The following is a 144,179-nucleotide window of genomic DNA, read 5'->3' as shown; positions in this document are numbered from 1 at the left end:
TGTTGATTGCTGGTTACAGAGTTATGGGTTCATTGCAGATCTCCTATGTGTTTCTATGGGTATGAGCAAATACCATTTTGTGGCAAGGACTATTGTGTCACGGGTGTGTACAGATGCTTAAGTTTGCAAACTACTCATTTCTAGTCTAAAGGAATGATGTTCAGCACCTTTCGCACCCAAGAGTGAATCAGGTAGCTTTGAGTGTTGCCTCCACCTGTGCCTCTTGCATGCTTACATGCCTCACCTTTGGACTATTTATGCAACAGGTCTAACCCTGGCAATGATGCGGTACCACATATCACGTGGAAAGCACAAAGACATAGGAGGGTATGCCTGTGAAAGACTTGGCTACTGGCAATTGCTCAGGCCCACATTTCAGTGCATAGTTTTTGCCTATATCTTTTTTTGCCTACTATGACACTCTAGACAAAGACCAGACATATGCAAATCAGGCCTGGCCCTGCTCCAATAGCAATAATACACCCTGAACTGCCATTCCCAGTGCCTTCTCACCAGGAACACAATCAGCATCAGAGTGGTTTTGGCCATGTCAGTCCTCATCTGTAAGGTAAAACTTGAGTCTTTTTGCAAGCATTCCACCATCACCTTTGTGTTTTTCTTCAGATGCCCTAAGTGCGATGGGTATGCTCAGAAGCGGGTCCTAAACTCACTATGGTACAAAACTCAAACTATTCCTCACTGATGAGGCCTGAGTAGCCTTAACACAGATTGGGTTTGCTTGTCATATTACATGTTACATATATGGACCGAATATAGCGTCACCTGACTCTAAAGCAGGCGTTAAAGCACTACATTTACATTTAAACATCTTTACATCCCTACGCCACTGGAGTCAAGCTATCCTGGCTGAAGAGGGGTGAAACCCCGAGACCGGTCCTAGGATGCTTGATTCCGGTCCCGGGAAGACATGGCTTGGCAGTTCGGGCTGGACTGTTCCCATGAGGCACAGGGTCAAGACTGATTTGCATATGGCCATGTCTGAACTGGGGTGGCATGGTGAGCAAAATAACGATGGATTAAACCCAGATCTGTGACTGGGGGTGAATGTTTTGCCAATGTGCAACATTCCGTCCATCATCTTGTGTGTTTTGCTGTTCGCCCTCTGTGGGAAGGGTATGCCCAGATGTGGGTCCCGTGCTCACTACGCCACTGGAGTCAAGCTATCCTGGCTGAAGAGGGGTGAAATCCCGAAACCGGTCCTAGGATGCTCGATTCCGGTCCCGGGAAGACATGGCTTGGCAGTTCGGGCTGGACTATTCCCATGAGGCACAGGGTCAAGACTGATTTGCATATGGCCATGTCTGAACTGGGGTGGCGTGGTGAGCAAAATAACGATGGATTAAACCCAGATCTGTGACTGGGGGTGAATGTTTTGCCAATGTGCAACATTCCTTCCATCATCTTGTGTGTTTTGCTGTTCGCCCTATGTGGGAAGGGTATGCCCAGACGTGGGTCCCGTGCTCACTACGCCACTGGAGTCAAGCTATCCTGGCTGAAGAGGGGTGAAACCCCGAAACCGGTCCTAGGATGCTTGATTCCGGTCTGGGGATGACATGGTTTGGCAGTTCGGGCTGGACTGTTCCCATGAGGCACAGGGTCAAGACTGATTTGCATATGGCCATGTTTGAACTGGGGTGGCGTGGTGAGCAAAATAACGATGGATTAAACCCAGATCTGCTCCTGGGGGTGAATGTTTTGCCAATGTGCAACATTCCGTCCATCATCTGGTGTGTTTTGCTGTTCGCCCTATGTGGGAAGGGTATGCCCAGACGTGGGTCCCGTGCTCACTACGCCACTGGAGTCAAGCTATCCTGGCTGAAGAGGTGTGACACCCCGAAACCGGTCCTAGGATGCTTGATTCCGGTCCCGGGGAGACATGGCTTGGCAGTTTGGGCTGGACTGTTCCCATGAGGCACAGGGTCAAGACTGATTTGCATATGGCCATGTCTGAACTGGGGTGGCGTGGTGAGCAAAATAACGGTGGATTAAACCCAGATCTGTGACTGGGGGTGAATGTTTTGCCAATGTGCAACATTCCATCCATCATCTTGTGTGTTTTGCAACATCTTTACAATGCCATCAGTCTTTCCAATAAATTGAGGGGCAAGAATTTTCCGCAGGAAAAAGCTATGGTGCTAGGTAGTGTGTTGCATTTCCTACAGACCCTTTAGTGACCACCTAGGGGAATGAAATGATGTGCGTTGCTTATTCCACAAAATACAAATGTGACTCAAATACTCCAAATACTTCTTGGTCTAACTAGAAAAGCCAACCAAGTAGTAACTCAACCAGGCTCCCTCAAGTGCTGCCACGTGTGTTCTCTTTTTTCTGCTTTTCGCATTCAACTAACAAATTAGGGACCAATTCACAAAGGTAAATTTAGAAGTTTGGTCTAAACTTAGACGAAACTTCTACGTTTCTGACTTTGGAAATTTACAAAGGGCATTTACGAGAACTATCATTATGTCTGTACTAAGAGAAGAGATCCAGCCTGAGTGCAGACATAATTATAGTACTCGTAAAGCCCTTTGTGAATTCACAAAGCGTGCAGACATAAAGATAGTACTCGTAAAGGCCTTTGTGAATTCACAAAGTTTGCAGACATAAAGATAGTACTCGTAAAGCCCTTTGTGAATTCACAAAGCGTGCGGACATCAAGATAGTACTTGTAAATGTCCTTCGTGAATTCCCAATGTTGTAAACTTAGATGTTTGATCTAAGTTTAGACCAAACTTCTAAGATGACCTTTGTGAATCAGGCCCTATTTTTATGGCACAAGCTACAAATCCAAACGCCTCTGGGCACTCCCAGGTTTTGGAGTATACCCATGGGGGTTAGGGAATAAGGCAGTGCCCCCGGAATCACACAAATTGATCAGATGGTGAAGCCAAAGTTACGAAGTCTGTAAATGGAATAACAAACAAACCTGTGTAGTTTGCTGTATTTTAAAAAAACTTGTTTGAATTGGCGCATTGGCATATGGGAAGACCAGCCATTGTGCTGCTGCTGCTTAAGTTAGAAACTTCCCACCGAAAGGTTTCCTGAAGAAATAGTTAACTTCTAATTTGTTTTACCCTATGTCTACAGACAACTTCACAGCTTTGGGGTTGGCATTTTTTGTTGTCTCCAAAGTGGCTCTATAGAAATATTCTTGGGATCACAAGCTTAGTGGAGATAATAGAGGAATAAAACCCCATAAAATCTATGGTTAAAATGCTACTTAATAAGATTCTCTAACAATCAAGCGAACAAGGACAACTGTCAAGACTGCATATGAGATCAAAAAAAGCCAATGAACATTAGATCATTTGTTCTGTAGTCTTAAGGACACTGAACCTTCAACACAAACCTTGTAATTTTTACGAGGCAGATACTTTTTCTTTTACCCCTATTAGTCTTAGAAAGAACGGTGGTAATGGTTATGCTTATGCTAGATATAGTCATTATTTTAAATGTTTAGGAGCTCCCTTTGTGATATGTCTAGTATTTTGAAAGAGCTCCGATATGAAGATTTTCAGAAGCTGTTTAAAAAAACTGTTCTGGTTGACTCTTGATTATCTGTATGCTTTAGAATAGGGAACACTTTAGTATGTATCTAATATTTTGAGCATTTCCATTTGTTGGCCTACTTTTAACCTTCCGCCAAACATTTATTTCACGTTTATAAGACTAAGCAAATCCCTATGACTCTGTTGGACCACACCCCATTAAAATATGTCTCACTTTAGGAGCTTCATGAAGGGTCTGAGAGTATCCCCCGGTACACATCATCGAGGGAGCACAATAATCTGAGGGTCACATTCTGGACACACCCTTCAGAAGACCTTGCCGAAGGCACTTTTAGAATAGCTGATGCATCCTTCAAGTACTAGATGAGATTTGAAAAGACTGCTTGGGGTAGTCTCATCTTTTATTAAAGCCATTACTTGGAATAGAGGAGTGTGATATTTTTAAGGGAACAATTGGCAACTGCATTTTTATATTTTGATGGTCACTGCTGTGAAATAATATCTGCCTAGTGTTAAAAGACTACGGGCCGTATTACGAGTACGGCGGTCCACAGGACCGCAGTACTATTGGTGGCGGTCCTACCACTGCCACACTGCTGACCGGCCCACAGTATTCTGAGTGTGGATGTCGAACCACCACAGGACCACTGCGTCAGCCGAGATTCAGGATCCTGTCATGGTGGCGCAATGGTCAGGAGCAGAAATATGCTGGCAATGCTGCTGCGGCACCGCCAAGCTTATTCTGAGTTGCCTTTCCACCGCCCATTTCATGAAGGTGAGCTCACCATGAACAAGGTGGTGGAAGGGCAACTAAGGGGCCCATAACAGGACACCCTGCCGCTCCTGGTCCTGGGGGTGCATGCAGGGGGCTAGATGGTGTGCCACCTGGAATTGCACACCCCGTTCTTGCATGGTGTGGCATGCACAACATGGTGCATGCCACATCGTACAGGAACATGCTGCAGACGCTGTCACTGCAGCAGTCTGCTGTTAAGGCTCTCCTATGAACCATAAGCAGCTGCCGCCGTGGGACTGCTGCAGCACTGCCCGCCCAACCTGGATTCAACTCTGAATCCGGCGGGCGGGCACACCACAGCCTTGCGGTCCTCATGCGGATGGAGCAGTGGCGGTGTCACATGAGGACCGCCAAAGTCGTATTGAGGCCCTACATTTTGTAAGGAATGTCTGCAAAAAGGTAGTTAATGCTGCAAGCTGGACCCGAAGCGGCCCTCGATGACAGTGAGTTGTTGAAGTGCGGGATGTTATTGTTCTGACTTTTGATGTGTAGAAAACATCTGAATCAGCATCCTACACACATCTGTTGCTCAACTTTAGGTTTTCATGTATTTTATAAAATGCAGTGGTATTGTTACATTACTCAGTGATAGATGGAATAAAAAATCTCAGGTTAAAAAAACAGACAAAGAAAGGGCAAGAGGTTGTGAATGATACTAATAAATAGGAAGGTATAATGTTAAGGATAACGGGTAAGACCCGGTATGGAGGAGGTATCCAGCCAAAATATCGAATAACCAATATTATGATATCAGAATATCATGTCAAAAATATAATCAACATAAACATATCGTGGGACAGAATATAGAAGAAGGTAAGAACATATTTTTTTTAAGCACCGTTGTATATAATCTTGTTTACTTTATTAAAATTGTATTATATATCGTTTTTATGACTTAACATATGTTAGTGATTATATTATGTTAAATTAATTGATTGATCAATTGTTATTTTAGTTATTTTAGTTTTTTTAATGAATGTTAAATAATTGATCAGTGTATTCCAAAGAGTTTTATATGTATTTTTTTTCTATTTTAATTATTGTATGTAATAATCTGAGATTAATAATGTTTTTATAACGTTTTTATTTATTTTCTGTTTGTGGGCTTTTTGGGTTGTATGGAGGCCGCCATTAAGTAGGGGAGGGGGGATGGACGAGCAGCTGAGAGGCAGGAAATGGGCATCGACGGGGGAGGGGCCACAGGTGCAGGAGAGAGCAGGGTCCGCACAGAAAACTAGGCACTAGGCACAGGCACCTAAAACAGAATTGCACAAAGCACAAGAACCAAAAACAAAAAACGAGCAGTACACTTACTGTGCTGCCAGAGGCAGACACCCAGCGCAGGACACAGAGAGGGGCACTAAAGAGGCTGGAGCGAGCTGGCCGGCAGGAGCGGGCACAGCGAAGAGCAGACCTGCAGTTGCCTCGAACACCAGGCAGGTGGAGGTCAGCAGGTCAACGGCGAGACAAGGCACAGTGGAGCTGCTGGGGAGAAGAGCAGACCTCAGACCGGAGGTCAGAAGTCTTGCTCGCGCTCCCCTGCAGCGGCTGCCATTAAGTAGGGGAGGGGGGAGGGATGAGCAGCTGGGAGGTGGGAAACGGGCATCAGCGGAGGGAGGGGCCGCAGGGGCAGAAGTGGCGGGGAGAGAGCAGGGTCAGCACAGAAAACTAGGCACTAGACACAGGCACCTAAAACAGAATTGCACAATAAACCAAAAAATAAATTAGCGGTACACTTACAGTGCTGCCAGAAGCAAACACACGGCGCAGGACACAGAGAGGGACACTAAAGAGGCTGGAGCGAGCTGGCCAGCAGGAGCGGGCACAGCAAAGAGTGGACCTGCAGTGGCCTCGAACACCAGGCAGGTGGAGGTCAGCGGCGAGGCAAGGCACAGTGGAGCTGCTGGGGAGAAGAGCAGACCTCAGACCAGAGGTCAGAAGTCTTGCCTATGTTGGAGTACGAATAGTAAATCTGACTCCTTTAAAGTCCAACACTTCTTCTAGTGTTGTTTAAATGTATTTTTTATTTAAATGTTATTTTTGTTGGTTTTGTATTAATTGTATTTTTACAATTTAAATAGCTCCACTGTGCCTTGCCTCGCCGCTGACCTCCACCTGCCTGGTGTTCGAGGCCACTGCAGGTCCGCTCTTAAATATTTAAATATTAAACTATTCATATTCAATGTATTTTTAAAAATTATTTAAATATTGTTTTTATATATCTTTCAGAAAATATATATATTCATACATCTATATATTAATTTACATCAATTATAGCTAAATATCTTTAAAATGTATTACTAGTTTGTAGTTAAATATTTTGAAAACATTATATATATATATATATATATATATATATATATATATATATATATATATATATATATATATATATATATATATATATATATATATATATATTTATATTACCTACTGGCGGTCGCCAGTAGGTAGTTATAGTTAGAACCTATTTTCCATAGGAAATCCGCAACATTCTATTCCCAAAAAGTCTGGCACCGGTTGACGAATCTTCGTGAAATTTTCCAAACCTTTTGCCAACTCCGGTCCGCTCCTATCCTGAAAGTTTTGTGGTGATTTGTCAAGCGGGGCCTGTGAAAAAAGGGGGGTCCCAAAACGCGTTTTCCCCATGCAATTTCCCATAGGACCTGTTGACAGAGCTACAGCCCGAACTGCTGAACGGAATTACACCAAATTTGGCAAAGAGGTAGTCCTCAGTTCAGACTCGTGCCTTTTGCATAAATGGTGTAAATCCGTTTAGTAGTTCCTGAGAAAATTAGAGTAAAAAAGATAGATACATCTATGGCCTCGGAGGATCCGCGCACCCTAAGCGCACCCTAAGCGCACCCTCCCCGAACCGAGCGCGCACCTTCCCGATCACGCACTGAATGCTAATTGGATGTCATTTTGTGCCTCGGTAGAAGCGAGGCTGATTAAGTAAGGCAAATAAGTGTGTGAAAGATGTAAAGGGGGCAGGGTAGAAATACTCTGACCCTCTAGTGTTGCTTAGGGGGTCCCCCTTTTTTTTTTTTTTAAACGGCGAAATGCGCGCAGGGTGCGCGGTTCCTAACGCGTTGGGTGCGCGGATCCCAAAAAAAGGGAAAAAAACGTAAAAAATAAAGTTTTGAAAATATAGTTTAAAAAATATTTAAAAAAATATAAAACTATATTTTAAAACATTAACAATTTTTTTAATAAAAACAAATATTTTTCAATTTTTAAAAGAATTAATTGAAAAAATAAGTTAAAAAAGGTGATAAAAAAGTATTTAAAAAAAACATAATTAAAGGAATTGACACACTGAAATTGAAAAATTTCGAAATTCAATGAAAATCATTAAACATCATAGCTTTAGAGATAAATTATAGATAGGAATTAGCATTTAAAAAAACTTTGAAATTCACTGAAAAAACCATAGGTTTCATGCACCTTATAGTTAGGAATTGGCATTTAAAAAACCTTAGAAATTCACTGAAAAACCATAGGTTTCAGGGGTGTTATAGTTAGCTGGACATTTCCCTCGTACAAAACCCTAGAAATTCCCCCGTTATAGTTAGTTCAGCTAACTATAACTCGCGCGCCCCCGCAATGCACTGCTGATAACGTCACATATTACATCACTCATGACATGGTCAGTGACATCACTCATGACATCACTGATGACATCTCAAATGACATTATGATGACATCACTGATGACATCATCCATGTAATAAATTAGTGCATCTTCTCACACCCTAATATAACCTTTGATACACCGACTCAAAATTTCAGACGGCCATTCTCAAAACCATAGATACTCCAATATCAATAACTACATACACACTCATTGACTCATAGGTCTACACACACCTCCACTCACTCACCTGCAGAGTCACTCATACTTACAGTCACTCAGTACACGACTATCATATGCATTTATACACCTATATAGACACTCAGACACCGCCAATCATCCGTAGACATACTCACACACCTAGTCAACCATGCAAACAATTAATCACACTCCAATTTACTCACCTATACAGTTATACACACACAAGTTCACGTACTCATAAAAATACTACCACATTCTTAAGCTCTTATACAATTACTGATACAAGCACACACTCATCCATACAGCCACTCTCACAATCACACACTCTCACATATACCCAGTTATATACTCTTACACACATATACCCTGCCTTTCACATATGTAGTTACTCACGCATGTTCCACTGAGATATACATTCAATCACTAACACACCCATACATACACTTACCCAACCATACAGTCCATCAGAGATGCACTCTTGAAACCATGCACCCATAGAATTACCCACTCACACATCTATGCACAGAGTCACTGAAAAAACAGTGAATATATATATATATATATATATATATATATATATATATATATATATATATATATATATATATATATATATATATATATATATATATATATATATATATATATATATATATATATATATATATATATATATATATATATATATATATATTATCTACTGGCGTTCGCCAGTAGATAGTTATAGTTAGGATTGTGTGTCCATAGGAAATCTCAAAATTCTATTTTGAATAACTTTGGCGCCGGTTGACGAATCCTCGCGAAATTTTCAAAACTAATGGGGCGCTCCGTTCAGCTCCTACCCTGAAAGTCTCGGGGTGATTCGTCAAGCGGGGGCCGATAAAAAGGGGGGGTCCCAAAACGCGTTTTCCCCATGTATTTTTCCATAGGACCTTTAGACACAGCTACAGCCCGAACGGCTGAACAGAATTACTTGAAATTTGGCAGAGAGGTAGCCATAAGGTCAAGGAAGTGCCTTTCGCAGGTCTGGTGTAAATCTGTTCAGTATTTCCTGAGACAATAGCATTTAAAAGCATATAAATATCTATACGCGCGCAGGGTGCGCGCACAGTGCAAGCCCTGTGCGCGCACCCTGCCGTGCGCGAGCGTAATTCTGATTGGTTGTTAGATGTCAGTAAACATTCGAATCGGTCGAAATCAGGAAGTGTCGGCCGCCATTTTGTCTGTCGCACTGAAAAGGAAAGGTGGAGCCCATGAATAGGGGGCAGGGTAGGGAGTTCTTGACCCCCTAGCCATTGTCAGGGGGTCACAGTAGGAGCACGAAGGGGAAAAAAAAAGATTTTCCTTTTTTTTAAAAACATCGCGAGGTGCGCGCACTCTGCCCGCACCCGAAAAAAAACATTAAAAAAATAGAAATAAAAATCACGTTTAAGTGTTTAGATATTAGGTGGCTCTAAAAAGAGCCCTTGTGTTTATTGAGTGTTTTTCGGTACCTACAAGTAAGTACCAATGCAGAGTCTAAAGTTCAAGAGGAAGACTCTGTTCCCTTCATCATTGAAATGTACACCGTCTCCTCTATAAATGTCTTGCATGTTGTAACGCAAGTTGTTGTGGTATATAGAACCCATACCATAGTCTCTGAGGAAAGCAGAAACAGACTTATTGACGTGCTTTCTTGCTTTGTCAATTTGCGGACAAAATTGGTTGGACCAGTTCCACTTTTGCCTTTGGCATAGATTAGAATATACAAAGGCAGTTTGTGGAAAAAGTGACATCAATTGCAGAAAGGTGTCCTTAATAAGCATTTCCAGACCTACCCCAGTTAAAGTGCCTAGGTCATTACCACCACAGTGCACAATAATAAGGTTAGGCTGTGGGAGATGTAGAAAGGTTTTCACCAAAGGCATTAATTGGTGCCACTTTAACCCTCTCTGACCAATCCATTTAATGTCTACATTTGGCAAAGCAAGGTCTTTGAAAATACCTCTTTTTTCTGCATACTTTTCACTCCAGAAGACATAGCTATGACCTACAATCCACACTGTGAACATCTTCCAAGGAGAACAGGATGCACTCAGGAGGTGTCTTTCAGTAGAATGGCAATATGAAAAGAAAGACAGTTGAAAAATGGAGGCATACATATTTTTTTTTAATAAAAAGAACTCATTGGCTGATTCAAACCATTTTACAGTTAAAACTAGGCTGTATGTTTACATTTTTAAAAGCATGTTTTGGATTGCTACAGAAAAATGTGTTCCCACTGAAAATTACTTTGGATTTGCTGTTAGGTTTGAAAAGTCAAGCACTCTTGCTCTTTGGATTTTAAACATTGTGTGCTGAACTTCTGACCTCTCTGCTCACACCTGTGTTCCATGAGCTGTTGCTATGGTAGCAGGCAGAAGTCATGTTGGGGTAAGGGATGATTTGGAAAGGGGTTGAAAGTTGCAACCAATAGAACTGTGTGATTCCATTTGAAAAAATGTGGGAAGGACTGTGATTTTACATTAACATGTATATGTGGGAAAAAAGAGAGGGAAAAATTGCCATTTACTGGTTGTGGAGAGAGGAGAGAGGAGAGAGGTGTACAGCTCTGAGATTCTGGCTCTGATAATCTGCTGTTTCAGTGCCACATTTCTTTCTCAACTACTTAATTTTAAAGGTGAGTTATGAGTTTGAGAGGGGAAGTATGTGGTGTATTTTGATATAAATAATAGAAGTGTCATTCTTGTTTTAAAGTTGTGTTTTACATTTTGTGATTTAGGAGAAATTTAACTGTCTTGAACTAGTAAGATATTATGGAGTATGTCTTCACTGTAAGTTAAGGTGTACTGGTATCACTGAGGAATACTGTTTTGTGCCTAGAATCACATCATGAGTCTGTGTGCACACAGGATTTGTTGTCAGAGATTTAATTTGTGTTGCTCTTGTTCTGTTAGCCTTGCACTCGCAGAAAAGCGGCAGTTTGTTTGCTTAAAGTGTGATGGTTAGCATTCAGCAGAAATTAGTTACTCACAACAAATAGGCAAATGCAAACACATTTGAAAATAGCATGGTACATTTTCCTACCACTTTAAAAGTGGTGTTTTACATTTTATGTTAAGGAAGATATTTAAGTGCCTTGAACATGTTAGATATTATGGAGTATGTCTTCACTATAAGTTAAGGTGTACTGGTATCACCCAGGAATACTGTTTTCTGCCTAGAATCACACCATGACACAGTGTGCACACAGGAATTGTTATCAGAGATTTAATTCGTGTTGGTCTTGCTCTATTACCCTTGCACTTGCAGGAAAGGGGCAGCTTGTTTTTTGTAATACATGGTCATGGTGTCAAGGAGGTGTTAGGACATGTGCTCTTTTCTGCTTGTCTAAAATATAAGAAAAAAGTGTCAGGCTGTCACAGTAATTTTCACTTACTCCACCACAGTACTAAATGTGCTTTCAAATTGCCAAAGAAAATATTGCTTTGTGCCTAGAATCACACCATGAGTCTGTGTGCACACAGGAATTGTTGTCAGAGATTTAATTTGTGTTGCTGTTGTTTTGTAAAGCTTGCACTTTTAAGAAAGGGCAGTTTCTTTTTTTCAAGTGTGTTGCTTAGCACTCAGCAGAAATCACTATCTGAAAAGTGTGTGGCAAATGAAAATACATTTGAAAATAGCATGGTACTTTTTCCTACCTATTTAAAAGTTGTGTTTTACATTTCATGTTAAGGAAGATATTTAAGTGCCTTGAACTTGAAAGATATTATGGAGTATGTCTTCACCATAAGTTAAGGTGTACTGGTATGATCCAGGAATACTGTTTTCTGTCTAGAATCACACCATAAGACAACATGAACACAGGAATTGTAGTCAGAGATTTAATTTGTGTTTCTGTTGTTCTGTAAAACTTGCACTTTCAGGAAAGGGCCTGGTATCACCCAGGAATACTATTTTGTGCCTAGAATCACACCATGAGACAGTGTGCACACAGGAATTGTTGTCAGAGATTTAATTAGAGTTTCTGTTGTTCTGTAAAACTTGCACTCGCAGGAAAAGGGCCTGGTAGCACCCAGGAATACTGTTTTGTGCCTAGAATCACACCATGAGACAGTGTGCACACAGGAATTGTTGTCAGAGATTTTATTTGTGTTGCTGTTGTTCTGTAAAACTTGCACTCGCAGGAAAAGGGCAGCTTGTTTTGTTCAAATGTGTTGGTTAGTATTCAGCAGAAATCACTATCAGAAAAATGAGAGGTAAATGGTAACACATTTCAAATCAACAGGGTAGATTGTCCTTCCACTCCTGCAATGGGTGAGGTAGTTCCTACATGTACAAAACTCCAATTAACCTTTACCAAACATGTACTCTTACACACATATCTGCAGTCTTCATGCACTTGTAAAAGTCTCCATGCAGATCTCTCTTGCAACTGACAATACACAGTCTCCAGAAACATACTGTTTGCACACATGCAGCAGCTTCTCCTACACTCCCATGCATAATACTCAGCTCTGTGTTGTGTTTCAGATAGCAGTGTGTAACGCAAACACATTCAACGTCACCAAGGCTCATTTCCTTTGCTCTACTCTAATCACTCACCCTGTAACACATGCTGATGGTCTCAAGTAGCTATTAGGACATGTGCTCTTTTTTGCCTCACTAAAATATAAGGGAAATGTGTCAGGCTGTCCAGTAATTATCACTTGCTCCATCCACAGTACTCAATGTGCTTTCAAATTGCCAAAGGAAATATCGTTTTCTGCCTAGAATCACAGCATGAGTCTGTGTGGACAGAGGAATTGTTGTCAGAGATTTTATTTGTGTTGCTGTTGTTCTGTAAAACTTGCACTTTCAGGAAAGGGCTAGCTTGTTTTGTTCAAATGTGTTGGTTAGTACTCAGCAGAAATCACTATCAGAAAAATGAGAGGCAAATGGTAACACATTTCAGATCAACAGGGTAGATTGTCCTTCCACTCCTGCAATGGGTGAGGTAGTTCCTACATGTTCAAAACTCCAATTAACCTTTACCAAACATGTACTCTTACACACATATCTGCAGTCTTCATGCACTTGTAAAAGTCTCCAAGCAGATCTCTCTTGCAACTGACAATACACAGTCTCCAGAAACACACTGTTTGCACACATGCAGCAGCTTCTCCTACACTCCCATGCATAATACTCAGCTCTGTGTTGTGTTTCAGATAGCAGTGTGTAACGCAAACACATTCAACATCACCAAGGCTCATTTCCTTTGCTCTACTCTAATCACTCACCCTGTAACACATGCTGATGGTCTCAAGTAGCTATTAGGACATGTGCTCTTTTTTGCCTCTCTAAAATATAAGGGAAATGTGTCAGGCTGTCACAGTAATTATCATTTGCTCCTCAACAGAAGTAAATGTGCTTTCAAATTGCCAATCAAATATCGTTTTCTGCCTAGAATCACACCATGAGTCTGTGTGCACACAGGAATTGTTGTCAGAGATTTAATTCATGTTTCTCTTGTTTTGTAAGACTTGGACTCGTAGGAAAGGATCAGCTCATGTGATAGGATTTGAAAAGTTGAAAAAAAAAATTGTAATGAATTAAAATTACATAAAGGTATTTTTTTTAGTTTTTTGCAGGTATTGCTGAGCAACAGTGAAAAAATATAAAGATGCCTATAAAGTCAAGAAAGAGAAAAGAAAAGAAACAACAACTATATTTGAAGACGACTGGTAAAAAAAAAATAGGAGGCGAAGCGTGTGTTGGAAAACAGAAAAAGTCTTCTGGTAAGCAAACTAAAGAATTTTTAAAAAATATCTTCCAAAAAAAAAAAATTATCGAAAGATAAATTCAAACAGTGTTTCAAGTACAAAATAACAACAGAGTCGACAGCAAAAACAAAATGCTAATGTAGACTCAGAAGTAAGAAAGAGTGACTTAACACGGAAAATAGATTTTAAAAACATTCGTCGAAAAATGTTTCAGAGAAGAGTGATGTTAAATTTGCTAAAGGGTGTGAAAAAATATAAGAAAAAAACCAAATTTTATAAGAAAAAGAAATTAATTGAAAGTATTGTTACCAAGGCATTAGAAATAAAAAAAAAACTATTCATTTTAATTTTGAACAGGATGCGTAGATTAGATGAATTAGTCAATGCAATGAAGTAAAAAAAAATAACTTTTGTAAAGTGTTCTTAGGAGAATGGAAGCATAGTTCAAGTACTGAACCATTTTTTAAAGAAGAGAGTTATCTTCAAAGTAATAGTTTGTTGCATGCAGTTGACACCAACGGAAGAGCATATGAAGTTAAGGATGGTTGTGTAATGGAAAAGGAGAAAATGGTTCCAAGAAATGAGGAAGAAGTGATGGCTGATGAGGTTATGGGGAGACGTCCTAAAGCCCCAGTGTACACTTGGAATTGTAGTAGTATTTGTACTGTGCGTCAGGAATCTATTGATAAATTACGTGACTTTCTAAGAGAATATAGTAAAAAGAGTGTTAAACAGAAAATTAAGGTGCTTCAAAGACTAGATCCATGCAGAGTGAGAGAGAATACTGGTTTGCAAGGACATTCTCTGGCTTGTCTATCTAGGAAAGTGTGTCAAAGTGTTTTTCACCATTTTAGGATGCTCGCTGTTCATCATACTGAAATGAGAAAGTTTGTGAGAACATTGGGCCCGATTCACAGAACAAACTTAAGCCAAAATCCTAAACTTAGTACCATTTAGGTATTCACAGAATGCACTTACTACTTCTGGTATTCACAGAATGAACTTACTACTTTTACGATTCACAGAATAAACTTACTACTTTTGCTATTCACAGAATGGATTTAAGACTACTAACTTTACGTCCGCACTCGGGCCGGAACTTCCGGGCCGGAGGCGGAGCTTCCGGGCCGGAGGCGGGGCTTCCGGGCCGGAGGCGGAGCTTCCGGCCCAGAGGTGGAGATTTTAAATCTCCGCCACTGGCCAGAATCCCCACCTCCGGCCGGGAAGCTCCGCCTCCTGCCTGGAAGCCCCACCTCCGGCCTGGAAGCTCCGCCTCCGGGCCGGAAGCTCCGCCTCCGGGCCGGAATTTCCGGCCCGAGTGCGGACGTAAAGTTAGTAGTCTTAAATCCATTCTGTGAATAGCAAAAGTAGTAAGTTTATTCTGTGAATCGCAAAAGTAGTAAATTCATTCTGTGAATACCAGAAGTAGTAAGTGCATTCTGTGAATACCAAAACGGTACTAAGTTTAGGATTTTGTCTTAAGTTTGTTCTGTGAATCGGGCCCATTGTATTTTGCTAAAAGTCCAGCACTAAAGTTGAATTAGTTGAATAATGCTCTGTTCCGTGGATCTGTATCAGATGTAGTGAAGGTTACTGATGAGATTCAGTTTTGTTACTCTGGTCCAGAACAAGAAAGTGCAGAAAATTACACAGTTATTGATGAAAATGGGGAAGATAATGTAGAACTTACTGTTAGTAAAAATTTTGAAGATGAAATGACACAATTTGCTATCATCTCTAATGAAAGACCAAATATTACTTGTATTTGTTGCCGGAGAAGCCATTACAAAATTCAAACAAGGAATGTTGATCTGTATAAAAAAAGTGAAAATGAAGATAATTATAAGTGGAAAGATTTTGCAACATATATATTTCTGGAAAATTGTTTTGATTTGGGTGAAGATCAGCGTATTTGTAAATACTGTTATAACAAGTTAGAAGAAAATAAAATGCCAGCAAGAGCTGTACATAATAAATTAGAATTGGTTGAAATTCCTCCAGAACTTTCGGATTTAAATACGTATGAGTCTATACTTATTCAATGTGTCCATCCGTTTCAGACCATAGTGCGTATGGAGCCAAAAACAGGTAAATTACCTCCTTCGGATTTACAAAGAGGTTTAAAAGGAAGAGTTGTCTATTTGCCATTGGATTTGAAAAACAATATGGAAAAAATTGATGCAGATACTTTGGAAACTGAACCATTAGTTATTCTGGTTAATGGTGTACCTACAAAGAATAAGAAAATTTGGCAGGAGCTGGTGGATGTACGAAAAGTACAAAGAGCAAATTTGTATTTGAAAAAAAAAAAAATGGTATGAAGCCATTTATATGGATGAAGATGAAGAAGAAATAGTAGAAGACACAGGAATACCAACTGGGCAAATTGAAAAAGTGGATAAGTCAAAAGAAGAAGAAATTTATGAACATTTCAGCATACATCCTCTTCATTCTAAAGAAGTTATGGGAAACGCTATTGATCTGTTTCAGATGAAGAAAGCAAAAGGAACTCCTGTGAGTGTATGGGAGGAGAGCTTGGAAGCTCGTTGTTTTCCCCAACTGTTTCCTACAGGAGAAGGTGGATGATATGATGAACGTCCGTTACAAATTCCTGCCTCGGAGTATCGGACTACAAGATTATATGCAGAAGATCCCAGATTTCGTCAAAGTATTCCTGTTTTGTTCCATCTTTTATTTGAAAGTGACTTGTCTGCACTATCTTATGCAGTAAATCACATTTTAAAAACTGGAGTACATCTACATAATGTGTCAGCAAAGGACTTTCTCAACAAAGTGCAACAGCGAGATGATCATTTGGAATCTCAATTGATCAATTTGATGGTTTGTCAGCGTGGAACTAATGAATATTGGTACCGACGCCATGCAGAATTGAAGTGTATGTTACGGAATTTAGGAACTCCTACATGGTTCCTTACCCTGAGCTGTGCTGAGTACGCTTGGGATGATTTACTGGATTTTCTGCGAGAGGCAAATTCAAACATTGAAAACATCCAATACAAGACAGCAGGAGAATTGTGCTCATTAGATCCGGTTAATGTTTGCAGATATTTCAATCATAGATTTGAGGCTATGATGTCCTTCATCTGCAATAAAAAAAATCCACCTCTTGGAGAAGTTGTGGATTTCTTTTGGAGAAAAGAGTACCAAGCAAGAGGTGCTCCACATATTCATATGCTGTTGTGGATCAAGGATGCCCCAAAATTTGGAACAGATGCTGATGAAGCAGTTTTATCTTTCATTGAAGGATATGCAACATGTGCTATACCTAAAAGCACAGAAGAGAAAAACTTAAAAGAGAAAGTTTTACGTTTCCAAAGTCATCGGTGTGGAAAATACTGTCGACGAAAGTACAAGAGTAAAGATAAATTCTACACAAAATGTCGATTTGGATTTCCACGACCTGTTCTTTCAAAAGGAAGAGTAAACAGTTTTATGTCAGCTGTGCGACATACTATTACAAGAAAATCGCCTCAGAATACCTACAACCTAAGAAGAAAAGAAGAATCAAAATATATAAATGACTACAACCCAGTCATTTTATCCATGTGGAATGCTAACATGGATATACAGTATGTGGCTGACAATTCTATTGCTGTTGCTCGGTATGTCACATCTTACATCACTAAACCTGAGAAAACGGAATTGAAGGAAATGTGGGAAGAGATTTCTCACGAGAAGACTGTCAGTAAGAAGCTATACAGTTTCAGTTTAAAGATGTTATCGCATCGAGAAATTGGATCCTACGAATGCTCAGATAGGTTATCATCTGCAAGTCTGTACTCGAAATCCAGAAGAATAATTTGGGTAAGTTTAGGCCTTGCAGGAATGCAAAATCGGGTACTGAAATCTATTCGAGAAATTGCATATTTAGCAGAGTTCGAACCAGAAAGTACAGACATTTTAAGAACAAACATGTTGGACACATATTACCCACAAAGAAGTCATCACCTTGAGAACATGTGTCTCTATGAAGTGCTGCAGAACTTCATTTTTAAACGGAATGCCACAGAAGATATCAACAATGGAAAATATAAAGTCAGTGGTGAGGAAGGATGTTTGGTGAAGCAAACAAAAGGAAGTTTGATAAATCACCGGAAGCTGAGTTGCGACACTCCTGACAAAAAGGAATTTTACTACTTGCCACTTTTGCAGCTGTTTAAACCATGCCGTTCAGAGGACGAACTACTTGGAGAATTCCAGAGTTATGAAGATTCCTTCAATGCTAGCAAAGACAGCATAGAATGCAGTACTTTCACAACTTATGTTCAAATGTTAAATGAAGAAATTGAACAAGAAGCAACAATTGCAACTGAAGTAGCTAGAGACAGTTCTCAAGACAGTCAAAGTTCTGGGACATTCAGTCAAGATCCTCTAGGACAACCAATAGTAGAAAACGAAGCAGCAATAGCCATGAATGAAGTGGAAACAGCTATGAATCAAGCTCAGGAAGATTTAGTAGACTTAACATATTTGGAGCAGCAACTGAATGAAGAACAAAAACAAATTTATGAAGAAGTCAGGAAAGAAATTAATCACGGATTACTACATGAAAATAAAGAGTGCTCATGCACATCTTTCGAACCAATGAGAATGTATGTAAGTGGACAAGCTGGAACTGGAAAAAGTTTCTTAATTAATGTAATTAGAAGCTACCTACAGAAGAAAATGGATTCCATTTTGTCTTGTGTTGTTACTGCTCCAACTGGGTTAGCAGCGTATAACATAAAAGGAGTTACCTTACATCGTTTGCTAATGTTACCAGTAGAGCATGAGAACAAAATACAGTACCACAAACTAGCAGGAGAAGCATGCTTGGAAGTTTCAAGAGTATTGAAGAAATTGAAAGTACTCATTATTGATGAGGTAAGCATGGTATCAAACTTAATGCTTGCCTTTGTGCATTTAAGAATGCAGCAAATTCGGAAGACAGAGTATGACGTGTTATTTGGAGGAAAACACGTCATAGTTTTTGGGGATCTTTTGCAACTTACTCCAGTTAAAGGACAACCGGTATTCCATACTCTTACACATGAAGACACGAAAAAGTCGTTAGGAAGTATAGGTAATGTAAATATTTGGACATATTTTGAGTATGAGGAACTCATTACCAATATGAGGCAAGCCAATGATGAGGACTATGCAAGTATTCTGAAAGATATAAGAATTGGACTACTCACAGAACATGGCAGAAAAGCATTACAGAGTCGATTGCTGAGTAATTTGTTTACAACAGAAGAAATAGTTCCAGAGAAAATATACAAGAAAATTGCTGAAAAAAATACTGTAATCTGCTTAATGCCAACACTACATGAATGCTCTGTATTCAATCAAGAACTTTTGAAATTGGAAAATGAAGAGATCATAAAACTGGAAGCTGTGGATAAAATTCAACATGAACGAATAACTATTATACTGACAGGCAAATTGGCTACTAAATTGGATTCTCTGGAGAAAAACATTTCAAAAACAGCTGGTTTGGAAAATAATCTTTATGTGTGTATGAACTGTAGAGTAATTTTAAGACGCAATTTGGATGTAGAAAAAGGTTTAGTGAATGGAGCTATGGGTAAAGTTGTGGGTTTTGTAAAGTACCAGAAAAAAGATGGAATTGAATTCTTAAAAATAAAATTTGATCAGATTGAAGAGGTTAAAGTCATTAGTCGTTGTTCAGTTCGTTTTTTGCTAGTGAAAGACTTATATGTACGTAGGAAGCAGTTTCCGATTTCTCTAGCATATGCTGTAACTATTCACAAGTCTCAAGGATTAACTGTTGATAGTGCTTTTGTAAACATTGGGTCTACTGTGTTCAAAGAAGGTATGGCATATGTTGCTTTGTCACGCGTGAAAAAGTTATCTGGTTTATTCATGATAGACTTTGATGACTCAAAAGTAAGTGCTGATGCAAACTGTGTAAAGGAGTATAATAGATTAAGAAAAAGCTATGCTCCTCATTTAGGTCAGTATCCTGTGTTTGAAAAACGTGTTGTTTGTCGGAAAAGGAGATTTGAGAATATCTGTAATGAGGATGTACAGAAGAGAAAACAAAAAGATAGTGATGTGACTGCAAGCAAAAAGAAATGGACAGTGTGGAAGAGGTTGTTGGTTGTCATTTTGAAAATAGCTCTGGTGTCAACTGCTACGCAAATGTAGTGCTGAATGTTGTATTTTATCTTGAAACTTTGCAAGAGCAGATAATACTAAATCATGAAAAAAGATTCTATTCTTTGCTGAGTCTCCTTTATGAGAAGCTGAGTAATGATAAAACTAAAATAGAAAGTGCTTCAGATGTTAGAAATCTTTTAGATGTATGTTCTGGATGTACACAGTTTACACAAAATGTACAGCAAGATGCACAGGAATTCTTGATGTATATCCTGATGGTACTGGAAGATGAAGGAGTAGAAGTAGAAAATGTATTTGGTGTCTCTTATACATGGGAACATCGTTGTGATAACTGTATGAACACAAGCAGTAGTAATGTAGATTCTGAAAGGTTCATATATTTACCATTACCAGAAAGTAAAACAGTGACTTTTAGTAAATTAGTTAAAGATGCTAATCACAACATGGAATGTTCTAAATGTAAATCTGAAATGTTGCCAACGTTATTTTTAAAGAAATATGGACAGTATGTAATTTTAATGGTACAACGTTGTAGAGCTGATGGAACAAAATTGGAAACTTTACTAAAGAAGTTTGTTGGCAACCAATTATCTATCTCTGGAAAAACTTTTGTAGCAGTTGCAATAATTTTTCATGATGGTCCTTCTATAACTTCTGGTCATTACACAGTTTATCTTAAATGTGAAAAAGGATGGACACTGTGTAATGATTCTCAATTGATTTTCAAGCAACGTTTGCCTTATGATTTACCCAATTGTTACTTAATTTTTCTGAAACCCAAATTTTAAATACTAACATCATCATTGGAAGAAAGCATTATTAAAATTTAAAAGGATTAAAATTGGATATTTCACTCCAAAGGGATTTTAAACTTACCATTTGGCCTCAAGGAAAGGTAAAACAAACAATTGTGGACTTCTTTGACAGATATTATTTTGGAAAATGTTCTTTTGCAACAAGGTTTACAGACGTTATTTCTTGAAAATTGTTATTGTTCTTAAAAGGTATTTTTGACATTTCTATTAAGGTATGTTTTAGTGAGGATACATTTGGGGCTTTTTGAAACAATCTTTCAGATTGGTTTTTTTTTTGCCCGCTGTTAAATGATGAATACAATTGATTTCACTATTTTCAGTGAAAATCAAAACATTCTGAAAACAGCAAAAAAAGGGCAAAAAATTGCTTTGCTAAATATGAAAAAACATGCACTGTTTAATAAAGTGTATTGTTGAATATTAATACTTTTTTTCTTTTTTTCAGAACTAGAAAGAAAATTTAGAAGATGTAATTCAGTTTTCTTTGCAATTAAATACAAATATTTAATTCTAAATAATTTACTTTGATGGTCAGGTAAGTTTAACATATCTGTATGTGTCACTGCTTTCGTTTCATGCTTCCTTTTCTTCACCTCTCCTTACTCTGCTTTTCTCATTTCTCTTCTCACTCTCTCTTCCTGCTTTACTACTCTTTTGTAACTCCCTCACTCCTTCTCTACTACTCCCCTACCTTTACTATCCTCATCACAAATTTTTCATCCATGTTTCTTTCTCTGTATCCATATGTCTTAGTCTTTTTAACTGCCTTACTCCTTCTCATTTGTTTGCTCTCTGTCTCTGTATCTGTCACTCTCAGTTTGTCTGTTTTACCCTTAATTTCCTTAACATCTCTGGGGCACATTTACAAGCCACCTGCACCACCACTACGTCACTTTTCTTGACGTACTAGTGGCGCAGGGTGCTTTTCCATATTTACAAGGAGAGGATAAGCCACTCTGTGTGTCTTTTCCTCTCCTTGTAAATACAGCCAATTCAAATGCAGCACTAAAATGAGCTATTATCTTTATTGATAGGTTTAGGGTACCTATAGGTAAGTACTGATGCAGAGTTTAAAGTCTAATAGGAAGACTCTCTTCCCTTCATGTGTGAAATGTACACCATGTCTTTTTTAATTACTTTGCCACTCCACTCTCTTTGTCAGGGAGTCCCTGAAGGTTTACTAAAGGTAAGAAAAATGATTTTTTTTTTTTAAATGTCATTGGGTGCGCGCACCGGAAAAAAAAAAAAGGCAAATAGATTCAAAAAACAAGTTTTTGTGTTTTGATTTTAGGTGGCTCTAAAAAGAGCCCTTGAGTTAATGTAGGGACAGAGGAAGAGAAAAACGGAAAAAAAAAAAATATGGCCTAGTGCAAGGGTGCTCCGCAAATTTCCTCTGAATGAGATCAATACTGCTCTCACCCATAGTAATAAGAGTACCACAATCCATGCACCGTGTACTCATCCTCCCAAAACAAGGATGAATATCCAGAGGTGTGTTAGAAGGTGAAGGCACCATTGCAGAAGAAGTGCTCGCCTGAGCTGCCGAAGATGTGCTCGGCTGAGCTGCTGCAGATGTCGTCGGCTGAGCAGGTGGAGGGTTTGCTCCAGAAGCTTGACGAAAAGTCACAGGATGCATTGCCTCAACGTGCCTCATCATAGTGTGCAGGTGACCTTTGGTGCATTCACCTTCTTTTGTCCCTCAGGAAAAGTGAAAAACTGCCATATAAAGGAGTCTTTCTGCTTCCTCTGCCTCTGTCTCTCAAGAGTGTCCTGCTCATTCTCAGAAGGTGGCTGGTGCTCTGCCATTGTCTCACAAAAACAGAGTAGCTCCTTCTCCAAGGGAATCACAACTAATAATGAGGGTAGTGGGTGTGGTTTTGGAAGAATCTGGAACTGAAAGTACTTTGAACCAATGAAAAGTGATGTTTCTTGATCACATGACTTGCCATGAGGGGATTGGGTGTGGTGTTGAAACAATATGAAACTGAAAGTAATGAAAACCAATTAAAAGTGTTGTTTTATTAATCACATAACCCGAGGTGCGCGCACGGAGCAAGCTCCGAGCGCGCACGGTGCAATTACGCATGCGCGAATGCGTACGTGCGCATAATTATTAAGCGCGTACGTAACGCGCATACGCAGCACGCGTGCATACGCGAACGTCAGCGCACGTACTCTACGTGTATACGCGAGTGTAGCGCGTGGAGCACGTATGACGCACGCATGCGTACGTACGCATGCGTACTGGGTGCGCGCTGCGAGCGCGTACTAAAACGTACGTATTCGTACGAATATAACGTACGCATACGTACGCAAAAAACGTACGCATGCGTACTAGGTGCGCGCTGCGAGCGCGCAGTAAAATGTATGTATGCGTGCGTAGATAACGTACGCCTGCATACATGAAAAACGTTCGCAAACGTACTAGGTGCGCGCTCTGAGCGCGCACCCTAAGAATTTATAGAAAAAAAATAAAAATAAAGTGGACATAACTTAATAGAATATATTAACTATGCTGTTCAACTTTATCCAAATTCAAAGTAAAAAAAAAATGACCCACACAAAATTAAAGGAAACAGATAATTTATAAATGTATACATAGGGAAATTTTTGAAAAAGAAATATATAAAAAATATAATAATAAAAAAAAAAATTAGCATTTAAAAAACCTTTCGAAATTCACGGAAAAAACAATAGGTTTCACTCACGTTATAGTATGGAATTAGCATTTAAAAAACCTTGCAAATTCACTGAAAAAACCATAGGTTTCACACACGTTATAGTTAGGAATTAGCATTTAAAAAACCTTGCAAATTCACTGAAAAAAACCATAGGTTTCACTCATGTTATAGTTAGGAATTAGCATTTAAAAAACCTTTCAAATTCACTGAAAAAAACCATAGGTTTCACACATGTTATAGTTAGCTGGACATTTCACTCGTAAAAAACCAATGAAATTCCCCCGTCATAGTTAGTTCAACTAACTATAACTGGCGTGCCCGCAATCCACTGCTGATGACGTCACATATTACATCACTCATGACATGGTCAGTGACATCACTCATGACATCACTGATGACATCTCAAATGACATCACTGATGACATCACTGATGATGTCATCCATGTGAAAAATTAGCACATCTTCTCACACCCTAACATAAACTTTGATACACCGACTCAAAATTTAAGAGTTCCATTCTCAAAACCATACATACTGCAATACCAATAGCTACATACCCACTTATTAACTCTTAGGTCTACATACACCTCCACTCATTCACCTGTACAGTCACTCATACTTACAGTCACTCCATACAAGACTATCATATTCATTTATACACCTATATAGACACTCACACACTACCAATCATCCATAGAGGTACTCTCACACCTAGTCAGTCATGCAAATAATCACACTCCCATTTACTCACCTATGTGGTTATACACACTCAAGTTCACTTAGCTGAACTAACTATAACGGGGGAATTTCATTGGTTTTTTACGAGTGAAATGTCCAGCTAACTATAACATGTGTGAAACCTATGGTTTTTTTCAGTGAATTTGAAAGGTTTTTTAAATGCTAATTCCTAACTATAACGTGTGTGAAACCTATGGTTTTTTTCAGTGAATATATATATATATATATTATCTACTGGCGGTCGCCAGTAGATAGTTATAGTTACAACCTAGTTTCCATAGGAAATCTCAAAATTCTATTTTGAATAACTTTGGCACCGGTGGACGAATCCTCGCGAAATTTTCAAAACTAATGGGGCGCTCCGCTCAGCTCCTACCCTGAAAGTCTCGGGGTGATTCGTCAAGCGGGGGCTGAGAAAAAAGGGGGGTCCCAAAACGCGTTTTCCCCATGCATTTTTCCATAGGACCTTTAGACACAGCTACAGCTCGAACGGCTGAACAGAATTACTTGAAGTTTGGCAGAGAGGTAGCCATAAGGTCAAGGAAGTGCCTTTTGCAGGTCTGGTGTAAATCTGTTCAGTATTTCCTGAGAAAATAGCATTTAAAAGCATATCAATATCTATACGCGCACCGTGCGCGCACCGTGCGCGCACCCTGCCGTGCGCGAGCGCAATTCTGATTGGTTGTTAGATGTTGGTAAACATTCAAATCGGTCGAAACCAGGAAGTCTCGGCCGCCATTTTGTCTCTCGCACTCTGAGGGGGTGAAAAAAAAAGGTGGAGAACGTGAAAAGGGGGCAGAGTGGACAGTTCCTGACCCCCTAGCCTTGGTCAGGGGGTCACAGAAGGACCCCCAAGGGTGAAAAAAACAATTTTTGTTTAAAAATCGCGAGGTGCGCGCACCCTGCGCGCACGGCACAGACTGCGAACCGTGGGCGCTCGGTGCGCGAAGCGCACCGTGCGCCCACAGCGTGCGCACGGTGCGCGAAGAGCACCGTGCACGCACCTCGCGATTTAAATAAATAAATAAATAATTCACGGTGCGCGCACGGTGAAAAACTTGAAAAATAAATAAATTAATAAATACATAACTTAGCATTTAAAAAACCGTACAAATTCACTGAAAAAAACATAGGTTTCACACACGTTATAGTTACGAATTAGCATTTAAAAAACCTTGCAAATTCACTTAAAAAACCATAGGTTTCACACATGTTATAGTTAGCTGGACATTTCACTCGTAAAAAACCAATGAAATTCCCCCGTTATAGTTACTGCAGGCAACTATAACTCACGTGACCGCAATCCTCTGCTGATGACGTCAGATATTACATCACTGATGACATATGTGTCTTTATGAAAAATAAATATTTGTAATATATGTATAGCTAAAGATTAATGGAAGAAGACATGGGTAAATAAGTGTCTAAATACAGTGATGTAATATCTGACGTCATCAGCAGAGGATTGCGGTCGCGTGAGTTATAGTTGCCTGCAGTAACTATAACGGGGGAATTTCATTGTTTTTTTACGAGTGAAATGTCCAGCTAACTATAACATGTGTGAAACCTATGGTTTTTTAAGTGAATATATATATATATATATATATATATATATATATATATATATATATATATATATATATATTACCTACTGGCGGTCGCCAGTAGGTAGTTATAGTTAGGACCCTGTTTCCATAGGAAAACCGCAACATTCTATTTTGAATAACTTTGGCGCCGGTCGACGAATCCTCGCGAAAATTTCAAAATAGGTGGGGCGCTCCGCTCAGCTCCCACCCTGAAAGTCTCGGGGGGATTCGTCAAGCGGGGGCTGAGATAAAAGGGGGGTCCCAAAACGCGTTTTTCCCATGCATTTTTCCATAGGACCTTTAGACACAGCTACAGCCCGAACGGCTGAACAGAATTACTTGAAATTTGGCAGAGAGGTAGCCATAAGGTCAAGGAAGTGCCTTTTGCAGGTCTGGTGTAAATCTGTTCAGTATTTCCGGAGAAAATAGCATTTAAAAGCATATATATATCTATATGCGCGCAGGGTGCGCGCACCGTGCGAGCACCGTGCGAGCACCCTAACGTGCGCAAGCGTAATTCTGATTGGTGGTTACATGTTAGTCAACGTTCGAATCGGTCGAAATCAGGAAGTGTCGGCCGCCATTTTGTTTGTTTTCAGTGCGAGAGTGAAAAAGGAAGGTGGCGAACGTGAAAAGGGGGCAGGGTAGAGAGTTCCTGACCCCCTAGCCTTTGTCAGGGGGTCCCTGAAGGACCCCGAAGGCAAAAAATTTTTTTATTTTTTTTAAAAATCGCGGGGGTGCGCGCACCCTGAAAAACACACACAAAAAATTTTTTTTTTACAAAAAAAAAAAAATAATTCGCAGGGTGAAAACCAAAAAAAAAAAAAAAATAATTTTTAATACGTAGTTTATTGTAAAATAAATATATAAAAAAAATAATACATAAATAAATTAGCATTTAAAAAACCGTACAAATTCACTGAAAAAACCATAGGTTTCACACACGTTATAGTTAGGAATTAGCATTTAAAAAACCTTGCAAATTCACTTAAAAAACCATAGGTTTCACACATGTTATAGTTAGCTGGATATTTCACTCATAAAAAACCAATGAAATTCCCCCGTTATAGTTACTGCAGGCAACTATAACTCACGCGACCGCAATCCTCTGCTGATGACGTCAGATATTACATCACTGATGACATATGTGTCTTTCTGAAAAATAAATATTTGTAATATATGTATAGCTAAAGATTAATGGAAGAAGACATGGGTAAATAAGTGTCTAAATACAGTATTAGCATCAGCAGAGGATTGCGGTCGCGTGAGTTATAGTTGCCTGCAGTAACTATAACGGGGGAATTTCATAATTTCATTGGTTTTTTATGAGTGAAATGTCCAGCTAACTATAACATGTGTGAAACCTATGGTTTTTTAAGTGAATATATATATATATATATATTCACTGAAAACACCATAGGTTTCACACATGTTATAGTTAGCTGGACATTTTACTGATAAAAAACCAATGAAATTCCCGCGTTATAGTTAGTGCAGGCAACTATAACTCACGCGACCGCAATCCTCTGCTGATGCTAATACTGTATTTAGACACTTATTTGCCTATGTCTTCTTCCATTAAATTTTAGCTATACATATATTACAAATATTTTTTTTTCATAAAGACACATATGTCATCAGCAGAGGATTGCGGTCGCGTGAGTTATAGTTGCCTGCACTAACTATAACGCGGGAATTTCATTGGTTTTTTATCAGTAAAATGTCCAGCTAACTATAACATGTGTGAAACCTATGGTTTTTTCAGTGAATTTGCAAGGTTTTTTAAATGCTAATTCCTAACTATAACGTGTGTGAAACCTATGGTTTTTTCAGTGAATTTGTACGGTTTTTTAAATGCTAAGTTACTTTACGCCATTCGTGGCGTGCGCGCCCACTTAACGCAGTTCGTTCCGTGCGCGCACAGGGAGCACGCGGTGCGCTTCGCGCACCGCGCGCCCACTTTACGCAGTTAGTGCCGTGGATGGGCCATGTATGCTCGATGCGCTTCGCCCACCGTGCGCACGTGGTGGACATATTATGCGCTTCGTTGTGAAAGATAAACATTTATATTAATTTTAATTTATATGTAATATGCCATGCACAAATGGTGCCCTTCGGGCACCATTTGGACACGGGGTGGGGAGAGTATGGATAATTTTTTTTTTAATTAATTTTTTTAACGTACGCGTACGGTAAGCGTAATCGGCGAATTTTCGTAAAAATATAAAAATGAATTTTTGGCCTTGGGGGTTCTGTGGGGACACATTTAGCAAGCCGAGGTGGTTGGGAGCTGTCTAAACAGTCCCTTTACATGTTTATTCTCTTTGTTTTTCATCCCCCCCTCAGAGTCCGAGAGAGAAAATGGCGGCCGCCGCTTCCTGGTTTCGACCGATTCGAATGTTTACTAAGATCTAACAGCCAATCAGAATCGCGCTCGCGCACGTCACCGTACGCGTACGGTAAGCTTACCGTAAGCGCACGGTAAGCGCACCGTAAGCTGCCACAGATATATATATTGATTTAAAGGCTATTTTCTCAGAATCTACTGAACAGATTTACACCAAACCTACAAAAGGCACTTCCTTGACCTGTAGACTACCTCTCTGCCAAATTTCAAGGAACTCTGTTCAGCCGTTCGGGCTGTAGCTGTGTCTAAAGGTCCTATGGAAAAATGCATGGGAAAAATGCGTTTTGGGACCCCCTTTTATCTCAGCCCCCGCTTGATGAATCCCCCCGAGACTTTCAGGGTAGGAGCGGAGCGGAGCGCCCCACCTATTTTGAAATTTTCGCGAGGATTCGTCGACCGGCGCCAAAGTTATTCAAAATAGAATGTTGCGGTTTTCCTATGGAAACAGGGTCCTAACTATAACTACCTACTGGCGACCGCCAGTAGGTAATATATATATATATATATATATTCACTGAAAAAACCATAGGTTTCAGGCACGTTATAGTTAGGAATTAGCATTTAAAAAACCTTAGAAATTCACTGAAAAAATCATAGGTTTCAGGTGTGTTATAGTTAGTTGGACATTTCTCTCCTACAAAACCATTGAAATTCCCCTGTTATAGTTAGTTCAGCTAACTATAACTCGCGCGCCTGCAATGCACTGCTGATGACATCACATATTATATCACTCATGACATGGTCAGTGACATCACTCATGACATCACTGTTGACATCTCAAATGACATCACTGATGACATCATCCACTGAGGGGCCGATTCCGATTCCGGCCGCAAAACGAACCGACCGACACAGACCCGGACCGAATACCGACCGACACGGACCAGCCCCGTACGACCCGTGCAGTACGATGCAACGCGAGTGAATTACAACCGACACGTACGGAATACAAGCCGTACGACCAAGCCGGAGGGAAAATAGTGATCCGGCTGGAAACCCGACGCGATTTTCACCAACCGACACGAACCCTGAATGAACCCGACCGACCCGTACCCGCGATGTACGATTAGTGCAGTACGATGCAATGCGTGTAAAACCAGACCGACTCGCACGGAGACCAAGCCGCATGACCGACACGCACAGACAACCCGGCACACAAGCAATAGAGACCGCCACAAATGACGCGTACCAAACACAGAAGACAGGCAGCGTGAACGAGGCGGAGAAGCCCACACGAGACAACAGCAGCGTCCGTTTCCGTCACATGAACGTCTCCTTCATGCCTACAAAACACAAAGGAAAAAAACACAAAAAAAGGACCAAATAAGCCATGACTAAGCCAATAAATAACCAAAAAAAATATGGGACAAAGAGATACCCACAACTCCAACTATATAAAGGACTACAATCACTACCATCATCCCTTGCAAACAGGAGACACAGCCAGCAGCAAACACCAGTACACAGCAACCACAGACACACTCACAACTCACCCATCACACAACTCACACACCATCAGTACCTCATACAAAAGCACACACATACACCCAGCAAAACCAACACCAACCCAACATCACTTGCACCCTCACACACACATCCCCCACCACCACCACCCATCACCATGCCTCCAAAGAAGAGTCCAAAGTTCTCAGATAGTGAGTTAGAAGTGCTGGTAGACAAGATCATCAGAGTAGAGCCACATTTGTTTGGTACATTGGTTCAAAGGACCCCCATCTCACAGAAAACCAAGATGTGGGCGAGGATAGTGGACAAGGTGAACGCACAAGCACCAACGTTGCGCACAAAGAACGATATCCAGAACCGGTGGAATGACGTGCACAGGAGGGTCAAGAAACTCATCGAGAAAGATCACACCCTGAGTTAGCGCACCAGCGGTGGCCCTCCTGCCAAACCAGTCTACTTCAGGACCTGGGAGGAGAAGGGGCGGGACATCCTACCACCAGAGAGCGTCCATGGCCTAACAGACATCCCAGAGCCTGGTGAGTACACAAACAACATAACCAAGATTGTGTGGCAAGGGGACAGTGAAACCATGCACCGCAAGCAAAGCTACACTAACCAATAGATAATCAACCCAAGATGTGTATGCCAGTCACACAAACACAATACCTGCCATCTCATAGTGACTGGGGACTGTGTCATGACATGCACCAACCTACAAACAAATAGAGCAAGCCAGTGGCACTAAGCCAAATACACCCAGCCAGACAGTTTGCCACCACAAACACACCACCTCACAGTGCAGCTGATTGTCAGGAAGGAATAGTGGGGATGCAGGTGAAGTGAGTGTAGACAAAAGCATGATGGGGCCTGTAGTCACAGATAATGCTCCCCCTCCTGATTGGCCCATCAAGACCCCTCTGAAACATGCCCACATCAAAGGGAGTGGAAAATGACTGACAAGATGGCTGACACTGGCTCCTGCTGTGGGTAGCGCGAGGCCCTGCTAGGGCTTGTTTGCAAATCAGAAGCAGGACACCACTGACTGACATCCTGAAAGACAACTTGCACGCCCTACAATGGAAGAACGCTTCATGATGGGAAGGAGGACTGACAGCCCTGACCATACTACTCAGCATGGGGAGACACCCCCAACACAAACTCCACACAACTCACCGGGTACAATGCATTGACACACACCTCATTGAAATATCAGCAAAAGATACCCCGTACTGGGTGCTGCTGTGTGAAGCACAGGGGCTCACTTGGGACTTGTAGCCAAACAAACACCAGGATTTCACAGTCAGCCATCTTGCCATTGATGTCACACCCCCTCACAGGGAAGCAGAGTCAAGAGGGAGGAAGCATGGGCATGCTGGGAAGGGGGGTATAGCCAAGAGTATGATGGGACTTGCAGTCACAGACAACCTACACCCACCCACATGGCCCTGCAAGATCAACCTGAACTATACTCGCCCCACAGGGAGTGGGAAGGGACTGACAAGATGTCTGACACTGGGCTCTGTTGTGGGGAGCACAGGGCCATGCTGGCAAATGGGCAACAACAAGATCAAACTCTGTCTGTGACAAGCTGGGAAAAAGCAGTGTAGAGGCAGGCATCTGTTTGAAAAGTAGAAAATGTCATGTTTGTGAACCAACGATGCATGTAGAAACATAAATCACATTGTGTGTCTCTTCCAAACACAGGTCGTGCTGGGCACCCAGCGCCAAATGACGAGGATACCCAGTCCCAGACTCTGGTGGACACTGAGCTCTCTGGTCTGACTCTCTCACTGTCCTCTTCGGATGACAACGACCAACCTGGCCCCTCCGGTGTGAGGCATCATGCAGCACCAGCAGCAGCAATATCTGCCCCCTGTACCCACGCCTCCAGCATCTGGACACCAACAGGGCACCCCCGCCAACAAGGACAGACCAAGGACAATCAACACCCACAGCACAGGGACACAGGACCCCCTGGAAGCTACAGCCAACACCACCAGCAACACCACCCAAGGGGTCCCAGTGTCACCTGTGCATACCGCCGCTGGTCCTGCCCGTGTGGAGAGGGGTGCTGGGAGGGGTGGGAGGCAAAGGGCACGCCTCGCAGAGGGCTCTGGACTGCATCATGACCCCCAACTGGCACGCATCTTAGATGCGTACCAGGATAGCACCGGAGGATTTGGCCAGGTAGTGGGGATCCTCAAGGACATGCAACACGAGCAGGTCACCGACCATGCCCGCATGGAGGCAAAGTGGATTCCCTTACTGCGGTGCATCGGTACATACTACAATGCCTCCGCCAGATCAACACCAACCTGTCCACACCCCCCTGTGTGCCCGCAACATCATCTGCCAGCGCCACAGGGAGGGAGGAGGACTCTGGCGGAGAGTCCCCTGCACCGCAGAGGCCTGCACATGAGGATCCCCCCAGAAGAAGAGGGGTCGTCCGAAGAAGGACATGTGAGAGGTAGATATCCCAGCACATCCCCCAGGGCCTCCAAACCTGTTCTGGACAATGTTCTTTGTGCGCAACCCGTTCACCTTGTCTAATTGCACACAACTCACCCACATTACATGGAGGGTTCATGTTGGGCCAATGTAGCAGACGACTGTGGACTTTACTCTGGACATTTCATCTACCAGCACTTCCAACTCCAATGTGAACTTTGGATTCCCGAACCACTGTACAGCACCCACCATCCTGTGCACTTCACTCACACATGTTTGTAAATAAACTCACCAGTACACCATACTTGCCTCTGTTGTGATTCCAACTTGTCATGTTCAGGGCGAAGTTGATCTGCTACACAACACAGTGCATGCCAAATACTGCAACAATGTGACCAACGTAAGGTGAGTCATGGGGATGTGACACATGTGAGGGAGACCCAACACTATGGCAACACAACAAATACTCACCATGGCCATGTTACTCATCCCACACAATGATGCTGACCTGAAACACATTGGCATGCACAGACACAACACCAAGCACAGTCAGTGGCAACAAGTCCACAGGTGAGGTAAGCAGATGTCACTCAGATGTGGGAAGACAGATAACGCACATAACAAAGCGTAGCACAGGTTCATTACACATCAGCAACACGTTTATTCCACACTAGTTGCACAGTAATTCTACATAACAGTGGACACATGCTCCCAATGTGTTGGAGAATGGAAGTCCAGGGATATGTGGTACATCAGTTGATGGGAATTGTCAACTTCCACACTGGTGTTGGCTTCTGGGTGTTGGTGGTCAGTGTTGACCACACAACAAGCAAAGGACCCTGGGAAGGACAGACAAGGTACAGTCAAAAGCACAGACGAACAGGAGAGAAATGCAATACACATGCACAAAACATGTTGCAAAACACCTACACAAACACTAGTTAGCAGTACTACCCTATTGTGGAGTACACACCACCTGAATGGACACATCACAGCATGCATCCAGTCAAGTGGCACACAGACACACTCAGACAGCAACAGAGCTGGTTCAACACATTCCAGGCGACCTCCATACATTCACATAACAACCCTGGAAACTCACATTCAGGTGAAGAAGTTGTTGATGAGCTGGGAGCGGACGTCACCATCATCTTCATCATCACTGGCATCTTGGCCCAGGCTGGGATCCTCCATAGGTGCCGGACGTTGGTCGTCGTCATCGTTATCCTGGATGAGAGGCACCTCCTTCCGCACCGCCATGTTGTGTAGCATGCAGCAGACCAGTATTATTTTGCACACCTTTGCAGGCTCATATGGGAGGGCCCTTCCGGTCTCGTCCAGGCAGCGAAAGCGGCTTTTCAGGAGGCCGAATGTCCGCTCAATCACCCTCCTGCTCTGACCATGTGCCTCATTGTAGCGCAGCTCGGCTGTTGACTTGTCACAAGGTTCCTGAGGGGTGTCAGCAACCACAGCATGTTGGGGTATCCAGATTCACCTACACACACAAAAGTGAACAAGGAGCTGAGTTTTGTAGGAGTGCGGAATACAACACTGACAAACACACACAATGAGAAACAGTCAGTACACACCGACAAGCCAGGCACGCTGACCTGGCATCTGTGACATCAGCGTTGCAATGTGACTACTCCTCATAATGTAGGCATGGTGCTCTGAACCAGGGAACCGTGCACACACATGTGTGATCAACATGTCAGCAAGACAGACCACCAGAGCATTGATCGAATGGTAGTGCTTCCTGTTCCGGTATGCCTGCTCATGTGCCTGTGGTGGTATCAGGGCAACATGTGTCCCGTCAATGGATCTAATGACGTTTGGCATCCTCCCCAGTGTATAAAAGGCATCCTTAATTTCAGGGAGTTCATCTTGGCTCGGGAACTTGATATACAGGTCGAGGAATTGCAACATCCCCTCCAAGACATCGTGTAGCACCCGACTAAACATCGTTAGTGACATACCACCAGCAGTAGCCACAGTGTACTGGAAGGTACCGGTAGCAAAGAAGTGCAGGGCTGCCATCACCTTCACCTCTGGGGTCAGTGCTGTAGGGTATGTCCGGCCAGGTAGCAGATGTGGCGCCAACTGCTCCGCCAACTCCTCAATCAGTGGCCTGGTGAAGCGGTACCGTCTGATGCTGTCACGTTCCTGCATGGTTGCAAGGTCTGGGAACGGTCGATGGACAGCTGGTGCCCTGCAGTACAGAGATGCACAAAGGAAGATTGTCAGTACATCCACCCATGTGGCCATGACCACGATCACTATCTCATGCTAGTTCATGACATTACACAATGTACTGAGGTGTGTGCTGTTGGTCATGGACACATATGTCACCTACAAGACCACCACCTCACATCTCAATTCCACATGTCCACATGAGTGCCATGTAGTGCAATGGGATAATCATCTGGCTGTGTCACCCAACCTATGTGCTGCTGCAACGTTCAAAATACCCACCCCAGTGACAAATGAGGACTCATGTCTCCCAGGCATCACAGATCTTTGCCATGTAGAAACCCAGGCTCCCTGTATTGCCACATCAACACAGCAATGGACATGGCGCAGCACGTACACACCACAAGGCAAGCGTAAGTCCCACAGGTAGTGGCCACTGTTGTTTCTGCCAGCCCTACATGTACGTCTCTTAGACACACACCCCATCAAGGTTGATGCATATACCACATGGATGTGGAGACTGTCGCCCATTGGTAACATGTGATCAGACACATCTGAGACACAACATGCACACGGACTGTGGGTGCACATCAGTATTGGGGCTACCGGCCTCACTGTGACGTACATGCCATCAACCCCCGGACTCAGGGTGTATGTGACATGTCTTGAACATATCCAACCTGACACTGCGCCCTTCACTCATGCCCATTACTGTCCAATTGCACATCACAGTGCTAATGTGCAAAACACACAAAGGACTCTGCCCCCATGTACAAGTGCACAGCCTGGGAGTGGCTGCAAGAAGTGCCAGACAAAGAAACAGCTGTGGCCCCCTCAAACACCCAGGGAATTCAGCCTCACATGCCATGGGACACTGTGTGGCCAATGCTATAGTGTGGCAGGTGTGTGCAGGTGTCCATGGCCAGTATATGTGTGTTGCATCCGTCTAATAGTCACACTAATGAGGTCCGACACGGGTGACAATGCGTACGCATTGCACGGGTCATGACCGAGCCATGGTAACGCCTTGTCATTGAATCCAATGAGGTCCGATGCGGGTGACAATGCGTACGTATTGCACGGGTCATGACCGAGCCGTGCGTACGCCTTGTCATTGAACCCAATGAGGTCCGACGCGGGTGACAATGCGTACGCATTGCACGGGTCATAACCGAGCCGTGCATACGCCTTGTCATTGCATACAATGAGGTCCGACGCGGGTGACAATGCGTACGCATGGCACGGGTCATGATCAAGCCGTGCGTACGCCTTGTGATTGAATCCAATGAGGTCCGACGCGGGTGACAATGCGTTCGCATTGCACGGGTTATGACCGAGCTGTGCGTACGCCTTGTCATTGAATCCAATGAGGTCCGACGCGGGTGACTATTATGCATACGCATCGGAGAGGCATGGTCCGAGACAGGCGTACGCCTTGGCCATTAAATCGTATGGAGACGGGTGCATGTGTATATTCAAAATACGCGTTGTATAGTCATTTGAACGAGCCGGGCGCACCCATTGGCTCAGGACTGTCATGGAGACGGATGCCTACAACAATGTTGCAATTTCAAGTGTTCCATGAAGGTGAAGATTTGAACGATGAGGAAGGCGTGTACAAGTCGTACTTTTGAATGGATTGGCCAGATTCATAGGATGCAACCGTGTTGGACCTATCACTTGGGACACATGGCACAGAGTCTGCCTCTGCAGCACAGATATAAGGCTGGCTGGCCCCCAGGGAGCTCACTTGCCTGCACTACATGCTACTGGACCACATCCCTGCTACCACTGCTGCTGTCTATGCACCCTCTGGCTCCTGCTATGGCATGTACACTGGGGAGGGCCCCAGCCTTCACTGAGGAGGAGAACCAGGCCCTGCTGGACGGGCTCTTTCCAGAGTACAGAAAGCTCTATGGGACACCAGGGGAGCAGGTGAGTGTGCTGTCCACTGCCTTCCTAATTATGCATGTTGTCTGACTAGCAGTACTAGCAGTGTGTACACCAGTGGCAAGCATTCTCACTGACTACTTTCATCCACCAAAGTGTGTAGGTACATGTAATGATGAATAGTTTTCATGCTGCTAAAGTGCATTATTGCAAGCTTAAACTATCCAGGCATTGTTAACATGTCAGACATGCATGTGAGTTTTCATTCCCCATGGTTGCACTACCTGTGTAATTTATTTACCTTTGTGATGATAACATGTATATCCAATAGTGTGCTGCACAAATCTGGGGCATGTGTGTTAATGTACTTTTCACTTTGTCTCCTCACAGGTTGATGCCCACCAGAAGCAGGAGATCTGGATGACCATCGCCCGGGCTGTTCGTTCTGTGGGGGTCTACAAGCGCCGGATCCGCAACTGCCAAAAGAGGTGGCAGGACCTTCGTGGCTGGACCCGGAGGATAGCTAGAGTCCAGCTGAAGCTGTCACCGCCACACAGGAGGGGCAGACACCGGACCCTGACTCCCCACATGCTCCGGATACTGGCGGTGGTCTGGATAGGCAGCTGAAGGCCAGACAGCAGCAGGAAGGGGGTAAGTCCGTGCCTGATCTGTGTACTATGTCTGATATGCAAATAGCAGTCTTTTGTCCTGGTCACATTTCCATATTACGTAGGTCTTGTAGTCCCAAAATCAGGTCCCTCATTTGTGTGATGCACCCTCCTCATCTGTTCCACAGTTGTGGCCCCTACAGTCTGTTGCTTGTGTCACTAGGGCACTGTGTCCCTGCAGTCAGCTATGTTTCAGGTACCAGTCAGCATCAATTCCCGTGACTCTGTTGTGTGTTTCATGGGTTGGTCAATTTTTTACACAATGCCTGAGATCTGACATGTGAACTGTGTGTGCCCTTGAGATGTGTACCAATTGCTGGTCTGACTCGCATCATGTTTCTGGGGTATTCAAAACAAAACCATGCAGCAGGGGACTCCAATTTTTGGACATCTGGAGTATGTATATCAAGTATGTCACAATTGCTTAGCCACCTGACTACTGTCCAGGGCAATACACTGTTTGACTTAGTACTGCCCAGTCATGCCCCCTCAAGGGCATTCAGTAACACTCTGTAATCCCACTCCTGTGTATTAAATTGCAGGTTGTGCTTACTGACATGTGCCCTCAGGTGTGTACCTCTGTGTCATTAGGGTGTGGCTTGTTGCTACCTACAACTGGGGTGTCCATGATTCAGAGGGTCAGCATGACATCTGCAATGTGACTGTGGGAGACAAGACCTGTGTGACATATAGCTGTGTGATCATCTGACAGCGCACAATGGTGTATGCAACTGTGTCCCTCATGCAGCTGGGTTATATGCATGGCAGACTGTGATGTGTTAATGTACATGGATTTGTGTTTGCTGAGACTCATATGAATGATTTGCATGATGTGGGGTCTTCTGGGTCCTGGATATGTTGTTTGCATGGGATGGGCAAGTGCGCCAGTCATCTGCAGAGTCAGATTTACCCCTGAGCTAGGATTGTGAGTCAGTGCATATTGTTGTTGTCTGGATGCCCTGCCCCTGTGACAGGAGACAGTGTTGACTGACTTTCAGGGCATCCCTGTGCCATGGCATTGAACTTGCTATGAGTGAGCCTGCGTTGTGTTCAAGTGTGCGCCATGCACCCCATTGTGGCCTTGTCCATCAGGACATGAGTACATCATAGTGTGTGTTGCTGGCATGCATCCCAAAGATGTGAAATGAGTCTCTGCCCATCCCTTCATCCGGACTCCTGTACTGAGTCAGTCACAAGAGATGTGCTGTGTGTCTAGTGACATACTCCTACATGTTCACTTGCATGTACAACTAATGTGTGGGTGGTGCATGTTGGCACATTGGTGTGTTAGCATCCAACATGCAATGGACATATGTGTGAAAGTCAAGGAGGGATATGTGTGCCATGGTTGATGTTGAGAATGACATTTGTCTCATCCTATACAGTGTTGGCACTTTGAGCTGTGTTCAGCTGATGATGCCTGGGCTTGCCCTGTGATGTGATGTACTCACTGTGGTGTGTGCAGTTGGTGCAGGTGACTGATGTTGTTCTGTTACTCCCTATTCCTATCCATATACATCCACGGCCACAGGAGGGGACAGCTCAACGGACCAGGAGGAGCCACAGAGCCTTACAGGGGCAGAAGGAGAGGAGTCAGGTGGACCCAGTGGCACGGAGGGCGAGTTGAGCCACACAGAGGAGTCGCCAGCACCATCCCCCCCAGCTGAAGGCCACAGCAGCTCTGAGGATGACGCCCCTGTGGAGGCCGGTGTCAGCAGCCACCAAACACCAGCTAGTGAGGCTGTCTCCGCCACCACCACCCTCCCATCGGCTCCCATCCCAGAGGTCCCCGTGGGCTCCCGTGTTCGTGAGCATGTCTCCTTTGTGCCAGGTACAACACCCCCTGCCCCTGTGTCCCCTGATGCCCTGAGTGAGGAGTCTGTGGACTTACTTCGACAGATCCATGTAGGGCAGACATTGATGCTGAAGGTCCTCCATGCACACACAGGTCTGTTGACACAACTGGTATCATTCATGGAGGGCATTTCCTCGGGCATGTCTTCCCTACAGAGGACCAACCAGTCCGTGGCTCCTCCCTGACGGCAGCAGTGTCCCTCCTCCAACAGTCCCACACCCCTCCTACCCCTGCACCACCCACGATTCCTAGCAGCCTGCCTGTCCCAAGCACAGAAACCCCCAAACCAAGGGCTAGACGTGCACACAAGCAAGCGCAGGGGACTGATTCCACACTCACCAGGGCTGGTTTGCTGACAGACACACAGTCATCCACAACCACTCCACAGTCCTCCGAGACCTCTCCCTCCCGGCCCCCTTCCCTTGCCTCACCTGCATCCCCATCCCCCCAGAAGCTCTTCCTCTGTGACCTTGGCCTCTTCCCCACCAACCCAGCAGATCCTGATTACAAGGGGAAGAGGAAGTCCCCACACACAGAGGGGAGTGCCCCTCACACCCGGACACCCTCCCCCAGGCACAGTCAGACCGAGATGCCCACCCGCAAGTCCCCCCAGCGCAAGAAGAGCAAGACCCCCCCGCCACCACGCAGCTCCAAGGCAAAGTCTCCGTCCTCCATCCCCCAGGCCACCACTCCAGAGGTTCCGCCGCCACTCCCTGCCCTGGGTTCCCCCACACACAGATACACCATTCCCAAAATGCTAAGGGCATTCCCCCCTAGCACTTGCTCCTCCACACCTGGTCAGACAGTTGGTGCCACTGATGTGGGGACCGTGTCCCCCCCCCTGCCCTGCCGACCTCACCTGTCTCCCATTCCGCTCCCATGGATGTAGGCACTGCTTTGGAGTCCACGACCACCCCGTCTGACTTGGGCACTGCAGTGGTCAGCCAACCCACTCCATCTGACCTGCCCACAGGAGTTGTGCCGGCACCCACCCCATCTGACTTGTGCCCCACAGTTGTGACAGCACCCACCACTTCAGTCAGCTCCACTGCAGCTGCAAGTGTCTCGCCTGCATCCCCCACCTCTTTGCTGCCTCCTTCTGCTGCGCCCTGATCCTGTCCCTGCGGTGCCTGGCCTGCCCCCATGTATGCCCCTCCGAGGGGATGACCCCGGTCCTTAGCAGTGCAGGCAAGCAAGGTGTGGCAGTTGTCACTCTAGTTCACTCCTTGGCATTTTGACATGGACTGGCCATTGGCCTTTTGGTTGCACAGACGTTTTGCATTTCATATACTGAATTTTCAGTCTAGTTCACACCTTGCCATTTGGACATGGACTGGCCATTGGCCTTTTGTTGGAACAGACGTTTCGCTTTTCAGATGCTTTGTCCCTGTGAACTTGATTTAGCTGTACATCATGTTGATGTTGTTTTACATGCCCTTGCACCTGTAATACTTGGTTTACAATGTTGCATACTGATGTGTTGATGTGAGGTACTCCCTGTGGTCCATGAGATATGTATCCTATTCTGATGGGTATCCATGTCATCCTTTGCAACTACCTGGGTGTGTCTGGATCAACTATTTGTGTACATCTCTCTGTGAGCATTTCATTGGCATGGTGACATCTGTGGCTTGCAGCCCTGCACATGTGATGTGCTTCCCATTGTCCAAATTGTCACTTCCACATACTTCGTGCTCATCACTACTGGCCCTCCAGGTGTGTGCATCATTGTAATAGGAGCAACTGGGTCCTCTGTGCAACTTGCTAGACATATGTTTTGGGTATGTGCAGCTGACTTAGGGGAGACTCCCGTACCCAGGCTGTTGTGACCAGAGCCTTCATTGTGTGGTAACTGATGGCTGACTGACCAAGTGTTCTGCAGACATGAGTGGGACTAGCGGTGAATATGTTTGGCACAGCTGGGCTCCCACAGGAGTTGTGTCCCCTGAAGTTAGTGTGTTGTCCAGTGACATGGCCTGGGCCCATGGTGTGTGTTGTATGTGCATGTGTGTGTGTGTCCACATCCCTGTTCATACACAGACAGGGTTTCCTTGATATGATCCTGTTGTTGATGCTTGCTGAGTGGTACTGGGTTCACCCCACTACTTTTCCAATGGTCTACCAGATGTGTGGGTGCATGACACACTACTGTTAATTGGTGTATCATCATTGGGATTTGTCAGTTCTGAGTGGTGATGATGTTGTCAGACACAGATGGGACACAGTCAGGGTTCCTCAAGGCACTTGTTTGTTCGAAATATCATGTAGGTGTCCCTAGGTGGTAGTTTTCAGTGATTGAGACATTTGTATGTGTGTGTGACTGCTCCCACTTGTCGGGTTCACGGCAGCAATGCTGGCAGGTGTCAGCATGGGTGCCTTGTGTTCCTCCTTGGCATCTGCATAGTCCTGGGACTGTGGCAGGGGTTCTGAAGGTTACATGAGCTTTGAGGTCATGGCCATGTACCGCATACTGTGCAGTGTGTCTGTAATTCCCCTGGGTTGTAAACAGTCCTTGTGTGATGTGTGTGTGCACCTTAGTTCCTACCAACATTCCTGTGTTTGTCATGGGTGCATGTGCAATGTCACCTGTCCATGTGGACTTCACAGATACACATTGCTGCAGTTCAGGTGTGTGGTGTTGATGGTGGACTGATGTGAATGTTTGCATGGATGGTCCCCTAGCTCCCATTTGTCCATGGATGAGGGGCCATGCTGAGTGATTTGTGTTTGTGTATGTGTGATGTACGTTTGTGGCACAGGACACATGTCTGGGTTTCTCAGTTTGTACGACATCTGCCTTTGTCATCACAGTGGAGGTGTCATGCATGCTTGTGTCACCCCACTGTCTGGTCCCTGGGGGTAGTGGTGTTGTGTGTCAGTATCTTGCTGTGTTAGTTGGTGTTGATTCCAGCTTGTGTCATATGTGTCTGTTGTGCTCCCTCTCATCTCCCAATGCCTGATTGCCCACTGAGGGTGTCCCAATGATGGTTTACTTTTGTATGGCACTGTGTCCACATCTGTGTCATTGTGGTTCAGCCCCCCTCATGTGTTGTGTAGTTGCCTGGGGATACTGTGACACACACACACATGTTGTGTCTGATGTGCAGTGTGAGTTTGCCTGTTTGTGCATCTGCCCCAGTACATTGGTATTGCTGTTGTGGGCCTTTGTCTGGATGCTGCTTCTGTGATTTTGCCTGCTGTCCCTGTGAGTCATTTCACATCACTGTGCACATTCATCCTGGTTGTTGGGTGCCATTGCTGGCATGGAATGTGAGTTTGTGAGCTGACACCTACAGTCTACACATGTTGTTTTGATTGGTGTGTCTAATTTCGAGATGTGTGCATGCTTGGTGATGGTCACTTCTGCTGTTGTGTCATTGTACGCTGTATGCATTGTCAGCCCCCATGTGTGGTGCTTGTCTGCACATGGCCGATAGTGTTACGTTTTCACAGCACTGTTAGCCTCACCACATCTCTGTGTGTATGGGACACAACCACTAGTTTGCCCCAGAAGTGCTTGATGTGTTGGGAGCAGGGATCATACATGCTGTTTGTTATTTGCAGCTTTGACCATGATGACACTTACCTTTTGGTCCCTGTGATGAGGGGGGTTTGGTCCCCATCACCACAATGCTCCACATCTGCTGCATTTTGTGAGCCCCCACTTAACTTCTGCTCTACACAGTGAGGGGGTGTTCTTTTTACATTGCCACAGTGCTATGGTGATGCTTGCCTTGTGTATGTCACACTCATGTGTTGGTCACACATGTGCTGTTACTTACATTGTATGCTCGTAGCCATAATCACTGTTATGGGCATTTGTCACAGACTACACACTGTTGTCATGATGTCATGGGGGATGTATTTTGCGGACATACCTGATGTTTGCGTATGCTGGATGTGTTGCGCATCACCTATCCTGTGGCTGGGGGTGGCAGGGGTGATGGGCAACAGGTCCCCTGTGAGTGGGGGTGGCAGGGGTGATGGGCAACATAAGCCCTATGGCTGGGGGTGGCAGGGTTGATGAGCAACAGGTCCCCTGTGAGTGGGGGTGTCAGGGGTGATGGGCAACAGGTCCCCTATGGGTGTGGGTGGCAGGGGTGATGGGCAACATAGTCCCTATGGGTGGGGGTGGCAGTAGTGATGGGCAACAGGTCCCCTGTGAGTGGGGGTGGCAGGGGTGATGGGCAACAGGTCCCCTGTGAGTGGGGGTGTCAGGGGTGATGGGCAACATAAGCCCTGTGAGTGGGGGTGTCAGGGGTGATGGGCAACATAAGCCCTGTGAGTGGGGGTGGCAGGGGTGATGGGCAATATAGTCCCTATGGGTGGGGGTGGCAGTAGTGATGGGCAACAGGTCCCCTGTGAGTGGGGGTGGCAGGGGTGATGGGCAACAGGTCCCCTATGGGTGTGGGTGGCAGGGGTGATGGGCAACATAAGCCCTCTGGCTGGGGGTGGCAGGGGTGATGGGCAGCAGGTCCCCTGTGAGTGGGGGTGGCAGGGGTGATGGGCAACATAAGCCCTGCGAGTGGGGGTGGCAGGGGTGATGGGCAACATAAGCCCTGTGGGTGGGGGTGGCAGGGGTGATGGGCAACATAGTCCCTATGGGTGGGGGTGCTAGTAGTGATGGGCAACAGGTCCCCTGTGAGTGGGGGTGGCAGGGGTGATGGGCAACATAGTCCCTATGGGTGGGGGTGGCAGGGGTGATGAGTAACAGGTCCCCCATGAGTGGGGGTGTCAGGGGTGATGGGCAACAGGTTCCCTATGGGTGTGGGCAGCAGGGGTGATGGGCAACAGGTCCCCTGTGAGTGGGGGCGGCAGGGGTGATGGGCAACAGGTCCCCTAAGGGTGTGGGTGGCAGGGGTGATGGGCAACATAAGCCCTATGGTTGGGGGTGGCAGGGGTGATGGGCAACAGGTCCCCTGTGAGTGGGGGTGTCAGGGGTGATGGGCAACATAAGCCCTGTGAGTGGGGGTGGCAGGGGTGATGGGCAACATAGTCCCTATGGGTGGGGGTGGCAGGGGTGATGGGCAACAGGTCCCCTGTGAGTGGGGGTGGCAGGGGTGATGGAAACAGGTCCCCTATGGGTGTGGGTGGCAGGGGTGATGGGCAACATAAGCCCTATAGGTGGGGGTGGCAGTAGTGATGGGCAACAGGCCCCCTGTGGGTGGGGGTGTTGGTGGTGCTGGCCATGCAACCCCTATGGTGGGCTGTTGTTAGTGGCCAGGATGTGGATCTCCTGTGTGTGTGTGCCATTTTGCGGGTACGTGTCGTTTGTTTATGTGGTAGGTGTCTGACTTACCGCCTGCGCCGTCAGAGGCGGTTCCTGAGCCGGTCATAGATGTAGAGTACTGATATGACCTGCGCGATGGGATTCATTATGTGTTCATGTCGTACACGCTGCTTGTTGCTCCGTCTCGTACCAGCTGCAAGCTGGTCCATCTCGTAGCCGTGTATTGATTTGTGGCGCGAATCGTAGCTGATATGCTTGTTTTCCGGATGCTGTGACGTGCCGTACGTGACGGCCAGTCCGGCGCGTAGGAAGCACGCATCGTACTTATCATGCCGGAAACTGCTATGGATACTGCTTCCGGGCGACAAGGTTCCTCTTTAGGAGTTACGGCTCGGACGGAGAATGGGTCTTGATTCACAGCCTACGTGTCGGTTGTGTTTTTGGCAGTTATGCGCATCGTACTTACTCTACAGGACGGACCGGCTCACACGGTAAGGCTACGGACAGCTGTCCGACCGGCCATCGGAATCGGCCCCTGAATGTGTGTTTTTCTGAAAATCAAATATGTTTTATATATGTATATCTGAAGGTCGACGGAAGAATAAATGGGTATATAAGTGTCTAAATGGATGAATTTTTTGGGGGAAAATTAATTCAATAACTGACTGATTAAGTGTATCTTGGTGAATACATGGGTTAGTAAGTAATCTTTAAATATGTAAATATCTGTATCAGTCTCTCACTTTGTGTATAAGTGGCTGCATGGGTTGTTGAGTAGCTACATGAGTGTCTATCTAGGTTATTAGTAGGGGTGGGCGGAATTTGCGAAAGTGACTTTCGCAAATTATCGCGAAAATGTTAAAAATCTCCGCAAACATGCGGAAATATCGCGAAGATGCGGAAGCTTTTTTCCCGCCCGTTCACGGTATTTTCTGCGTGGTCGCGGCTCGCCAACTTACCCATGCGGTTGCTCGCGGGCGCGGCCATTTTGTTTTCACTCTTCTCGCGGTGCATGATAGTGAGAAGAAAGACGTGATCGCGCGACCAATGACATTGCTGCGGGCGCGAACTGTCGCGAGACAGCGCAACAATCCAACATCTCGTGGAGAACGCGACCAGATCGGGAAAACTTGTCGGCGAACGCGGGGATTCAGGTAAGGCGATCGCGCGCGCAAGAATGTATTATTTTACAGCGCGAGCAAGAAACAAATTATCGCTAAGCTGCGGAATGCGAAAATGTGGACATTTTCGCGCTCTCCGCGGAACGCGAAAATGTCAAATTATCGCAATTTCCGCGAGCGGAACGGAAATTTAGCCCACATAAGGGAGTGATCCCGTGACTTCTTCAGGGCTGGGGGGGATACAAAGAATACAATGAAAATGAAATACTGGAAAAACTAAGGTAAGTGAATGCCATGAGGATCCAGCATGACTGGCGGGTCATGTGGAGGTGCAGTGTCGAAATAGCGTGGAAACCCTAAGTGAGAAGTGACGGAGGATGACTGTGGGAGTTAAAAAACACAATAATTCTGTGACTCCGTGGAGTGTAGGTTATTACAACAAGAAGAGGGAAAGGTGACATGATCCTGACACATAGTGAATGATGTTGTGGTGGTGACAACCAGCAAAAGGTGTACACAAATTAATTAGCGCTAATGATAATCTTAACGCAAACTAAAACAGATGTGTATTGACGCTATAACAAAGATGTCCCTTGGAGTAGAGGCTAGATAAATGACAAGGATGTAGGAAATAAGACATTAATGCTAAGTGAGCAATGGGACTTGAAACTTGTCGCATGGAGATACCAAGGAGAATGGGGTGGGTGACGGGTTGCGTCTGGTGGGAAGGAATGGACAAGGGCACAGTGGGGGGCTGGAAACACAATTGGAATGGAAGGTTTGGCCAGGACTGTGCCACAGTGGACGTGTAAAACGAAGGCATGATAGAAAGGTACCTGAAAAGAGCTGCGAGGGTGAATGTGGTGAAGCTGGGAAAGAGACGAGGGAGAAAGAGAAGGGCAAGGGTGAGTATGCACTCAAAAGGAACGAGAGAAGGATTGTGAAGTAAGAAACTGAGAAAATCTCAGCATATCAAGAGCCACATCAAAGATTATTGAGCTTGGTGAAGCCAGGCATGGTGAACTCACCGATAAGTCGGTGATAATTCCAACCCGGCTGGGAGAAAACGCGAGGTGTTGGAGAGAAAAGGATATTCAGAATCCTCAAGGGTACCTGAACCTAAGAGAAAGACAGCAGAGCGTCAGAGTTGAATCTGGATTGGGTGAGGGGAGGGAGGGTGTACGCGAGAGTATCGCTTACCTAAATTGCTGGCGCACGTATCCTAAAGATCCATTGAGGGATTAGGGATGCTGGAAGAGAGGGGAAAAGTTGAGGATGGGTCGGTTGAGAGAGGATGGGAGGTGTAGGAGTAGTGCGGTGGGAAGATAGCCAATCGGAGCTTACCCTTAGTGAGTAATTTAACGCGGTCCAGTGTTCGGCGCGGGAGAGGTGGGTGAGCCTGATCGCGGGGAGTCTATAAAGGAAAATCTGGTAGTGAGTACGGGGAATCTAGGAGAATGCGGGGAGGAAGAAGGTGCGCTAGCACAAAGCACGATGGGGACTTACCCAATTGGTGAAGGGAAGTACGGAATAACATTGGTGCCGTACCGCTGTCGGGATGTGGAAGCGAGTGGGTGCCAGTTGAGGCGTATGTATGGCAGTCATGTGACGAGGACGACGAGAACGCTGCCGGTAGAAGGCATATCAAAAACCGGAAGTGAGGAGCCTACGTGAGGTCCATGGTGAGAAGGGAGCTGGTGAACTCGTAGTGAAAAAAGGAGAGGGGGGCTGAGTGGCTGCTAAATAGCACTCAAAGATGAAAAAGCCGCCTGTACCGTGCAAGGTGGAAGGGGAGAAGGATCACACGGCAGTATGTGCATATCAAGGGGAGTAAGATTATGGAGTGAAAGACAAGAAAAGAGAGAGAAGAAAAGTGTGTAAAAGTCGAGAGGCTCATGATCATGATGCGATGTGTGGGCAATCAGGAATAAGTTGGAGCAGATCAGAACGGACTACCGGAACAGTAATTACCAGGGCGAGGGTGTTGGAAAAGAAACAATGAGTGGATGCGTAATCGGTATACACATACATAGTCTGTGTATAACATATCACGCTAAAAAATATAATAAACAGTAGTACAGACGGCTGGCCTGCCATCACGGGGTCAGGTTTGAAGTACTGTTGTGCCAAGTACTGTTGTGACAATTAGTACAGTGCTTCATACATATTGTATCCTGATAAAAAATACACAATAGACATTAGTACAGAAAGCTGTACTGCTGTAACAAGGTCAGGTTTGAATATACAAAATAGACAGTAGTACAGACAGCTGGACTGCTGTAACGAGGTCAGGTTTGAAGTAATATGGTGACCAGTCTTTAGTACGAAAATGGGAGACAGTTTGTGCAGTACTGTATGATCGATCACCAAGGAAGTAGTGAAGTTCGTGGTCAGTGTTCAATCCGTGTTGTACCGTCTGAAGGCGCATAATCCAAGTAGCCTCCAGACGTCTGAGTCTTAGTTCTCTGTTGCCACCTCTTGCACTGGATGCAGCCACATCAAAACCGAAAAAGGAGAAGCATTTCTTGATACTTTGGGTTGAGCAGTTCATTACGTGTATAGCCATGGGGTATCTGCTGTCTTGATTCTGGAGTGCCCTGACATGTTCACCAATGCAATTTTTCAATGGTCTGATGGTGCTGCCGATGTACCATCATTTGCATGTGCACTCGAGGATGTAAACAACGAATCGTGAGTTGCAGTAGATTTTGTTTCTGATTCTGTACTCCTTCTTGTTGTTGGCAGTGAATGTCTTCACCCCATTCTGGGCTAGTCTGCATATGCCGCAGCAGCCACATTTGAAGAATCCCAGGGTGTGGGTGGTGAAACATGTTTGCCTGTCAAGGGGACCTGGAATACTGGGACTCAATCTTGTTCTCAGTGTTCTGCCCCGTCTATAGGTGATCTGTGGTCTCGCTGGGATGATCCCTTTGAGGGATGTGCCCGCAAGTAAATTACCCCAGTGTCTGTTAAGGCTTTTTTTCGTAGCTAGACCCATGTCACTATAGTCGGTGATAAGTCTCATTGTTTGCTCCTGTTCTGTGGTTTTCCTTTTCTCATGTAGTGTTTCCTGTCTCTTAGTGTTGTATATTCTTTTCTCTGCTTTACTTATGGTTTGCGCATTGAAACCTCTAGCTCTGAATCTGTGCTTCATGTTGGATATGCATTTTTGAAATTCTGGTTCCTCACTACAATTTCTCCTGACCCTGACGAACTCCCCATAAGGGATGGCCTGTATCTGATGGGAAGGGTGAGAGCTTTCTGTGTGCAAGATAGCATTACATGAGGTGGCCTTTCTGTGGAGTCTACTATGTAGAGTATCTGACTCGATGTAGAGTTTGACATCAAGAAATGTGATACTGGATGTGCTGGATTCGCTTGTGAATCTCATGTTCATGTCGTTGGAGTTGAGATGTCTACAGAAACTATCAAGCTCACTCTGGGATCCTGCCCATAGTAATAGACAATCATCTATGTATCATCCCCAGTAGATTATGGAGTTAACCCAAGGTGCCCCTTTGGTGCTCCAAATCCAATTGGATTCCAGTACACCCATGTAGAGGTTAGCAAATGACGGGGAAAATTTAGAACCCATGGCTACACCCTTGTTTTATTTGTACCACCTTTGCTCATACATGAAGAAATTGTTGTTCAGGATAATGTCCATCATAGTGATGAGCATGTTGGTGTGTTGCCATAATGTGGCGGGCCTGTTGAGTGGAAGACTGGTGACAGCTTTAAGTCCTAACTCTGGTTCGATGGTGGTGTATAGAGAGACTACGTCTAAGGTGGCTAAGATCATGCCAGATTGCCATTGTACAACAGCCAAGATACTTAAGATATGTTTAGTATCTTGGATGTGAGAGGGTAGATTCTTGACCATAGGGCTTAGGAACAGATACACATATTGCGCGAGTCTCTCGGTGGGACCGCAAATGCCAGAAACTATGGGTCTTCCGGGTGAAAAGGTGCCGGTTTGTGTATCTTGGGTAGTGTATATAGACAGGGGAATGAAGGTCTGTGTACCTTTAGATAAAGAAATTCTTGATTGTCTATTAGGCCTAGCATATGCCAATCAGATAAGCATCTGTTGATCTTGGAGATCAGTGTGCTCGTAGGGTTGTATGTGACGAGTTCATAACAGGAGGTATCCTGTAATTGAGACAAGACCTCATTGTGGTAGTCTGACCGGTTCATCACCACCACATTGCCCCCTTTGTCCGCCTCCTTGATTATGATGTCAGAGTTGGAACCTAAAGTTTTTAGGGCCACGCGTTCATCTCTACCCAGGTTGTCCTTAGTCCTGCGTTTACTTTGGAGAAGCTTGTTTTTATGTTTGTCTACGTCGGTTATGACTAAGTTGTGGAGTGTGTCAATAGGGTTGCCTCCGGGGAGAGTAGACGTCCATCTAGACTTGGTCTTAAGGCCACTGTTGAGGGTCAGGTCGGTCTCTATATCGAGATCATGCAATAAATGATCCATGTCAATGGAAGGGTCATCAGAGTCTGTCAGGGACAGGAGTAAATGTGTAACTTGAATGTCTCTTATGCTATGTGTTCCCAATGAGTCGTCAGTGCTAATCTTTTTGACGCTCCTGTTGGTAGGTTGGGTGCCTTGGAAGTGTTTCTTGATTTTGAGGGTCCTAATTAATTTGAAGAGGTCTATCTTGTGCCTGCATGTGTCTCCTTTTTCATGTGGGTTGAAACTCAAGCCCTTACTAAGAAGTGAGATCATCCCACCGTTGAGGGTTTGGGAGGAGAGGTTGACCACTTGTATGCCCAAATCTGGCTGGTCTATTTGTTTTTCCCGTCCCCTGATCTGAGTTTCCTTTTATAGTCTTCTGTGTCCTGCCCTCTTGCCTCTGTGGGTTTTCTGTCTTGGTTCCTTGTCTCTGTTGCGTTCTGTTTTCTCTTCGTATTGTCTGGACCTCTCCTAAAAAAAGACGATTTTGTTTGGCCTGGTCTAGATGAACCGTTTGACTGGTTATCGGATTCACTGTCACTAGTGTGATTGGTGTTGAGGGAGGTGGAGCTGGATGATACTGAGTGTGTGTCTGTACTGGTGGCGCTGTCTCCCTGAGGTTTGGTTTGTACTAGCTGGTCCTATTTTCTCGCAAAGGTGAAAACACGTCCCTCTTTGCAGTCAGCTTCGTCCCTTTTTAGTTCCCTGGTTTTCCTATCTTTAATCTCGTTTTGATGTCTGGTCAGAACCTCGTTGAGGATGACGTAATTTTTTTCTGTGGCTTCTTTAGATCTAAATCAGCAATCTCTTTCTCTAAATCGGATATTTCGATTTGAAGTTTCGCTACTTTGCGTTCCGCGTTCTCTATTAATATATTGATGAGTGTGTTTGAATTAGAAGTAAGAATTTCCTCCCAGTTGCGTAGTAAATCATCATCTAAGTCATCAAATGTGGTGAAAATCTAGGAGCGTAGACTTCTTGGGATTCTGTTGAGTCTCAGGTATTGTTTCAAGGTGGCACTATCCCACCACCTTGAGTTCTCGGTTTTCTTCAGTCTTTCAAGTCTTATGAAGTTTTCTCTAAGACCTTCTTTGCGTGACGGGTTTCCACTAGTGAATGATGAGTTGACCGGAGTCCCTTTCAGTAGGTTGTCAAAAAATTCTGATGCGACCCTATCTCTATCCATAACCTAATCTGAGGCTTGTGTGAGGTAAAGGTCAAAAACACCGCGGCTGCCCTTCCTGAGACCCTTTGGTGCTAAATCGGTGTAAGGTTTTTTAGTATTGACAGGAAGAATGGCGCTCAAGCTTATTATGTGCACGTTGGCAAAGCTTATGTGTATGTACGGTGCTACCAGGTCGGGGGAACAAAACACCTTAAAAAACCCCGGGGTAATGTAAGTCCAGAAACCCACAAATTGAAATGAGAGGCAATGTCCCGGGCCCACGTGATTGGGGTCAATTTCTAGTAATGAGAGGTCTAGTATCAAGACAGAATCTGCGGTCCACACCAGAACGATGATTTAGAATGTATTTAATAAATAGAACAATGAAAAAGCAACCAGCGACACAAGTTTCGTCACATAAGGGAGTGATCCCGTGACTTCTTCAGGGCTGGGGGGATACAAAGAATACAATGAAAATGGAATACTGGAAAAACTAAAGTAAGGGAATGCCATGAGCATCCAGCATGACTGGCCGGTCATGTGGAGGTGCAGTGTCGAAATAGCGTGGAAACCCTAAGTGAGAAGTGATGGAGGATGACTGTGGGAGTTGAAAAACACAATAATTCTGTGACTCCGTGGAGTGTAGGTTATTACAGCAAGAAGAGGGAAAGGTGACATGATCCTGACACATAGTGAATAATGTTGTGGTGGTGACAACCTACAAAAGGTGTACACAAATTAATTAGCCCTAATGATAATCTGAACGTAAACTAAAACAGATGTGTATTGACGCTGTAACAGGGATGTCCCTTGGAGTAGAGGCTAGATAAATGACAAGGATGTAGGAAATAAGACATTAATGGTAAGTGAGCAATGAGACTTGAAACTTGTCGCAAGGAGATACCAAGGAGAATGGGGTGGGTGATGGGTTGCGACAGGCGGGAAGGAATGGACAACGGCACAGTGGGGGGCTGGAAACACAATTGGAATGGAAGGTTTGGCCAGGACTGTACAACAGTGGACGTGTAAAATGAAGGCATGATAGAAAGGTACCTGAAAAGAGCTGCGAGGGCCGATGTGGTGAAGCTGGGAAAGAGATGAGGGAGGAAGAGAAGGGCAAGAGTGAGTATGCACTCAAAAGGAAATAGAGAAGGATTGTGAAGTCAGAAACTGAGAAACTCTCAGCATATCAAGAGCCACATCAAAGGTTGTTCAGTGTGGTGAAGCAACGCATGGTGAACTCACCGACAAGCCGGTGATAATTCCAACCCGTCTGGGTGAAAACACGAGGTGTTGGAGAGAAAAGGATATTCAGAATCCTCATGGGTACCTGGACCTAAGAGAAGGAAAGCGGAGCGTCAGAGTTGAATCTGGAGTGAGGGAGGGGAGGGGAGGGAGGTTGTACGCGAGAGGATCGCTTACCTAAATTGCTGGCGCACGTATCTTAAAGATCCAGCGAGGGATTAGGGATGCTGGAAGAGAGCGGAAAAGTTGAGGATGGGTCGGTGGAGAGAGGATGAGAGGTGTAGGAGTAGTGCAGTGGGAAGATAGCCAATTAGAGCTTACCCGTAATGAGTAATTGAACACTCATTACGGTATGTTTGTAAACTCAATATTTTTGTTGACAATATTTTTGACACAATATTCTTGTGTACAATGTTTTTGTTTTGAGCACTTTCTGTCCCCTGAGACTATTGTTATGAGTACAGGGCAAGCAAACTCAGCAAACTCACACACTCTTCATTAACTCCTACACACACTATATCAAACAACCGTACTCAACAATTACTTGTCACTTAACACAATCGCTCTCTGTAATGGCCACCCTAAACAAGGGCATTGCGACTAATAGTGCAGCAGGGTCAGTGACATTGGGGCCCAGGGGTTTGAGGGGCCTGTGGACTCCGATTATGACTGTCTTTACAACCCAACTATGGATAGGGTGCCCATTTCCCTTCCTTGCATGTGGGCCCATGTGACCTTTGCTATGCAAATACAACAAATAGACATGGGTAGTAACAATATATTTAACAGAAAATTCTATACAGTAAATAGCATCACGAGTTACAGTTTATTTAACCAATGATTCAATAACATTTTCTTTCATGTGTATATTCCACAATTTCACGCTTCGTAAATGTTTTTCCACTTAACACAAAATGAAACAGTATACTCCTGAACAAAGTACATTGAGAAAGTCCAACGCCCACGGACAAACAGGAAAAAGAGCAGCCAACATGTGTTTCGTGGTTGCCTCACCGCTTCTCTCTAACGAGTTCGTTATTTAGAGTGGAAATCATGGTCCTTTGAAGGAGATAATTGACACCTCAATATGACGTTTGGACCCTTAATTTTTGACTAAGCTACGAATGGGTGGCTTATGCTTGTCCTCTATATTTTTTTTTTTATTATTTTTTTGTCTCCCTCTGTTTAGGCGGAGCCATTTATTCTGTACCATACTTAGGTTCAGCTTTACATGTGGTTGACCTCCGATACCCCGTTATAAGAAACTGAGGTATATGTACTTATTATTGGTCCCACGGTCCTGAAGAAGTGTCGCTCGAACTTGAGCATCTGTGACACGAAACATGTTGACCCCTGTCAACTATAGGCTACCCTGATACCTAGAATCACCTGAGTAGCCTCCCTGGTTTTACCTAGTCCCAGCCCTACCTAACCTTATTAAAACTACTGAGGGGCCAGGGCCTATTTTAATCCTTTCGAATCCCCACATTCTTAGGAGCTATTACCCTCCACAATCATTTACATGGTCTTCACACAAAACGGCGTTCTCAGATCAAAAGATCTCCGATAAAGATGCCACCAGGCCCGTCGGACATTGCAGCGCCGGTCCGACGAGGAGCACGCCCAATGATGAAGCATGACACCCTAACAGGTGTGTGAGGGCAACAAGATCTGAAATTGAACTTTCCCTTCTCAGATCAGATTAATCATTACTATCTTTTCCAAATTGGCCATTTAGAGGAACTGCTCTTACCTGTCTTTTCCTACGTAGACCCCTGGGAGCATTAGAACAGGACCTCTTTAAACAACCAGCTCTCGTGTCCCCCCTTCCTGATTACATGCCTCACCGCTTCTTCAGGGCTGTAAGGACAACAATTTGCAATATGAGTTACACGTTCTAAATAACATTGTTATTACATTTTGGTGCTGTAGAAATTAAGCAGTAGGAGGGAATTGGCTCCAATACAATACAGTCAAGTTTAACACGACACCATAAAATATATACACCCAACATTCGATGTGTCATCCGGGATTCGAGAATATTCCTCACAAGTTTAAGAACAATATGTATACCAAAAGATCTATAATACTGATAAGGGTAACATTCCACCTAACGTAGGTTGCCTCTTGGGTCATGGTCTAGTATCCCTGCTGTGCTTCCTAATACACAGCCCACTCCCTATAAAAACAGAGGCGATGCCTGGATGAGCAGCATTGCCGTATCTGTTTTTTATAATCCTGCTTATCCTTGGCTGAAACTTGTTGTTCATCTTTTTGTTGGGGGGATAAGTTGTGATGACTTTTTACATCTGTTTGTTTTCTTGGTATTTTTGCACCGTGATTGTCGTCTTGCCTCTGATGACCGTGTTTTTGCAGTGGTAGGTGGATGCGTTAACCATTTCTTGGTCGCCATCTTGGGTCACGGTCTAGTGTCCCTTCTATACTTCCAAATACACAGCCCTTCTGCCCACTATTAGTAGTGCAATGTCCTTCCACTGACAGCCGTGACTCAGTTGCGTCGGAGGAAGATTCAATTGACAGAGCCTACAGGGGCTCCGTCAATGTTAAGCTGATGTTCTTCCCAAAGCTACACTGGGCGAGTGGACCGTAATTGTGGCAGGAAAATATACTCTTTCACCGTTGTGACAGAGTACCCCGCCTGCCAAACTATAAATCACCCCCCTAGTAACCTTTGTGAAGGTATGAAGATTTCCATAGACCTCCATGAAATGTACAAAAATGCTTTGCAGGAGGGAGGAGCCTAGCACGCAACCAAGATGGCCGCGTAGGCTTGTGGCTCCCGAGGGCCTCCGCAACCTCCCACGTCTATCCTGTCATAATCCTGATTTTTCGACGGGCTTTTGTTTATGATCTTGCGCTAAGGTGCCACTCGTTTTCCGAATCGAAATTGGACTCCGGGAACCGGTTTTTTGGCGATCTGAAGTTTGCGGCCTTCTCCGGCCTTGGTCCCGGACTCGGGTGGGTGAGGTGCCCGGCTGTGAAGTGAACAACAGCGGCATGCCAGGCTGGGCCTGCCCCGGACCCCGCACTTTCACTTTCGGTTTCGAGTTGGTCTACTGACACTGATGAGGAGACATTGGGAGAGCTGCGCCGAGTACGGAGTGCAAAGCCTAGTCTTGACCTGTAAACGGGCCTACTTCAGCTAGCGGCCCGGATCTCCTAGCCTTCCTCCGGGTGCTGGAGGGTGCTGACCTTGCTGATCACTGACGATGACGACAAGAGTGGATGGCGACAAACTGAAACCCAAATCTACCCGGAGGGGAGCCTATTCCCAGGCCAACAATATGGACCGCTATGCGCAGCCAAAGGGATCCCCTAGTGGATCACGTAAATCGCCTGAGCCGCCCAAGGAGGCCTCGGGCGCATCACCCGAATTGACTCTGCTGGATGTCATGGGGGCCATTGAGGAGATGAAGGTGACTGTGAACCAATAACTGGATACTCTGGCCAACAAATTGGACTCGGTGCTGATTGATGTCCCCTTGGTCAGAGCGGACCTGTCGAAAACCAATGACCGGGTCGACTCGTTGGCCCAAGCGTCGTCGAGCCTAACGGTTGATGTGGCCGCTTTGCAGACGACGGTGCGGAGGTTACAGCTCACTAGTGACCTGACTGAGCGTCGCCTCAAGGACTCTGAAGGCAGGGCCAGGCGGAACAACGTCCGCATTATCGGCGTGCCCGAACGATCGGAGGAGTCTGCTGTGGATCTCTTTGTGGAGGATCTAGTGGTGACTCATCTAGCACCCAAAGGGCTGAGCAAGTTCTTCGCTGTTGAACGGGCCCACAGGGTTCCAGGGGGTGCGCCTAAGGTGGGGGCCCCCCCGCGGCCGATCATTGCCCGACTTTTTAATTTTCGGGATAGAGACGCTATCCTGCAGGCGTCGAGTGTGGCTGGGCCATTACGATTTGAGAACTCTAATGTTAGCTTTTACCCAGACTTTACGCAAGCGGTTCAAAAGCAACGGATGGGTTTCTCGGCCATCAAACGGCGCTTGAGAGACATGGACTTCAAGTATGCGATGCTATTCCCGGCTAGGCTGCAGGTCGAGCTAGATGGTCGCTCACACTTCTTCGACCGGCCGGAGGCGGTGGGAGAGTGGCTGGATGCCCTGCCCAAGAGTCGGGAGCCGGAGGGTCGGATGACGGAGAGCGGAGAGGGTCTGACGGAGTAGGAATGGAACAGTGATTTTGGCGCTGGACTGCACTGGTAACGTTTTGCACCTGTGGCTGCACTGGACTCCAGTTTGTGACACTTTGCCCCGTGGAGTTTGGAGGTTGCGGGGGGCTTGCTGGGGCCCTTTCCTTCTTCTGGGGGTTCTTTTTTGTCCTTTCTGTAGTGAACTTTATATTGGGGCGACAGGCACACTGCAGGTTGGGGGGCTGTTCGGGCTCACGCAGGGGTGCAGGGAGGGGGAAGTTTTGTTGGGGTTGATGGGGTGGGGTTGGGGGTTGTTTGTTTGTTTCACAAGGCGGGGTAATATTTCATGTTGTGCTACTATGATTGTGCTCCCCGGGAGAGGGATGTTTTGTGTTGGGAGGGATGGGGGGTAGGGGGCTGAAACTTCTTTCCTGGAATGTGAATGGGCTGGGGGACAGGATAAAGCGGGGGGTAGTCCTGCAGTTCTTGAAACGTATTTCGCCTGACATTGTGTTCCTGCAGGAAACGCACCTCATAGGGAACTCTTTCCATGCCATGAACAGACGAGGGTATCGCCTTCTGGCCCATTCTGGTTTCACCTCTGGCTCGAGGGGAGTGGGCATTTTAGTCAGGACCTCTCTCCCGTTGGTGGTGGATGAGGTGCTCCACGACGACAGAGGGCGCTACACTGCGCTGGTGGGGAGGTGGGAGGGTAGGTTGATTACGCTGGTCACGGTCTATGTGCCGCCGGGCCTGCAGACAGCCACCTATGCCGATTTGGGACGCCTGCTGCTTGGGCTTCCGGGGGGGGTGTTGGTCCTGGGGGGGGACTTTAACGCTGTGGTTTCCGGAGTTGAGGATCGATACCCCCCTAGGGACCTCCCTCGGGCCCAGAACTGGCTGGGGGGCTTTCTGGATACCCTGGGACTGATAGATTGCTGGCGGTTGAAACACCCTGGACAGGCGCAGTATACCTTCCATTCCGGGGCCCACGGTAGTCTTTCGAGGCTTGACTATATGCTAGTGCCTGCGGCCCAAGCTGGGATGATCGGGGAGGTGCGACATTTGGCACGCGGTATATCAGATCACTCCCCCCTCTTGTTACACCTAGATATCGCCCTGGGGGCGGAGGGGAGGGTGGCGCCGATCAACCCCTGGTACCTACGAAACCCCATGATTCGTGCAGACCTGGTTAAGTCTCTGGAACACTACTTTAATGACAACGTGGGGTCGGTGTCTTCCGCCATCTCCCTTTGGGAGGCCTTAAGACGGTGCTCCGGGGCCAGGCCCTATCTCTCATTTCCTACACCAAAAAATGCGCTGCGCAGGAGGTTGTTCGGCTAGAAGATGAGATCACTGAGTTGGAGAGTGATTTGGAGCAAGGTGTTACGGATGATAGATTGCATGTGTTGGAGCTTAAGCAGGCCGACTATAAGGCGCTGGTTAATGAATCTGCTAGGAGTATGAGCAGGGAGCAACAGGGGCGTTTGTATGATATGGGTGATAAGGCCGGGAAGTTGATTGCTTGGTTGGATAAGAAGGAGAGAGCGAGTCGAGTGGTACCGGAGGTTGAGAGGGTGGACGGTGTGTGTGTGACGGACCCCGGTGATATAGTTGATTGCTTCGCGGAGTATTTTCACGGGGTCTACTCTCCGGTCTCAGAGCGCTCGGAGGAAGACTCCCGACTGCTGCTTCGAGACATCGCTCTGCCTTCCCTATCTGATTAGGATAAAGTATTGATGGATGCGGCCCTGTCGCCAGATGAGATTGCTTTGGCCATTCGCTCTATTGCCTCGGGTAAGGCCATGGGTCCTAACGGACTTCCCATCGAATTATACAAGTTGCGCCCAGATGTGATTGCGCCTTATCTCCGAGACATGTTCCTTGAGGCAAAGGCGGCGGGCTCCCTCCTCCCTGACCAACGTCTTGCTACTATTGTGGTTATCCATAAGGAGGGGAAGCCGCGGGATCGGTGTACTTCTTACAGGCCCATCTCCTTGTTAAACGCGGAGCCCAAAATCCTCGCCAAGGTACTGGCCAATCGTCTGATCCGGGTTGTGGGCGACCTGATTCATCAGGATCAATCCGGCTTTATACCCCACCGCAATACCGCTTTGAACCTGCGGCGATTGCATGGCGTCCTTGCTCGCGCTCCATTCATTCATGAGCCGGCCATTTTGGCGTCCTTGGACGCTACCATGGCGTTTGATACCTTGGAATGGCCGTACATCTGGGCAGCATTGGCGAAGTTTGGTTTTGGCCCGGGCTTTATCGGTTGGGTGAAATTGCTTTATGACAATCCACTGGCACAGGTGGTGGTCAACGGACGTGTGTCGGCTCCCTTTGTTTTGGGTAGGGGCACCCGACAGGGATGTCCACTGTCGCCTCTTCTTTTTGCGCTTTGTCTGGAGCCCCTTGCGGAGTGGTTGCGGTGGGAACCCTCGATGCGTGGCCTTAGATGGACGCCTGAATACGAGGATCGGGTCTCCCTATACGCGGACGATATCCTTTTGTATCTTGCGTCACCGCGCAAATCGCTCATTGTGTTGGTGGATGTTTTGAGCTCCTTTGGTCGCAATTCCGGATTGGTCATCAACTGGGCTAAGTCCTGTGTATACGTTCTTTCCGGGGAGGCCCCCCCCTTCCGCGGGGGTGCCCTATCCAGATTGCGGAGTCGGGGTTCACGTATTTGGGAATTTTTATAACACTGGACCCGGTGGCCCGCTACGAACGGAATCTTCTCCCCCCCCTTCAGCGCCTAAGGGCGGATGTGGCGGGTTGGCGGCGGTTGCCGCTCTCGCCACTTGGCCGGGCAGCACTGTTCAAAATGATGTCGCTGCCACGCTTTTTGTACGCCCTGCAGAACACCATGGACGTAGTGCCGGCCCGTTATTTTCGGGAGGTGGAGTGTCTCCAGCGTCGATTGTTTTGGGATGGGCGGCCGCGGATTGCTCTTGCCAAACTAACTCTACCGTGGTATGATGGGGGGGTCGCCCTCCCTGACATTAAGCGATATTACTGGGCCTCCCAGTTGGCTGCCGTCAATCACGGGATGTATGGCCCTGCTTTGAACCCGGCTTTTGAGATGGACAAATTGCTATTGCCGGGCGGAGACTATAATCGAGCGCTATACTCGGGGTCCCTTGATGCGCGGTTGACGGGCCCGACGCGGGTCGCGGTACAGGTGTGGCATGCAGCAAATGCGGCGATGGGGTGGAGGGATCGTTTGACTCGGGCTACGCCATTGTATGCGTCCCAGCGTTTGGGTTATCTGTATACTACGAAAGGCTTTGATAAGTGGGATACGATTGGTATCAGCACGGTAGGGGACCTCTGGACGAAAGGGAAATTTAAGACGTTCGACATGCTGAGAACTGAATACCAGTTGAATGATAGGGAATACTATCGGTATGCTCAGGTCCATCATGCCTTGTGTTCCGTGTTTTCGGACGTGGCGGCTATTCCGGAGCATTCCCCGTTGGAGTACAGGATATGTGCCGGATAGCACCATTTCGCTGATTTATAAGAAGCTTATTAATGATCGGATGGGTTTGCTGGCTTCATTGCGGGAGACATGGATTGCCGACGGCTTAGAACTGGACGACGAGGATTGGGTGTCGGCGGTGGCCTCCCCGAAAGAGGTGGCTATCCCGGCCCGGTTGCGGTTCGTCCAGCTTAAAATACTCCATAGAGTGTACGTCACGGGGCCTGCTCTGATGCGTATGGGGTATTCGGTGGATGGTTTGTGTAAGCGAGGCTGTGGACTCCTGGGGAGTTTCCTCCATATCCTGTGGAAGTGTCCGGAGGTGACTCGGTTTTGGTGCAGAGTGCATGCGGTGTTAGAAGAAGTCACGCATGTTGCCTTGTTGCCGGAGGCACGAAGATGTTTGCTGAATGTCTGGGAGCCGACTGATTACAATGTGACGCAGACGCAATGGGTGACTCTGGGCTATATGGTAGCGAAGCGTGACATTGCACAATTGTGGGGCTCCCAGAGGCCACCCACGGTCTCCGAGTGGAAAGAACACATGGACTGGTGTATGTTCAGAGAGAAAACGGTGTATGTGACGAGAGGCAAGCCTGGGAAGTGGATTAAGGTGTGGGGTCCCTGGAACTCCTATCGTGGAGGTATATGCGCCCCGCCTCAGATGCGTGAGATAGATGCCGCTCTGTCTCCCTAGCCCGCGCATTCCTGTATGCTCCTGCGACATGCGAATTTGGTTTCTTCGGCCTTGCCCCCCCCCCTCTGTTTATCCGGGTTGGATTACTCCCTCGATACGAGGGGCACATGCTACTGCTATTAATTTCCTCTGCCTTGTGTGTTTGCTGTTTTTCGTTTCCTAAAAATATGAAACCTTTTTGTTTGTTTATGGACTGCGGCTGCGGCCGACTGCGATGATTAACTCTCCAGTGACTCCTTTTTTGTTGCTTCATCGATCTGAATGTTCAGCTGTGCCTAGGGTTACACTGCATTTTTAGCGGCCGGCCTGTTGGTTGTAGGCCCATACTTGTATTTCTCTGAAATTGTAATAAAGGTTTTAAAAAAAAAAAAAAAAAAATGCTTTGCAACTTCGCAAACACTCCTACATTTTTTATCATTTCTTTTACATTTATTGATAAGATTCTCAGTTATATCAGATGATATCCAATTCCTCTTCAAACTCTAGCAGTGTCATTTGGAAAGATCACACTGAATAATAAATAATTTGACTGCCAGCTGGTTGAGAATGTACTGCTAGTGCTTAATGTGTGTTCTTGGTTTCCAGTGGTGGGCATCAGAACTCATGTTTGGGCACTGGGACATACTGTTCATGGTCAGGCATGAACTCAGAGCAACAGAGAGACAAGCAGATGAGGAAAAAAGAAGGAGGAAGAAAATTATAGGAAAACAGTGACAAAGGGAGAAAGGAGATATTTTAAAACTATGAGAGCGAGGTAAAGATGCATGAAACATAGGGTGATGGAAAAGCCATGAGGTAGAATCAAGATTAGGCGGCCTTGATATTCAGCAGATTTGGAACTTGGCCGCTCTGGCAGCAGTCTCCTTTGAATAACTTTGGGCCTTTGCACTTGCAGGCCGTTCCTGCACTGTGCCACGCTGCCCCGACTTGAGCTAAGAGCATGGACATCATTTGGAGGTAGTCAGGGGTCCCAGCTCTGACCTCTAGCTTGCTCCCTGCTACTCCTGGCACTTCCTTTTTGACTAATTAAATAAGGAGCATAAGAGGGATACAAAAAAAAGGCCGCCCTCCACTCATATAGTTACTCAACACACAGGCCTGATTTTGATGCATACACGGAAACCTATTATATTCTTAAGTAACTGGGTATCAACTATACCTCCTAGGTAGGATATGCTTTTACTATTTCAGTCATATTTCAGCATGTGTATGATTATTAAAAAATATATATATAAAACATTCAACCACAGCCATGACCCCAGTATTCCTAAAGACATTACAAATAATATTGGCACATTAGCCATAAACAGTGTGAAACGATATGGAAAAAATGTGAGGTGGGTCAGAAAGTGCCTCACGTAAGCAACCACCATAGAGCTGCTGGTAGGTACTCACCAGTGTGCTCACTTTATCATCATTGACACTTTCACGACCAAAAGGATAAGTGACCTAGCTCAACTAAATGTGAATATTGAGAAAAGTGTAAAAACTATATAATGGTGCTAACTACAATTACGCCCCGTAATACGTAACAAAGAGTCACCTGAACTCCCCTTTAAAATAGGTTATGAACACCTATCATATGTATTTAATCTTTGTCTAGTGTTCACACCCAATTACAACAACGGCATGTTTAGACCATTTTAAGTTGAACTGCCGACATGTTTAATTGCCTTACAGTTTTGTGGCAATTTCATCAGGGCACGGGGATATTTCTCCACCTCAATTATACTGGACCACCAGAAGTTGGAAGAACAAAGAGAAGGAAAAGTAATGCTAAAGGACTGAAGTGTTTTAAAAAAAACAGCATATTAGGGTTCTTGTGGGTTCCCTACGTGTTGACCATCATCGCTTTACGTGTCTGTAGTATCCTGATGTTCTGAATTGCCTCTCCCATGTTTCCCTGTCCCTGGCTGCTCAGCCTGTGTGAGTGTTCTGAATGGAATGTTTGGTGTGTGTGCTATGAGTGAAATGCTTGGGTGACTGAATGAGGGATGGCAGTTGATGGATGGGGCTGAGCAGCCAGCAGGCTGCTCCCGGTGGGGTTTCATATGACTCATACTTGGACTTGTTATACCTGTTTACCTGCTTACCTGCTACATGAATAAACCTACATTGACATCATCACTCCAGTGGGGTCTCCTGATTAACCCTGAGCGTAGTTCGCATAGTCGCGCTTCGCAAAGCTACGCGAAGATGTACTTGCACTACGCGAGCTACGTGAGCTTGCGTAGTTGCTTGGGGCACCCGTTCGCTATGGCTTGGTCTTGTTCGGGAGCACGGTGAGAATGTTCGGGGAGTTGTTTGCATGCTACGGGGATAATATCTCGCGATCTTACCCATGCGGTCGTAATGGGCGCGGCCATCTTGTTTTTCAATTGTCCTGCCCGTTAGCAATGCCTTATTTCCTGTTCCGGGTCGCGGATAGCGTGTTCGTGATGCGCATTGTCGTGTTCGGGTGCGCATTTTACTTGTTCGCGACAAATAGTGCATGTTCGCAAGAAATATCGCGCAAACTTACCCACACGAATGGGCGCGGCCATCTTGTTTTTCACTCTATGCTATGGTTCTGGGCCTACTTTTCTATCCTCCCTTAATCTTTGTAATCCTTTGTATTTAAAAAAAAAATTCTGACTTTTTTTAGTTATCATCTATCTCTCTCTTTCCCTAAGTTTATATTTTGCATTTTATTTCTACTTTTACTGTGTTTTCTTTACTTTTATAAAGTTCTTTCTTTCTTCATCCCCCTAACTTTTTTTTCCCCTTCTAACTTTTCTTTTCCGCCTCCCACCCACCCCAGAACCATGGCTAAGGACACACCTAGTGCCAAGGGCAAGGGACCTGCAGGAGCAGACAAGGGCTGCCTGCCTTGCGGCAGAATGCATCTTGCAGGGGTGCAGACCCGGCAACGTTTTGGGGAGGCGGAGGTGGCCGCCCTTGTTTTTTTCATTCAGCGCCACCTCCCCTTGACCTTGGCAGCAGGCGGCAGGCCCGACTCCGGGTACACTACCCAGGAGCGTCACCGTCGGTGGGCGAAGGTGCGACGGGCAGTGTTCCGGTGCTCTGGGGTCCGGCGCACCCATAATCAGCTGGCCCACCAGTGGTCCGACATCCTGGACCGGGAGCAGGACCTGTTGGACCTGCTAGGTGTCGAGGTCGTCGGGCTTGGTGAGTAACTTATTGTGTATAAATTAAATTTGACGAATAACAAGATTACTGCTGCGTGCTACGCATTGCTGGTAAATTACGTTCCAAAAAGCAAAATCTTCTGTGATTGTAGGACCCAGGTGCTCGGTGGTACTCTTACTTGTTTGCAACTTAGTTTGCGCTAGCTTGTGCTGATTATGTAAGAGTTTATTTTAGAGAACTGAAGTTAGGTAATGCGATTTGCTAGAGAGACTCTAGTCCTTCCATTGTCCCACTGTGAAATAGGGGTGGATGGATATTGGATACTAGGTTTAGTTGGTTAGTATTAGTTAATAATTGTTTTATGCGGTCTGCGTGACGTCTCCTCTGTCACTGAGTGCTGCTTACCCCAGTCCTCCGTAGAACCTTTTGCACTTTGTTTAGTGAGTGGTAGGCTTAGCATGGTCAGTCAGTAGCAGAACTAGATCAGAATCATGCAACCAACCCACAATTTGTTGTAAGTATGCACACATTTTTGCATGTGTTCTCCATCTCATCTATGCATTAGATGGCTGAAAAAAATGGTAATGCAGACTTAGTGAACAATTGGCCCGTCTGGAATAGGTGGTGTAGGTCAGGTGGTACTTACTAGGCTTCGTTAGTATTTGTAATCAGAATGATTATGGAACACTGGAGTGTTCATAAATAAGTAGACGATCCGTGAATGCAGGAAGCAGCCAGTAGTCGATCCATCTGATTAGATAGGTCAATTTTATTGCAATTGTTGTTTCCTAAAATGTTGTTTGACTTATTTTTCTAAAAGATTTATTATTATTTGTTTCACAGCACTCCTTACTGTTTCTCTCTTTCTTTATTATAATTTACATCATCATCAGCACCACCCAGGGGCAAGTAGACGGGGTCGGAGTCGGCGGGGGAACCACAGGACCGCTCCTCTACTGAGGCTCCTGCTGCTGGCCCCAGTAAGTCCTCCAGTGATTATATTGACAGTTATATTTCCCTAACTTTTACTGCATCTTTTTTTTCCGAACTATAAATTATGGTTCCACTTTCTAATTCTATTTTTTACAAAAGCTTCTTTGACCTTGACTATCTGTTTCCAAATTCTGTTTATCCCTGCCTTTAACTAAGTTCCTTCTAACTGACTCTGCTATGACTCTCTGTACTACTACTACTACTATTATTCTGTCTGTAGCGAAGCTTGCACAGTTGCCCACTCTTTATTGAAGGTTTTCTTTAGAATAATAAAACTCTGATTGACCAATAGCTCTAGCCACTGTGTCCTGTCCTTTGGGTTGTCCTCTTCTAGTCTCCTCAATGTTGAGGCTTTGACAATTACCACAAACAAAATGGCCACCCAGATATTTGACTAGTGTTTTGGATCGGATAGTACATGATACTACTATTGTTGTAGTGATTCTGCAGAGCCACATACAGAACTATGCACAACAAAATAGGATGTTGGTGATGGGAGGTTGGACCTTACTGATCACACCTCAGTCCGAAGAACCCACGATCCCTTGACCGACTAGCTATAGTGTCTCACATTAGGGTCACACTCCCGAACCCCCCCACGAAGAAGATACACAATGTTGATGATGACTGAGACAGACAACCCAGAACATAGCACCATTTTGCTCACTCACTTGTGTAAGTCCACCCCACCACACCAAATACCACAGAGTCTATGTGTAAGTTCAAAAGGTTTATTTGAAACAAGTAACAAGCTCTGTACGTCGTTATATGAAATTTAATTTACTACAGCCATCGTCAATAAGCCAGCAAGAAAAATCCATAAGATTAAAACAGTAAACATTTACAAGTGCATGACAACAAGAACAAGAGACAAGAGACAAGATCTTTTCAATTCTGGAAGACCCCTCACCGTAGAATGTAGAAATACTGGTTACATCATGCATCATAAGCTCTGTAAATCTCTGGTTTGTAGAAGGGAATCTTCCGCCTATTATATGAGAAAAATGCTGCGTGTTAGCCGTTAGATAGTATACTGGTGAATGCAAGCATTTTGCAGTCATGGCAAAAAGTGTAACATGTATGTGATGGCTAAGCAATACGGACTAACCAAACTCAATAACAAAGTGCCTTGTTTTTCGACCTCTTCACTTGTACGCAACAGTCATGTGGCCTCAAAGGCGTCTACTGCACATGTCAATAAGCTGCCAGGTATCATTAAATATGCGCCAAAAGAGTAGTAGTCGACATGTTGAATCTAAAAGGGTTACACATGGCTCAGGCTAACTTTCAAAAGAGTAGAGTAGGACTAGATGACCCTAGGAACCATATCACTACTAGTGTCTGTCTACTGACTGTACTTACTACTCTAGTGCTGATGTATGTTGTATTAACTTTTTTTTCAATGTTCCAAGTGAACACTAATAAAATAGGGGAGGTTTCCAGGCATCTAAAAATGTGTGATGTTTCTTTCTAGGCACACTACCAACCACCAGTGCCGGCGGGGCCATCGGCGATGTGGCCATTCTGGAGAGGGCAGGAGAACTGGCGGCACCTGCAGGAGCGACAGGGGGGGAGCCAGCAGCAGTGGCCGGCGGTGGTAAGTTATATTCATTACTTCTTGACATTACTCCTAGATGGAAGTGTGTTCACTACTTCACTGTACCTGTGCGACTTATTAAGTTGTGGTGAACATTATACAACGTTTGAAGAAGACACCCTTTACTTAGCATTAGCAGCGTGAGTTGAGTAACCAATGGCCTCTTCTATTTGACTCCAAAATCAGCTGTGAAGGTTTTATGGAGAAGACAAACTCAGATCAGATGACCTTGATGGATGTGTTGGACAAAGAGGGAAAGAAGGGTGGAAGGACGGGCGAGATAAATAATATGACTGACTGGCAGAGAAGGATATGTTGGAAGCATGCATAGGTGGCTGATAGTAATCAGATCAGATGCATGGGTTGTTGAAGGATGGGTGGAAGGTGAAAGAGAATGCCTGCCTGGGTGGGCGACACAGTATGGGTGGATAGTACTAGATAGCAAGAAGCAGCGGTGTTTGGTTCAAACTCAAAGCCAAGGAAAGCAAGAAAGGAGCGGGAGCATGGGTGGTTGTTGGTGAAACCAACTAAGGTTTGTTATGAGATATATAAAAAAGAAGGATAAACGTTTACTTTAATGGATGTATGCCTGGATGTACTATCATCAATAGACAGCATAGGTGTAAAGTGTCACTGGAGAGTCTTACTTTGAAGAAAATGTAAAAGAAACTGCGCCACAGTAGCAAAGCGTGGGGGAATATAGGTAGTATTATCAGAATACAGTTGACTCGCAGTAGTTTGCAAGCACGTCATATATATATATATATATATATATATATATATATATATATATATATATATATATATATATATATATATAATCTACTGGCGTTCGCCAGTAGATAGTTATAGTTAGAACCTATTTTCCATAGGAAATCCGCAACATTCTATTGGGAATATCTTTGGCGCCGGTTGACGAATCCTCGCGAAATTCTTCAAACTTTTGGCCAGCTCCGCTCCGCTCCTACCCTGAAAGTTTTACGGTGATCCGTCAAGCGGGGGCCGAGAAAAAAGGGGGGTCCCTAAACGCGTTTTCCCCATGCAATTTCCCATAGGATCTGTTGTCGCAGCTACAGCCCGAACCGCTGAACGGAATGACACCAAATTTGGCAAAGAGGTAGTCCTCAGTTCAGACTCATGCCTTTTGCATATTTGGTGTGAATCTGTTCAGTAGTTCCTGAGAAAATTAGGGTAAAAAAGTTAGTGATATCTATGGCCGCGGAGGATCCGCAGACCGTACCCGCACCGTAAGTGAACCCTCCCCGAACCGAGCGCGCACCCACCCGATCGCGCGCTGAATGCTAATTGGCTGTCGAGCGTCTCTCTACATTCGTAACCAGGATCTGTTGGCGGCCATTTTCTGCCTCCGTAGAAGCGAGGCTGAAGAAGCAAGGGGAATAAGTGCGTAAAACATATAAAGGGGGCAGAGTGGAAATACTCTGACCCTCTAGAGGTGCTTAGGGGGTCCCAGAAGGACCCCCTGGGGCCCCCCCCTTTATTTATTTTTTAAACGGCGATCTGCGCGCATCCTATCACGTTGGATGCTTGGAACTCTCGCGGTGGGTTCGTGGATCCAAAAACATTGAAAAAAATATATCAAATAAAGTTTAAAAAATATGTTGAAAAATATAAAAAAATATGTTTGAAAAACCCATTAAGTTCAAATAATATTGTTTAATTTTTAAAAGAATTAATTGATAAAATACATTTAAAAATGGTGATAAAAAAGTATTTTAACAAAAATGTAATTAATGAAATGACACACTGAATTTGAAAAATATAGAAATCCAATCAAAATCATTAAACATAATATCTGCAGAGATAAGTTATAGATAGGAATTAGCATTTAAGAAACCTTTGAAATTCACTGAAAAAACATAGGTTTCAGGCCTGATATAGCTAGGAATTAGCATTTAAAAAACCTTTGAAATTCAATGAAAAAACCATAGGTTTCATGCACGTTATAGTTAGGAATTGGCATTTAAAAAACCTTTGAAATTCACTGAAAAAACCAAAGGTTTCAGGGGCATTATAGTTAGGAATTGACATTTAAAAAACCTTAGAAATTCACTGAAAAAACCATAGGTTTCAGGGGCGTTATAGTTAGCTGGACATTTCCCTCGTACAAAACCCTATAAATTCCCCTGTTATAGTTAGTTCAGCTAACTATAACTCGCGCCCCCGCAATGCACTGCTGATGACGTCACAAATTACATCACTCATGACATGGTCAGTGACATCACTGATGACATCACTGATGACATCTCAAATGACATCACTCATGACATCACTGATGACATCATCCATGTGATAAATTAGTGCATCTTCTCACACCCTAATATAACCTTTGATACACCGACTCAAAATTTCAGACAGCCATTTTGAAAATCATAGATACTCCAATACCAATAACTACACACCCACTCATTAACTCTTAGGTCTACATACACCTCCACTCACTCACCTGTACAGTTACTCATACTTACAGTCACTCCGTACAAGACTATCATATGCATTTATACACCTATATAGACACTCACACACCGCCAATCATCCATTGAGGTACTGACACACCTAGTCAGTCATGCAAGTAATTAAACACAGTCCAATTTACTCACCTATACAGTTAAACACACTCAAGTTCACTTACTCATAAAAATAGTACCACATTCTTACGCTCTTATACAATCATTGATACAAGCACACACTCATCCATACAGCCACTCTCACAATCACACACTCTCACATATACCCACTTATATACTCTTACACACATATATACCGCCTTTCACATATGTAGTTAGTCACACATGTACCACTGAGATATACATTCAATCCCTAACACACCCATACATACACTCACCCAACCATACAGTCCATCACAGATGCACTCTTAAAACCATGCACCCATAGAGTCACCCACTCACACATCTATGCATAGAGTCACACACACCCTACTCACGCAAACACTCAGGCAACCATACAGATACTCAGACAACCAATCAATAACCCATATAGACACTCATATAGCTATTCACAAAACCATGCAGCCACTTATACACCTACACACAGACACATACAGACATTCACACAGTTTAGTCACTAGTCTGCAGTAAGATACATTTAATGACTCACTTAAAGAGTCAGTTACGCACCTACAAAATCATCCATTCACACACTTGTACACCCACTCATTCTTCAACAGACCTTTCCCTATATATATTAAACATATTAAAACTGTACAGAAACACATACCTACTGGATGATGTCATCAGTGATGTCATCAGTGATGTGATTTGAGATGTCATCAGTGATGTCATCAGTGATGTCACTGACCATGTCACGAGTGATGCAATATGTGACGTCATCAGCAGTGCATTGCGGGGGTGCGGGTTATAGTTAGCTGAACTAACTATAACAGGGGAATTTCTAGGGTTTTGTACGAGGGAAATGTCCAGCTAACTATAACGCCCCTGAAACCTATGGTTTTTTCAGTATATATATATATATATATATATATATATATATATATATATATATATATATATATATATATATATATATATATATATATATATATATATTATCAAGCAGAATCCCCTTCCTCCGACTCCGGGGACCACTCCATACCTATTAATGTATTTTCGATTGGGTCAGCCAGCCTGCAAAGGGTGGCCTATCTGTTGGTTATGGTTACACAATCAATGAAAGCAAAGTACCCTATGCAGTAGCGGTTGGTGGTGGGAGTGCTGGCGGGTGGTGACATGGGGAGGGGCAGGGTGGGTGGCACTGGCAAGTAAACTATGTATAACGGCCAAATACAGGTAATCAACATAAAAATAAATAAAATAATTTTCATTGTGCGCACTGCACCGCCAAATGCGATGCAGTGCGTGCAACAAATTTTTAAATGTTTTTGTATGTATTGTTTAATTACCTGTGATTGTCCGTAATCCATAGTTTACTACTCCCACCCTGCACCTTCCCACGTCACTGCCCGGCAGCACTCCCACCACTGACCGCTACTGACCTGATGTCGCTCGTATTACCATCTATAATATAAATATAGGCAAGGATCATTGGATCAGATAAATAATCAGCCTTTTTGTAGTACCCAGGGCAGGGTGTAAGTAATATTGATCATTTGCCCTCATGTAACAGGCAGAGTATGGCCAGTGCCACCGGCCGTAAGGCGTAATACAAAAATATGAGCTTCCCCACCTGCAGACAGTAGTAGTAAATAAAACTAACGTGAGTCTGCATCATGTGACTCATATCTGTTTCTCTTGGGTGCAAGCTTAGCTGACTGAGCTGGCATGCTGGGCCGGCTACAACAAGGTTATGTAATTGCGCTACACTAGAGATAAGAACAACACGACTGGTGTACCGGAGTACATAGTACGAGTATAATGTCGGAAACTCCCACAAATGTTAGAGTCCAAGGAAGTAGGAGTATAGATACTTGCCACCAAATCACAAATGTTATGTACTGTGCTTGCTAGTGATACTGTGACACTATGTGTTGAATGATTTTAGTGTCTGTTTTGCTAAGAGTATTGGCTACAACATGTTCTTTTATTTCTTGATATAGATACTCCTTCCACATCCACACCAAAACCATCTAGGAAGGAGTTGGCCGCTAGGGCCCGGCGCCGTAAACTGGAGGCCATTTGCGAAGAATATCGCCGGCTGGTGGCTCAGGCGGAGGAGGAGGAGGAGGCGGCTGCAGCTGCAGCCTCCTCCAATGCCCCGGGCCCCAGTCAGGCCCTGCCGCCAGTTTTACGGCGCCGTGGTCCGGCAGCCGCCCGCCGCCACGCCGCCATCTCAACCACTGCTGCCCCCCACCCTGCATGGAACTGCAGGGCATTTCGCCGCCAGCTGCTCCGCCGGATGGCCCGCTTGGAGGAGAACCTAGAGGTGCGGGTAAAAATCCTGGTGGATAAACACCTGAAGGCCCGCCGACTATAGAGGATCTTGTCGTTTGCCCCTTTTTTAATTCCTTTTGTTGGTGGGTGGGTTTTTGGGCGTTGGGGATTCACTTTTAACATTGGGACTTGAACTTTCGTTGTGGACATTGGTTGGGGTTAGGGAGGGGGTTGGGTTAGGTCAGAGTGGGATAGTTTATTTTTGTTAGGGTCTATTACATTTTACATTATTTACTTAAACATACGATGTTAATGTTTTGTGGTGGGTTACTGTTTTCCGAATTCAATCTAAGTTACATGGTTTGTTACTTTGTTTCCTTGCTGCTGCATGCCCGCAGCCAGTGTTTTATTTAAAAGATCTGCCGATTTTGTAACACACAAACAGATAGATGCAGTACCCCTCACTGAGTTATTTTTAATTGTCATAATAGTACTGTCAGTCTCTCCTCCTAGTCCATTATACCTCCCACCAAACGTATCTTACCTGTGATTGATGATGATGAAGTTCGGCACACTGATGGCTGCATGGTTGGTTTCCCAAATGAACGGAGAAGATGCCATTATTGTGGTGGTAGTAGTAGACACTGGCAATAGCATTTGAAAAAAGAAAGAGAAAGTCACCTGACTGAGAGACTGTGGGAGGAGTAGTAGAACAAAGTAAACTACAGTATGGGTGGGCAAGCAGAAGAATATCCTTGCCCTGCCTTAGTTGAAATTCAATTAGTGTTGCTTTCACCACATCTGCCCCAGCAAGCGTGTGATCAATTGTTGGTGTACATTTAATGTAGTCACATCACACCTCAATATAAATCACACAGCCCGGGGGAAGAGGATTAGGGATTGATGAATGGATGGGAAGTGGGGTTTTGGGAAAGGTTTGATAAAGAAAAACAGACAGTATGCATGGACACAACAAAAGTAAAACACAATCTTGTAAGACGACCATGATCCATTATCAAAGAAATCAAAGTATAAAGTGAGAAAAAGGAAATGCATGCATGCTGAGGAAGAGAACTTGATGGTTAATGATACTGAGTTGTACTTACTAACTACTACTACACAATTAGACAGTACAGGGCAGAAATTATTAATATGAAATTTGCCTTGCCTGTCTGCCGCCCTCAGAGCTCAGACCGAACCAAATTACATGCTGTACCGGGCTTACTTTTATTTTTCAAGCTAGCAAAGGAAATGAAAAAATAGTTATAGGGATCAATTACCAAACAAACCACAACACACAGTCGTAATGATTGAAGAGAAAAAAGGAATCAAATACATTTAAAGACGAATGATGAATGATACTAAAGTTACTGTATTATCGTGGTCCAAATGCGGAGTTGCATCATTCTCGTCATTCCTCTTGGTCCTCCCTTCCATGGACACTCCGCACATCAATCTTGGGTACCACTGCCTGCCTGATGCGGATTGGTAAGGTAAGTGTGAGTTGTTTCTCCCACTATAGCACAGGTTAAAGGCCGGCCTGTTAGTGTAGATGGAAAAACAAAAGGGGTATTGAAAAATAACTGAATAAAAAAAATAAACTCAATTACAGTGGAGTGCAAGAAGAGAAGACAAAACGCTTGAGAGAACACTTTCAGACTGAGGCAGCTTGGATAGGATACATAGTGTCTACTCTACAGCATTAAGCTACAACAACAATGGGACAGGACTCAGGAGCCAGCACAGCCACAGAACAGAACAACGGCGGCACAGGCCAGGCACCCTACCCCTTACCTTACATTTTGACTGAGCCAGACAAATGGCATATGCACTGCAGCAACCTAGCATTTTCCAAATGAAGTGACTAAATCAATGCGCCACTGTCCCTCATACCACTACACTCTACTCCAGTCCACACCACTACACGGACATGTAGCCTAGGTCTGCTGTGGTTCTTGTTGAAATTGTTTACCTTTTAAGGCAGTCCATGAAATGCAGTTATTCCATCAATTATCTCCAATCCAACTGACTGACTGTGTGCAAAGATAGTATGCTCAGCAGCATCATCATGATGACCGTGTGTTACGTGTTCTCCAACACCAACTCAGTCTGTAGTGACTGATTAAGTTTATAATATATTCCATATTACAAAATTGCAACGGATATTGGGCGGCACCTGCAGTGGTAGGAGTACAATGTGGTTATTAAACAACAAGGAAACATTGACTGTCACCTGACCTGAGTCACTTTTACTTTGTCGATAAACTAGTATAGTACGACTTCATGCACATTAATTCGTAGTCAGCAAGCATCCAATGCAATGCATGCCATCATTCACAATAATGACTCATTACCTGTCTTGCTGTTCTCTTTGGCTGTCAGATCTGATGCCTGCCTAGCCTTGTGACAGTCAGTGATGAGTTTCTTTCGGCTTGGAAACAAAATGGAATATAGCTGGAGTCACGTTTCACTTCTTATGGAGGGACTGTTAGAGGCAACATGTATTGTACTATTCTCCATATCTATCCAATGTCTGGCTTGCTTGAAATGTATTTAGGGAGAGTAAGGAAGATGGAGCAGGACCCTGAGGAGTGGAGTGGACAGTTATGCACAGACGTGCAACTCCAATAGGGAAATAAAAAGAGGAGACTGTTGTTGGATTTGTTGTGATTAGATTTTGAACCAGAAAAACAGATACACAGTCACACACAAATAATGGAAGGGAGAACAATTTGAAAGCCTAGTTGTCAGGGAAGAGGAGCTCGTCCTCAAACTCTGGTGGTTCGGACAGAAGTACGTCAGGTAAGAACCCACTACTTATGTCATCGAAGTCGCTCTCCTCTTCCTGCTGTGATTCACGTATTTTGTATTCCGGTGGTATAAAGTGTTGATTCATTTTGATCATGGTTAACCTCTCCACGCTTTTGGGCGAGAGACTGGTCCTTTTCACAATAACAATGGCACCTGCAGCATTGAAAACACGCTCTGAAGAGACACTTGCAACAGGGCAAGCCACATACTTTATCGCCAGCCTGCTGAGCACTGGCCATTGGCTTCTTTTCCCATACCAATACACCAATGGGCTTTGCTCCATGAAGACCTCTGTTGTGTCATCTAAATAGGCCTGAACCATCCGCTCAATGTTCAGGGGTGCTCCGATTTGCTTGGCCTCTTTTGCCTTTGCATCAGTCATGGACGTACAAAACCCTTTCCCTAAAAACCAATCACCTGCCGTTTTCTTAAATGTGGCTGATGATCCTGTTGGTGCTGTTGATGTTATTGCTGGCAGTGTTGTTGACTGCTGGGAGGCAAACGCACTGCTCTCGGCCTCTGAAGTAGAACTTGACTCTGGGTGCCCTGCAGTACATTTTCTGCCCTGGGGTGGCGGACCTCTAATTAAGATCCATTCGTTTTCAAAGTCAGTGGCTTCCTCAGCTATCAAAGTTTTGTACTTGGCAACATCCACTTCTGAAAAAGGAATTACTTCATTACTGCTCAGCAATAATTGGTAACGTGGATCCAAAATTGAGGCAGTAATGTAATGTCGATGTGACACACTGTTATTTTGAATCCTTGTATTGTCAGATAAGCGAGCGGCTAAGGTGCCAAATAATATGCGTCTACTTTGTCATCCACACCTGTGTACATTTCTGACACCTCCTTCAGCTCTTGCTCTAGCATGTACAACAATGGGATAGCTTGGCCCATAGTACAGTCCTTCCTGCTGACTTCACGTGTGAAGACCTCAAAAGGAAGTAGCATCTCTGTTAGGCATTTAACGAGGTCCCATTGAGCCATCTCAACGGTCATGCCTTTCACAGTAGGATCTCCTGACCTTTTCATGACATAAGCATTGAGTGGTATGTACTGCTCAAACAGACGCTCAAGCATGTAATAAGTTAAGTTCCAACGTGTTGGCACCTCCTGGATGAGTGCTTTGACTGGCATTTTATGCTCACGTTGAATGACCCTCAGCTGCTTCCGGGCTTTAAAAGAATGGTTGAAATGTGTGCATATTCTTCTGCAGGTGGTCAGTAAGCTGCTGACTTTGCTTTCATTTTTCAGAAAGTCTTGAACAACAATGTTAATGCAGTGTGCCAAACACGGGACCCTGAAATAGCCACCATTTTCATGGGCCTAACTACAGTACTGCAATTGTCTGTGGCAACAAAACCAATGGCAAGCCCTCTTGGTCGCAGCCACTCAAACACCTTGCTGTTAAACTCATCCAAAATGTTTGCAGCAGTATGAGATTTCTCCATAGCAAACATGGCTACAGTTGCATGTTTGCGGGTGTCTTTAAAAATCTCAGCGGTGTCAACAACACCATCAGATATCTTATCTTTAACACCCGAAAAAGAGATCCAGTGTGCAGTGATGCACATGTAATCAGTGGCTTGGCAACTGGACCACATGTCTGTTGTCAGGTGGATACTCTGAACAGCACTCTGTTTTAAGGCTTTTCCAAGCAATTCCAGCACGTCGTGATGTAGTGCTGGAACAGCAACTCTTGCGAAATAGTAGCGGCTGGGAACTTTCCATTTTGGGCAGATGGTGGTCACAAATTCAAGATAACCCACCCCTTCAACAAAAGAAAAAGGGAGAAGGTCCAGTGCTAACATTTTAGCCAGCTTCGCATTGTACAACCGTGCTATTGGGTGGTTGCGTTCGTACTGCCCCTCCGGCCTACTAAACATCCTAAGAATGGTAGGCTGCGTGGTATTCCTTCCTGTGCTCAACGTGGCACTTTTTTTGAAAGCAGTACTCCTTGGTGTCTCAGGCTGACTCTTACTCTTGTGCCACTGAGATGTGGCTGAGGATGTGGGCGTTACCACTGCCGTGCTGGGGACAGGGCTACTTTGTGTACCACTACCACAGAGAATGTCTCCCTCTTCTTCCTGTTCCACCGTGAGCTGACTGTCTACTCGTTTATCCCCAACAGCAATGGTTCCAGTTTTTATGCGACTAAGGTGCTCCTCCCACTGGATTGCGTGGTGTTTTTTCAGATGGGTTATTTGGCCTCCAGTACCATAGTTTGTACCAAGCTTACCACGACTAACAGAGATATGACAAACGGAGCATATAGCAATGTTCTCCTCCTTTCCGCTAACCGTAAATAAGTCCCACACTGGGGAGCTTAACTTTTGTCTCCTGCTGGAGGTGCCACTTCCAATGCCGGATGAACTGGAGGGTGTGTGTTGAATTTAACTCTGTGCAGTACCACTACCTACTTCTGCTGAGGTGGTGCTTGTGCTGGATGTAGGATGCTGCCGGCCCTTTGCTAATGTAAATATGGAAGCTGGAGGTCGTGTTGGTGTTACCTGTGTTGGAGGTATGCGTGCTACATCCCTCGCAGCCATTTTAGATAGTGTAAAAATGTTGGTCTCCATCTCCTCAGGCCCGAGAGTGATGTTCGTGATGACTGGCTCATCATCATCATCATCATCCTGCTCTTCTACATCAACCTCCATAAGTGTAAGGCTTTCTGGACCCTTCCTTTTCCCATGCCTGCTCTTGTGACGTGTTTCCCTCTCAGACTCAGTTTGTGGCTTCCAAGTGGCATCTAGATCATCAGAAGGGGGGCTTGGTGAAGAATTTGATGTACTAACCCTCCTTTTCCTTGCTGGGGATTTGGAAGACAATGGAACTTCTAAAGGAGTGGCTTCCTCTTCTTCCTCTGCATGAGGCTCAATTTCCTGAACTGCCCCTACTTCGGGAGGAACTACAGCTACTATTGCGGGCGGTGGTTGCGGCTGTTGACCACTTATCTGCTGTTTTCCCTCCTGCGTTCATTGTGTACTACTTTGAGATAGCGATAAGTTTAGTTCAGGCTCAGCATCACTGCTTTCCATCATAAGGCTGGCTACCTCTTCCACACTCATCTGCTTGGGCCTGGGTTGGTGGGTTGGGCCCACTGATGCCGAGGTGCTGCCCCCAGCCACCGCTGCTGCAGGTGTCATTTTTAGTGTCCCAAAAAAGGTTTTAGGAGGCACACCAGACTTAAGTGACACTTCCTTCTTCTTCTGTTCCTTCTTCTCCATGGCAACTTTCTTGGTACCGGAGGACGTGCTACCTGCTTTCTTTGGGGGCATCTTCTTCAGATGTCAAAACAGCACTCAGTTGCACAAGTTGCAGAGATGCCTGGTCAGGTCACTCACACGTCACGTCGTGGCACCAATACCAATTCCACCACTACCAATGCCAATACTAATACCACCACCAATACCACCACCACTAATACCACCACCACCAATACCACCACCACTAGCAATACCAATACCACCACCACCACCAATACAACCACCACCACCAATACCACCACCAATACCACCACCAATACCACCACCACAAATACCACCACCAATACCACAAATACCATTACCACCACCAATACCACCACCACCACCACCCATTCCACCACCACCAGTACCACCACCACCAATACCACCACCAATAGCACCACCACCAATATCAAAAACACCAACACCACCAATGTCACCACCACCAGTACTACCACCACCAATACCGATACCACCACCACTACCACCAATACCACCACCACCAATACAACCACCACCACCAATACCACCACCACCAATACCACCACCAATACCACAAATACCATCACCACCACCACCAGTACTACCACCACCAATACCAATACCACCACCACCATTACCACCAATACCACCACCACCAATACAACCACCACCACCAATACCTCCACCACCACCAATACCACCACCAATACCACCACCACCAATACCACCAGCACCAATACAACCACCACCAATGCCACCACCACCACCTATATCACCACCACCAATACCAACACCACCACCAATACCATCACCACCAATACCACCATCACTACCACCACCACCAATACCACCACCACCAATACCACCAATACCACCACCACAAAAAACACCACCACCACAATCCAATACCACTACCACCAATACCAATTCCACCACTACCAATGCCAATACTAATACCACCACCAATACCACCACCACTAATACCACCACCACCAATACCACCACCCCTACCAATACCAATACCACCACCACCAATATAACCACCACCACCAAAACCACCACCAATACCACAAATACCATCACCACCACAATACCACCACCACCACCAATTCCACCACCACCAATACCAATTCCACCACTACCAATGCCAATACTAATACCACCACCAATACCACCACCACTAATACCACCACCACCAATACCACCACCCCTACCAATACCAATACCACCACCACCACCAATACAACCACCACCACCAATACCACAAATACCATCACCACCACCAATACCACCACCACCACCAATTCCACCACCACCAATACCACCACCACCAATACCACCACCAATAGCACCACCAATACCACCACCACCACCAATAGCACCACCACCAACCACCAATACCACCAACAATACCACAACCACCAATATCACCACCACCAATACCAATACCACCACCACCACCAATACCACCACCACCAATACTACCACCACCAATACCAGTACCACCACCAATACCAAAACCACCACCACCAATACCACCACCACCATCAATACCAATGCCACCACCACCAATGCCATCACCTCCACCAATACCACCACCACCAATGCCACCACCTCCAATACCACCACCAATACCACCACCACCAATACCACCACCACCACAAAGAACACCACCAACAATACCATCACCACCACCAATACCACCACCACCAATACCACCACCACAATCCAATACCACTACCACCAATACCAATTCCACCACTACCAATGCCAATACCAATATCACCACCAATACCACCACCACTAATACCACCAACACCAATACCAGCACCACCACCAATACCACCACCACTACCAATACCAATACCACCACCACCAATACCACGACCACCACCACCAATACAACCACCACCACCAATACCACCATCACCACCAATACCACCACCAGTACCACCACTTATACCACCACCACCAATACCACCACCACCAATACCAATACCTCCACCAATACCACCACCACCAATACCAATACCACCACCACCACCACCAATACTAGTACCACCACCAATGCCACAACCACCAATACCACCACCTCCACCAATACCACCACCTCCACCAATACCACCACCACCAATGCCACCACCATCAAGACCACCGTAACCAATACCAACATCACTAATGCCACCCCCACCAATACCACCAATATCGATACCACCACCACCACCACCTCCAATACCAATACCACCACCTCAGAGCCTCTTGCTCATTAGAAATAGCAGGGGCACTGTACGAGGCCAGAGCTGCAGCCGAGACCATCTCTCCCTCCCTCCATGCTTGCCATAAAGCACAGCCCACCCTGCACCAGGAGTTGTAGTCAGGCCCCTACTACAGCTGGAGTGAGTTTTTTAGGCCAAAGATAGCAATAACATTACGCAATGCCACACTGCACACTCAAATCCTCTTCCTCCTGAGCCGCGACAGTGTGATCACAGAGCCAAGGAGGTGTTGGATCACTTTGTTAGTGTTTATAGCTCGGATCATATGTAACTTTCACTTCACACTTTGTGTCTGTGTAATTGACAACACTTACACATCTTCTTCACTGCACTATTTATCACTACTTTGAATATGTGGCAGGCCAGTCTTTCCCTCTGATAACTACAATCGAACAAGCGGTCGAGAAGGCCCTTTATTGCAATACTATAGGTCTCACATTTGCGAGAGTTTAAGCTATTAGTATTGTAAATGACAATGCCTTTTATTTATGTTTTAAAACCCAAAACATAAATAAAAGGCATTGTCATTTACAATGCCAATAGCTCAAACTCGCGTGAATGCGAGACCCATTGCATTGCAAATGCTTGTTTTTAAATGGTACCAGAAACGTAATTGTGCACAGATAATGTATTCAGCTAAGTCGTTTTTTTTGGTTAATTGCATTGAAGACTACATAAGTACCACCTCAAACAGAACAAAGACCCCCTTGGCCTCAGAGAAAAGTAGTTCGTGGAAAGTATAAAAAAGATCTCTTGTCACACATGACCTACATGCTACCCGAGCTTCACGAGCCTTAAATAATTTGAAATTGTACTAATTCTTGATTAGACAAAGGACACGTTCAGACTTTGCTGTATTTGATGTTATCACTAATGGTCTATTAACTCAAAATGTATTGTTCACATCTTATGAACCTTGGGTTAAGTCTCTTCTCGGGTTTACACCATCAAATGAAACGCCATCACCTGGGCCTTTCATGATTTATGCACGCGCCTTCCCGGGCATTGAAAGCCTTGCTCTTTTTGCTGTATCCTTGAAAAGTCTGCGTGGGGGAGAGAGGTGATGATTTATGTATGGTTTACGTGTGCAGAATGTCACTTCCAGGAGGGTCCCTTCAGCTCAGATACTTGAAAGTGCAGGAGCTCTTCAGATGATCACGAGTCACGTTCTGGCTTTGTCAGCAGCTGTGAGCTGCCGCGGAAAGCGTGGCTTTCATGTTATCTCGTCCTTTCGCAACCTGGAAAGCTGCACAGACATTTCCAATTGTGTGCGGCGTTCTGCTAGCACGCACAACCTGAGTACCGCAGGGTACATCACGTTTGAACAACATGAGCAGCAAAAACGCTAATGATCAACGCGGTGCGCAATGTGCAATGCAACGCACACACCACAGTTTGGAGACAAGTGTTAAGTCCAGCATGCTGACTTAAGGGCTTATAAAGGTTGTCACAATCTCCACACAAGCACACATCGACGCTCTCTCTCTCTCACACACACACACACACACACACCACAGTTTGCAGATATGTGGAAAGTCTGTCATGATGACTTAAAGACTTGTAAAGGTTCTCACAGTCTCCATAAAAGCACGCCCGCGCGCGCGCACACCCACGCGTGCAGTACTGACGCAATAACAAGAGCTCCTTCGTAGAAAACCTAAAATGTGAAATGGCTCAAAGGCGGCCACCTCAAATGCTACCAAATTTGATATGTAATAGTTGTGAATCAGGTGTGCTTAAAATAGCAAGAATTGGCCCAGTCGTGTTTGAGGGAAGATTAGAATGTTAAATAATTGCAGATTTTATATATAAACCAAGCGTACAGAGAACAAATAAAGCTTGGTCATACACCACCGATGTCATTGGGCTCAGCTTACTGTGGGACACAAAACAGAGCGCCCCTATACCCTTTTAGCACTTGAGCCTTAGGGTAGCTAAATAGAGTGGTTCAGGGGTTGCTCAAGAAGATGGCGTGGAAGTGAGACTCAGGGCCTCATTTACGAGAAGTGGCGCATCGCTGCGTGAAAGCAGCGATGCGCCACTTCTCAGTGCACCCTCCTTGCGACACCAATGATGCGTCATATTTACAATATGACGCATCATGTTGCAAGGAAGGACAGATACGTCAGTATAACTGACGTATCTGTCAGTGCAAAAAGTGGCGCATTGTTGGAGTTGTGTCGGAAGCCTGACGCAACTCCAGCAATGTTCCTTTCACATGGGGAAAGCCCCATGTGAAAGGGCCTGCGTCACCCTTACGCCTGCCATGAGGCAGGCATAAGGTTTTGACACATTGGCGTCCTAGAAGTGGCGCAGCGAAATTTCATAGATTTTGCTGCGCCACTCCTATGACCCTTTCTTGCGGGGGTACGCCCACCCTGCATACATTATACCTGGCGCAGGTATAATGTAGCACAGGAGTTTACGAAGTGACGCATCTACCTAGATGCGTCACTTCGTAAATATGGTGCAACATGGCGCATGTTTTACGTCGCTGGTGCGTCACAAAAAGGGACGCACCGGTGGCGCAAAAGTGACGCAGGGGCTCATTAATGAGCCCTTCAGAACTCAATCAAGCGCATAACCTCTGCCAATAAATCATTGTCCAACTGGTGCTTTTACTTGAAAAAGAAAGGACTATAATCATGACTCACAACTAAGCACTACCCTTAAAATGGGGAGAGCAAAAATCACACTCACAAGAGTTAGTGTGATGAAAAGGAGTTAACCAGTCCTAACTATGGGAGCAGTACACATTAAGCTGTCCCAAGGCTTAGGGGTAGAGAAGAGGGGTTACAAGCGCCTTCCATTTTCCCAAAGTGCTTGAGGCAACATTGCTAGTATTGGAGCAGTATGACTCTCTGTGAGTAATATGCGTATTTGCTCCGGTGTCTGGTAAATATATTAAATTCCTTGCAGCTTTAGTTCCACACTGAGGGCCTGATTCACAAAGGCAAAAGTACATGTTTGTAAGTTTACTCTTTTTCAGTATTTAAACAAATGCAATGTAACAATAAGCTTACGATTGCAGCGGCTATAGAGTCGGGCGGAGAACTCCTCAAATAAAAAGATAGGCCTACCCTTTGGTAGACAAGGGGATGCGGGAGCACTTATAAGCAGAGGTTGCACTTGCTTGCAGATTCAACGGAGAGAAATCCTTGTTGTTAGATTTTTTTGTGGTCCAATGCTCAAGCCCACCACCAAAACAGAAGAACAAGCCACCCTGGGTTGCAGCAGTGATCCTTATCAAGAGTCTGCAATGGAACTTCTAAATGCATTTGCAATTTTCCTCCAGCGCCATTTCATCACAGGAGCTTTGCCACGTGGCAAGGGATGCTGGCAGTCAGAGACCCCAACCCTGAAGCTCAAAATGTTTTTCTTGTTCTCCACAAATATGGGACGCCTGTTACTGATCAATGACAAATCTTTGCACATTGGCCCTGGGTTTCTGCCTCACACTCTGTTTGCAGGTCCAAATTGTGGATTCGAGATATCCAGCACTAGGACAAATTTCTACCAGTACCTTACTTTTTGTGCATTCCTCCCAAACTTGTCAAACAACAGTCTCTATCATCCGGTATCAGAAGGGAGGCAGGCCTGGAAGCTCCCTTTCAAAGAGACTCCAACAAACACCCAACGGATGATAAGGCTTCCTTACTCATCAATACGCAAGTTCTTGTTTAGAAGGTGGTTTATGTTTTTCTTTAGTGAAATATGTATAGTACCTTTCACAGTAATGGGGAGTAGTGTCTCCTGCACATGTTAATATAGTTTTTGCTTATTTGTAATGTGGTGAGCCCTAAAACACATGAGTTTGTACCCTGATACCCGATTTTAGTGTATTTAACTTAACTGACTTTTTAACCTCAGAAGAGACGAGAACAATCACCAGCTCACCAATATCCTAAACACCTCCATCACCACAGCCACCTTTCCCAATGCCTGGAAACACAAAGACCCCTTCTCAAGAAACCCTCTACAGACCTCAGCAAGCTCCAGAACTACTATCCTATCGCACTGCTACTGTTTCCCGCCAAAGTCCTGGAGAAGGCCATCAACCTCCACCTTACCGAACAACGGGAGACAAGCAACCTGCTGGACTTCTCCCATTTAGGTTTCAGTGCCAATCACAGCACCAAGATAGCCCTATTCACCGCAACAGATGACATTCGCACCCTACTCGACAGAGGAGAATCAGCCATCCTGATCCTGCTCGACCTCTTTACAGCTCTCCATACCATCTCCCACCACACACTCATCAATAGACTGTGCAGGTTGGAATCACGGATAACACGCTCAGATGGATGGCATCCTTTTACATGGGGTGCACCCACAGAAACCGTCATCCTCCCTTCACCTGAGAACCCAAGTACACCATCTACGGTGTTCCCTCAAGGCTCATCCCTCAGTCCAACCCTCTTCAACATCTACATGACACCACTCTCAGACATCATCTGAACCCACAACATCAACATCACCTTCTACACTGATGACACCCAGGTCGTCTCCTCGCTCTCAGCGGACCCCACCTCAACAAAGACCACCTTCCACAACAGCCTGAAGAACATCTCAGCCTTGATGAAGAACAACTGCCTGAAGCTCAACACAGACAAAACTGAAGTTCTGATATTTGGCAGACACACCTCCTTCTGGAATGACTCCTGGTGACCTGGTGGTCTGGTGACCCTCTGCATCATCCTGGACAGTAAACTCTCCATGAAACGTCAGGTCAACGCCGTATCCTCAGCCTGCTTCCACACTCTCTGCATGCTTCACAAAGTTTCAAGTGGCTCCCCATCAGCACCAGGAAAACGGTGATGCGGGCCCTCATCGCCAGCCGGCTGGACTACAGCAATGCACTCTATGCAGGCACCACCACCGTACTCATAAGACTCCAGACGATCCAGAACGTCGAAACCAGATTCATTCTCAACCTGCCCAAGAGGACCCACACCACCCAGCACATGAAAGACCTCCACTGGCTCCCCATCCAGAAAGATGCCAATTCAAGTTTCTGACCCATGCCTACAAAGCCCTCCATGACCAAGGACCAGCCTACATGAACCACTGCTTGAATTTCCACTGACCTCCAAGAAACCTTGGATTTGTAAAGATAAAACACATCCACTGCTGCCGCACTGGAGGTTGCTCCTTCTCCCACCTCGCCGCGGAGTCCTGCAACACCCTTCCCGTCCACTTCCGTACTTCACCCTCGGTAACTCACTTCAGGAAGGAGCTCAAGACCTGGCTCTTCGACCGACACCAACAGCACAGTGCTGGATACCACCTTGGGTGATAACTGATAAAGCTGGATTCATATCTTACCATATCTTACCATCTCTAAGAATCCTCAGGCCAACTGGATCTTTGTATCTGCTAAATAGTGTGAAGGGAAAAAAATCCAATTTGTCAATATAACCAATTGAATTTCAAATTATACTCCAAAGTTCACTGACTCCGAATTTCAAGTTTTGGGATTTATTACAAAGCCAAAAATAATTGCATATACAAGCACCTCATCACGAGGTTAAGGAAATAAATGGGTACTAGTACAAAGAATATCCTACGCAAGAGTCTCATCCGACTCAGAATAAGAAGAATAGTTAGCTCCAGAAGGATGAGGCAACCAATAACTGCTCCAATCTCTATGTTAGAAGTCATTAACCCAAAAAGAAAAGCAATTAGTCTATCCCTATACTACCTCTAAGGTGGCATCCCTACTTAGCATTATTTCCCCAGGAAAGAGAGTAAAAAGTTGTCAGTAGTGGAGACTTCCTTAGAAGTGCACTCACTTTGCTTAAGTCAGTAGCCAACGCTACAGAGCTCGTTCCAAGATGCTCCTTCTTGCTCCCCATCTAATCCTCAACTGCTCAACCCTCCGGGCACTGTCCCTAATTCAAAATCACAAAATAGTAGAACACGCCCTCGTCACACCTCTTCCTTCCTTCTGTATTGTTCCACCAAAACTTGTACTTCATCCAAAGACGGTTGGATTGACCTTGGGTCCCAGGCACCTTCTCTGCTGCAAATATCATATCTGCATTCCAGTGCACTACCATAGTTGTTTCTCCTGCCATCCTAACTCCTAAAACAAAGGGCTAGTCTTTCTAACGAGCTAGGTGTCCTTGCACCTGCAACAGAAACATGGGAACGAGAAACTTTCCACTCTCTGAGATTTGCTGACTTTTCTAAAAACCCCGAGACTTTCCAAGGGAAACAATTTTCGGCCTACAAGATTGCGCTAACATAAGAACGAATAGGCCTTTCTCTGAAACGTATATGCGGTCAGGCCTTTACCCACTTAAGCACATAATTCTAAAATTACATTTAAACATTGATTTTGTTACTCTTCATACATGAATGAGCAAAACTACACGTGCAGACTTTAATATGGTGCACGTTTAAACCTAATGCATCACATTGTACGTGAACTAATTCAATATGCATTGTCTAAAATACACTTTCAATTAAACACTACATTGGTCTTCACAATTGACATGATTATATTTCTATTCACACTATTACATGCTACTTTTAGTACTACATTTCTAAACCACACGTTAATATTTTCCCCCTAAATATATGGGTGCGGACTACTTGTGATTATGATGCACCCCTACAATTTCAGAACAACATGGCGCTCTATCAGTTCCCCCCTTTGATGTCTAGTGTAATCACACCTTTACACAACTTCCTTGCAGAAAGAACTAACCTTAACAGAACTCGTTGCCATTCTCCCCCATCGGAGTCTCTCCATATTCTTAAGGTTCTGATTTTGACTGTCCTGCAGTCTGGCCATTCTCATCTCATTCTCCCTAAGAGCTCTCTCGACACTGTTTCCTTTATACCACTTATAGGCTCGGACAAATCCCCACAAACAAACCACACAGACCACAATGATGATGAGAGGTTTCAACACATAGCCAAGGAAACCTCTCCCCAAATTGGCAAATCAACTTCCTACCTGACTGAATCCTTTTCCAACCTTTGCCCAAACTCCCTCTTCGGTCAAATCCTCTATCTCCTGATGGATTGTAGTGATGTTACTTATATATTTCTCCAGATCTTTGCTGTGGTCTGGTATATAAGTACAGCACTCTCGAACTTTCAATAATTTACAGGCCCTACCCTCTTTTGCCAATAAAACATCTAAAGCAAGGCGGTTCTGCAGAACCATTGTCCATATCGACAACATCTCTCCACCCACAAATAACATCTTTGGAAAAATAATCCCCAACTAACACGTACCATACAAATTCGCAGGCAACCTAACATAAGTATTCTTTCCACACACATAATAGACAGTTGGTAACACTTGAACAGAACCTTGCAAAAAGTTCTTGTCAGAATCTTCCATAGTGAAAATGTGATCACACGTACTTTGTCCCACTGGGACCTTCTCATAAAAGGTCTGATATCGTCTCACACACTACTTTCCTCTCTGCTCCTTGTCCAATGCAATAGGACCATAACTCCCCTTTGCCCTGTGAGACCTTTCTTCTTCAGTCCAATGTACTGGACTGTCTCCTGTATCTTGTGTCTGTGTTAGTTTCCTATACCTATCTTCTACCTGATCCACAAACCTTTTCTCTACATCTGATAATGAGCATGTTAAATTGTGTCTATGGGCAAATGCTGTATCTAGTTCCAGGGTCGGTTGAAATACTTCCTAAGTCTATCTTCGTGTTGATAGTAATCGTACTTATTCAAATGCTTGTAAGCTGGAACCTCAGGAAGCACGGCATCATAATTGGAAAAGAAATACTCAAATTGACCTCTTTCATAAAATATACTGAGCAACAAGCTACATGAAATCCCATACGTCAGTGGAAAGTGGTGATACCTAATATCCTCATCCACTGAAGCAGGTAACTGCATACACACATAACAGTCTTTCGCATCCATCGCATCCACATACTCATATAGCAGCCTGGCATATGCATTAAGCTTAAAATCACCTCTAGACAAATCTATGTGAAATCTACGACTCTCTTTGATTAGTAAAGCTCTTTCAGCTCCTATGGTGACCTCCTTTTGGCTAGGATTGGTGGGTTAGGGGTCCCTTGCACCTCCACTGCCTGCTCATGTGGGACAATATACAAAACCACAACTACTATGATTATGGAAACTATCACTCCACCTACTAATGTACCTACTACTGAGTGGAGAAGTGTGGCTCAATGATTAGAGCGGCAGACCCTGATGCAGAGGTCTAGCCCGGGACCAGGGTTCAATTCCCCGCCTCGGCGAGGCTTGGGCTCAAAAAATTCCACGGACATCATAATTCTCGCCTTGGTGCCTATTCAAATCATGGAGTCTGCAACTCTGGGCAATAGCGTGCTTAATCTCCACAACGGCCCCCACAACGCTAAGGATGCCTGGCCTCCACCTTGGGGGTGCCCAGGAGTGGATGCCTCACAGGGAAAGCCAGGATGGGTTCCACAGCGGTATTTGTACAAGCGCCTTGAGACCCTTGCGGGTGAGTAGTGCGCTATACAAGTATCAATTTACATTTTACATTTTTTACTACTAATTTGGATCTACGGGGTGTATTTCCAGCCTCCATGATTTCAGAAAAGTTCTCAAAAGTTGTTGGGTTTAGCACCAAACACTCAAGAGTCTCCTTTCTCTTCCACTTGTCGCCTGCTAACCAGTTCGAACAACACTCCGAAAAGCTGGAAATCCCCTTTTGCAGTTTCTGTTTCTTATGTACACAGTCCACAAAAAGACTTCCCTAGCTCTCTTTGGTTGTCTCTGCGGAAAGTCCCTAAGTTTATTCTTCTTCCACTCGGGCCTAGGTTATCTCCTTGTAGACTCTTATTTACAATCAAGTTCGCTCTCAGTCCAGAATAAGATCAGCTCCAAGAATCTCTACAACATGTAAAAGTTCAAGACGAAGAATTATCGTTTCATGAGTCGGCGGCTCAAAACCAAACGTCGGAATGGTCAATCTCTACAACATCAGATGATGAACTCTACTCAGAAGTGGGGAATTCGGAACCATTAGGGTCAGCACTCCTTCAATTTCAAGTCCTGGAACCACCAATTCCACGTCGATTTTCACGTTAGGAATCTTGCTGACCACAGTCACGGACCTCAGTTTCCCTGAGCTCACCACTCCTGGCATCAGTCACAACGTACGTCCAGTCTAGGGTGGCATATCTCTGACACGGCACTCTTGTTCTCCTTGACCTTCCCAGACCTCCTTGAGCCTGTACTCCGTCACTTGTTTCCGATCCAGACGTCTCAGACACTGGAGTAAGGTATCTTTCAGGTACCAACTGCAGATTCAATCGCCTCTGTCTCGCGGGGCAAATTTCTTCTGCTCTGGTCGTACTTCTGCTCTCTCCCTGAATACCCTATACACCACTTCCTTCTTCTGCTGAATTTGACTCTACTCCACCCACAGCAACACCTCCTTCATCTGAGTCAAAATCGGGGTCCTGATTGTCGCAACCCCCTTCAGCTTGTTCCGGTGCACAGCTTGACTTGGCCTCTCATGTGGCCCTGCCACATCAATTGGATTTCCACTCACGAGAGGGGCTGTTTCTTCCAAGTGTGCTGGAACTCTGTGGGTATGGGAGGCGTGCACCTAGTTTGGCAATCCTCCGCACTTCACTGCTGTGTTCTTTACCAGTATCACCTGGTAAGGGCCTCGCCACTGAACATCCAGGCAACTCTTCCTCACATGCTTACGAACAAGCACCCAGTCCCCGGGACACAGGTCGTGGCATAGGTCACTCGAGGCTGGAACACTTGCTGCTTGCACCTGCTGGGGGACAGAACGGATCACATCAGCTAGTCCTTTGCAGTAATCAAGAATCAAGTCATCAGTGATGTTTATTAAAGCTGTAGCTGGTACTGCTGGCAATCGCATCGCCCTCCCCATCAAGGTCTCATGCGGGGACAACCCAGTTCTCCTATCTGGAACACTGCGGATGCTCAAGAGCACAAGGGGCAATGCATCAGGCCACTTCAGAGACGTCGATGTGCACACTTTTGCCATCCGGGCTTTCAAAGTCCCATTAACCTGCTCCACAATCCCAGAAGCCTCTGGTCGATAGCTGCAATGTAACCTCTGTCCACATTCAATGCGGCACAAAGCAACTTCATGATTTCACTGTGGAAATGTATCCCCCTATCTGATTCCAAAGAGGTCGGAAAACCGAACCTCGGGATAAGCTTTCTCAATAACAGCTTAGCTACATTAAGAGTGTCACACCTACGTGTTGGATAAGCTTCCACCCATCGTGAAAAAACACACACCACCACCAGAATATACCTCAACCCATTACACTTAGGCATTTCAATGCAATCCAACTGCATCCTATTGAAAGGTCCTCCCGACCTTCCAATGTGACTCAAAGTAACCACAGTTTTCTTTCCAGCATTCATCTGTTGGCAAGTAACACACCTCTGACACACTGCTTCAGCAACCGCAGAAAATTTCGGGTTGTACCAAGTCTGACTAAACACTCGCACCATTGCATCTCTGCCAAGATTTACTGCACCATGTATCATTCTTGCCATCGGGCTCAACACATTTTCTGGTAACACTGCTCGACCATCACTTGAAACCCAAACGTCAACATCTCCTTTCTCACACCCTGATCTGATTCATCCATCACGTTCCTGTTCCGTAACCTCATCCTGCAGCCGTTTTAGTTCCATGCAAGTGTCTGCCACAGCTAACATCATGCTGAGCTTGGTTCTTTCTTGGCTCTCTCCTGTGTAATTTCCTGTAAATATACATCCTTGCTCTGCACAGAAACGGGCAACTTCATCTGCATAATTATTGCCCAAAGAGACAAAATCAGTCCCCTGCCCATGTGCTGCACACTTTACAACAGCAACTTCCTTCGGACATTGTAATGCTTCTAGGAGCTGTCTCACATATTCCCCATTCCTAATGGGTGAACCAGATGATGTCATGAATACCCTCTGTGACCATAACTTTCCGAAGTCATGAACCACAGCAAAACCATACTGGCTGTCTATGTAGATCGTTATTCGAATCTGATGAGCCGCCAAACAGGCACGAGTCAAGGCAATGATTTCAGCTACCTGTGCGGAGTGTACTCATTCTAGACAAGCAGCCTCAACAACTCCTGTGATGGTACATACAGCAAATGCTGCTCTCAACTGACCAGCATTGTCTCTTAAACATGAACCATATACAAAGAAAATTTCATCAGGGTCAGGGAGTGGTTCATCGACGATGTCGGGTCCCGGCTTGGTGCATAGTTCAGTCACATTAAGACAATCATGGTCCTCACAATCTTCGTCATCTGCATTTGGTATAGGCATCAATGTAGCAAGATTCAAGACAGAACACCTTTTCAGAGTCATATTCTCTGTGGCCAGTATGACTCGCTCGTAGCGTGTTAACCTGTTGTCCGTTAGGTGCTACATCTTGGTTCTTGTCATTAACAATTCAACAGATTGTGGTACATACACAGTCAAGGGATGCCCCATCACAATGTTCTCACGTCTTTCAATACTGACACCGGTAGCAGCAACGGATTTGAGACAAGCGGGCAACGCAGAAGCTACTGGATCTAAAGTAGCTGAGAAGTAGCCAACTGGTCTACGGACACCTCCATGACTCTGAGTCAAGACTGACAATGCGCAGCCTTCTCTCTCACAACAAAACAACGAGAAAGCCTTGTTATAATCAGGCATTCCCAAAGCCGGGGCACGACACATGGCCTCCCTCAGCCTTAGGAATGACATCAAACAATCGTGGTCCCATGGCACCGGATCACTCATATCCTTGTGTGTCAGCCTCTGTAAAGGCTCCGCCTCAAAAGAGAAGTTGTGAATCCATTGACGACAGTAGCCAACCATCCCCAAGAACATTGTGACCTCCCGCTGAGTGGTGGGCACAGCCATATTCATAATTGCCTCAATTCGGTCTGGTGACACCTTTCTCTTGCCTTTTTCAATTCTGTGACCTAAGTACTGTACTTCACTCAGACAGAACTGCAATTTGTTCAGAGACACTGTGTGTCCATTATCTGCCAAATGATTCAGTGGGGCTATAGTATCAATCCTGCAAACGTCTTCCGTTTCTGAGACAATGAGCAGGTTGTCAATATATTGCACGAGAACTGAGTTCTGTGGCAAAACGAGGCTCTCAAGATTCTTTTTCAAGATCTGATTAAAGATCAATGGGCTCTCTGTATACCCTTGATGGATACGACATCACGTTAACACATGATTTTTCTAGCCGGAAAGCAAAAAGAAATTGTCTTTCCTCTTGGAGTGGTATCGAGAAGAATGCTTGGCATAAGTCAATCACAGTAAACCACTCGGCTTCACATGGGATCTGGAACAATATCACTTCTGGATTCGGTACCACTGGACAACATGGAACAACTATCGTGTTGACCTTTCGCAGGTCATGCACAATCCTGAATTTCCCAATCTCTTTCTGTAGTCCTACCCATTATCTCCTTCAGAATCCCCTGCTTGATCATAGACTCAATTACAGGCTTAATCCCTGCAATAGTCTCGGGTGAAAAATTGTACTGAGGCGTTCTAGGGAACTCTACATTCTGCTTGACCTGAATCTTCACTGGTTCTATCCCTTTGATCAACCCAATCTCTTTTCCGGTGAAGTCCCACACTTCACGTGACACAGAATCTCTTAGATCGAGTTCCATGGTCAGCGCTGGATACATTTCTATACACAAGTGCTAATTGGCAACCTTAAAGGTGGCATCGTCATCTTTTGTCTGTACTTCAACCCCCTTAGGTGCGAAATAGATGGTACAATTTACCTTACACAACAGATCTCTTCCTAACAGGCAAACTGGACTCGAGTCGCACACCACAAACTCTTGTCGGTCTCGGAAAGTTCCTATTTTCACAGGGATCAGTTCTGTCAAATGGTTAGTCATTTTTTTATTTGTTACTCCAACAACCTGGATCGATTGTCCCGAGAGGGGTAGGTTAGGAACTACTGCTGATCTTACAGTAGATCGGGTAGCACCAGTGTCAACCAAAAAGGTGGTAGGGTGACCGTCAACATCTGCTTCCACAAACTGTATCCTCTGGTCTACCTCCAGGACTGCTCCAAGTGTGCAGTCCTCCTCCCCCCTCAGGCACTGTCATGCCAACAGGTCTGGGCTGTACTCATCATACCCTTCAAAAAGAGGCATCTGCTGGTAGGTCCGAGTTCCCTGCGGAACCCTCGGTTGCTGGGGAACCTGTACCTGCGGACTGAATGTCCCCCCTTTCATCGATCTTGGCCTTGTCATTGTATTTACCATTTCGGGTGCAGACACCTGAACTCCCTCTACCTCCTGCTGCACCTGGTTTGCTGGGTTCAAGGGACACTCACATTTCCAATGTTCGATCTGGTGACAAAGATGACACGGAGTGGTCTTCTTCAATGTCGCCACAACCATCCCTGTCTTAGGGTCTACAGGTATTCCTTTTCCCTGCCCTTGCAGTTTCTGATTCCCTTGATTATTTCCCTGTCTTCTCCCCAGCACCCCTCCACTAGGTTGGACCTGAGCCATTTGGATCTGGACTAGCATCAGTTTGCCTTTCAACTTCAGGTGCTTCGAGTCTAGCTCGTCGCTACAATACCTTGCATACCGCAAAATTTCATCTACCGGCTTGTTCTGTTAACAAATCAAATGTTGCTGTATCATGAGACTAACCTCTGCTCTCAATCCCAAAACATACTTTGAAACAAACTGTCCCATATCGTTTGGGGTCTAAGGTGTCTAGCACACTGTACTGTTTGAAGGCTTTCAACAGACATTCACAATACTCATGCACCATCTCTTTCGGTTCCTGAACAGTTCGGTCTATCTTAACCCAATCAATATCCTGAGGTGAGATCGTCAACTTCAGCCATGTAATCACTTGTTCGAACTTCTTCATAACTATAGGCGATGGACCATTTGTGACGGAATCCCTTTCTGGCTCAGAAGTCGGCCATTCAACAGCAACTTTGCAAGCTGACCATAAATCGCCTGGTACTACAATATCAAACAATGTGTTCAAATCAATCCAGAACACTTTTGAGATTTTAACAAAGCAGTCAACCTGCTTGTACCATTCTACAGGCTTTTCCCTCAGCCAAGGAAAATCGTTCGGAAATGCAGCCAAATCACCGCTACTCCAAGGCACATGCACGTATCCTTAATTTTGTACCTCTCGTAAAGGGTAATTCTCTTCCCCTAAGATTTCTCCACCCAGAGGCGCCGTCTCTCCTACAGTGCTTTTAGAGCTCTTCTTTTTAGACCACCTTTCCTCCCATTTATCAAGCATGATCCATGAACGCATTCCCTACAATCAAATCTCTGATGTGTGTCCTCAATCCTATGATCCTCTTTTCTTCCAGTTCTTGGTCACTATACCGCAACCTATGGCTAACCTGCAATGACTTTGTTTTGGACAAATCCACCTCTTTGCCAAGTCTGTCAGTTTCTCATGCGCAGTCCTCTCCTTGCGAGTCACATCCTTTGCTACAAAAAGCAGCTCATCTTGTTCCTAAATTTATATCCTGTCCAAAGGCAGATTTCCATTAATTATTTAATTTACCTCTGCTTTCAACCTCACCACATCCAACATCCTTGCCTTCATGGCACCTCTCAACATTTCTCGACAAGCTGCGCCATTCCGTTCATCATACTCGCAGCTCTGATCTCGAGACATACTCTCTTCAGCCATGTTCCTAGAGACATGTCTGTTTCCTGATTCATCTTGCTCACTATTCCCTGTCGTCCTACCATTCTGATTCCTTGCAGGTGGTACCCACATTCTCAGATCTGATCTTGACTCCGCCAAAGACCTTGGTCTCACCGGTCTCACATCTCACATCCACCTGTCCTCTGGAGGAATCTGCAGTGGCTGGCAATGGCGTATTCCAGTCTATAGGTCTCAGAGCCAGTGCTATTTCACTCACTGTGCCATTTCCTTCGGTATTGATTCTCTCTCCTGCAGTTGACTGTGCTAGACTGCCAGTTTTCACTTGGTCTGAGTCATATACTGCTACTATGGGTCCAATGGTAACCGGTACTGTTAAGGCATCTGGTAACCTCACAACTCCTGCTGCTTCTGTACCTCCTGGAGACTGTATTTTCATGTCCTCTGTCCCTGTCGAGATTTTCCCTACTACTCTCACACTTGACTGAGTCTGTGATCCACCAGTCCCTTCTACTGGTGTCGACTTTCCTTCAAAAGAATCTGGATTAAATGGAGGTGGTCTTTCTGACAACAATCTCTCTACCAAGCTGTCATCCGTATCACTGTCATCCTCCTCTTCGCCTGCGCACCTTCCGTTTTCTCTATTAGTGGGTATAATCTATCCCCCTCAATCGTTTCCACTCTCCACCTTTTCTCCAATGCATCCCATCTCGCTTCTTGGAATGCCCTGATCGACTTCTTCACCCTTTCCTGACTCCTATCTCTTTTCCTGTCGTACGCTGCTCTAATCCATGCGTAATGTGGAAATGTGGATTTTCCTGATCAGTTATGTCCCCTATCTTGGACCCCAACGGTTCTATATGCATGTTACAAGTACATGTATGTTCCCTCCAGTTCCAGTTTCTAAGACGCAAACATATGTGTGTCTACCGTCAACATGTTCTCTGTCAGATCCGCCATCAATGGGCTGGATATTCGATTCCTAAGTATGAAAGGCCACCGACTTTATATGGCTAAGTTACTCCATTTTTACAGTTCAGGCGAGTAGGCCCGATTCTGTCCTCAAAGCCTTTCCCTGCTCTCTGTCTCTGACAGCTTCAGCTTGAGCTCGCATCTGTATCCATGAACTTTGTCCTACTCCCTGTGCAGCTAACGGTGACTGCCTCGGCCAGTTTTCGCTTGTCTGCCAAGAAGTTGTATTTCACCTTCGAATTATCTATTTTGCTCTTCAGCCGATGCATTCCTGTCCAGTGATTTAGGTAAACATTTCCTTTAGCTCACAAGCAAAGGACTCAGCCTTTCCGTCCTCCTGCAAGTGATTCATAGCCCTGTTGCCATGGAAAGTTTTCTGCCCCTCGCATCTCATATAGACACTTAGACGCTTGTACACGCACACAGTCAGTATAGAATAGATTCTGTCCGAGAGTCTCTTCCTTGTGGATAACATAGTTCTTTAAACATAGGATGTTAGATATGATTTGGGATTAGGATGACTTGACCCCAGACTTCTCGTCTCCACATGTAGAGCTAAATGTCAAGTCCCCTTCACCCCCTAGTTACACGTCAATTACACGTCATGCTGCTGCGCGCGCATCTATGCCAAGTATTATCTTATAGATCCACCTATGTCTGATAATTCTAACCAATCATGTTTCTTTTATTCCTTATTACGCCTAGTTTCGATTATGTCACTGTCACGTCATTTTTCTTATCACATGTTACGCCTTCTACATTCGTTTCATTGTAATGTACTTATTATAAAAATACATGTCTGTTAATAAATTATTGTACTTCACTTCCTGAACCTTCGTGGTGACGGAACCTGAGGGCCGCGACTCGAGTCGGCCATTTTGAATGGAATAAAGCCCATTAGAAACCTCTTATACCACGGATTCTGCCTCTTGTTATTTTGAGCTATTTACTTTAATTTAAGATTCCGCATGAAATTCAGTCCGGTAATATTTATTTTATTTACCACATAATGGCGCCCGAATAGGGACACTTTCTCATCTCACGCGCCGGCGGTGCGTTGCAGGCCCGGTCTCCTGCCACAGCTGGACGGACCATAAACGCGTACCAGCAGGATTTCCTGTAAGCTCCCTCCGGTCAAGCGGGGGCGACTGAGGCTGCGATCAACCCAGACGAGGCGGTGAGAAGTGCGAAGTATCCCGACCAGAGCCTAGCTGAGAGAGCAAGATCCGAGGTATACAGAGGCCCACCAGGTTTTCCGAAATTCCGACGTCCAGAGGGTCCGATGTCCGCAGTTATCGAGTCCTGTCCATTCTCTGAGGCCTTCCGTTTCAAGGAGCTACTCGGTGAGTACCATCGCCGGGGAGGCGTGTTGACGCGCACATAGGTTGTGCCGGTCAAGACGGATTTGGGTACACAAATCCGGTCTGCACTGTTTAGCAGTGTATATGTACTGTTTAGCAGTATATCAAGTATTCCGAAGTATTCAGTTATCGTCAAGAATTCAGCGTGGTGATTAGTTAAGCAGACTGTCATCATTGTCGACCATTATTAAATGTTTAATGTTTAATGTTTAAAGTATTCAGAAAATGTCTTGCATATTGTGGTATGAATGACTGTTCATTGTTCACTGTTCATTATTGTGTTTCTCGTATTAAGTAAGTTCAAGAGTAAGTATCAGATCAGTTGTTAATATGCCGCTCTTCTCGAAGTTAAGACAGATTACCACCAGAAAAGGGGTGCTTGAAGAAGCAGTTCCTATTCCTCCTAGAGACACTCCAGGACATTTCATGTACCATAAACATGGCTTAGATGCCATATTGTTTCTTGATCTATGGGTAGATTATACCAAGGGATTACCGGAAAGTCAAAGGTGGCCCGCAACGGGAACCTGGGATGCAGAGTGCATCATGAAAGTGGAGGAAGAGTTATGGAAAAGAAAGGTCAGACAGTCACAGAAAGACGCTGTCGAGTTATGGCGTAAAGAATCTCATAGACGAACAGAAAAAGCACGTAGACAAGAAGAGAGGAGTAAAGAAAGTTCAAATAAAGTTCAAGAAAATCTATTAATTGAGGAAGGTATCCGAGTGAAATCAGAACAAGTGAATAGACAAAGAAATGCTCTTATGAATGGTATGTATCCCCTTCTAGCCGAAGGACTACCTAAGGCTGTTACGGAGGTGCCAAAAGACTTGCCACCCCCGTTATTTCCAATTAAGGTACATCCAAAGGGGCATCCCAGAACCGCAGAAGATGTTTTCCTTTCCTCATATCTAGACGATGCAGCCCCCGAGTATGCTAACGCCACACCACATAGACCGTCTGGCGGAGGGGTTCAACGTCAGGATCAGGTATCTGTCCCCGTGCAACAGCAAGTCCCGATACAAGCATCGGCAAGCACATCTGTTTCCGCATCTGTTTCCGCAGTCGACTCTACAGGGGTATCGACACCCATAGTTGCTGTATCACGTTCGACGAACCCTTTCACACCCGACGCCCCAGATGGGGCCACGGGAGGTGCTAGCAGTATTTTTACACCACCTAGAATAAATAAACTTGTTTTTCAAGAGTCAGCACATTCACGTACACCTAAGTTCGTAAATGAACGTACGCTTAAGGAACTTCTTGTAAATTGTAGATATGACCCGGTGGTTGGTAAAGAGGACGAAATGGTCCTGGCATCATTACGTATCAGACGAGCCGCAGAGTATTTAGCAAGGTTACCAGGGATGGCTACGCATCTAGATAACATATATCATTTTGTTCAAACAGGACGAGATCCAGGATGTATTAACAGAGCTATGGAATTCCAGAAAGTAGAGATACAAGGGGAACTGTTACGTTTCCTCATAAACTGTGTGATCAGAAATCAAGATCGTCCGGGGGTAGACCGGAATGCAATGCTTATTCTTACAAGATGGAGTCAGAATATATCAGAAGGGAGACACGATAAGCAAAATTGTATAATAGCCATGTGCCGAAAAATACGTAAAGAAATAGAGCGTATTCATGAAGAGAGATTGGGAACAGACGAGTTTGAGCAAGATGAAGTGTCCGAATCAGGGGACTCTGCAAGACAGTCAGAGACCATAGCCTATGTAGGCAGAGGAAGATCTTGTGAAAATACTAGATGTTTTTCTGATCCAATACACTCTGTATGTCCAAATAATAGCAGAACGTATCCGACGCCTGTAATAAATCTGAAATCTCCTGAACATTCGTTTCAAGCCGCAGATAAAATACTACGAGAACGAAGGGGTTACCACCTCCTCGATTCCATGGATGAGCAAGAATTAGCCAGATCAGCCGTTCACTGGATCGTTAGTCCTGAAAAATATGGTGATGAGACCGTAGCACACACGTTTCTCAATCTCAGTACAGATGAACAACGTTTAGCTGGAATCTATATGATTCAGCAACTCCTCATATTATATAAGAGCCAACATGCTGACCCTGGTCCTTTACCTGATATATTAACGGAACTACTTACGTACAGATGGAGAGGTTCTAGTAACAAGCTAATTAAAGAGATATTAGTGTCACGTAAGCAGTACGTCCTTTTTGTAAATCCAGATTCTCTCTCCTTGCCCCCCAGAGAAAGAGCACCGTACTACATGGATAGACAAAATCCTCTACGAGAAGTGCACCCAATAAAAGGCGAAGACAATGAGTTTCACCGTGTATTTGTTTACACACCCATATCAAAAATGGAATTATTAGAAATGAAAAAAGTAGTACCTAGTCATGACAAAGACCCAGCGGGTTTCCACCGAGAAATTAAAGACATGTTACTGATGGGAGAGTACACCTTTCCTGATATTATGACGATTTTAAAAGTGCTTTTGCCTGCTGGCATATATGAAAAACTGAAAGAAAAAGAGTGGGAAGTGGGAGACCAAAAGATAGACTGGACAGCATTAGCAGAGGAAGAAAGGGGCCGAGCCGCAGGTTCAGGGCTCGGGGATAAAGTTAAACTATTACCAGGTTTACTAGTACAGGTACTGCCACGTTTATTAACTACAAAAAAGGAAGATTGGGGTGCAATCACAGCCTGCAAACAAAAGCAAGATGAAGACACAAGCGATTATTATGCTCGATTTGAAAAATGTTTTGGTATAAATAGTGGTATAAAAGCAAGTAGTGACTCATATCCACATTTATTTGTGACAAAATTAGTGGAAAATGCATTGCCTCCAGTGAAGAATAGAATATTGAAATTCGAGAGTACCTGGCAAAGTAACACTCCGTCGCAAATGCTACAAATGTTACAGTATCATCACAATAGAATTAGGGATGAACAAGAACACGAGCATAGACGCATGAAGGATACAAAAATGAAAATGCTAGTTTCTCAGACAGTACCAGCAGATGGTCACAAAAAGGGTGTGACACATTCTGGTGATTCTGCAGTTCCTGTAAAGGGAACCTGCAATTACTGTAAACAACTAGGCCATTATGTACATGATTGTCAAGTCCTGAAACGAAATATAGCTACAGGTATTGCAAAAGAGAGACCACGATTAGTTAGACAAGATCAGAATGAAAAAGGAGCTATGCAGCATGGACAGTCCGTGCCAGTTCAGCAACAGTCTATGCCTGCCTCACAGCAACCCATACAGTTTGTGCCAGCTGCACCACCGTTGCCTACTACTGCCACACAAACCACAACACAACAAATGTATCAGACTGCACAGTATGAATACCCTGAGTATCAGCGTTACGCATGAACCAGCCTAGAGAGGGAAGTTGACTTACCGCTTATCGAGATTCCGGTAGATCAAGAAGGACCTTATGTACATAGTGAATTATTAGGTCAAGATAGAAAATTCTTACTCGATACAGGGGCAAGTCGAACAACAATAAAACGTAGTGAAGTTCCAGGGGCACCCCTCTCAGGCTCTAAAAATGTTTCCCTTGGTTTTTCAGGAAAACCTATTGTTAATGAAGTATCACAGCCTCTACCACTTACGATAGGACCTTTGACACGAACTACAGATTTGTTGCTTACTAAATCATGCCCAGAAAATTTGCTAGGAATTAAAACTCTGAAAGCACTAGGAGCCATAATATGTTGTTCTCCGGAAGGAGTAAGGTTGTTTTTGCGTGATTTTAAAGGTCACTATGTGTCTAGAGACATGGATCCCCGACTACAGATTTTACCAGTACATCTATGGGCACAAGGCCCTACGGATGTTGGCTGCATGAACATTACACCCTATCGAGTCACACTGAAAGCAGGAGTGGTACTACCACGAATGCGACAATACAAGTTACCGCATGATGCTGTAGTGGCTTTGTTGAAAATCATTGATGAACTAATTGCCCAGGGAGTAGTTGTAGAAACAGACTCCAATGTATGTAATTCACCGATAATTCCGATTCTTAAACGAACTGATCCTACTGCCCCACCAGTGTACCGATTGGTTATTGATTTGCGTGAACTAAACAAGTGTATTGTACCACAATTCCCTGTGGTCCCTGATATATCATCATTGTTGACAGCAATTGATTCCGAAGCAACATTTTTTACTGTAATTGATCTCAAGAATGCTTTTTTCAGCGTCCCAATAGATCCGGAAAGCCAATACTTGTTCGGATTCAGTTTAAATGGGCGCAGCTTTAAATTCTCACGCGCTCCCCAAGGATTCACAGAAAGCCCCAGCATCTACAGCCAAGCACTGAAACGAGAACTTGACAGTATCCACATGCCAGTCAATACTGCACTGCTTCAATATGTCGATGATCTGCTGATCACCGCGAGAAGCGAGCCAGAATGTGAAAAAGCTTCTCTGACAGTTTTACATTTCCTAGCCGACAAGGGGCACAAGGTGTCCCCTTCTAAGCTGCAATTCTGTGTTCAGCGAGTTATTTATCTTGGTCACTCGCTGTCCAAGGAGGGAAGGCAGCTTACACCAGACCGTATCCAGTTAATTGCTAACATGTCAATACCCCAGACACAGAAGGAGGTGCGGGCTTTCATAGGCCTCACTTCATATTGTAGGCAGTGGATCCCTCAGTACGCATTTCTAGCAAAACCACTCATTCAGTTAACCACACAGGAGGCAGCCACATCGACTGTTCTCCCTTGGACTCAGGAACATACACAAGCTTTTGAAAGCCTAAAGGAAGCTTTATGTCAAGCACCTGTTTTAGCAACACCATGTTATAGCAAACATTTTACACTCTTTGTTACAGAACGCGAAGGTACTGCCTTGTCAGTACTCACTCAGGATCAAGCAGGATCACGCAAGCCATGTGCTTATTTTTCCAGTACATTAGATCCCGTAGCTCAGGCTTTGCCTGCATGCCTGAAATCAGTGGCAGCGACAGCTTTAGCAATCAGACAAAGCGATGCCATAGTATTAGGACACCCATTGACAGTACAAGTACCACATGCAGTAGAGATTCTTGTGAACCGAACACAAACACAACACTTGACCATAGCAAGACTTACCGGTTATGAACTGACATTGTTTCAACCACACATAGAGATCCGACGGTGTAATACATTGAATCCTGCTACACTATTACCTGTAATTGGAACAGACCCACTAGCTCATGATTGTGTTGAAATCATTGAAATAAAGACGAAACCTAGACAAGACTTGACAGACGTTCCATTGTTAGATCCAGACCTGACGTTGTATGTAGACGGATCGTGCATGAGAACAAATACAGGAGATTTAGTGGCCGCGTATGCAGTCACAACAGACACTGAAGTTATTGAGACAAATTGTATAGATACTTTGTCAGCCCAAGCAGCAGAACTTATTGCTCTAACGCAAGCCTGTATTCAAGCCACAAATAAGAAAGTTAATGTATACACTGACTCACGTTATGCATTCGGAGTTGTACACGACTTCGGCGTACTATGGCGAGAGAGAGGTTATTTAACTTCCCATGGTGCCCACATTCAGCACGGACCCCTCATTCATGCCTTGTTAGACGCAATACATCTACCCACTGCTATATCAATTATGAAATGTAAAGCACACACGAAGGTTACTGATACCATTTCTCAAGGCAATGACTTAGCTGACAGAACAGCTAAACAGACTGCTCAGAATCGCACATTAGACATGACAAAGCCAATAGTTCAGACACCAACACAGTGTATGACAATTAAGGATCCCGCACTTGACGTAATTGACATACAGACACATGCCACAGCAGAAGAAATAAAGAAGTGGACTGAACTAGGAGGGATCCAGACAGATCAAGGATGGATGACGAAGGAGAAATCTGTATGGTTTCTCCCTGATTCCATGGTTCAAGCCATTATAGCTACAGTTCACAGTCCAGCACATTTAGGAGAGAAGGCTATGCTAGACAGCATTCAGCACATTTGGTTCAACAAACATTTACGAGCAGCAGCTAAACAAAAAGTTCGTACCTGTATGATATGTTGTCAGTTTAATCCAGGAAAGAGTGTTCCCGTAGAGCAGGGTGGATTTCAGCCTCCTGACCATCCTTTTGAAGTCCTCCAGATGGATTATATTCAGATGGAACGTTGTCGAGGATTCAAATATGTCCTCGTAGTTGTCTGCGCTCTCTCCCGTTGGACAGAGGCGTATCCCGTATCAGATTACACTGCCTCGACTACTGCCAAGCAGCTAGTTCGAGAATTCTTCCCACGGTACGGTTTACCACGTGTTGTATATTCAGATAACGGTCAGCCTTTCTCATCCGAATTAATGAAACATGTCTCACTTTTGTTGGGATATCAGTGGAAATTCCACTGTGTCCGACACCCCGAAGCAGCAGGTCTCGTAGAAAGACATAACCAGACACTGAAAATCAGACTGTCCAAAATATGTAGAGAGAAAGGTGTCGACTGGATAGTAGCATTACCAGTTGCACTCTTTTACATGAGAATGGTAGCACACTCTAGAACAGGGCTATCCCCGTATGAGGTGATCTTTGGTAGACCACCGAATATGTGGGGGACGCCTATACCACGTAAAATAACTGATGTTGACTGTAATATGCTGACAGATTACCTGGCTTCCTTGATGTCTGCACTACAATCTTCTCGTTCACAGGTAGCTGCAGCCTTTCCCGACAACACTGAGGCGAAACCCCATGACGTTGTTCCGGGTAATCTTGTCTTTGTGAGAAATTTCGACAGGAAGAGTCAATTGGAGCCCAGGTGGAAAGCACCCAAGTTGGTCCTGTTGACCACAAGAACAGCCGTGAAGATCGAGGGACGAAAAGGGTGGATTCATTCCAGTCACGTAAAAAAATTTCATGGACTACCTTCAGATATAGACACTGTGCCCTGCACTCCCTCACAGACTGATTCAAAACTTCCTTTTGTTGAACTGAATGACTCTCAGTGCTATAAACAGAAACTCAGGTCCAGATCTAAACTGTCGGACGATTTGATTGTTTAAGTCCTCTCCAAGGTGAAGCGGTTGAATCTGTCCCGACATGTACCCTTTAGGTCTGAATCATGTAGAGTCCAGAATCATAATGAAACGACATGCTTATTGTAAATTACTGCGTAACCACTGTATTGTGACATTATTAATTTTGTTTTTATTGAGTATTTTAGTAATTATTACGAGTATGATTTTGCACATATATCATCCTGTTTCTAAACGTGTTTTCAATATAACTGATGAACATTCTTTTAGTGACCTACCGCCACATGAGTTGTCCTATAGACTTGCGCTGCGCAATAACACATTCATTAGTATGTTACATCATTCCCATCAGACTAGTAATGCGACCAATTGTTGGGTGTGTGGCCGACTTCCTCCCTATCAGAATAACAAAGGAGTTCTGCCTTTCTTTCCACATCCATTTACACGCAATGGCTCCTGTGGAGCATGGTTTAGTTTATTAAATTCCATAGACCCAGACACAGCAGTTTATCAACAACATTGGATATGGGGAAATCTGAATCTAGTTTTATTCAAAGTCTGTCACCCTAATAAGGAGGGTCACCCCAGTAGAACAGGAACTGATTTAGAAAATGAAGTGTATAAATTAGGTAATTTTACGCCTAATCTTATGATTTTGAATGTCAAATCCGAAGTTGAACTAATTTTGCCCACTATGTCAGTATTTCCAGTTAAGGGTGAATTATGTGTGAGAAAAGTTGGTTCCATACATATGGGCCATAGCCAATGCGTTACTACAGTAGAATATAGTGATCAAGGCAAATCTTCATTTAGAGCTTCTCGCCATTCCTACTTCATATGTGGTCAGACGGCATATATGCGTCTGCCTCTAGATTGGGATGGTACCTGTTACATCGCATTCCTTTTGCCACCTGTTTTCCTAGCTCCTCCTGATTATTATCGAAATGTTCATTCAGTACACAATAGAGAGCGAAGAGATCTCCCAGTCGTCGATTATACTGAGACGGCATGGGACAAGTATGTAGATTTCAATAAAGGTATCTTTCCCTATATAGGTACAATATCAAATAGTAAGCTGATACGCAGACTCACCAAGACTCTTGAAGCCGTAGTAAACGAGACTATAGCCGCCCTAGGCAATCTGACAGAGGAACAATCTGTGATGAGAATTGTTGTTCTCCAGAATCGTCTTGTCCTTGACGTCATCCTGGCCGATAGGGGCGGAGCTTGCAGGGTCATCGGATCCAGCTGCTGCATTTTCATACCAGAAAATTCGCCATCTGTATATAAAGCTATAACACGCCTTCATGAGATTGTAAGCCAGATACACGAGAATCCAGGCACTTGGACGTGGTCCGGGTGGTTTTGGAGTGTGATATCAGCCTGGGGATGGAGAGTTCTATCCTTCCTAGGTATTGGCCTTCTTATGCTCTTCAGTTGTTGTCTATGCCTGCAATGTGGACCAGCGATTTGTGGTCTGTGTGCCACATCGTGTATTCCACATCAAAGTTTTCGCTCAAGATCCCGGAAGAAGAAAGAAGAAGAAATGATGCTCCATGAGCAAATCAATGGAATGATGAAGATTGATGTCTCGTGAAGGGCAAGAAGGGGACAAGGAGGGAATGTGGAAATGTGGATTTTCCTGATCAGTTATGTCCCCTATCTTGGACCCCAACGGTTCTATATGCATGTTACAAGTACATGTATGTTCCCTCCAGTTCCAGTTTCTAAGACGCAAACATATGTGTGTCTACCGTCAACATGTTCTCTGTCAGATCCGCCATCAATGGGCTGGATATTCGATTCCTAAGTATGAAAGGCCACCGACTTTATATGGCTAAGTTACTCCATTTTTACAGTTCAGGCGAGTAGGCCCGATTCTGTCCTCAAAGCCTTTCCCTGCTCTCTGTCTCTGACAGCTTCAGCTTGAGCTCGCATCTGTATCCATGAACTTTGTCCTACTCCCTGTGCAGCTAACGGTGACTGCCTCGGCCAGTTTTCGCTTGTCTGCCAAGAAGTTGTATTTCACCTTCGAATTATCTATTTTGCTCTTCAGCCGATGCATTCCTGTCCAGTGATTTAGGTAAACATTTCCTTTAGCTCACAAGCAAAGGACTCAGCCTTTCCGTCCTCCTGCAAGTGATTCATAGCCCTGTTGCCATGGAAAGTTTTCTGCCCCTCGCATCTCATATAGACACTTAGACGCTTGTACACGCACACAGTCAGTATAGAATAGATTCTGTCCGAGAGTCATGCTGCTGCGCGCGCATCTATGCCAAGTATTATCTTATAGATCCACCTATGTCTGATAATTCTAACCAATCATGTTTCTTTTATTCCTTATTACGCCTAGTTTCGATTATGTCACTGTCACGTCATTTTTCTTATCACATGTTACGCCTTCTACATTCGTTTCATTGTAATGTACTTATTATAAAAATACATGTCTGTTAATAAATTATTGTACTTCACTTCCTGAACCTTCGTGGTGACGGAACCTGAGGGCCGCGACTCGAGTCGGCCATTTTGAATGGAATAAAGCCCATTAGAAACCTCTTATACCACGGATTCTGCCTCTTGTTATTTTGAGCTATTTACTTTAATTTAAGATTCCGCATGAAATTCAGTCCGGTAATATTTATTTTATTTACCACAGTGTAGTGCCTCAAATTGTGTCAGTCTAGACAGAGGTCACAAAGAAGACATCACAGATTTCAACTGGTACAACACATCTAACCTGAAGGAACCATATCATGAGAAAATCAACTCTCCCACTCCTTGAGTCATTTTATGCCAATTTTCAAGAAAAATTATGGTATGCCACCCCACATTCTTTGCCATGTAATGTGCTGGAGTATCTTCGGAAAGGGCTTCTTCTCCTCCCCGAGTAACCACATGTCTGTCGCCTCTACAAAGTTCTCACAAAACTTTAAAACATTTCATGATGAAATTGATTTTTCTTTTGCACACAATATTTTCGTTTACTTCCTGATGTCAATCCACCAATACCAGCGAGACTCACAACAACCGACCTATCGCAGTGCGGCACCATCTGACGTCACTCTTCCTCTGCTCGCAGCAGTTCCCCTCCTTAACAATTTGTTTCTCACCCTTTCACGCGTCCCATTCACACTCTGAAGTAATTATCTGTCCACGAAACGACTGGACAATAACTTCTCTGACTGTCTGTCCACCAACCGACCGGACAGTCTCTTGAAACTGTTGACCTCAAATCTGGTAACTGTCTGTCCGCGAAACGACCAGACAATCGCCTCTAAATCAATCGATAGGATTCAAACTCTCGATATTCCACATACAGCAACCTACGACCACTGTTGGCTACTCACACACTCACACATACACTCCCTATCCTCCGTGGGTTGTCAATGACGTCTCATGACTCCCACATTCTCTGGTCAACAATCTCAACTCTGGGTGTCTTCTACACCACACTCTCTTATCCCGGGATATCAAAATCAAATCTCTTGGCCCGCGCGCGCTCACGGTCCAAACCTCAATCACACAACTCTCATTCCAACTCCGCAAGTCATCACACACTCAAATTAGCACTGCAATCTAACAAACATCACCCTGTTCATACTCAGGCAACCACGAACTGCTACTTCCACCGCACCGCTACTCTTCGTCGGGTTCTATCGACCGCCGTCATCCTCCGCTTACAATCCAATGGATCACCATCGCTCGAACTCTATGGGACTCGGTAATCTCTTATCTTGATCTAGATCTCCCCTTACTATCAGAGATAAACATCCTCTGCTACCAACTGATAAAGCTGGATTTTTATCCTACCATATCTTGCCATCTCTAAGAATCCTCAGGCCGACTGGACCTTTTTATCTGCTAAATAGTGTGAAGGGAAAAAAATCCAATTTGTCAATATAACCAATTGAATTACAAATTATACTCCAAAGTTCACTGACTTCGAATTTCAAGTTTTGGGATTAATTACAAAGCCCAAAATATTTGCATATACAAGCACCTCATCATGAGGTTAAGGAAATAAATGGGCACTAGTACAAAGAATATCCTACGCAAGAGTCTTATCCGACTCAGAATAAGAAGAATAGTTAGCTCCAGAAGCATTAGGCAACCAATAACTGCTCCAATCTCTATGTTAGAAGTCATTAACCCAAAAAGAAAAGCAATTAGTCTATCCCTATACTACCTTATATAACCGAGTTGGTCGCACACTGCTCCACCCACTAGCGTGTTACCCCGAAGAATTGTGGTCCCTGTAGTTAGCGTCGGCGGGTACGCCTATGCTCAGTGGTGCGTGCAGGTCAGAGTAACGTTAGCCATCCCTGGACACGTGTTTCGCGGTAGTTGCCGCTCGTCAGCAGGGAGTAGGAAGAGTGTAGGGTTGCTTGTGTAGGCTGCTAAAATCATATCAGGTCTGGTACCTCACATAGCGAACGCAGGTGCGTAACCAATGAGCCCGTCGACTCCCGGGCTCAGAGAGCCACTAAAATATATAACCGAGTTGGTCGCACACTGCTCCACCCACTAGCGTGTTACCCCGAAGAATTGTGGTCCCTGTAGTTAGCGTCGGCGGGTACGCCTATGCTCAGTGGTGCGTGCAGGTCAGAGTAACGTTAGCCATCCCTGGACACGTGTTTCGCGGTAGTTGCCGCTCGTCAGCAGGGAGTAGGAAGAGTGTAGGGTTGCTTGTGTAGGCTGCTAAAATCATATCAGGTCTGGTACCTCACATAGCGAACGCAGGTGCGTAACCAATGAGCCCGTCGACTCCCGGGCTCAGAGAGCCACTAAAATATATAACCGAGTTGGTCGCACACTGCTCCACCCACTAGCGTGTTACCCCGAAGAATTGTGGTCCCTGTAGTTAGCGTCGGCGGGTACGCCTATGCTCAGTGGTGCGTGCAGGTCAGAGTAACGTTAGCCATCCCTGGACACGTGTTTCGCGGTAGTTGCCGCTCGTCAGCAGGGAGTAGGAAGAGTGTAGGGTTGCTTGTGTAGGCTGCTAAAATCATATCAGGTCTGGTACCTCACATAGCGAACGCAGGTGCGTAACCAATGAGCCCGTCGACTCCCGGGCTCAGAGAGCCACTAAAATATATAACCAAGTTGGTCGCACACTGCTCCACCCACTAGCGTGTTACCCCGAAGAATTGTGGTCCCTGTAGTTAGCGTCGGCGGGTACGCCTATGCTCAGTGGTGCGTGCAGGTCAGAGTAACGTTAGCCATCCCTGGACACGTGTTTCGCGGTAGTTGCCGCTCGTCAGCAGGGAGTAGGAAGAGTGTAGGGTTGCTTGTGTAGGCTGCTAAAATCATATCAGGTCTGGTACCTCACATAGCGAACGCAGGTGCGTAACCAATGAGCCCGTCGACTCCCGGGCTCAGAGAGCCACTAAAATATATAACCGAGTTGGTCGCACACTGCTCCACCCACTAGCGTGTTACCCCGAAGAATTGTGGTCCCTGTAGTTAGCGTCGGCGGGTACGCCTATGCTCAGTGGTGCGTGCAGGTCAGAGTAACGTTAGCCATCCCTGGACACGTGTTTCGCGGTAGTTGCCGCTCGTCAGCAGGGAGTAGGAAGAGTGTAGGGTTGCTTGTGTAGGCTGCTAAAATCATATCAGGTCTGGTACCTCACATAGCGAACGCAGGTGCGTAACCAATGAGCCCGTCGACTCCCGGGCTCAGAGAGCCACTAAAATATATAACCGAGTTGGTCGCACACTGCTCCACCCACTAGCGTGTTACCCCGAAGAATTGTGGTCCCTGTAGTTAGCGTCGGCGGGTACGCCTATGCTCAGTGGTGCGTGCAGGTCAGAGTAACGTTAGCCATCCCTGGACACGTGTTTCGCGGTAGTTGCCGCTCGTCAGCAGGGAGTAGGAAGAGTGTAGGGTTGCTTGTGTAGGCTGCTAAAATCATATCAGGTCTGGTACCTCACATAGCGAACGCAGGTGCGTAACCAATGAGCCCGTCGACTCCCGGGCTCAGAGAGCCACTAAAATATATAACCGAGTTGGTCGCACACTGCTCCACCCACTAGCGTGTTACCCGGAAGAATTGTGGTCCCTGTAGTTAGCGTCGGCGGGTACGCCTATGCTCAGTGGTGCGTGCAGGTCAGAGTAACGTTAGCCATCCCTGGACACGTGTTTCGCGGTAGTTGCCGCTCGTCAGCAGGGAGTAGGAAGAGTGTAGGGTTGCTTGTGTAGGCTGCTAAAATCATATCAGGTCTGGTACCTCACATAGCGAACGCAGGTGCGTAACCAATGAGCCCGTCGACTCCCGGGCTCAGAGAGCCACTAAAATATATAACCGAGTTGGTCGCACACTGCTCCACCCACTAGCGTGTTACCCCGAAGAATTGTGGTCCCTGTAGTTAGCGTCGGCGGGTACGCCTATGCTCAGTGGTGCGTGCAGGTCAGAGTAACGTTAGCCATCCCTGGACACCTGTTTCGCGGTAGTTGCCGCTCGTCAGCAGGGAGTAGGAAGAGTGTAGGGTTGCTTGTGTAGGCTGCTAAAATCATATCAGGTCTGGTACCTCACATAGCGAACGCAGGTGCGTAACCAATGAGCCCGTCGACTCCCGGGCTCAGAGAGCCACTAAAATATATAATCGAGTTGGTCGCACACTGCTCCACCCACTAGCGTGTTACCCCGAAGAATTGTGGTCCCTGTAGTTAGCGTCGGCGGGTACGCCTATGCTCAGTGGTGCGTGCAGGTCAGAGTAACGTTAGCCATCCCTGGACACGTGTTTCGCGGTAGTTGCCGCTCGTCAGCAGGGAGTAGGAAGAGTGTAGGGTTGCTTGTGTAGGCTGCTAAAATCATATCAGGTCTGGTACCTCACATAGCGAACGCAGGTGCGTAACCAATGAGCCCGTCGACTCCCGGGCTCAGAGAGCCACTAAAATATATAACCGAGTTGGTCGCACACTGCTCCACCCACTAGCGTGTTACCCCGAAGAATTGTGGTCCCTGTAGTTAGCGTCGGCGGGTACGCCTATGCTCAGTGGTGCGTGCAGGTCAGAGTAACGTTAGCCATCCCTGGACACGTGTTTCGCGGTAGTTGCCGCTCGTCAGCAGGGAGTAGGAAGAGTGTAGGGTTGCTTGTGTAGGCTGCTAAAATCATATCAGGTCTGGTACCTCACATAGCGAACGCAGGTGCGTAACCAATGAGCCCGTCGACTCCCGGGCTCAGAGAGCCACTAAAATATATAACCGAGTTGGTCGCACACTGCTCCACCCACTAGCGTGTTACCCCGAAGAATTGTGGTCCCTGTAGTTAGCGTCGGCGGGTACGCCTATGCTCAGTGGTGCGTGCAGGTCAGAGTAACGTTAGCCATCCCTGGACACGTGTTTCGCGGTAGTTGCCGCTCGTCAGCAGGGAGTAGGAAGAGTGTAGGGTTGCTTGTGTAGGCTGCTAAAATCATATCAGGTCTGGTACCTCACATAGCGAACGCAGGTGCGTAACCAATGAGCCCGTCGACTCCCGGGCTCAGAGAGCCACTAAAATATATAACCGAGTTGGTCGCACACTGCTCCACCCACTAGCGTGTTACCCCGAAGAATTGTGGTCCCTGTAGTTAGCGTCGGCGGGTACGCCTATGCTCAGTGGTGCGTGCAGGTCAGAGTAACGTTAGCCATCCCTGGACACGTGTTTCGCGGTAGTTGCCGCTCGTCAGCAGGGAGTAGGAAGAGTGTAGGGTTGCTTGTGTAGGCTGCTAAAATCATATCAGGTCTGGTACCTCACATAGCGAACGCAGGTGCGTAACCAATGAGCCCGTCGACTCCCGGGCTCAGAGAGCCACTAAAATATATAACCGAGTTGGTCGCACACTGCTCCACCCACTAGCGTGTTACCCCGAAGAATTGTGGTCCCTGTAGTTAGCGTCGGCGGGTACGCCTATGCTCAGTGGTGCGTGCAGGTCAGAGTAACGTTAGCCATCCCTGGACACGTGTTTCGCGGTAGTTGCCGCTCGTCAGCAGGGAGTAGGAAGAGTGTAGGGTTGCTTGTGTAGGCTGCTAAAATCATATCAGGTCTGGTACCTCACATAGCGAACGCAGGTGCGTAACCAATGAGCCCGTCAACTCCCGGGCTCAGAGAGCCACTAAAATATATAACCGAGTTGGTCGCACACTGCTCCACCCACTAGCGTGTTACCCCGAAGAATTGTGGTCCCTGTAGTTAGCGTCGGCGGGTACGCCTATGCTCAGTGGTGCGTGCAGGTCAGAGTAACGTTACTACCTCTAAGGTGACATCCCTACTTAACATTATTTCCCCAGGCAAGAGAGTAAAAAGTTGTCAGTATTGGAGACTTCCTTAGAAGTGCACTCACTTTGCTTAAGTCAGTAGCCAAAGCTACAGAGCTCGTTCTAAGATGCTCCTTGTTGCTCCCCATCTAATCCTCAACTGCTCAACCCTCCGGGCACTGTCCCTAATTCAAAATCACAAAATAGTAGAACACGGCCTTGTCACACCTCTTCAGCCAGGTCTACCTTCTGTATTGTTCCACCAAAACTCGTACTTCATCCAAAGACGGTTGGATTGACCTTGGGTCCCAGGCACCTTCTCTGTTGAAAATATCATATCTGCATTCCAGTGTACTCCTATAGTTGTTTCTCCTGCCATCCTATCTCCTAAAACAAAGGGCTAGTCTTTCTGACGAGCTAGGTGTCCTTGCACCTGCAACAGAAACATGGGAACGAGAAACTTTCCACTCTCTGAGATTTGCTGACTTTTCTAAAACCGCGAGCCTTTCCAAGGGAAACAATTTTCGGCCTACAAGATTGCGCTAACATAAGAACGAATAGGCCTTTTTCTGAAACGTATATGTGGTCAGGCCTTTACCCACTTAAGCACATAATTCTAAAATTACATTTAAACATTGATTTTGTTACTCTTCATTCATGAATGAGCAAAACTACACGTGCACACTTTAATATGGTGCACGTTTAAACCGAATGCATCACATTGTACGTGAACTAATTCAATATGCATTGTCTAAAATACACTTTCAATTAAACACTACATTGGTCTACACAATTGACATGATTTTATTTCTATTCGCACTATTATATGCTACTTTTAGTACTACATTTCTAAACCACACATTAAAATTTTCCCCCTAAATATGTGGGTGCTGACTACTTGTGATAATGATGCACCCCTACAATTTCAGAACAACATGCCGCTGTATCAGGTGATAAGCCGCGCAATATAAGTATAAGTATCTAGCCAGTCTATGTTACATACTAGAGATGAGGGCGCTAGTGATTTGCAGTCTGTTTGTCTAGTATGCCAATGTTTATACAGGTATGTTTGTCAGGAAAATAAGTCCTGGAGGGTAAGAGGCATTGTTAGTGCATGATCGCTTTTGTTGTCAACTTTGTGGGTCTCTAGAGGGGTAGGGTCCTCCAAGATGTTGTATGTAATAATTTATTGCTTTTTAAAATTTTTGATCCGCATCATGAAGGGGGACCAGCATATGCATATTTATATCGTGCCAAACTTCTGCTGGGCTGAGAAATATTGACATTGGAAGTTGCACAGTACAGGCTGTGCACAGTGCAAGGTTGCTTGCTTGCGAAGGGTTGGCTGCAGGACCTGGCCACAGCCCAGGCCCTGCGGTCAAACCCACAGTACGCTTTGCCGAAGCAGTTGATTGTTTGCGGTTGGCATTACTATGGTAATAAAATATTACTTTATGTTAAAGTCCTAGAAATGTACTGAAAAAAACAAAGGTTTAAAAGTGATGATATAGTTAGGAATTGTTATTATAACTTACTTTAAATTATAAAAAAAACTTAGAAATTCACTGAAAAAAAACAATGTTTAAAGTAACGTTATATTTAGGTGAAAGTTTCAGTGATAATGTAATAATTTAAACTAAAAAACTGTGAAATTCACAAAATATAGTTATCTCAACCAACTATAACTCATGCCCTAAAGTAACTATAACTCACAACCTTGCCATTTACTGCTAATTACCCCAAATATTACATGATCTATGACATCATTGATAACATGACTGCAACATTTAAACTGATATCATTGATGACAAGACTGTGCATGGCGGGGGTGTCCAGCAAAGAAAGCGGCATGGAAAACAAAGAGAACATGGGTACCCTACCCTTGCTGGAGCCCCTTCCTTCCTCTCCACCAATAAAAATGTGTACGATTGATTTGAAAAGGTTGCAGAAATATACAGCCAAGATGTGACTGGGCCTATTTGGGGGTCTTGCAAATGTTACCAAGATAAAAAATAAAACTAATATAATTGAAACAGTGAGGAAATATTAAAATAAAGTTTAAAAAATGCCTGAAACACAAACAGCACAAGCCAACATTTACTCCTGCAAAAATAGTTGTAGAAAAACAACTAATCAGCCATCTCACACAAACACATGCACACATAAAATGGTGGGCAAACACATGGAGAAGAACATAGAAAAATGTTTGGGTACATGGAGCTGTAGTCCTGGAGCCACCAAAAGGCATTTGCAGACAATAAATCACCTGCATTTGGCATAAGCACAAGGCCATTCTCAAGCCTTTAAATTAATAAAACACAACTAGACGCAAACTGGTTAGTGACGGCTAAATACAATGTTCTTGATTAACAAAGAAAAACTAATGGTGTATTTCTTAAATAGAATGCTGCAATTAATATTTATCAATTCCTTATTATTGCAATAGAAAATACAGAATTGCTAAATGTAATTATCAAATAGTGAATCACTATTTCGTTGCACAAAGCATTTGCAAATAGGAAATTCATTAAAACATATCATTTGTGCATGTACAAAATACAATCAATTGGTAGCAGCTGGCAACCAGAAGCAAGTATAAAAGGGCGACTAATATGTTTTGCGCTCTTTAACAATGGCTGTACTCTATACTCTAGTGAGTAGGATGCGGATTCTTTGAGCTCCACAGAAGAGGAGGAAGAGGAGGAGGAGGAGGACAGAAATAATGTTCATACATGGGGTGACTTTATTTGAGTAAATAGATGAGAAGGTTTATGCTAGGTTCAGGTTTACCAGAGAGGTGCATTTTAACTTTAATGAATGATTTGGACCTTATACTAAGCAGACCTACTCAACACAGTGGTTCTATCCCTGCACACATTCCGGTTTTGAACAGTTAACACCTTTTAGCTTCTGGTAGCTGTCAACTCAGTATTGCAGTTGCAGAAGGGATTTTCTAGGGTGCCAAATGCAGGGTTTTTAGAAATTTTTATGACCGCAATGTTGGCTACGATTAATTCACACATTGCATTTCCAAATACCCTTGCTAAGTTGGAAGCCAAAATTAAGGTAACTATTATGTATGCATTTGAAATATAATGCATTTTCTTTGATAAGACCATCCAGCAAATATTAGGACATTTTAACAATTTAACAGCATTAATACACAATTTCCAAATGACAGTGATATTCTTTACCACAGTCTAGTTACATGCATTTTTATTTGGATTCAAATTCATATGGTTGTTTCCATTCATTGGTCTGAAACAGCAGAGCACACTTCAGAATGTGGTTCTTTGGTTCAAGGACTGGCATATCCAGGGAGATTTATTTGAGAATGAACTAGTCATGTCATTGTATTTTTAAAAGAAACTTTCCATACCACTATGATATAGCTGTGCACAAAATTTAACACGAATCAAATAAAAACCACAAATTGTTAATTCATACAGTCAGATACAATATATTGACCATCCGTAACGACATAGCATCTATTATTATTATTTGGTTGGGTTTCTTGTTTAAACAGGTCAATTGAGTTTCAAACCTAAGTTAAGGGCCCTTATTAGACAGTAAACACATATTTGAAGTCAATCCTTTAACAGAAAGGAACATATTCCCTTTGGAATATTGGGGTGATATATTCAAGGAAGGATAAATAGGAACTTATTTCAGGACAATAAATTCACATTAGGCAAGCTTTGGCGGTAACTATGAGTTGGGGATATCGGTAATTCCTTCATGCCCGGGTAAATAGCACAGGAATTTACCTATACGTCTGATCACTAGTTAGAAAACAGAATGTGATATTTATTACATGCGCTAAAAACTGAATTTCTGTGGTCCACGTGCACTGTTTATCCCATGTGCTATTTACAGCATGTGATATGTACCACAAGTGAAAACCATCACTTGTTGTAAATACACATTTACAAGTATGGGAAGTCTTTGATATATGGTGGAAACCCCAATTTTAAAAAACCTCCAAAAGTAAAGCAGGTAGTAAAAGTTCCTGAAAGGATAGGGAATAAAAGAAACGATGGAAAACAATGCGACAAAACCAGGCAGAAAAACAAAGTACATGTACTGTTTCAGCTGAAAACATAACATCACACAAATGCTTGCACCCAGGCCAGACCAACATAAATAGCCATGCACGAGTGAAAGGTTCGCAGATTGCAGCAGCTCACATTTTCACTCTGCAGTACACCACTAAAGATGCAGCATTTCTATGCCATTAGATCATGCTATGACAGATCCATGTTCTGCTGAAATACACCATGCAGCCTGAGAATGGAAACCAGACCCCAAGGACTCAGGCCCCACAAAGGATGCAGCCATGTCAGGACTGGCAGAGTAGGATGGGAACCCCTAACAAATAGTGAGCCTCAGATCCTGAGGACATAAAGATTCGATATGGGCACCATACAAAACATACTTGCATTACTAGGGATACCCTGGAGCACAACATAGGGATCCTCTTCCATGCCCCCCCGCTTGGAAATGCTTGGCAGCTTCAGAAGTGTATGCAACAGGCACCACACTATGCACAGTAGGATTGGTGCATGGAATTTCTCAGCTAACCTTCAGCAAAATACTTAAGCAGGTGATTGACGCATTGCCAAGAGTGAGTGGGCACAAGGAAGAATTCAACATGGACATCCACAGAGCCAATGCCAGCAAAGCAAACTTCTATTGCACATCAGGATTTTCTGATGTCCTAGTGTCAATTGACTGCACTCGTGTAGACAGGAACAAGAATATTGCAACTGTAAAATGAAGCACTCCATAAATGTGCAAATGTGTGTGTCTCAGATCAAACCACAATACCGCGATCTTGTACAGAAGCAATATTGGTCACACTACAGTGGCAAATCTCCACGATTTGGTTGTTTGGTGAGTAGCAGACAATCAACCTTTCACCATTAATTTTACAATGCATTATGATTCTTGTAGTCCGATCTCAGTCCATGTCAGCAGTACCATTAAAGTTGCTAGACCCTACAGTAGCACATACATGAATCAATGTGAGTATGTGCGACAGACTAAATCAGTCATTCTTGACAGTGAAGATGACTTTAAGCCAAGTAAACTTTTTAATAACTTTTGTGTTGCTGTTGTAGGAACTACGACTTATTGAACCTATAGTGAGTCTGGTCCCATGATTACATACAAAGAGAGGACCCTGATGTGTACTACTTGTCTTGGAAAGGGTCCCCTCTTCTAACCTACCTGCCTCCTTCGATCCTTTACAGCAACACACAGGTACCTTAAGAATAGGGATAAATGTAGTTTTCCTATCTTTGTGACCTCTGGTATGGGTCCACCACATTAAGGGCACTTTTTAAATAGCTCCTTAGCTCAGTAGAGCCCTACGTAGATTTGGCATTAAATAGTTGGTCCTGATGAATTGCCACTTATCCATTTAGGGACCACAATAGACAAGAAACATGCTAACCCACAAAAAGATCTTATGTACAATTTGACATTTTGGCTCACTTTGAAAAACGATCTGGTGCAAAGAAAAGCCCCTGTGGGGTATGCTGGGCATTGCAGCACTAGCCAGATGAGGAGTATGAGTCCAATGATGAAGCATGCAATCAATTGGTGGGTGAGGGCTCTTGCTCCTAAACATTAATACTGTGTCTGACTCCTATTTGGTCCTCTTATAATAATAGATAACTAGGACCTTTCTCCAAACTGCACTCCAGGAGATTTGTTTTCCCCATCCTAGGCCAGGACCTAAACTTGTACTTCCTTACCCTGCTCGGGTCCATGGTGGAAGTTTGTCAGGCCTCTGCTTGTTATGACTGAGTGATGTCAGAGGACAGCAATGGATTCTGTTTGTCTTGTTTTAAGGTGCTGTGGCCTTTCAAAATAATTACCTTCCCACCCCCTCACAGGAAGGTGGTGTTGTACTTTGGGGTGTCCTGGGGTCCTCCTATGTACTGCACTGGCTGTTTTTGCTCTCTAGGGAATCATTTCCTCACTCCAGGTATGTTTAATGATAAAAAAACAGGCATTTCTATGTTTTGTGCATGTGCTATTTATGGGGTTTGGTATTTACCACACATTCAGACTTTAACACATGCGGTAAATACTGATTCCATAGGACACAGTAAAACCTTAAAATCAGAGCTATTTAGTACACAAATTATTTACTGAATCCTGCAGCATGGGTATTTTTCTGAATATGCTAGTTTGGCGACTTTTACTCCCAAATTCATTATCTAAGCTTATGTGTTTCTTCACTGTTGTTGGTAGTGAGTGAGGGAAGGTTGATCTTGTGCCAGTGCTGAATAAGACTTGGTGAATTTTAATAATCCAGATGAAATATGTGTTGAAAACATTCTTCTAGGTATTGCTAGATAGATAGTGTACTCATTGTAGTGCCTCTCTAAATTTGTCAGCATTTTGCCAGAAATTAATTAACATTTTCTCAATCTTTCCTTTAATAACACTTTAACATCCACTTCTTCTCTGTTATGTTTTCTGTAACTTTTCAACTGTAGCTTGCAAAGTTTGGGATGGATACAATTAATGCTTTTCACTGTTATTCATGCATATTTTTTAAGTTAACAAACTGAATAAAAGTGTTTTCTAGTTTCCATCCTTTTAAAGCCAGTTCACTCTCTTCTCAAAACTGTACCATGTATTGGTCATTTAAAATGTTGACTAAAATACCTCAAAAGACACAGAGATGGTTTAGGGATTATCTTTTGTTACTTTGATCTTTTTCTGTTTGACTCTCATGTTTTCTTTGATCCATTAATCCAATCTTTGGATTAGCAGGGTAATTTTAGAAAAACAATTTCAGCTGTGTAAAATTCATTTTGCAACTGGATTGTTATACGGTTCCTACGAATTGAGTAGGACTGTGTATCTGAACAATATAAACGTCAGAATATGGGAACTCGGTTCACCCATATCATCAGGAAATGTTGACCTACTTACTAGCTACCTCACACTGCTCCATCTTAACCCTTCACCTTACCAGGGTACCAAACCGTATTAGCAATCTCGAACATGACTACTCTTTATTACCCAAGTAAATTGTGGAAACAGATCTATTTTAACCCAAGCAAATCATCCAGATCCATCTTGACCCTTGATGGGAAGCCATTGGAGCATGTCAAGGAGTTTGATTATTTAGGGATCAGAATCTCTGACAAGCTCAAATGGCAGGCTCATATTGCCAAAATGGTGCTAAACCATAGGCGGGTAATGGGAGCCATAGGGAGGGAATTCCGCGCCTCCACTACGAAACCCATTGTTCCAGCCTTGGAAATTTACACTGCTAAAGCTGTAGGCTGTGCCCTCTACGGTGCAGAATTATGGGGCTTTGGTTGCGTTGATGCACTTGTTACTGGTGAAAACAAGTTCTTTAGGGAGCTTGTATCGCTCCCAAAGGGTACTCCTACTAAGCCTCTCTTGAGCGACTTGGGCCGGCGATCTATCAAAGACCTAGTAACTCTGCGCCCTCTTTTGTATTGGGCACGGCTCTGGCGTACCCCTGAGCTTTCTAAATATGCAAATGGCCTAAGAGAGGTTATGAACCTTCATGGTGCCCATAAAATTGGTTGGCTCGTCAACATAAAGAAGCTTTTGGTGGCAATAGGCCTTACAACTGCTTGGGATTCCGTGGCACTATTATCGAAGGAAGCAACTAAGAGAGCATTTTGGACATAGGTCAATCTCCAGGAGCAAAGGGATCCAAACCCCGGCAGATTGACCGAGGAGTTCCGTCAGCATAAGGCAATCCCCCGTTTGGAACCTTACCTAGATTTTATCACGAAGCCTAGGGATAGATCTCTTTTTACCCAGTTTAGGTTTGGGACCCTCCCCCTCCGTGATCGCACTAGCAGGTGGAATCCCCCGCACCAAACTTCCGCTGACTGCCCAAATTGTCTAGGCGCAGCCGAGAATGTATCCCATTTCTTCTTTGTACGCCCAGCTTATTTAAAACCCAGACTGAAATGGCTTAAACCTGTGTGCCTGCAGCTGGGGACGTGGGACCACACTATAGCACTTAGAATCCTTAAAACTGATGCTAATACTACCATACCCTGTGGTGTGGCTAAATTCCTCGCCTGGGCATGGCTGATTAGGCAGAAGGCCATTTGATAGAGCCAAATATTTATACATCACTTACAAAGCTGATTAAGTTTAATTGTATTTATTGTATTCAAAAATCATTTTACGACTTGTTCCTAAATGTATTTTACTGAATTGTGTTTTTATGTGTAAATGTGCTTTTATGATATTACTTGTCAAAATAAAGCTTTAAGAAGGAGGAAACAGATCTACCCTTTCGTTGTCACTTTTGCATGCCCAAGGTAACACAAGAAAGATACAAATGTGAATTTTCAAACATTTATTGAAACAATTGAATGCTTGTATAGAGAGAGTGTGCTGCAATTATTAGACAGAAGAAAGAAAGCATTGTGACCAGTATCACAAGAATGTTAAAAAAGATAAACAGTACAACCATTATAATGTTAGCATGATTATATCTTTTCAAATACTACTTATACTATCAAGAGGATACTGGGAGTACACTCTGCCAGATCCACTTTGATAGCCTAACCCCCCATACTTGAATATGTTATGTCAGGAAGCCGATCTGGTGTAGAGCAGGCTGTCGACCTTTGTAGAATAATGGTTAAATTCAGCAGGGCTGCATCTCGGTCATAGTGCACTGCGCTCCAGGACAATCCCAGCAGAAGTGCCCCTCTGCTGAATGTGATGCAGAGCCATTTATTTAATAAAAGAACTATTCCAATCGCTCTATGTCAAAGGTGCAGAGCTGATTCAATGATTTGTTTGGGGCCTTACAACTGTCTCCAACCGGCCAACCAAATACAAGGGCATCCCTTTCTCTGTGTCCAGCCTTGGCAGAGTACACGAACAACATGATAAGAATACTTACTAAGAAATGAACTGCAGGGTGAGGCAAGATGGCGGCCATGCAGTCGGCTGAGTAATGCGCTTCTCCTGACCAGACCCCCTATGTCCTCCTTGTTGAACAATACATGGTTGCCATTTAGACAAGATGATCTGAGCTGCTTATGACCTGTTTTCGGCTGGTCGGCGCATATGGTGGTATCTGTTACCTCGTGGATGCTCGGACCTGGGGCTCAGCTGGACGCCGTACTTCCTCTCTGTTTGCCATTATGCCTCCTAAGAGTGTGAGAGGTTCAAAGACTCGCGGCTCCGAAATCCCCCAGGCACAGTGAAATCTGAGACCGCACCTCAGCGTTCCGGAGCACAATTATCTAAGAAATCTGAAGATAGCCCCGAGAAACTTCCTGGGGCCGGCAAGAAGTCTACCCGGGCGGCCCTCTTTACTGCAAAATTTCCCACTAAGAAACCAGCACTTTTGGACACCAGAGGAGCTTTAATGCAGCCTCCCCCTGATGAAAGAATGGTGCCCGAGACTACATTGGAGGTGATCAAATCCTCTGGGACTAATCTAATTAACACTGGGGGCCCTCAGGGGTGGAAGACGCTACATCAATAACAGCATCAAAGGGAGTGGTACACTACCCCCAGATTCTCAAAAAGCTCTAGAAATGAATGTGATCAACTTTGATTCTGACAAAGTGGAGGCTTCAGGTTTGAAGAGCACAGCAATCAGGGTGCTGAAGGTGCCAAAGGATAGGGGCTGCAGAGGTTAAAGCTGAAACAGACAAGTTCATAGTTTGGGACGAGGGAATGAGGCAGACTCCAGAGATAAGATTTTCTCCCTATCTGACCAGTCCAACTCATCCATTGAAGAGGAGTCTCACACACACAAGCGGAGCAAGGGAGGAGAGTCATTGGGGAGTGAATGGAGTGAGTCACGCAGTTTACGCATGGAGTATAAAAAGACCCCAGCTGGAAGTATAGCTTCTGGTACTGTTTGGAAGAATGATGCTCCTGGCAAATGGGAGTTAAATGCAGGCACAGGTGGTCTCTCTTGAGATTACTCATTTTTATCAGCATTTGGTGATCCTGGGGAGAATTCCCCAGAGACAACCCAGACAGGTGCCTCAGTTCAAGACAGGTCAGAAGAGATATCACTTACAGCCATCTATCAAAGTATAATGGAGTACCTGGATGAGACCAGGACAGAGAGTCAAAACCCACAAACGGCCTGTCACTAAACGCAGAATGCTATTCATCGTGTGGCCAAATCATGCTCAGAATTTGCTGCATGGATTGGGGAAGCAGAGAAAAGAATCTCAACACTGGAAGATGAACTAACAGTAGAGAAGGCAGTGACGGATATGCTTAGAACTCATAGAGAGGATACTCAATGGAAATTGGCCAACTTGGAGAATCATCTGCGACAGAACTATCTTAGAGTACTCGAGATTCCAGAGGGAGCCGAAGGGTCAGATGTTCACAATTTGATGTAGAACTTTTTAAAGAAGCCTTCCCTGAGCTAACCCAATGGTGCTGGGAGTATGAAGTGCAGAGGGCTCACCGCTTCCCATGTAAACCAAACCCTTGAGTAGGCCAATTGGGTGTAAGACCTAGGGCAGTTTTAATTTGTCTGAAAATGTTTATGTTACATCAAGCCCTGTATGATTTGGGACATCCAGATAGGAAAAGGCCAGGGAAAGGATATGGATTATTTGTCAGGCTAGATTATGGTCAGATGACGGTAGAGAAGAGGTGGGAATTTAGACTGCTAATCGCACTGTTTCAGAATAAGGGGACTCTGAAAGTCATATATAAAGATAAAGCTCACTTTTTTGCTTCTGAAATACAAGCAAAAGAATTTCTGACAATTTTAGATGTTTAGGGTAAGGGTTTTACGCCTGCAAAACGGTGTGGGTAGGAACATCTATTTTCACCTCTTTTTTCTCAGTTTTTTTCAGACAAACAGTGCAGTTAATAGAAAAATTGGGAAATTGGGGGGAACCGCAATTCATCACAATGGACCTCGCTGGTCCTAAAGCCTCGAAGGATGGGTGTAGAGTGGGGGATCTTTTGAGTCGGGAGGGGAAGGGATGGAGTCAAGTGTTGGGCAGAGGTGGGTGGAGGGGGCAAGGGGTGCTGAGGGAGAGGAAGGGGGGAAATAAGCCATTTTGTTAAAAGGAGTAAGCAAGACAACAGTACATTGATGTATAAGTTAACTGGTTCAACTGTTTTCGTCTCCTCATCTTAACTCTAATGCTAGAAGACAGGGGTTATTTTTGCACTGACAATGGAGACATGTGATGATATCTCAAAGACTTCATATATGTTCTATCAATATATGTGGACTTAACGATCGGGATAAAAGGCATAGAGTAGCTCTTGAATTAAGGACAATGCAGCCTGATTTAGCGTGTATCCAGGAAACTCACATTCCTTGGGGGAAATGTCGAGTATTAACGGAATTAGGGAATACATTGTTAGCTTGTACACAACAAACCACAACGAACCGAGGAGTTGCCATTCTCACAAAGCATACTATTTGCACTGCGGGAAGGACTCTGGTAGATAAGTATGGTTGTTGGTTGGACGTTAAATGCCGCATTGGTCCAGCCAAACTCACATTATGCTCTGTATATGGTTCAAATAGGGACGAGGCGCAGATTTTGGACTTTCTTATTGTTGAACTTGCATCTTGGCCGATGCCCGTGGTCTTATGTGGGGATTTTAATATTTCTTTAGAGGTGTCATACAAACAAATGAGGTGGGGTAATTATATAGGAAGGAAACCCAAGGTCTTTAGGGCTCTGCTGTGCTTTATTGTCGATCACAGACTTATAGATGTATTGGAGAAATGTATGTAAAAACAAAACAAAAAGCGAGAAATTAACTGCATGTACAATGGCTTCTCAGTACATTATTTTGTGCATGTGGAACATGTAAAAAGTCACCATTAGAAAGAGTTGGCAAACTAAAACATGTAACTAAAATGGAGACTCAGAGCGGGCTCTGTTGGACATCAAAACAAAATGATTAAATAAACCCTCCTGCCTTTGTCTGAGAAAAGGGGGAAGGAAAAAAGGAAGGTGGGGAATCTAGTACTCTTATCTTTCCAAACCTGAGATCAGGCTTGGGCAATGGCTCCTAAACCTGCCTTTTTCCACAGCAGGACCCCAAATTGACACCCAACCCAGAGTACACTGGGGCACCAATGGTAACAGCCAGTCTGCTCCCACATTATCCCATACAAGGACACTGTAGGCCTTTATGTAAATATATTTAGGAAGGAATGCATGGGAAAGCAACTCTCAATTGGAGGGGTTTGTTTGAGCCTGGCCATAGGGCAATTTAGAGAGTCCTATGATCCGGGGAGTAGGACATTGGGTTACTAGTTGAGGGGGGTGAAATTCTACTCAAGCAGCAACCACAATTCTCTTCAGGGTGAAACGCAAGCAATCCTCAATTGACCTGTGCTTAACCCTCTATTGCAGGGTAGAAAGCAGTCAGGCTTAACCTAGAGGCAATGTGTAAAGTATTTATGCAGCACTTCAAACAGCAATAAAGTGGAAACACAACAAAAGCAAAATCACACACCAATTTAGAAATGTAATCAATTATTTGACAATAAAACAACAAAAATCCAATTAGTAGAACCAGAAAAATTAAATTTTAAAGGTTTTGTAGAAATCAAGCGATAAGAAGCAATAAGCGCCAACCATTGTTATTTGCTTCCGGTAGACCGAGTACAGGTCAGAAATTCAGGCTGACCTGGATAGAGCGCAAGACGGATAGCGGACTGATGTCAGTTGGCTGAAAAGTACCTTGAGGCCTGGGCGTCAAGACGTGTAGTCCTGGTGTTGAGCTGCATGGACCGGCAGCTAGAAGCCATCGACAAGGAGCTGCAATGCGGGGCCCGGCGTAAAGATGCATCGTGCAGCGGCACAGGAGATGACCATCGACGAAGAGCTTTGATGTGAGGTACTGTATTGTCATTTAGGAATCTTGTGGAGCTTGAAGAGAATTGCACTGCGATGCGTCTGCACAGGGGACTAAATGCATCGTGCTTGGCTGGTGACAACATCGAAGAGCCCACCAGGCTTGCGAGGACTTGCACTGAGATGCATTGGTGTGGAGGCTGAGCTACATCACGCTGGGCTGGAGCCGATGGCTGGCTGTGTCGTGCTGCGTGGAGATGAGTCAACATTGAAGAAGCATGTATTGTCCCAGTGGCATTAACAAGGAGCCAGCCAACTGACCCTTGAAGATTTATTGGTGTCCTGGTGCCACATAGGTAGGCAGGATTCAGAAGGGCAGCTTACAGTAGCAGAAGAGTCCTTGTGCAGCAAAAGCAGGCATTGGGCAGCAAAGCAGTCCTTGGAAGCAAGCAAGTCAGCAGGACAGACTTCACAGCTGGTCAGTCATTCTTCCTTGCATAGTACACAGGTCAATAAGTGATCTGAAGAGTAGGGTCTGAAGGTCCACTATTTATACCTGTGCCCACTTTGAAGTGGGAGACACTTCTAGAGTCCTCCCCCTACAGAGGTGTCTGGAATTCCCTTCCTCCCTGCCCTGGCTCCAGCTTGTCTGGGGCAAAAAAAGACTAATGTGAATCACTTTGTGAGTGTGCTGAGGCAGAGTCTTTGTGATATGCAAGTGTGGTAGGTGACAGCTCCTCCCCCTCAAAGTGTTGGAGTAATACACAAGGACTAAGTGTGCCAACTACACCTAGTCATATGACCCAGAATATTGACTGCCGGCATCAAATTAAAAAAGAAAATGCCAACTTTTTAAAAGGGGCAAACTGTGAATACCTGCAGAGTTGAAACCTTCGGCTTCCAGATGGCGTCTCCGTGATGCAGAATGCAATTATTTCATGAACATTTAACAGACGATAAAATTAACCACATACTGGATCACACAAATAGAGTTGATGAGGGAAGCGAAACTATTTCAGCAATTACTCAAATAAAAACGTTGTCAACCACAAAAGAGGAATTTGGCCTTACAATTTCAATATCGCCTGCAACCATTAAAGATTCCACAGTTTGAACTCCTGAAGAGAACCCCTAAAAAATTCAGAGTTCAAAACGCGTCAACAAGTTTTCAAACCACCAGAGAGGTCTTTCTGCTAGTAGTAACATCTGGGCTATGTAGGGAACCTTGGTCTGTGGACACCTTGAATGAATTTTGACTTCAGGTTACTTTGGAAAGCCCAGTAAAAAGGAGTGATATAGCAATACCACTGGTGCTTCACTTCACCATTAGTGAGCCCAAGCCAATTTAGCGAATTGTAGCAGTCCTGTTGGTGTATTAAAAATTTATAAGCACTGGGATTAATTCTACTGTTTTTTTAATGTGAATTTTGGTGTTTTGTATTGAAATTTGTGGCCTTTATGTAAATATTTATTTTGTAAAAATTGTTTCAAAATGCACCTAAAGATGTATGTCATGCGTTTTGTGTTTTTAAGTATTTGACAGACACTTAAACGTTGATTCAGTTGAGTGCCTTAAATCTATAAGGAATTAAAGTGTTGAGATTTAATCACATTGATTGCGAGTCGCGACCAGTTACTTAATAAGTTCTTATTAAGTGGTGTCAGTATTGGCATTTGTTTTGTTGCATCTTTACATAGAGTGGCCTAGTCTTGCTGACAATATATAAGCCCAAACCCTTTAATATTTATTTACTAACTTTCTAACAGGGGCATTTTCAGAAATGTGACGTAAAATCATCAACTTTACCATTGAAGAGGGTTTTAAATTACACTCTTTAGAGACAAAACCCGACTTTCCAACCTGCTCCCAATTGAAAGTTATCACTTATTAAATGTAATAAGGTAACCCAATGTTATCCTAAGGGAGAGGCAAGCCTTGCAGTAGTGAAAAATGTATTTAAGTATTTTTCACTACCAGGACATTTACAAGTTAAAAGTACATGTCCAACTTTTTAAATTATACTACACCCTACCCTATGGCCTGTTTAGGGCCTACCCTACTGGTAGCTTATATGTACTAAAAATGTAGGAAGTGGCAGTCTAACACTGCACACACAGGCTGCTATGGCAGGCCGGAGACATGTTCAAAGGGCTATGTAAGTGGGTGGCACAATCAGTGCTGCAGGCCCACTAGTGGCATTAATTTTATAGGTCCTGGGTACATGCAGTACCACTTTACTAGGGTCTTACAGGTAAATTAAATGTGGCAATTTGGTGTAAACCAATGTCACCATGTTTAAAGGAGAGAGCACAAGCACTTTAGCACTGGTTAGCAGTGGTAAAGTGTGCAGGGTCCTCAGTGCAACAAAAACAAATTCAGCAAAAACAGGAGTAGTAAGGCAAAACCTTTGGGGGAACACCACCCTAAGGCTGACAGGTCTAACACAGGGCACTGGGGAACCCTGCTGTCTACCATGGTATTCTCATCAGTGGGTAGCTTCACTACTTTAATCCTTGGCTTGAGGCCAGCTCAAATCAGGAGTATAACTCAGTGAAGCTTTTTGGTCAATTAGTAAATATGTGCATTAGAACAAAATGAGTGAAGTGTATTTTAGCTGGGATGTGTGATGGGTCGAGTTTCTGAGTTAGCCTAGAAGCTGACCGAGGAACCCTGTCATTAACTGGTGTTGCTCATTACATCGCAAATTTCTATGTTATTGAGTTTTTCTCCTGCATCGGTGTCTTTCTTTACACTGTGTTACAACTTGACACTAAGATATGCTTTGTTGCATAACAGGAGAACAGTTATGTTTCTGAAGAGCGCAAAGGTGCTTGGCCACAATTTACTCCTAATGTCTTCTGCTGAAGGGTGACAGTGGCGGCCGGTAATTTTACCAGGAAGAGGGGCAGGGCAGGCACGCAAGCACACATATACATCACTTACACTCATGCATTCACACACGCACACAGTCATTCACAACACTCACTAACAAATACACATACATTCATATATACACGCACACATGCAACAAACATTAAAAAACACATAAAACTTGCCTTACATGCAGATCTCGGAGAGGAAAGCCGTGGAGGTCCCAGTAGAGTTGGGACTGCTGGCTTCCTTCATTGTTTGTTCTTAGGTCAGCCAATGAGGAAAGCTGGCAGTCCCAAGCCTCGGAGGTACCAGGAGGGCTGGGGCTGCTGCCTTAGGTCCCAATGAGGGAAGGCAGCAGTCTCAACCTCGTCACAGAGTGGGATGGGGTCAGTGAGTCTGCCGACCCCACCCCACTCTGTGATGAGGTGTCACTGATTGACACTCAGCCCTGAACACTTCAGGGCTTAAAGCTGATGCTTTAAGGTCCAAGGCAATTGGTGACGCTACCCCTCGTCATGAGGGGGAGGCCCTAAAGGCAATTTAGACAGGCGGAGGAGGTCACGCCCATAGAGGTGTAAAATCCTCAGCCTGGCAAAGTTCAGCTTAGGCAGCCAGGAGCATGCGCATCTTGCCCATGTCCTGCTCCTGGCTGCCTGACCTGAAAAAGAAGAGTGTCTGCCAGGCAGACCTTTGTTCAACCTGACACAAACTCTTCTTTCCGGGAAAAAGGCGGGGGCATGGCCTCCTATGCACAGGCCACAGCTGGTCGGTGACATCCTAATGATAATATAGAGCGGGCACAACTCTGAAAGAACTATAACATTTAATGGATGAAGTTTTACTTCCCTCTCTGCAATTGTTTGGGGTACCTGTTAATCATCTTGAAGTGGTAAGGGCATATGGAAGGTTTTTGGTTTAGTTCTGTCACCTATCCGAAAAGACACTCAATATGGAAAGAACTTGCTGCTGGCCATTCATTCATCAGGTCTATGCTCCTCAGAAGAAGTTTATATTGTTGAAGGGTGTCTGGGAAGGGATAGGACCTTTTAATATTACAGATTGTATCAGTGCTCTCTGACTAGTCTACCTCTCCATTCAGCCTAAATGCCCAGGTCTTGTTATTGCTAGGATTGTCCTTCATGTCAAGAGCTACATTTCAATAATGTGTAATCTGTTGAAACATTTCTCCACCTTTGATTGGAGGCCCTAGGGCTCAGACTCAGGTGTGAGGGGATTGACTATCCACCCTTTGGATCCAAAGAATTGTATTATTATTTAAAGTATTTTTAATAATCAACAATGTTGTTTTATTTAATCCCAAATAAAAAATTGATATTAAAAAATAATTTGAACAATTAGCTAAATATTTGCAATTACATGACATTTTTCACTTAACTATATAAAATTGATTGAGTTAATAAAGTAATATTTGATAAATAAATAAAACAATGTAATATATATTTTCTATAATGTTGCTAATATGTAATATATTTTAATTAGGTTAGTTATTTGTTTATTATTTTACATTTTTAAATGTGTATGTTTAGTGACGGCCCGTGTAGGGCGTTTTACCGGGGCGGTGATGTGGCGCAGAGGAGGGGCAGGGTGGGGGGGTTGCAAAATGCGGCATACGGCCGAGTTCAGGTAAGTTACAAAAAAAATTAATAAAACGAATTTCGGTGCGCGCGCTGCATCGCCAAATGCGATGCAGCGCGCGCAACGAAATTCGTTTTATTAATTTTTTTCGTAACTTACCTGAAATCGGCCGTTTGCCGCATTTTGCAACCCCCCACTCTGCCCCTCCTCTGCGCCACGTCACCGCCCCGGTAAAACGCCCTAAACGGGCCGTCACTGTGTATGTTTGCATTTAAAATGGTTAGATTAAAGGTAAAGGTATTGTTATGACCAAATGTTTTTGCCATACTAGTTTGTTTTATTGATTGCAATTACTCTAAATATATGCTTTTAAACTAAAGCTTGCTGGACCACAGCTACATTAATAAATTAGCTCTCCCAATAATATGCTCTGCCTTCAGTGTTTGTAGGACTGGAGTTAAAATAGCAAATCTGCCCCGGCCCCCACAATATATGCACTTTCCCCATTGTTAGCTGGACTGGAATAAGAATGGAAATATGACTTCTCTAAATATATGCATATATGTTAGTTGGAGTCGTTGTACAATAATAAATCTCACCCTCAGAAAGTACAGAAACACACTTTCCCCATTGTTAGTTGGAGGTAGAATAGTAAATATGTCTGAGATAAATGTGACTGTCTCTAATGTCAGTTGGATTTGAATTAGAATAGTAAAAATGGGCCCCCCCCTAAATGCCTCCACGCTTCCCAATGTTAGTTGGAGTAGAGTAATAATACAAATATACATGTACTTCATGAAATGTTAGTTGGATTGGAATTAGAATCGCAAATCTGACTCCCTAAATATATTTACTTTCGCAACTTAAACTTTAATTGGAGTTAGAATAGTTAATCTGGTCCCTTACCCCCAAATATATACACGTTCTCAAATGTCAGCTTGACTGGAGTTACAATACTAAATCGGACCTCCCCTAAATATAGGCACCTTTGCCAGTGTTCCTTTGTTTGGATTTAGAGTAGTAAACATTACCCCCAAATACAGAAACTTTACCCAATATTAATTGAATGGGAGGAATAATAGTAAATGTGACCCCTCTAAATAATGCAGTTATAATAATAAATGTAATTCCCCTAAATACATGGACTTTACCCAGTGTTAGTTGCACTGGAGTTAGAATAGTAGATGAGTATATATAACTCAAACGAGTTTATTTTTTATATATTTATTAATGTTAGTGAATTGTGATGTATTACATCTTGTGTTATGCTTATTATTATTTTTTTTAGTTTTTCTTTGGTTTACATTTAGTTACCTTTGTTTCTGTCACTAATTCATTATTTTAGACAGAAATGTAATGTTTTACCTTTTGTTACTAATTCTGATTTATTTTTAAATATGTTGACTATATTTGTAAAAATTATTACAATTTAACAATTACAAATAATGTAAATTAAATAAACCTAATATTTAAATGATATTATTAATATTTGTACACTATATTTAGTTTTTATATATATTTGTGATGCTAATATTCATTCATAAAATCGGTGTTACTGTAATATATATTTGGCAGTAGACATTTTTTAACTTTCGATATTTTGTAGGATGATATTTTGGAATCAATATTTATGGTATTGTAATTAAAAGTATGTGGTTAACGATATTTAGGTTGCGGAGATTTTGACCTCAATATTATTGCAGCTGAATAATGTTGAGATTTCTATTTAAAACTGCTACTTCTAGAACATTTCTTTATGTCAGACTCATGCTATATATCATGGGTACTCACAAACTTTCTCTCGGGGGCCAAATTTACAGTGTGGTTTGGGGCCGAGGGCCGCACCGGTGGGGGCGGGGTCAGAGGGGGAGGGGCGGGGCTAAAGCAAAAAAAAATTGTGACCATGAGGTTGAACACAGGTTCCTGCAGCAGACGACTTCGTCCACTGAGCCACCAGACCCGGCATACACACATCTCTCTCTCTCTCTCTCTCTCTCTCTCTCCCCCTCCCCCTCCCCCTCCCTCCCCTCCCCCTCTCCCTCCCTCTACCCCCTCCCTCTCCCTGTCTCCCCCTCTCTCCCCCTCCCTCCCCCTCCATCTCCCTCTCTCTCCCCCTGTCTCTCTCTCCCCCTGTCTCTCTCTCCCCGTGTCTCTCTCTCCCCATCTCTTTCTCCCTGTCTCTCTCTCTCCGTCTCTCTCTCCCCATCTCTTTCTCCCTGTCTCTCTCTCTCCGTCTCTCTCTCTCCGTCTCTCTCTCCCCGTCTCTCTCCCTGTCTCCCTCCCTCCGTCGCCCTCCCTCTGTCAACCTCCTCCCTCTGTCTCCCTCCTCCCTCTGTCTCCCTCCTCCCTCTGTCTCCCTCCTCCCTCTCTGTCTCCCTCCCTCTCCCTCTGTCTCTCTCCCTCTGTCTCCCTCCCTCTCCCTCTGTCTCCCTCCCTGTCTCCCTCCCTGTCTCCCTCTGTCTCTCTCCCTCTGTCTCTCTCCCGCTCCCTCCCTCCCTCCCTCCCTCCCTCCCTCCGTCTCCCTCTGTCTCCCTCCGTCTCCCTCTGTCTCCCTCCCTCCGTCTCCCTCCCTCCCTCTGTCTCCCTCCATCTCCCTCCCTCTGTCTCCCTTCCTCTCCGTCTCTCTCCCTCTGTCTCTCTCCCTCTGTCTCTCTCCCTCTGTCTCCCTCCCTCCCTGTCTCCCTGTCTCCCTCCCTGTCTCCCTCCCTCCCTCTCCCTCCGTCTCCCTCCCTCTCCCTCTGTCTCCCTCCCACTCCCTCTGTCTCCCTCCATCTCCCTCCCTCCGTCTCCCTCCCTCCCTCTCCCTCCCTCCCTCCCTCTCCCTCCGTCTCCCTCCCTCCGTCTCCCTCCCTCTCCCTCCCTCCCTCTCCATCCGTCTCCCTCCCTCCCTCTCCCTCCCTCCTTCTCTCTCTCTGTCTCCCTCACTCTATCTCTCCCTGTCTCTCTCCCTATCTCTCTCCCTCCCTCTGTCTCCCTCCCTCTCCCTCTGTCTCTCTCCCTCTGTCTCCCTCCCTGTCTCCCTCTCCCTCCCTCTGTCTCCCTCCCTCTGTCACCCTCTGTCTCCCTCCCTCCCTGTCACCCTCCGTCTCCCTCCCTGTCTCCCTTCCTCTCCCTCGGTCTCTCTCCCTCCGTCTCCCTCCCTCTGTCTCTCTCCCTCCGTCTCCTCCATCTCCCTCCCTCCGTCTCCCTCCCTCCCTCTGTCTCTCTCTCTGTCTCCCTCCCTCTCTCTCCCTGTCTCTCTCCCTGTCTCTCTCTCTCCCTGTCTCTCTCCCTCCCTCTGTCTCCCTCCCTCTCCCTCTGTCTCCCTCCCTGTCTCTCTCTGTCTCCCTCCCTCCTTCTGTCACCCTGTCTCCCTCCCTGTCTCCCCCCCTCTCCCTCTGTCTCTCTCTCTCTCCGTCAACCTCCCTCTGTCTCTCTCCGTCTCCCTCCCTCTCCCTCTGTCTCTCTCTCTCCATCTCCCTCCATCTGTCTCCATCCATCTCCCTCCCTCCCTCTGTCTCCCTCCCTCTGTCTCTCTCTCTGTCTCTCTCTCTGTCTCCCTCTCTCTCTGTCTCTCTCCCTCTCCGTCTCCCTCTGTCTGACTCCCTCCATCTCCGCCTCCCTGTCTCTGTCTCTCTCTGTCTCCCTTCCTCTCCCTCCCTCTGCCTCCCTCTCCCTCTGTCTCCCCCAGACTGCGCCTCTCTGTCTCCCTCTCTCTGTCACCCTCTGTCAACCTCTGTCTCCCTCCCTCTCCCTCTGTCTTCCTCACCCTCCCTCCATCACCCTCTGTCATCTCACCCCCTGTGTGTGTGTCAGCCCTCAGCCCGGGCTGAGACAGCTTCCCAGCGCGTACACACAGCCGCACTGAGACAGCTTCCCAGCGCGCACACACAGCCGCACCCGAGTACTTCACAGGTCTTTAAAAGACCATTTACATGTTAATAAAGCTTTGTTGTATTTCACCTCTTAGGCCCCTGCATCTCCACTTTGACAATCACTGGAATCCCCCGGCCCCACAGAGCAGAGTCTCAGAGTCCGGGCTGCTGCACCCGGCAGTGTTTGCAAATTCTTTTTTTTTTTTACAACACAGGTAGGATGTCTGCAAGGTCCGCGGGCCGCCAAGGAAGGCCCGCGGGCCGTACTATGAGTAACCGTGCTATATATTTATGTTCATTTATTTAATGAGTTTTTATATAGCGCGGACTTTACCCGAAGGTGTCAGAGCGCTTCACAATAGGAACAGTAATGATACATAAGGAGACAAATTACAAGTGAGCATGTTACACAATCAAACGTTACGTTACATGAGGCAATAGTGACAATTGTGCAAGTATCAAGAGCAAACAAAATACAAGAGGTAGCAAACGATACGTCACAAAAGGAAAAAGTGACGTGTGCAGGTTACAAGAGCATACAGAGTACACATAGGTAAAAAAATTGCAATAAATGGCAGACACTCAAAACACTAAAACAAAAGTTATGTTACATGAGGCAGTGGTGGCCGTTGTGCGTGTATCAAAAGCAAACAAAATACAAGAGGTAGCAAACGATACATTACAAAAGGAAGGGTGACGTGTGCATGTTACAAAAGAGTACAAAGTACAAGTAGAGGTCTAATACTGCATTAAGTGGCTGTATATCATGCTAGACAATGGATTAGATCCCTTAATAGTTAGCCAATTATTACCAATATCAAGGGCTGGATGAAGGGGGTTGAGCCTTCACCAGGGCGACCCTGCCTATAAGCCTCATTGTTTGTCCCAGTTGTAACATGAGTTAAAGAAAATGTGCCCTCTGAAAAGTAGTGTCTGAGAGCACAAGGAGGAAAACGTCAAAGGCACAAAAAGCCTCCAAAGTCTGGGTCCTGATCTCAGGACAGTTGTTGCAAGGCTCAAGTTTTGCTTCTGGGTAAGACCATGTCTGCAACAGAGCTGAAGCTGGCATGGCTGGAACTATCCTTGGACAATACCAGGACTGGAGCCCAGCTAGGGCTGGCAGGCCTGGAGCAGAGTTGAATTAAGATCAGGACTGGATCAAAGCTGGAGATGGATCTAGCAGGCTTCAATCAGAGGTAGAGTTGGAGCTATCAGAACAGGAACAAAACTGGAGCAGCACAGGAGCTGTGTCAGAGCTGGAGGAGAGAAGGACAGCCCTTCCAAGTACCACACATCGTAAATTAGACATACATTTTAGTTCTTGTGTCTGCATCACCACACTAAATTGCTATATCGCTCATTATTATAAGCGAGCTAGCTTCTGTGTGCAATGAGGTGCTGCAGGGAATTGAGTCGAAGTGGTGTGGCTTCGCTTCTCAGCGGCCAATGCAGTCAGAGTATGAGCTGGGCCTAGATAAAGGGTAGGTGTATTGTTCTGGAGATCCCCACCTGGGCCTGGTTAAGTTTTTTACTTTTAATGAAATTCTTACTGTAACATGGATTTAATTGGTCCACCATCCGGCACTATTCGTACCGGCCTTCAGTGCTGCAGCTAGTGGTGAAGTACAGCAAACATCAGGTTAGAGTGCTGCTGCTGAGCACACTGGGAACTGGCGTCTGGTCCAATGGAGGCCAGTCCCGAGATCCCTCCTCAGCCTGCCACTGTGACTGGGCCTGAGATGAAGACGGTCCCTGACTTGCTGAAGAGAAGGGAGCATCACTAGAAGTGCGCAGAGAGCAAGGCGGGCTCAGACTGGACAATTTGGCACATACTTAGGGGCATATTAACAATGTGGCGATAAAAAATTATCGCCGCTTTTGCGGCCGTTTTTTCGGCCAAAAAACGGCGATAATTTTATCGCCTTATCAGCAAAGACACGCTATTGCGTGTTTTGCTGATTTTGCTCCCGTTTCCAGCATGCCTAACTTCACATCGCTAATGAGATGCAAAGTAGGCGTGTCTGTGGAAACAACATGGGTAAATATCGCGAAGGCAGCTTCGCGATATTTACAATGCGGGGAAGCGATTATTTTAATCGCGCTAAGTATGCCTTAACGCAGGAATTTAAAGTCTGTTAAATTCCTGACTAAGGCATACCTAACATGGGAGGTGGATTCATGTGATATGACCACAGGGTCGTATCATCAAGCATATCGACGTTTTACATGGAACATCGCTGGGAAACCAGCGATGTTCCATGGAAAAGGGCGCTATCGCTGGAATATACATCGCCATGGCGCTAAGCGTTGTTAATACAACGCTAGCCTGGCGAAATATTCCAGCAATAGAAAAAAATGCGGTATACAAGGTCAGCGATAATTACTGCCTGTTGCAAATATGCCCCGTACTTCGCCCAGGTGAGAGGGTGTGACTTGAATCCCCACTAAAATGATGTACCTTCCTTGAAATGTTAAACATTTAACAGAGTAATTGAGTGACAACGTGCTTGTCATTTTGGAAGAGAGGCAGAGAATGTATTGTGCGTGGTGGTGGTGGGGAACATAATATTAAAAAAGTTTGATATCAATTGCTCTGTGGTGCACATATGAAAGGAAAATGAGGGGGCATTTCACAGTTATAAATTGTGACGATGTGTTTGTCTTAGTCACACATTCTCCCTATCTGTGTATACGTCTCTCTCTCCTAACCATTCACGCGTTTAAAATCACCATTCAGAACACCAATTGAGCTGATGAACCGCCTCGCATTTTATTCAAACACGGCAGTGACGCTGTGCGTCATCAGATTCGCGGCTGGGCCCTGAAATCACGCCGCCGAGAATGCCCCGCTGCTCCGACTCTCAGTCAGAGGTAATCAGACACAAATTAACGGAGAAAAATCTTTCGGACTCCTTCAGAGACTCGCCAAAGTCATCTGTGAGTCAACGTCAGCTACTTACTCATGAGCCTTTCAGTGGAAAAATAGGTAGGCGATAGGTGTAATTTAATGTAATTATATGTTCCACCTTGTTGATTTAAAAACCCTCTGCAAAACACGTTAGTCACCGTTTCTCATGCTCATAACATCCATACAAACGCAGTGTGTTCCTTTTCCGTAAAATATTTCGATTGAAAGTGTTACTGAAGTAAACAGTCGGCGAGAGCCCAGCACTCCATTAAAATCCACACAATATACCGTTCGGATATGCAAAAACACCTATTAGAATTCAAGTATGCAGCGCGCAATTTTTGTTCACGGATTGAATATGCCAGCAAACTGTGATATGAGTCACGCGGCACTGAGCCCTGGTCAGAAATATCTGTGAATACACCGGGGAGAATGTTGGGAAAGGAAACCGCTTTTCTTAAAGTGATGCTGTTGCAGGGGAGCTCATCCAGGAAAGACCGCTGGTTTTTTTAAGACTTTATTTTCAGAATGTGTGTTTTCCCAGCTTATAGTTGTTGCTGAAGTTGTAGGTAACTGCGTCTTCGGTGCACAAATGTACTGAGTAAGCAATCCCCCATGTTGAGGTGGTGCGCCCTAAGTTGCGCTAGGAACTGAAGGCCCGCCTTGCACCGGAAGAGCAAATGTTTTTGGAGTCGAGTGCTGACGTCATTGGGATAGGGTGACCAACTGACATGGGTGCAAATTCAGGACAGTGAGCGTAAAAATTCAGGACAGAGGGCCAAAAATTCAGGACAGAAGGTCAAAATTCAGGACAAATCTTTGGGTCAATAGGTGAGTTTTACAGACCTATCAAAGGAGGTTGCGTAATATTATGTAAGTAAGTAAATAGACAACCACTTAAGTGCAAGTCAAAATAAGTTTATATTACGTGCACTTCCCGGTTTTTCGGTATGCGCGCAGCTTGAGCAACTGTGCAGGTCTTTTTGTGGTATTTAATATGCTATTAATATATTTATATAGTTACGGATGAATTGCAGAATGGACACCGACATCCAACAATTCATCAGTATTTTGCTACGTAATTGTATTGGGGTTCAGACACGGGTGATCTCCATGACACAAAAAAACCATGAACTGATCTTGTGCAATGTGGTGCACATGTTAAGCGCTACAATGAAATTGGGTCGAACGCACGCTATATAAAACCATCAAACATAAACAAATAGTATGTTATCTGCGTGGCCTTTCGTCCCACCTTTTCATACTTCTTTCAGTTTTCAGTTGATGGTTTTATTTGTATTTCGTTAGATGCACTTGCACGGTAGTACTCAGGATCATGAGTTTTACAATGGGGATACTAAAACAAGTATTAAAAAGCCCTTCCCGTGCTTTGAAGTATAGTGAAGACGAAATGTAATTATCTAAAAAACACAAAATAAACAACAGATCTGTATGCTTCACGCCCTCGAATGGAAACGCGATATATTCATTTTAAATTGTGGGTGTTTAACTTGTGCCTCTCCCGCACCTGATTACAAAGCTGACATTGTCCCATGCTCTTGGAAAAGTACGTGTGGATGACGCTGGAGCGATGCTGGTGGCACCAGCCAGGCTGGAGTGGTTTATGTGTTCCTATGTGCATCCCCGCCTGGTCCTTTTATTACCTAGTGCCATGCGCATTTAGAATGACAATGGGCGTGTGGGGCTGCTGTTATGCTAAGAGGAGGAATGCGAGGCGCCCCAGCAGGGAGCTGAGGCCTCTCGCGGGGGGATCCTCATGGACAACGGACGTGAGGTCCAATTTACGGACAGTCCGTGAAATTTACGGACGGTTGGTCACCCTACATTGGGAGGTGCGCTGGACACTTTGATTTGTGGCCTTTCTCCTGGCTTGAGTGTCATGGCTGTCCAATTCCATATGGTCCGTCAGTATGCTATCCCGTGGAGCCCGTCGAAACAGCACATGTGATGGAGCGCAACGGGTGGTGCAGTGTGAGGTCTGGCGGTACTCGTTCAGAAATCGTTGGAGACACTCCTCTACATGTTCTCCTCTTTCCACGCTGATCCTCAGTGCCCAATTGAGGGTCCTCATGAGGCACTCCACTTCCCCATTCACCTGAGGCCACTGCGGAGTTATCTTGCAATGTCGGATGGCGTGAGCCGCCAGATCATTTTGGAACTCCTTCCCTTGGAATGGTGGGCCATTGTCAGACCGTATTTCGTCAGGGAGGCCCATCATTGCAAAAGTCTGGTTGAGAACGGCATTGACCTGTAGGAAAGCCGTGGACGAGACCACTTCCACAATCGGGAACTTGGAATGAGAGTCTATCAGGACAATAGTGGTACGCCAATTGGGGAAGCATACTAAATGAATGCTGCCTTGGGACCACGGCACGCAGCATGGTTCTTCTGTCAGGACGGGATGAGGCGCAGGGTGGCCACCGGAGATGGCACATGAGTGACATGCTCGGATCATGTCATCGACCATGGCATCCATTCCGGAGAACAAGACTTTGCTGCGGATGTGAGCCTTCGTCATGGCTAACCCTTGGTGCCCCACTTGTGCGAGATTGACTACTTGTCGCTGCAGGCTCCATGTGACGATGGATGAACCTCTTAGCACTACCCCGGGTGGCCTTTACTGAGTTAGCTGCGAACTTTCCACAGCTGCTGTCTTGTCACTTTGTCCTCCGTGTTCAGCGTCCGGGCCCCATCCAGGAAGTGTTGCCACCTTTGGTCCGTTGGTGCCTTTTTTTCCAGATTCTCATCCAGTGTTGTCGCAGCCTGTATCTCCTTCAGGGTCAGTGTTTTGGGGCATGCCTCCGGCATGATCATTCACACCAGTTCTTCGATGTCCTCTTTGTCAGCAGGTGCTGACTGGCGTTCCGACATGACAGGGTGGCGTGGCAGGAAGTTGGCTGGGTTTTTGGCCTCTGGCTGAAACCCTACTTCAAAACGGTACGCCTGAAGCTGTACCGCCCACATCTCAATCCTCGGCGGTGCCAACCGTGTCATTCCTGAAAACAAGGGGATCAGTGGTTTGTGATCCATCACCACTCAGAAGTCACGCACATAGAGATAAAGGTGAAAGTGTTGGCAGGCCCACTTGATGGCAAGGGCCTCTCTCTCTATTTGTGCATATCTTGTCTCCGTTTCTGACAGCGCTCTGCTGGCGTAAGCTACAGTGGCCCATTCTTTTCTGGAAGTCTCTTGGAGGAGAACTGCGCCTAGCCTGACTGGGCTGGCATCGACGACCACTTCAGTACGGCGTCATGGGTGAAATTATGCCATCACGGTCTTGTCCATCAAAGCCTTCTTGATGGCTTGAAATGATGTGTTGGCCTTGCTGGTCCAGTTCCACGACACCCCAATCTTTGTGTGGGCTCTTAAGGGTTCTGACAGAGATGCCAGATTTGGGATGAAGCGAATGCAGTACGTGGCAATCCCCAGGAAACTGCGGACTTTGGTGGGAGAGGTGGGCACTGGCGCCGAGCGGATGGTAACAGCTTTCTTCGGGTCGATGTGCAGCCCCTCTCGGGAAAAGATGTAGCCGAAGAAATTGACAGACTCCCTGTAGAATGAGCATTTTGATTTGTTGAGGGTGAGGCCGCTGTCCGTAAGTCGATGAAGCGTGTTCCTCAGATGAATATGGTGTTCCTCGATTGTCCCGGAGAAGACGAGAATGTCGTCGCTGAGGTTAATCACTCCTTGCAGACCGGAGAGGGTCTCGCGGATTGCATTTTGGAACACCTCCGCAGCTGATGACAGATCATTTTGGAACTCCTTCCCTTGGAATGGTGGGCCATTGTCAGACCACATTTCGTCGGGGAGGTCCATCATTGCAAAAGTCCGGTTGAGAACGGCATTGACCTGTGGGAAAGCCGTGGACGAGACCACTTCCACAATCGGGAACTTGGAATGAGAGTCTATCAAGAAAATAGTGCTACACTGTAGGAAGGTGGAATCTGACTACATGGTTGCCCCCACTTTTTTCCTGGTGTTTTGATGGTTTTCGACTAGTCTGACTGGGATCCTGCTATCCAGGACCCCAGCCTATCTGCTTACTCCCTTAAACGACATGGTGTGCACATTAGGTGCACTACTGATTGGATACTGTGGTCCCTTGTGAGCCCCTAGTATATGGTACCTTAGGTACCAAGCGCATAGGTACTTCACAGGCCTACCAGGGGCTGAAGCATGTATTATGCCACCCCTGGGAGGCAGACTAAATCTGACACCACAGGCCTGCTACTGCAGCCTGGGTGAGGTAGTGTTAGCACTCTTCACTAAGATATAGGTTCACTATATCTCTACCTACACACACATATAGACATATCAGTCACCCCTAAGGCAGGCCCTATCAATCCTGAGGGCAGGGTGCTTGGTTTCCATGTGAGGGGGTGCCTCTGCCTGAGCAGGGCCCCTCTGCAGCTCTCAGAGTCCACTCTCTGGGGCTGTTTGTGAATGCGGTCAAACCATATACTCTTAAGTGCATTATAACCTCGCGGTAAATGCTAACTCTGGGATGGCTGCATCAAAACATGTTGTGTTTGTTGTCAAACGCTTTGGAATCATACCCCCACACCAGTAACTGAGGGATAGACATGTACCCACTGTGGAAACACGGTAGAATCCTGAAGAGCCCTGGCATCACGAAATGGATGTCACCAGTCACAGACACTGGGCTGCCCTCCTGCTGCTGACCGAAACTTGCAGTGGAGGAGGCCCAATAATAGGCATCCTGTCACAGGGAGGTGTAACCACCTCCCAGATAGGGTTTAGTGTACTGGGGCTGGGTGGGTGCACTCCTAGAGTGCTTTGAAGTCCTACACTGGGGGAGCAGTAGGCTCCTCTGTGCATACACCAGGTAAAACCGGCTCAGGGGCTACCTGCCCCATCTCTGGCGCGAAACTGGACAAAGGGAAGTGGGTGTAGCCACCCACTCCCCTGACCCTCCCATAGGTGGGGTCATAGAGCTAGTCCCTCCCTTCCTTGCAGTATAAGTTAGGGAACCCTTGCCATTGCAAACTAGATATCCCTGGATGACGCTCTGAAGAATCCTGGACCTTTGACTTTCCACTACCTCTGGAAGACTGAAGAATCTCCATTGGAGTCAAGGAGTGACTCCCCTGCTTGGCAGGCACCCAATCTTGCAATCAATGGTCGCAAACTTTCCCGCTCCCGCCAGAGTCCAAAGTCCCTGCAGCCTCGGAAGTGGATTTCCTGACTTCTCCAAGGTCATCGTGAGCCCCAGCGACGCTGAGGCAAGTGGACCTCACGAGTGACGAGGAACCGCAATACCTGGGTACTGGGCACTATTTTCAAGTGCAACCTCTTCACAACGTTCTACGAACTTGTGCATTGGACCACGTGTGGTCCAAGCCTCCAGCAGGATTTCCTCCAAAGATGAGAGGCCTACCTCGTCCCGAATGACTGTGGGCTCCTGGTGAGGGAATCCTCCCGAGGCGTCTTCGTGATCCCTTGCCGGTTGGCTTGTGGGTCCCCTGAAGACTTTTCTACAATTCCAAAGGGCTCCCCTGGTTGCCCCAGGCCTACCCTGACTTACCCTTGCTGGGTGAGTCCCTCAGACCTTGCTGGTCTGCACCGCTGTCTTTTTACACTTTCCACAAGACTAGCTGTTGCCAAGGCTTGTTGGCTCCAATCTGGTCGCCGACACCGCAGTAAGCTGCAGACTTTGTGGGGCACACCGAATCCAGCTCCTGGTCATCGTCGACACCTCCTGGACCTCATGGCTGATGAGTCAAGACACCTGTGGATCACCTGAAATCCCCCGACGACTGTGGGCATCCATCTTCCTTGCCCCGGGTCACTGCCAAGTGACTTTGAACACTGTCCCCTTTGCTTACAGGTCTTCCTTCTTCTGAATCCAGCCTTGGATTCCACCGGACACTTCTCCTGTCTCCACAAGCAGCAAGTCTTCTTTGGCTCCCATTGAAAACGACGCCGCGACCCAACGCCAAAAGACACCTATGCACCCGGCTTCCCTGGGTGAGGTAACTCCAGCACTATGGTGCTCCTGTGGGTGTTGGCTCTAGAACTACTTACCCTGTAAGTGACTTGCTTGTAGACTCTCCCGAAGTATCCTTAAACACTAAATTTCCAATCGCGACTTGCTCCATTGAAGTCAATTGGGATCCGCGGCTGTGTTCTCACACTGCATGCGTCTCCCGTGGGTCCTTTACTTACCTGCCTTGGGTGGATTAGTGAGGCCCCAGCACTTCTGAAGGCCCTAGACCTGGTCCCTTCTTAAGTCTTTATTCTTAAGTCTCTTTTTTAGTATATGGTCTGATATGCCCCTAGGGCCCCAGCCATATTTGTGCTTAACTTGTTGTGAAATGTTGATTTGTGCATATGTTCCTGACTTCTAATCTCATAAAGAGATTAGCAGAGAGTTGTTAGTAATAAATACTTATATATGTTATATATATATACCTGTGTGGTGTCCTTTCATTTAGTAATTCAAGAGATTATAAGGTAAAACAAGCTGCTTTACATTCCTCTAAAGACTTAGCCTGAAGGCTGCTCTCCACAGCTACCACTAGTATAGCTTTCTTTAAAAGGTTGTCTTAAACCTATCTACCATAAGAGTTGAATTGTACTGGTGCAAGGTGGCCACTTTAACTAGTGACCAGCATATACCAGGCCAACTTCTCACATACACCCATCAGGGAAGCATCCAAAATTAATGCTGACTTGGGACCACGGCTCGCGGCATGGTTCTTCTGTCAGGACGGGATGAGGCGCAGGGTAGCGGCCGGTGATGGCACATGAGTGACATGCTCGGATTATGTCATCGACCATGGTATTCATTCCGGAGAACCAGACTTTGCTGTGGATTTGAGCCTTCGTCCTGGCTAACCCCTGGTGCCCCATATGTGCAAGATTGACTAATTGCAGCTGCAGGTTCCATGGGATGACAATGGATGAACCTCTTAGCACTACCCCATAGGGGCCTTTACAGAGTTTGCTGCAAAGTCTCCACAGCTGCTGTCTTGTCACTTTGTCCTCCGTGTTCAGCGTCCGGGCCCCATGCAGGAAGTGTTGCGACCTTTGGTACATTAGTGCCTCTTTGGCTTTCTTCAGATTCTCATCCAGTGTTGTCCCAGCCTCAATCTCCTCCAGGGTCAGTGTTTTGGGGCATGCCTCCTGCGTGATCATTCGCACCAGTTCTTCGGTGTCCTCTTTGTCAGCAGACGCTGATTGGCATTCTGACATTACAGGGTGGTATGACAGGAAGTTGGCCGGATTGTTGGCCCCTGGCCGAAACCCTACTTCAAAACGGTATGCCTGGAGCTGTACCGCCCACCTCTCAATCCTCGGCAGTGCCAACCGTGTCATTACTGAAAACAAGGGGATCAGTGGTTTGTGATCCATCACCACTCAGAAGTCACGCTCATTGAGATAAAGGTGAAAGTGTTGGCAGGCCCACTTGATGGCGAGCGCCTCTCACTTTATTTGTGCATGTCTTGCCTCCGTTTCTGACAGCGCTCTGCTGGCGTAAGTCACGGGGGCCCATTGTTTGCCGGAAGTCTCTTTAAGGAGAACTGCGCCTAGACTGACGGGGCTGGCATCGATGACCACTTCAGTGCGGCGTCATGGGTGAAAGTATGCCATCTTGATCTTGTCCATCAAAGCTTTCTTGATAGCTTGAAAATATGTGTTATCCTTGCTGGTCCAGTTCCACGGCATGCCATTCTTTATGAGGGCTCTTTAGGTTTCCGGCAGAGATGCCAGATTTGGGATGAAGCGGCTGTAGTACGTGACCATCCTCAGGAAACTGTGGACTTCGGTGGGAGAGGTGGGCACTGGAACTGAGGAGATGGCAACCGCTTTCTTCGGGTCGACGTGCAGCACCTCTTGGGAAAAGATGTAGCCGAAGAAATCGACAGACTCCCTGTAAAATGAGCATTTTTATTTATTGAGGGTGAGGCAGCTGTCCCCATGTCATTGAAGCGTGTTCCTCAGGTGCATGTGGTGTTCCTCGAGGGTCCCGGAGAAGACGAGGATGTCATCGCTGAGGTTAATCACTCCCTGCAGACCGGAGAGGGTCTCGCAGATTGCATTCTGGAACACCTCCCCAGCTGACGACACCCTGAAGCTCAGCCGTTTATATCTCCTCAGCCCAACGTGCATGGAGAAGGTGATTATGTATCTGCTCCCCGGGGCAAGTTCAAGCTGATGATATCCGGCATTTAAGTTGAGCTTGTAGATCCATTTTGCTCCATTGAGTTCCACCACAATGTCGTCCATCGTGGGTGTCAGTTGTCACACTATCTTTACCGCCTGGTTGGGAAGGCGCATGTCGATGCACAGCCTGATGGCTCCCGGCTGCTTAGGTTTGAGGGCAATGACCAGAGGGGATTCCCATGGGGTGGGGCCAAAGACTTTCTCGATGACCCGAGTTGTTCCAGCTTCCTCGACCTGCTGGCACAGGTGAAAAGGCACCCATCGGTGCCTCAGTACTGTTGGCCGGATCGATGAGTCGATGTGTAACTTGAATTGTTTGCCTTTGAGACATCTGAGGCCTTCAAACAGCATAGGGAACTCCCGGAGGATGGCATCCGTGTTGGAGTCGTGGACTTGGTTAGAGAAGAAGACCAGCT

This window comes from Triturus cristatus, chromosome 8 (assembly GCF_964204655.1).
Source record: "Triturus cristatus chromosome 8, aTriCri1.1, whole genome shotgun sequence".
NCBI classification, from domain to species: Eukaryota; Metazoa; Chordata; class Amphibia; order Caudata; family Salamandridae; genus Triturus; species Triturus cristatus.
This window is presented reverse-complemented; position numbering follows the sequence as displayed.